At 39.0% G+C, this 144,179-nt stretch overlaps 5 protein-coding genes across 9 annotated transcripts; 2 read left to right on the plus strand and 3 right to left on the minus strand.

The window, feature by feature from the left end:
- Nucleotides 1-2,462: 2,462 nt before the first annotated feature.
- On the minus strand, nucleotides 2,463-19,570 carry DUS2 (dihydrouridine synthase 2). Its single transcript, XM_088530901.1, has 15 exons — nucleotides 19,442-19,570; nucleotides 18,691-18,736; nucleotides 16,903-16,994; nucleotides 16,020-16,063; nucleotides 15,127-15,187; nucleotides 12,554-12,601; nucleotides 12,045-12,110; nucleotides 9,748-9,818; nucleotides 9,136-9,222; nucleotides 7,824-7,992; nucleotides 6,814-6,935; nucleotides 4,749-4,892; nucleotides 4,291-4,378; nucleotides 3,878-3,951; nucleotides 2,463-2,726 (listed from the first exon to the last, which is right to left on the minus strand). The coding sequence occupies exons 1-15, from the start codon at nucleotides 19,562-19,564 to the stop codon at nucleotides 2,489-2,491; spliced, it is 1,473 nt and encodes a 490-aa protein (XP_088387027.1). The 5' UTR covers nucleotides 19,565-19,570; the 3' UTR covers nucleotides 2,463-2,488.
- Nucleotides 19,571-20,050: 480 nt separating this feature from the next.
- On the plus strand, nucleotides 20,051-21,637 carry DDX28 (DEAD-box helicase 28). The gene has a single exon (XM_010221691.2). The coding sequence runs from the start codon at nucleotides 20,051-20,053 to the stop codon at nucleotides 21,635-21,637; it is 1,587 nt and encodes a 528-aa protein (XP_010219993.2).
- A 3,904-nt stretch (nucleotides 21,638-25,541) lies between these two features.
- Nucleotides 25,542-62,902, minus strand: ESRP2 (epithelial splicing regulatory protein 2). Of its 4 annotated transcripts, none has more exons than XM_088530903.1 (16): nucleotides 62,762-62,902; nucleotides 62,375-62,528; nucleotides 61,442-61,570; nucleotides 45,688-45,801; nucleotides 44,273-44,387; nucleotides 43,514-43,612; nucleotides 43,330-43,384; nucleotides 42,430-42,540; nucleotides 41,970-42,102; nucleotides 41,567-41,609; nucleotides 40,858-41,159; nucleotides 38,899-39,120; nucleotides 38,004-38,202; nucleotides 36,603-36,798; nucleotides 35,790-35,967; nucleotides 25,542-26,261 (listed from the first exon to the last, which is right to left on the minus strand). In XM_088530903.1, the coding sequence occupies exons 2-16, from the start codon at nucleotides 62,507-62,509 to the stop codon at nucleotides 26,103-26,105; spliced, it is 2,190 nt and encodes a 729-aa protein (XP_088387029.1). In that variant the 5' UTR covers nucleotides 62,510-62,528; nucleotides 62,762-62,902; the 3' UTR covers nucleotides 25,542-26,102. The 4 variants fall into 4 exon arrangements, with proteins under 4 accessions (XP_088387029.1, XP_088387028.1, XP_088387032.1 ...); XM_088530906.1 differs by lacking the exon at nucleotides 62,762-62,902 and adding an exon at nucleotides 28,527-28,638 and having other exon boundaries at nucleotides 26,108-26,261; nucleotides 38,016-38,202; nucleotides 62,375-62,751; XM_088530905.1 differs by lacking the exon at nucleotides 62,762-62,902 and adding an exon at nucleotides 28,527-28,638 and having other exon boundaries at nucleotides 26,108-26,261; nucleotides 62,375-62,751.
- A 34,464-nt stretch (nucleotides 62,903-97,366) lies between these two features.
- On the minus strand, nucleotides 97,367-98,402 carry LOC104574427 (leukotriene B4 receptor 1). The gene has a single exon (XM_010221686.2). The coding sequence runs from the start codon at nucleotides 98,375-98,377 to the stop codon at nucleotides 97,367-97,369; it is 1,011 nt and encodes a 336-aa protein (XP_010219988.2). The 5' UTR covers nucleotides 98,378-98,402.
- Nucleotides 98,403-112,897: 14,495 nt separating this feature from the next.
- PLA2G15 (phospholipase A2 group XV) lies at nucleotides 112,898-128,836 on the plus strand. 2 transcript variants are annotated; one of them, XM_010221692.2, is made up of 6 exons: nucleotides 112,898-113,039; nucleotides 120,847-121,003; nucleotides 123,028-123,146; nucleotides 124,743-124,841; nucleotides 125,095-125,319; nucleotides 128,050-128,836. In XM_010221692.2, the coding sequence occupies exons 1-6, from the start codon at nucleotides 112,898-112,900 to the stop codon at nucleotides 128,559-128,561; spliced, it is 1,254 nt and encodes a 417-aa protein (XP_010219994.2). In that variant the 3' UTR covers nucleotides 128,562-128,836. The 2 variants fall into 2 exon arrangements, with proteins under 2 accessions (XP_010219994.2, XP_088387033.1); XM_088530907.1 differs by lacking the exon at nucleotides 112,898-113,039 and adding an exon at nucleotides 115,175-115,220.
- Nucleotides 128,837-144,179: the final 15,343 nt, after the last annotated feature.

Raw genomic sequence — 144,179 nt, forward strand, 5'->3', positions numbered from 1 at the left:
AAAGTATACAATTATTATAATAGGTTAAGAGGAATAAATATAAGCCTTGATGACCAGGTAACAGTTTAAACAATTATTTTAAAACATGTGCTTATTAGAAAACAGAAGAACTCCCCAAAAGCACACATTTCATTTAACATACATACAACATAGGTATACTTTTCAGTCATGCATTAATACAATGCTGTTTCAGCTCATAGAGGAATATAAATCCACTACTATCCAATAGTGTCCATCACCCAGAGGCACGCACATTCTGTTACAGAAGAGGATTGATAAAACATCTATACACTATTCACACAACCTGTATCTAAGCATCAAACTTCAAGTGTAATTCCAAATGACATTTTTGACAGAAGTACCACAGAAGCCTGCCCACATTTTCAATTAAAAACAACAACAAAAACACACACACACAAACCCACAAACCTTACACATTCTGGACTGCCACTACAGGCACACACCTCTACCTATAAAATATAGAAGGCACAAAAATGCATTGAACTGCATTAATGTTAAATGCTATTAATTTTAACAAGGGAAAAGCAAGGGATTTTTTTTTTTCCAAAATTCTAAGCTTCCCTAAGGAGGCAACAGGATGCATACTCATGTCACACCAGTCAAAGTATGAAGAAAAAATAAAAATTAAAAAAAGAATACATACTGTTATGTAAGCCTTGGCTCCTAAACTGAATTATTCTGGACTTTTTCTGAAAGAGGTCCATTTCTGCAGTGACATAACTTCTACTTAGTGTTTTTTCTTCAGATTTTTCTACAAGTCAATGCGTAAATTTCATGCTCTTCACAGTTGGCTTATCTAGAATTTGGCCCCAATATTCCAACAACCTGTAGTAATTACTACCATACAACTGTGCACTGTATTTGGGCACTACCACCTTTAATTACTGGAATTTGTATAAAGATTCAATCTTAATTTTAGATTCACTTCCACAAAAAATTAGGGTCATTTGAAATTCGAAAGTGACCTTCACAAGTATATTTGATAGCCCCAAATGGTCCTGACAAACATACACAGATAGTTCTCTCAACAGGGAAAAGGCTCCTTCTAAAATTAACAATATTGTAATTTTTTTCGCCTAAGAGGAAAAATTCTAGCAGTACAGTTATATCAAATTTAAATACATTTAATTATATTTACTTCAGTTTGCAGAATAAGCAAAAAAGGTTTTTTTATAGACATATATAGATTTTTTATGAATTACTTGGTGATCTAAATAGCTTTCATTTTAAGTATTTAGTTTTACATGTTTGAACATTATCTGGTGAGATGCTGCTCTTCTGTTACAGAAGAAGAGTTTAATGCTGAAACTGTCATTTGAAATAAAAATTTAAGTTTTAAGTAGGAAGGTGGATTATTATATTGACATTATTTTCAGATGGACCTGATAACTTGAAGATCCATCACACCCTTAAGGTAAACTATTCCATCACTTGAATAAATTGGAAATAATTTAAACCTCTGGATTTTCTCTTAATATATGAACAGTCTCTTTTGAGGATTCAAAACTTATTTAAATCAGGCAAGCTGAGCTGGGTTTCCATTCAATCTGACTGGAGTCAAATCCTCTCTTGGTAGATAGGGTGTAGAAGTTGTAATGGCAAATTAAGAAGAAAACACATGTCTTTCATTAAGACTACCAATGTCACAGTGAAATACTGAGGCAAACTTTATCACATTTCAAGAGCAGATTTAAGGCCACACTTGGATGCCTACTCTTGCTAGTAATACAGATGCAGACATTTAGTAGAACTTCCAAATTCAAAAGAACAAAACTTACTCAAAATGCCTTAATTCAAAATACTCAGAGCTGCCAGTCCTGGCTCCAATCTGTTATTCGAAAGAGATATGTGCAATACCTAAGACTAAGGAAGAATGATTAATTCTGTTATTGTCATGTTTTTGGAGGGTAACATGTAGCAAATATTATGAAATATATTTTTTCATGTTTACTATTATATTTTCTAACTCCTCCTCTCATCAAAATCTTTTTTGTTATCTATGATTATATGACTGTTGTATATAAAGCCTTCAAATCACACAGGCAACTCATCAGACAATATGTCTGGTTGCCTGCTAGTACTTTCTTATATGAAATTTTCTGATTAAATTAAATATTTAATTCCCAAATGAATTCAGCAGCTTATGGATGATGTATTTAGATATCTGTTACCAAGATACCATAGTCCTCTTCAAATAAATGATAAAACCAACAATGAAATTGCTTTGAAAATACTAGATATTAAAAACTTTTATTATTTGGGATTATCTTCTCAATGTTCTTTAAAATCAAGTTGCTGATTTAGCCTGTCCGAAAGGCACTGTGGGGACAGAGAAGTGAATAGTAGACATTTCTCATTGGCAGTTTGCACACCTGGGAAAAATAAGTCTCTGATAGGATCCAAATGAAATATGAACAGCAAGGTATACATTTGTAGCTGCACAGTTCTGAAACCTCTAACTTCCATGCTATCGTGGCATCTCGGGCACACTGAGGTCAGAAGCTCCTTCAATAAAATTAGCCTTCTTACAGGAAGGCTCAGCACCATCATCTCCGTGGTCTCTGTTATTCAAGCGCTCCTGGTCTTCCCTCCTGCGTTTGTTAATCAGGTGGTTTTCTCCCTCACACAACTTGCCCTCTGGGACACCCAGTGTTCTCAGGCAGACAATAGCTGCAGCCTGTTCTGCCAGTTTCTTTGACTTGTCCCTGAAGAGCAAGCAGAGCACAGGTATAAGTAGAAACTGGAGTCTTTTAACTGCCAATAAAATACAATCAGTTTCCTGCCTCCGATGCAAAATCATGAAATAAAAAGCATTTGTAGTCAGACGACAACAGGAGAACAAGCAATGAATTCCAGAGATGACTGGAATTTTGCTAGGTGTCAATGCTGCTATGTCACAGCTGACAAGAAGGGTTTCTGGGAATATAAAGTCTTGTGTTTTGAACAGTCATCGTTTCCAAGTCACTCCTCAGATAAATTTATATTTACAAATATCATCACTAAACAAAGCTAACTAAGCTTTAAAGGAGCAGCTTCTGGAAGGACACTCAGGCCTAGCATGCCTGGTAACAGCACGAGTTCACTGAAGCTAACACAAGCCAGACTAGTTGCACAATAATTCAAGCTCCAGAAGTGCTGAAGAGTACACATTACTAATTAGTGGAATTCAATGTTTGAAAATGCTTTCTTCTCTTTTTTTTTTTTCTTTTTTTAAATCAAAAATCTCTCCATTTTTTTTTTAATATACTTCCTAGTGTCTCCAAATAGGAGTGCTGGGAACACCAATGGTTTGTTGCCTTTATCCTCTTTAAAGCATCCAATGCTGTGCTTTGCAATTTAATCAAGTTGAAGTTGGGTGCAAATGCCTGAAGTTGACTCCAGCATTAACAGAGGAGTGTATTTCCATAAAACATTAACGCTGCATTACATGTAGCCGTTGATTAACTCTGATCTTTGAGAAGTCACTGAACTGTCCTCTGCTTCACTTCAGATAGACACCTAATTTCCAACTTGTTATGATAATGTTTGGGTCTGAAGAGATGCCCTCCTCCAACTCTCTGCTTTGTTTCTGGGTAATTATTGGACTCTTCAGAGGTGAAAGAAAGAAGGGCCTCATATCTGTACCCCTTCCACTACAACTAGCAATGTACCGAATGAATTTAAATCTGTAACTATTTACTTGATTATGCTAGCACTTAGCCTTTCTGGTCACATTCAGTTTCTTGGAAATTTTTAACTTTTTCTTCCTTCTGGATTCAACTTTATAAAAGTCGACAGCAGAATCCTGGCACTATGAGTTTTAAGCAACACTTCAAAAAATATAGTATAGCTGCAGAAGACATTAAGGATGACTTACCACAGAGTTGATTTATACTTTTGCTCAGCTACTGTCACTACCGAACAGAATAATTTGTCCAGTGGTCTTTGAACCTGGAGATAAGAATTAAAAAGGAAGCCACCATGTAACTTAACGAGCAAACAGCACAAATTGCTGTAATCCAGACACACTCACTTAGTCATGGACCTGCGATTAGGGCACCTAAATCAAAACCAGATTGGAAGTCTAACTTTCACATTTTTAACTTGCAATAAAATAAGCTGCTATTTTCATGCATGTGTATTTTCACACATACTACCATTTCTGAAGCAGCTCATTCTAAAGCTATGCCAGACTGGGAAGCTGAACTTCCCATTACCCTGAGTCCTAATGCAACAATTTTACAGATGTGGAAAAGAAAGAGATTTAAGAAGGTTTCTTTCTTGACTCACTGTTTCATAGACAGGCTGCGGGTGCTTCTCTTTCCTGCACCACTCCAGGAGATACATCTTTGGAGTAATCTGTGGTGGATATTCTCGCCTAGAAAACAAAAAACAAACGCATGAACAACAACAAAACAAATGATCAGCAAATCTGTTTACAGTCTCACATGCTTTTACGTAGAGATGCTTAAAATGTTTTAAAAAAATCACACAACATATTTCATAAAACAACTGGGAGAAACGAACAATCTCAGGATGCCTGGCACTAAGGAACTTCTTGTAAACATCCAAATAGCAGAGGAAGAATGATGATGCTAACAATTATAGAATGATGTACACAAGCAGCTTCATAAAAATTCATTAAGCACTGTTACTAAGTGAACCGGTATTATCCAAAAAGTGCAAGGCATGGTCAGATTCTCAGCTTTTATTTACAGGATAGTGAGAAACTAAATTTGCATGCTTACTTGTCAAATCTAACAGCCATTTTTATTACATCTGGATCATCCATCTGGTCATCTTCATCTTGTATCTTAGTTTCTAAAGATGTTTTCTTAGCTGTGAAAATTGTTGTTGTTTCTTCATAGAAGTCAGCCATCTCAAAGACCTCACTATTCAAACAGAATTCCTTGGTATTAGAGATCAGCGTATACATTTTTGTATTCTATGACAGAGAAAAGCAAGCACAGAAATCCATTTTATTTAAAAAGAGGATATATCCATAGTGAGCCACATGAAAGCATGGACATATTCTGCACAGTGACATTGTAGTACTCTGGCTTTACTGCTTATCTGACAAACTGGAGTCAGAAATTGTGAAAGAATGCATTCATTTCCAGCAACAAATATTCTATTTGCAATCTGAAAGTTCAGTCAGAAACCATCAGAATTACATGTCCTGTAATGCTAAATCAAGTTATTAACTTAGATAATAACCTGCAAGTGGACAAATCAACAGAGAACTTGTGAGTGACCTTCTGCTGCACCAATTCAACAAAAGCAATATGAGCAAAAACTAGGAAATAATTACTAAAAAGGGGTAGGCCAAAAAGATTGTAAGTAAAAACACAGAAGAGACAAGGAATTGAGGAATTTGTTTTCTTTCAAATTTTAGTATTAAAATATTGTAAGCAGTAACACTATCATAGAGCATCCAAATACTTTAAAAACTGTGACCTTTTGATTTAGACTTGAAGTTCAGCATGAGACACAAACAACTAGGATTTGGGTCAGAGGCAAACGCCTCAAAATATTTTTTAAACTTCGAATTCATGGCAGGTTACATCCACCTTGAAAAGCTGAGAACTGTTTCTTTACTTCACATAATACGTGTTACTATTCATTCAGTAAAGACCACCACCACTCTTGGCTAAGATTTATTTTAAAGTGTAACAACTGTTTTTAATTTCAATCAATGCTACATCTCTTTAACCAAATTAGAATATGAGCCAAAAAGGTAGTAAGTTACTACGCTAAAAATTATTTAGCTACTTATATTCCAAAATGAAATGTAACTTCCAAAATGTAAATATTGTTAATATTCTTGCTTACTGCAATGGAATAATTGTGGGCAGCAATACTTAGAGAAGGATTGTGGGCATTTGTATTCATTTTGAACATAAAGTGAACATTGATTAGGGCTTGCTAAAATATAGTAATTGCATCTGCAAAATACTTCAACACTTCTTTCCATGCTCATACGTGTAAGATAACAAATGGCTTTAGATTGTGTATTTTATAAAAATAGAGACTCTTTCTCTTCCCTTCCATCCCATGAAGAGATTATCATAGCGCTCAACAGGAATATAACACATACAAGCTTAGATCTCTATTTTGTTCAGTTTAGGGTGGGCCCAAGCCTCAATTACCTTTTATTCTTAGTGACTTCCTTGATTATATGTATATTTTATAGTTTCTCTAAACTTTTCTTCCTTTCCTCTCTCCTCATTCCAGAAATCTCATTTTAGATTGTTTTTGAGGTTGAGGTCACTAAAGCAAATACATTTCTCCAAAAAGGTTTTAAAGTTAAGTTAAGATATTTCAGGTATAAAAAACAGCAACACCTCCCCACTTCATACAGTCCACCTTCAGACTTTGAGTTCATCTCTAAGTGCTCACCTAAATAAAAACCCCCGTGACAAAAACACCCACATGCACACAGAAAAACCTGTGTAAAAAACCTCCAAATGAAAACAGCTGTGCTCTTAGCCTCCCGAGTGCCACCACAGAATGCTGAAACTTTTGTTACAGTAACTCAGATAATGCAAACACAGGATCCACGCCTGTCATTCAGTGAGGTAAGCACCACTCAAATTACTATGCTGAATATACAGACATTAAGGTTAAAAGGGTAGTGGATTAAAACTTGAAATCCTGAGCTTGGCAGAAACTTGGAAAAGTATATATATGGAATAATATTGCACATTTAAGGGGACGTTTTTGCAACTTCTTCTGAAGGTCTGAAATGCCAGACAGAGTACTGGTTTCAGGTTTGATACAAGGTGTGTTCTCGTTTCTGAAGCAGATGCTCACCAGATTTCCTGTGTAGACTGTGCAGCATGCAGCTTCTTACCCTGAGTTGTTTCCAACTGTTCTCTTAACATCTGACACAAACAGTATTTTGTATTGGTATAGTGATTATCGTATCTCACTGCCTGAAGGAGAGAGACAAAATACATAAAAAACATACACCAAAGAGATGTGTAAGTAACAATCACGTTTCTTGATTAATTTCAGAATTACTTTGGAAGTGCAAAGTAAAATCTATGGATTTCTCAAAAATATATTCAAGACTACTAAAGAATGCGAGCACAAATCTGTTTGGGCACATTTTCATGAGAAGCTGTTCAACTTATTTCCACACTTGTTACAAGAGTTGACCAATTCACAAAATTGACTAGCAGTGAAGAACTATTTCAGAAAGTAGCTAGTTTATGTCTCTCCAAAATTTAAAAACCAAATCTAAATGGATGTCACAAGCAAGCCATAGAAGACAAATTCACCTCCTATTACTTCAGTTTAACATATTTTGAATAGTTCAGCAAAAATAGATGGAAGCTATAAAATCACAATAAAACACTGCATGATTGACAAATCATTCCCTTTGTTTCTCTGCTGTTCTTGACAATATTTGTGATAAGGAAGTAGTTCCTAAAAAAATCTAGCAAGGTACTTATTATGTAATATCCCTTCACCTTCTGTTACTTACACTGACACATCATCAATAGGATTGCCTGTGTTTCATTAGCTTTGAAAATTCCTGAACCTTTTCAAGATAATGTTGCAAGTGTTCCCCAAAAGCTTTAAAAGGTATGGGACACACGTAAAAAAGATCAATAAAACCTGCTTTTATTTTTTTTCTAGAAACTGCTGACCAAAGTGACACAAGGAAAGTGAAGGCAATTTCCAAGACCTGCATCTTATGCTGTATGTTAATATTATCAGAGCATCTGAAACTAGCAGGAATTAAAATACTGTAGTAGGATTTGGATTAACATTGCTAAACAATGCTGATTTTGAGTAAAATTGCTCAATAAACATACGTATTTGATGTAATCTTGCATAACTTTCTTCAAAGGGAAAAGACCCTCTTTTCTGAAGATAGAGGGGTTCCACATGGCAGCACGAGCTATCATTACGGACGAGGCAGCCGTTGCTTTCTGGAAGGTCTCAATGTCCATATATTCCTTGATGAAGTCATGAGATCCTCCACTGAAAATAAACATCACTTGATCAAGAAAGTCTTATCTGAGACCACTTGTGCTTTAACAGAGCCTTGTGTTTTCCAGCGTGATGGAACACTGTTAATGATGGTCAACCACCATTACAGCTTGTGCAAAATGAGCCTTTACACCATTTTTAGTGCCTGAGGTCCAGAATGAATCACTTCCATGTTGTTTGAAAATGACATTATTTCCAGTGCTGCAACCTCCAATTGCATGCTAATGCTATTGGCACTGGCGATACTGAAAATGAATTTAATCTGGATAGCATCATTCCATTTTTGCTCTGGCACATATGCAGAAGAACTATAAATCAGTCACACAACACTTCAAAGTTAAAATAAGTTTGTACTGCCTCTGCTTTCAAGTCAACAAATCAGGTGCTTTTGTGAAGAAAAAAGAACATTTGAAACACATTATCTTTCTCCCAAAGTTTCCCTGTATAATTCTTTTTTAAAAGTAAATAAAACTAGCAATGCAAGCTTTGAGTGTATCCCTTTAAAAGAAAAATCACTGTCAAATTCGAAACCAAAGAAAGCTACATAATTTAAAGCAGTAAGTTAGTTTAGACACTTAGAATGTGAAGACAATACAAGAAATCTTCCTGTAGTTTTGAGAGATGATTCCAGGAGCACAATCCCATTTTAGAAATCACTGTATGAAAGTATCAATCATATCCTTTCTTTAGAGAAGAACTGGGATTTAGGATTGAAGAAATAGCACTGAAGAGGTTATTTCAGCACACTCTGACCCTTGCAAAGAAGTAAAATGAGATACTGATTAATTTATCAGAAATAAATTTCTTGCATTTTTATATAGTAATTGCTTACTTTTCCTACTCATGGAAAATATAGTTAGCTTCATTTTATATTTTAATCCCTTCTCCTACTACTGTTATTGGTAGCTTCATCTTTTAACTAGGGAAAAAAAACAAAGGTTTCATTGCAAGGTATAAATCTTGCTTGCTTTTTGAATTTCGTGTTTAAAAATTCATTTTGAAAACTGAAAAGTGGGTAAGCTACTTAAGAGTGATGCTTAGATAACATTGCACTTGCCCTACATGAAGAACCTTGCTCATTTTTGCTCTGGTTGGATTTCATCTTCAATAACCAGCTTAACCAGCTCAACTTACTTGGCTATTACTGGAATGGAGACTGCTTCAGATATGGCTTTGATCACATCACAGTGGACGGGGTGCTGAGGCCTCTCCTCCTTATTCCTTTTCAATACAGATAAAGAAAACATCACAGATTTCTATGGAATCTTTATGTATCTAGATCTCATCATTCAGGGACTATTTTGACGTAAGTATTTACCCTCAATTACGTTATATGCTTGATTAATAATATTTTTAATAGAATTATTTCATATCAAATGCATTTTAAAAAGAAAAATAATACTGTAATTCCATATCAAAATAAAGCCTCTTTTTTTTTTTTTTTTTTTTTTTTTTTAAGAAATTCAGACTGGACTTTGTCACTATGCTAATGACATTTTGGGACTTACCAATGCAAGGTAGATTTAGTTTTATTTCATTCTTACTGAGGCTAAAATTTCAGAAAAATATCACCAAATAAATTAATTCCGTAATTACTGGTCTAACCATCTAAAACATTGATTCAGCCAGCAGTGGAAATCAGAACCACATGTTAACAGTAGAATATATCTGATAGGGTCTTATCTTAATGTGCTCCGTTTGCCAGAAAACTGCAATAAAAGTGCAACAGTCGTAAAACACATTTACCTTCCATGGACTGCAATGGCAGCAACACCAGTTTTCTCTATTCTCTTTACCAAATTTACAGTATCCTCAACCTAAGGGATAAAAGAGAATGACATGATCTTTGTAAAAAGAGAAAAAAATCCCAAAAACAAACACAAAACACATACAATCACCACACAAACAACTTAAGGAAGTCTTTTCCTTCATCAGAGGTATACGACTCCTGTATTTCAACACTAGTTTCCAATATCCATACCTCTTCAACATAGGCATCAAAAAAAAATGGCATATGATGGCTAAACAACACATAAAACTCCTCACAATACCCCTTCCAATACTTTCCCCCTAAGGAAAGGAAGATTAAGAATCTTCTTGAGCCAGGGAACATAATACTTTCTAGTAGGGGAATATCCATCAACAGTTTTTTAGACTGTCTTTTGAAAGTGATAGAAAATGCTTGATTAGCAGGTCCTCTTTAATGCCTATTCTTTGAACCAATTAAAATGCATCTTGGATAGGTAATTAAGAGGATGCCTCCTGAAGTCAACCTCACATGCAATCATGCATCCTTAATATTCTTCTCACACATGTGTATCAACAGTTTACAAGTGTCTAAACAATTTGAGTGGTATTAACACATGACCGATTGACCAAAAGATGCAGAGGGAATGGGAAAGCTTCAGGAAGTAAAATACTGTTAACAAAAGGCAGAGAGAAATTTTGTACTGTGCAGGATTAGCCTGCTATAGGCAGCTCTGCAGCTTTTGGCAAAGGAAGGAAAAACGGAGGGGAGGGAGAGGGAAAGGAAAAAAAAAAGAAAAAAAAAAAAGACAGTTTTCAAAGCAGATCAAGTCTGTGAAAAGTGTAACAGCTACCAGCTTGCATGGACAAAGAAACAGAAGTTCACCTGCTGTTCTCATGGAAGACATGTTATGCAAAAGCAGCTTGAAACAAAAAGAGGGTCTAGGATAGTTGTAGAAAATAAAAAGGAGAGGTGCCAGTTCTTTGATTGAGTATTAGGCAACACCTTGAAAAAGTGATCTTTTCACACAGGTTCAAATGACTATTTAATAATTTTAAGTGGATGAATAAATGCTTCTTGAACAATAGGTAGCTACAGTTAATCCAACTACAGAAGTGGTTCATTCTCAACCACAGTAATTATGCAGGTAATTAAATACACACTTGCAGAATAATCAGTCATAGAAAAAAAGATGACAGAACTTCAGGAGTTTTAAAATGTATGTAAAGAATTCAACTAAAAAAAAATCTGGTAAGAAACTACAGCAGCTATAACAAATGAATTTACACATTTTTATTACCTTCATAATGGTTGCATTTTAGAAAAGTATTGACTATAGGAAAAATAACCACTTGGGCAAAAAAAACAGTCCTACTACAATGTCCTTTAAAACTGCCATACTACTCCCAAGTTTTCTCCCTTTCACAGAAATATTTTCTCTGCATATAAGCAATGTTAAAAGAGTCACTGCAAATGCTGCACATTTCAGAGAAGTAGAGAAGAATCTATCCAGAAAAATCATTTTAACTGTGATGAAGATGCTGCTTTTGAGAATGATGACTATGAATCTCACTGCATAAGCTAGCAACTGTAGTGCTGAAATCCATCAAAAACTTTCCCAAAAGGCTGCAAAAGTTGATTCCTTATTTACTATATGTCAAAGACTGCAGTTATATTACATGTTTAAAACACCTTTAAAGCAAAAACCTTGCAGATCTGTGGATTACATATAGCTTATACAGCACAAGCAATTTCATTAATAAACTATTTCATCTGTGAAATCTTTATTGTTACTATGAACCTCAGAAACTGGAGAAGTAGTTTTAGGGCTTGGTCTTCTCCTCTTGGTTAAACTTCAAGAGAACTGTCCAAAAATTGAAAATTCATCACACTGATTTTCTACACATGAATTTACTCACAATCAATGCCACATGTAGCAATCTTATTCTAGAGTCAGAGTGCCTTTTTTTTCCCCTTTTTATTTTAATCTAATGCTTGTCCACAGTAAATTCTTGGAAACCAATTCAGTGGGTTAGGATAAACAGAACTAAGATACTTTCACTACAGAACCACACATTTGGAATTCATCAAACACGAAGGCATCTACTATTATTTTTTAAGCTTTTAAATTACAGAGGAGAATCTAAGTTTGCGATGCCAAACAGAAATTATAATTCCAAAATAACAGATCTAAAATGTCACTATATTAGAATGCCATACATACTAACCAATTTTAAAACACAAAATTGAACTTAAAAGTAAAATACTTCAGCATAATGATTATTTATGTTCTTACTGAGGGCAAAATGCGGATTTTGCAGGTTACTGGTTTACAAATTCCCTTAACAAGAGTAGTCAGTATCTGAAAAAAAAAAACAAAGGAAAGGAAATTGTCATCAGAAGAGTGACATGAATAAAGCTTGCCTTCCTTTTCTTGAGTATACAAGGAAATTAGAATGTAACACTAATTGCTGTACCTCTGTAAGGGATCTTACATGCCAGAGGAACACACACAGTCCTTAACTGAGGAGATAATTCACTTTGCCCAAGAGAAGTGGACAACCTTAGGACAACCGGCAAGTAAAACAGTGTTGCCTCGCACTGCCAGACTACTCAAATCATTTCTCAGTGATATTCTTTTTAATAGAATAGTAACATCTAAGAACAATTTAAGCTTAATATTAATATTCAAAACTCCTTATTCCATTTTACAAATCTATCTTCTGTGCATTAATTCCTGCTTCCCATAGAGTTCTGTTTATGATATATTCCACTGCACTTGAGGACCCCCAAGGTGATACTTACAGACTCTATTTTGTCAGGATCAGATAGCAGTGCTGCTCCCATACCTCCCTGGCAAAATACAGAGGAACTGTTATACATTAGAGACATGAAAAATGCAAACACATTTGGCAACTCAATTACTTTGACTAACAGCAAACCACAGAAAAAGTACAGTCTTAAAAAAAATAATTTAGGAAAAAGGCAAAATCTGAAATGCAGGAATGTAAGTCAACACTTTGGTGAAGCAATACTTTTCCTAGAGTTGTATTAGAATAATTAAGCTGTAACTCAGGGCATTAACTTGCTTGCAGTATTTTAAGGAGGAAACAATTTCACAAACTACTTTTAAAAACTGCAATCAACTGTTTTCTACTCATTAAGTGACAGTAGAACAGATAAATTACACAGTGTTTGAGAGGTCTTGATGCCAGTAGTTTCTGTCACTACAAACCCAGAAAAAACACCTCATGCAAATTAAGTACCTGTATAAAATAACAACTCTGAATACTGTATTTTTTAATAATCTGGCTGCTCTTTCTATGCTCTCATCTGCATGTATAGATCTCGAGGTCAAAAGGCAACCATAAGAAATAAGTTCAGGCAAGTGTGAACTTGTTCAACACAATATTAGTCAGAAATTAACTATACACCAGCATTTGAATTTTGATATTTCATGATATGATATCATGAAATACGATATTATGATATATTCACTTTGATAGGTCATTTAGCTTGTCATTTTCACAAATGATCATTGAAACAAACGAACAAAGGTTTAATATAGAAAAAAGCCTAGAAATGTACATGGTACCTCTACTCCCAAGTCACATTTGATAAAATACATTAGAAGAAATTTAAGGCATTGTTTTTCAGAGTGCAAGCCAACCCACAATGGTAGGTATATGTCCCCCTATAATTTCTCCAGGCTATGCCTTCCTTGCACCAGCTCCTGAGATTCCATTATTGCCATATCTGATCTGGGCTGAAAGCCTAGGCCATTAGAGAGAAAATATCACAAGGGCATTCAACAGTTTTTATTCACATCACATGGTCCCGATGGAAAAGCAATTTTTGTGATAGGAAAACACCAGCCATGTCTTATATAATCTATATACAGTTATTACGACCCTTTGGTTCTTCTTTTTCCAAATGCCAAGACATAGCTCTGTTCCTCTATCTTATTACAGCATTCTGGACTAAAATAAAACTCTTTTCCTTTTTAAGTAATTTTCTCATGAGAAATGTTCCATTACTGGAAAATGTAATCCCCTTAGACACAACCATTCTTTTCCATTGTCTGAGAATGAAAAAGGAGGGCAGGATACTCTGAAGTAGGGTCTATACAATGTCAGGGTATCATGTAAGCTATGGGCATGTTCAGCAGTGTCAGCTCTGGCCTTTAATATCCCCTGTTTCAGCAACATTGCTTTCAAACACCAAATACCCCATTTCAATTGGCTATGTCCTATACATCTGCTATTGCAGCAAACTGCCAGAAAACAAAAGCTCTTCTTTTTCTACTGCCTAAGGGGAAGGAAAAAAAATGTTCACTTATTTCACAGGCATCTGGATTGATGGTTGGAAGTAGGACAGACCTTATGTTACTGTTTACATTTGCCCCACGCTTTAGTAAGAAGACAGTAAAACGTTTCCAAATGTAACCGAAGACCTAAGACAGAACAGTGAAGTTGAAAGTATTGTCTACACAAATATATTAGTTTCACTGTTGAAAGGGTGAAGTTTTACCAGTTATATATGACAGAGAACTTGGGCCAAAGCTAGAAATGTAAATATATTAAAAAAAAAAGAAAGAAAAGAAGACAACGACAGAAAGCTTGAAGGCTACAATCAGGCTTCTCCCCAGGAATGAAGCTTTGAATCTTCCAAGCTGAAGGATGAGACACAGTAGGCACAAACTAAACAAGGAAGTCTACTGAACATGAGAAAACACTTCTTCACTGTAAAAGTAGCTGAACACTGGAACAGGTCGCCCAGGGACTGTGATGTCTTCACCTTTGGAGAACTTCAAAAGTTGCTGAACAAGTTCTTGAGCTCTAGGCACTAGCTGACCCTGCCTCAGGAAGGTGGTTGGAGCAGGTGTCTCTAGATACACCTTGCAGACTCAGCTATTTCCTTATTCTCTGAAGTTCTTTTCCTTTGAAAACGACCACAAATTTTCTCTCTTCTCTATTTCTGCATGTACATCTGATATAAAGATGAAGTAACACAGCCCAATTTATTTGAACTTTATTTGTACTAATTGGCCTAATGGTGCTAAAAATTCGTTAGACTTGTATGTTTTAGCCATAAATGATGCAGGAATAGTTCAGCTTGTATACGCTTTCCTAAAGATAGCCACTATCCTAGCTAAAACTAATCCATGTTTGAGCTGAGCAGCGTACAGTTGTGAAACCTTCCTTGCCTAGCTTTAGTTTAAACTTTGTACAACAAAACCTTCAAGCCACTGCTGTTCACCAAGACGAGCAGAAGTTTCCCTATTTCAGTTTTTTTTCTCAGAAAAAAAGAACATGTATTTTACACTCCATGCCTCTAAGGAAGAAATGATTATTTAAGAGGAATCTAAATCTACTTACCTTTGTAGAATATTCTTTTGGGCAGCCCATGTTGATATCGATACCAGCTACATCACTCTCCCTGAAAGAAACAAAATGAAAAATGTATTTCATTATGTTAGAACAAGCAGTGGGAAATACACATCTTACCAGGAAGCCTGTTTTATTGTCATGGTGCTTGCAGAAGAATATAAGATTAAAAATAAATCTGAACTTCTGATTTTTTAGCTTCTCATTTAAGTTACATACCTTTTTAAGGGTGGTCTGAACACCTGCCTGGGCACAGGTTTCAACTGCCTGTGCTGTGGGGAAGTGTGGGAAGGCTGCAAGTAGTGACCACTGTCACTATAGTTAATCATCTTACTTTACATCTATTTAAAATGGAAGCTTCTTAAGGTATGAGAGTAGCTTTTGCACAATATTTTGAGGGCTTCAAACTACAAAGAATAACAGACATTTTTAGGCATATTGGTCTACTTCCAGGTATTGCAATACCCAAAAAAGCTACATATTGGAAAGATCAACCACACAATAACTGCTCTAGTGAACAGCCAGCAATCCCAGCAAGGAAGTTACACAGCAGTAGCTTTGAGAAAAAAAAAAAAAAATATATATATATATATATATATATATACATATATATAAAAGTCTATAAAAATTGTTAAACAGAAGTTGCAGTACAGACAATTTACATCATTATATCCCTGGCTTTTTTTAGACACAGATCACTGCTACATTTTGCCGTGCAGCTTGCTCCTGCAACACTTTGGCATACTGAACTTACTTTTGTTAAAAGTCCTATCAAGACCTATCTTGACCCCCTCCTAATCATTTTATTTTGTCTTCTGGGATAATTCCTTGGTACAGCAGACTCAAACACAGGGTAGAAAGAGCAAGGGGAGGAGATGACTTACACAAGCTTAGCTACTGCTAACGCTCTTTCAGCATCTGCTGAACCCTGTTAGTGAAAGAGAAGAATATAGTTACAAAATAGCATCAGGTGAAAAAAAATCTGCATTCACTTGCAGGTGTGTGTAACTGTATTTGCTCTAAACAATTAGTGCACAAAACTACAAAGTGACAAAGATGCATTCACAGCAAAACCCCTGCTTTATTTAAATGTTTAAGTTAACCACGGAATGACAATAAGCAAGGCAGAGAAGGAGAGAAGGACCTTGAGAGGTCAGGCCCCTCTCTTAGCCTAGAGCAGTGTCAAATGTTCTTGGCCCTCGTTGGAAAGGGTCTTTCCCAATGTCTAATGCAGTCTACACAGCTTTCCCCCTCATTATCTTATCCTACAGCCAGTGGACTCAAAGAGCATATTATCACTCTTTCTCTTCAGCAGCCTTTAATTATTTACACAACTTTAATATGCATATAGATCCTTTCTTATCCAGACTAAAGAATGACAGTGTTTTTAGTCTTTCAAGTGAGATGTTCACGCAGCAAGATTTAGAAATATGACTTACACAGTGTCATTTAGCTTTGGTACCTGTATGTCTGGAATTTTAGCAAAAATACCTGTTAAGAAAATAAGGAGCTTTCATAGAGCACATAATTTTAATCACCTCTTTTGAAAACAGCTGTAGAGGGAACTTTTAATTTAGCATTCAGGCTACATACATTCAAATACATTATAATTTCACACCAAGTGTGTTGCAGAAATTCTATCTCCACCTGAAACATTTTAGAACAGCTAATCTGCAATACAGACAACTATTTAGACTCCTTTAAAGCCTGTAGTGTTGGCAACATTAATCTGTGTTTGCAGAAGTGTACTGCACGCTGATTTCTTACCATCTGAAAGATAACGCAGTGTCTCTCCCTTTCACAAGTCCTGAAAACAATTCTTTCATTAGGTGCAACAAAGTCCACTGTGTCGAGGACATCTATGAAATGAGAAACAGATAAAACAGAATATTCTATGAGCCAGAAATATAAAGTCTTTCATTTTACGAGGCCTATATCTGCTCATCCAGTGATCTGACCTCTGTCAAATATGGAACACACCTAATACTTATAATTCAACAGCATATTTTTTCTGTCCTGTGCAAGTATTCTAATTGGATACTATACATCAAATACATTAACAAATCCTAGTGTCTGTTTTTTTTTTTATATTCCTTTGAGCTAGTTTATACCCCTCTGATTTGTTTATTTCTAATTCAGAGAGAACATCCTAATTTGGCTACCCTTTCTCTTCGAGCAGATCCACTTTGCTGTCGGGAGGCCCAGCATGACCCGGTTAAAGGAACAGAGAGCACTCACAGCAAGTTCACTGATGATACAAAACTGGGAGGAGTACCTGAGACACCAGATTGTTGTGCTGCCATTTACAGCAACCTCAATTGGCTGGAGAAATGAGCAGAAAGAAATCTTACAAAGTTCAGCAAATTAAAATGACAAATTCTCCACCTGGGGAGAAATAATGCAATGCATGAGTGCAGGCCAAGGGCTGGCCAGCTGGAAAGAAGCTCTGCAGAGAAGGACCTGGGAGTCACAGGTCCAACACTGTGAGTCAGCAACGTGCTCTTGTGGCCAAGGGAAATTGCATCCTGGGTTGCAATAGGAAGAGCATTGGCAGAAGGTCGAGGGAAGCGATTCTGCCCCTCTGCTCAGTCCTGGTGAGGCCGCACCTGGAGTTCTGCATTCACTTCAGGGTTCCCCAACAGTAGGAAATGGAAAACACCCATTAAATTTTTAAATTTTATGTGCAAATAAAACATATCTCAGTTTGAAACTCCTGTTTGACACAGCTGCTTAATGCCTATCCTTAGCAGAACATATTCAAAAAAAAAAATAAATGAATCAAAAGGCCAATGATGTCTATAGAACACAATGGATGATCTTAATACAACAGATTTTCAAAAGAATCTATCTCTTTAATGAAAGCTTTATATGAATTCTCTTTTCTGAAAGAGTTCTGAAGTTTCTGAAGGAAATATATGCCCATCTGGGAAGGGAAGAGTTCCTAAGAAAGAAGCCTATATGAAGATGGGTTTATAAACAACTAGTCCTACAGAAAGAAAATACAACAAATAAAAATACAGTGGGCACATATGATTCTTAGTAGGCAAAGACACTTTGTTTTAGACCTCTGATTTTTTACTACAGAAAGCTAGAAACAGCTCAGAAACCTGTTGCTTTAGAAGACAAACTAGAGTGACGGAAAAGACAGAGCAGCAAATATGTGAAAATTCTAGAGATGGTGAAGAAGAGAGTAAGAGTGTGTGTTAGGATCCAAGTAAGAATATCAAGATATCAGCTACCAACATATCAGCCCTGCCCTCCAAAAATATTTGTGGTTTTCCTGACGAACACTAACTAAATCACTGAAATCCTTTAAGAAAGAAACTGAAGGTGAAAAACTGCAGAACAGCATGCAGGTATAAGGTCAGTCTTAAGAAAAAAAAAAACACACTAATTAAAAAAAACCCCACTAATTTTAGCATCTAACTGCTGCTGTTTAGAGAGATTATCTGTACCTCATTGCAATTGCTATAAAATTATTTCAGAAAAGAAGTTATTTTTCCTCAACTAGAATAAAAGAATGCTTAAAAGGAGCAACAAAAAAGCTATACTTGCCATTTACAACCCTCTTACACTGCAGCATCTTAATGTCAATCAACTCCTGAGAACAAAGAATAAAAATATGTAAGCTATCCAGTTCTTGATAATTGTCCTATTTTACAGATACAACTATCTAGAAATACCAAGTATCATCTATAGAAAAAGAGTGCAAATGAAAAGTTTAATTACACAACAATGCTGAACTAAAGCTTTAAAACATGAACAGGAAAAGATGAAACATTTTATGTAATTCTTAAAGAAAAATTTTGTTCAAACACATATTTAATGAGCTGGGAACAAAAAGCACGACCATTTACCAAAAGCGCAAAGAGAAAATAACTCAATGTTACAATAACAGGATATCCTTAAGAACTGATCTGCATTTGTACTGCCCAAATACATAAATGACTAAAACAATAAGATAAAGTTTAAAGAGGTAATTATCTTTATGCTAAGAACTTAAGGGTTCTCTGCATTTGGTAAAAGTCAAAGATTGATTTCAAAGCCAGAACTCCAAAAAGAAACAGCAGAATATAAGGAAACTTCTATAGTGCATCTTTTAGCTAGCTGAATACAAATCATCAAGTAGTCTTAAAATACAGGTCGGCCATAATTTGAGTAAAGCTCAACGGGTGATATATCAAGCCACAGAGGTTCTTCTTTCCCTGTTTTCCTAATGAAAAGGATATATATAGATTGATATAAAAAGCATTACAATAAACATTTGTTTTTATTAAAGGTGTTCTCAGGTAAGACTCCCTCCTACCTCACAGTACACTATATCAGCACCGTAATCCAGAGCGAGAAGCCGCATTGGTAACGTTCCGACTCGCACCATCGGAGCCAGGATGCTCTTCCCTCTGAAACACAGGGGCGTGTTCACCGTCATTCCTGTTGCAGAGCTGCCTGCAAGCAGAAAACCAGAGAAGGGAAAAGTGAGAAGCCAGCAGACAGCGCTTCCTCCTGCCGAACGCACAGCCCTCGCCTTCCGAGAGGGCCGCCCAGCCTGGCCGGGGCGAGCGAGCTCACACGCCGGCACTGACCGAGCTCCGGCGGCCCCTGCTGCCGGCTCCGCGGGTCCCGAGGGCGGCTGCGCCGCCTCCCGCAGCTCGGGGGGAGCCCCCGCAACGGCCGGTAAGGGGCAGACGGACCCCGAGAGAGCTCCCGCCGGGCAATTTTAGCTGTCCCCGGATCCGGGGGGACTCGGCCGCCTGCTGAGAGGTTCCCGGCAGTTTCCGGCGTTTTCCCGAGAAAACGGCCACGCGCGCGGCGCTCACCCTCCTCGCCTACCTCCCCCGCGACTCCGTTTGAGGAGAGGGAGGCGGCGCCGTCGCCGCTCAGGGCGTCATCGGGCGGCGCCACGCGAGGGGCCGCCATGGCGCTGCGCGTGGCGCGGCTGCGGCCGGGCCGGCGGCCGTTCAGCGCGCAGGCCCCTGCCGCCGTGGTGCGCATCCCGTGGGCCGTGCGGCTGCGCGTGCAGCGGGACCGCCAGCGCGGGCGGGAGGCGGCGGCGCCCGCCGCGCCGCGAGCCGGGCAGCCGCTGCTGCTGCGGAGCCGGCGGCCGGAGCTGAGCCAGCCGCGCTCGGTGACGGTGGGGCGCTGGGAGCGGCCGCGCCTCGTCTCGGACGGCTGGAAGCACCGCAAGGCCTTGGGCGACTACTTCCAGCTGGAGGCCTCGCAGGAGGGCGCGCCGGCCGCGCCGCCGCCCGCGGGGCCGCGCGCCTCCTTCGCGGAGCTGGGGCTGCAGCCGGCGCTGCTCGCGGCGCTGCCGGCGCTCGCCGTGGAGCGCCCCACGGCCGTGCAGCGCCTCGCCATCCCCGCGCTGCTGCGCGGCCGCAGCGCGCTCTGCGCCGCCGAGACGGGCAGCGGCAAGACGCTCGCCTACCTGCTGCCGCTGCTGCACGGGCTGCTCTCGCGGCCGGAGCCCGAGCCGGAGGAGGGCGAGCGCGGCCCGGCGCGGCCGCGCGGGCTCGTGGTGCTGCCGTCGCGGGAGCTGGCCGCGCAGGTGCGCGCCGTGGCGGCGGCGCTGGGCCGCCCGGCGGGGCTGCACGTGCGCGGCCTGGAGGGCGGCGGCGCCACGGGAGGGCTGCGGCGGCAGCTGCGGGCGCCGCCGCCGGGGCTGGCCGTGCTGCTCGGCACCCCGGGCGCGCTGCAGGCCGCGCTGCGGCGGCGCCTGCTCGAGCTGGGCCGGCTGCGCTGGCTCGTGCTGGACGAGGTGGACGCGCTGCTGGACGCCTCCTTTGCAGGGCTGCTGGAGGAGATCCTGGCACAAGCGCCGCTGGCCGTGGGAGCCGCCGGTCCTGCCGGCCCCAGCGAGGCCCGGACCCAGGTGGTAGTGGTGGGTGCCACTTTCCCTGCGGGGCTGAGCGAGTTGCTGGGGAAGTTCACTGACGTGCAACACTTTGTCACCCTGGCCACGCGGAGCCTGCACTGCCTCCCGCCCCACGTCCCGCAGAAGTTCATCCGCATCAAGTGCCAGGACAAGCTGACTGAGCTGCTGCAGCTCATCAAAGACCGCCGGCCGTCTGCCGGGGCTGTCCTTGTCTTCTGCAACAACGCCAGCACAGTCAACTGGCTGGGCTACATCCTGGATGACCACAAAATCCGGCACCTGAGGCTGCAGGGACAGATGTCGGCAGCCGACAGAGTCGGCATCTTTGCCGCCTTCCAGAAGGGCCAGGTGGACATCCTTGTGTGCACTGACCTGGCTGCGCGGGGCCTGGACACGAGCAGTGTGGAGCTGGTGGTCAACTACGACTTCCCCGCCAGCCTGCCGGACTACCTGCACCGCGCGGGGCGCGTCGGGCGCGTGAGCAGCAAGGCGCCCGGCACCGTGGTCAGTTTTGTCACCTATCGGTGGGAGGTTGACCTGGTGCGGCAAATAGAGACTGCGGCCCGGAAAAGGATGGTGCTCCCAGGCATGGAGCCCTCTCTTAAGGAGCCTCGGCCTAAAGCAGCTTGAGGCAAGGCGTTCAACAGGAATAAAGGGCCCCTCTGGGATAAACCTGGAGCCTCAGAGGCACTCACTCCGAGTGAAATATCCATTACGCTGCATCCGTTACAGAAAACCAAAGTGCCATTTTGCATTCTTTTCTGTTCTTAAATTTTTTTTTTTAATGTACAACAATGCAGCCACATGTGGGTGATACTTAGAGCATTTTTTTTGTTTAACCATTCCCAATGGATATTTATTAAAACACTTGAATGATTCATTTTTATAGCATTTTTTAAAGCCTCCTTCCTGCAACCAAACAGCACCAGATAGAGTATTTTCCTAGGGTAATTTTCACAGCTTGAAATCAAGTTGTGCATTTCAAAGCAGCCCTGTCGCGTATCACTGAATGCTCCACCATAGGCAGAAAGCAAATATATGTTGCATGTAAAATAGAAAAACAAGGACAAAATTAAAATAAGTTAATAGTTGTGTGGGAAGTTTTGTGTGCCTCTGATGTCAAAGACTATAGATTCAAAACACAAGTGCACTTAAGCCCTTTTTATAATTTGTAGGCACAAATTAACCTTATTTTGAGAACAATAATCATCAAACCACATTTTCCCATATATTCTATCTTTCTTTGTGGCAAACAATTACCTCTATTTTCTATATTCACTTTTTACATAACTCTTACTCAAATTACACATAAAATTACACATAAATTACAAATTACACATAAAAGACAGCTATCCCCTTGGAAAGGCTTCTGCAAAATAGCAAGTCTAGAAATTCATTTGCAAAGATTAAATAACATACCTCAAATAAAAGAAAAATAATATTTAGGCCTTACCTCAAGCTCACAGTCTTCTCCAGCAATGTAATCTGTGGTTCAAGGATGCATCATGAGAGCGTCCATGTTCCTTTTGCAAAGCAGGACTGTTGACCATCACCTGCAAAACCCCACAAGTTCTTCCAGCATACACTGGTCAGTTTGGCTAAAGGCTAAATGCAAACACACCTGCACTTCCAGCAGTTACTGCTTTATTAAGTTCTCCCCATTCAGGGTACACCTGTCTCAACTCAAGCTCTCCTCCCTCCCTCAGGGCAGACTCCTTCTCTTACAGCTAAGCCACCTAACCCCCTGGCCAGCCTGCCTGGGGTCACCTCCGGAGGCCAGGAAAATTGTGCTCAGTTTCGTGGAATTTATCCCTCCTCAGAGCTTTGCAAGAAATCTCTAAATACCAAATGCAAATGTACTCCGGGAAGGCTAACAACGGGAAAAAACTCATTTGCAAGCATGTGTCAGGTCCTGGGTTGGAGGGAGGCAGATGTGATCTAGAAGGACCAAGGTGACGGATGGAGGCTGCTCCAGGGTCACAGCCATGCCCAATCCCTACCTCCAGCCGTGGCCCAGATCCGCACAGGAAAACGCTCTGGCACGGCGCCTCTTCCATTTGTTGTGGAAAAGGGCCGCCATACCCGGCAGCAGACCAAGGCTCCTTCCTCTTAACCTCATTACAGCACCAGAACCGCACCCCGGCCCTGGCGCCGCTTCTCCGTGCCACCCGCCGCGGCCGCCAGAGGGGGCTGCGCACCGGCCGCGGCTGAGGGCGGCACCGGCCGCGCGGGGGAACGGCCGCGGCTGAGGTGGGGAACGGCCGCCGCTGAGGGCGGCACCGGCCGCGCGAGCCGCCCGAAGGCCTCCCCGGGCGCGCGGCGGGCGAAGCTCGAGTGCCAGAGCGCCGCGAGCAGAGCGGCACGGCGGAGGGAGGCGGAGGGAGGCAGGGAAATAACGTTCTCTTAAGCGTGGCTGCCCTGTCTCCTGCCCCAGCCGTGCCCAGGTTCCCCCTGCAGCCTCTGCAATACGTAAACCAAGCCCCCTTACTCTCTATTTGAGTTCAATTACGTAATTAAGGAAATATATACTCAAAGGAGCAATGTACTTTTTTTTTCCCCCCCCCCCCTCTCTTTTCTTCTACTGTCATTTCATTTTAGGCAAGACAGGGCAGTTCCCTCTACACCCAGCAAAGCTGGCCTGCACAGCAGCATGGGAGGGGGGTGGCTGCAGCTGTACCAAAAGGGCAATAGGGCTAAGGCAGTTGTGCGAAGGTATCTTCTAAAGCATTACACTGCTTGCACACAAAGCAGCTCGGAACATCTGAGTTCAATCTCTACAACCCCTTTCCACTGTCTCAGCTTCTAAAGAAGGCTAAAACAATTGCTAAGACAAAAAAAGCCAGGGCTCTTTTTTTCCCTTTTTCCTCTCCCTCCATGAGGCGGTAGTTAGATCCAGCCTCTATACAGGGTGGAGTGTGTCACCAATTACACTTAAGATCAGCATAGAACTACACCTGCAGCTTTAAACTCTAGTCCCTGCTGCACAATTTGAAAGTCATGGAGGAGTTAAAGGAGAACATGTGCATCAAACAAGCCTGGGAGTTGCTCCAGGCTTTGGATTTCAGCCCGTCTCCATTGTTCGGTAGGAGCAAGGAGCTGAGCACATATGAACAACAGTGGAGGAGCTGGCTGAAGGCTGGATGCTTTTAAGTAAAGCTGCATAACTGATGCAAAGCAACAACTCCCACACGCTGCTAAAAGAGAAGATCCTTCCCCTGTTAAAGCCATAACCCAGACCTGACCACCTGGAGCATGCAGCAGCCTAACAAGTGGTCCAAGAACCTACGTCCACAGGCTCTGTATTTCTCCCTTTCAAAAATTTCATCAAAGTCACAAGGAGGAGTTGTGCAGACCTACCTGCTATCCAAAGACTTCAAGACAAGTCTTGGGATATATAAAGGCAGTGTCACTTTAATATTATGGAGCAAGCTTCAGCCCCAGGCACACCTGATGGTGCTTTAACCTCAGTTGAGGCTTTACTGATGAAATGGCATCTGACACATGACAGGTGGATTAGAACAAAACAAAGCTGATAATCTTGACCTTTTTTGCTCATTTTTCACACACCCCATTTTACTACACAAAGGCTTCCTGGTTCAGTCACAACAGAAAATCTAACATTTTGGTTTGTGCACTACCGATTAAATCCAAACATGAAAACAAGTTCAATAGTTAGATTCCTCTGGCACCAGAGGACACCAACATCATCTAAAAGCATTCCACTACAAGGGAAGTATTTATTGTCTATATATTTTGCTTAAGAGCAAAGAGAGAAGCACCTCAACTCATGCTTACCTAATCCAGGACTGAGGGAAGAAGAAATCTGTAAAAAGTTATTTATCAGAGCATGACCATCCATGACCACGTTTAAACACAGTATAACTTACTTGAAAAAGCCAACATGCATTGTAAGCATCTCTTTTATTTGTTGTAATATAAAGAAGCATACATCATTCCGTTAAGTACAACTCAAATTGTACACTAACAAAAAAGATCAATCCAGACATCCATGAATCTGTCACAAAAGGATTCATTAGATTTTGCTCTGCTGGTATTGCACTTGGAAGAGATTTGAAGTAAGGCACAGTAAAAACAAAGTCACTTAGTGCTTCTACAGCAGATGTCTCTTTTTTTTTCCTTTTTCTCTCCTTTTTAAACACATGCTACATGACGTAAAAGTACTTCTTCTAGCTTATGTATATACACACACAGGGAAAAAGAAAAGAGCATGCACTAGAGAATTTAGATTTCAACATATCTTGTTGCTTCATAATATACAAATAAAGTAGTTTAAAGATGTAAACAAATTGCATGCACATAAACTAGAGCAAAATCTTTAATACAGTATCTGAAAGCTATTATGCTTAAATAAAAAAATATAACTTATTAGTACTCAGGTTTATGTGCCATTTTTGTCCTATAGAGATTAAAAGTCTAGGGGAGGATTTTTTTGTGGTTTTGCCTTTCTTTTGTTTTGCTTTACACATTGGCAGCAGTACACTGGTAGGAAAGACAAATATGGCTTTTGCAGAACAACAGAATGACAACATGAGAAAGCACTATCGCATTCGAGTCCAGCATCCTGGTATTTTTCAGTCAAGAACATTATCATCATCAATAGCATTCATGCTTCAATTTGGGAAAGCTGCATATTCCAGAAGCCCTTTCTAAAGGGCATTTAAACTCTACAAAAAACAGACACATTGCCAAGTATAAACTCCTAAAAATTAAACACAGAATCCAAATGACTTGAGCTTTGCTTTCCACTTCAGATGCTATTGAACAGGCAATAGGTTTCTCCCATGGCTGTGATAGCTGAAGTGCTATTAGACTGTCTTCAGAAGTAACCAGACGGCAGCAAGGTTTTTTAACAAGTACAGTAGAAATTAAAGTTAATTGTACGATTTGTTTTTTCTCTATCTTTGGCATAGGATACATATTTTGCAAAATACAAACAGGACACTGCTCTATATTCCAACGTATCACGCTGGGAAGGCACACGTGCTGCTGCCTGGGTGGCAGGGGAAGACTCGGGATTTTGGAAGAGGCCGGTGGTCAGCGCAGCTTTCCTTCCCCATCCCCAAAGAGTGTTTCATTAGACCAGGTACAGTTCTACATAGCGGCTTCCCAAGAGCTGTCCGTTTTTCTCAGCCACTGCTTTCTTAGCTAGCTCCAGGCTTGGAAAAGTCACCAATGCCTCTCCACTGGGCTGGCCACTAAAGTTGTAAAGCACGAGAATGGAATCTGTGTGGAGCTGCAAGGGCACAAGAACACAAAAGGAAAAACACTGGTAAGGCCAGAGACCACACCTGGAAACAAGCTTTCAGTGCTGGCTGTTCTTGTGGGCTCATTCCACTCCTGTGTTTCCAACAAAAAGATTTTGGATGCAAGAATGGCCAAGAGAAGGGGGAGTGGATGGAAAAAGAATCAGCTTGTAACTTAGCTTGGAGAAAAGCAGCAGCTTTTATTCTGCTGGTGTGTTGGACAGAATGATACAGAAATAATTCCATGCAGAGTTTGCTACAGAAGTAATTCAAATTAAAGGCTGACAAGGAAAGAAAGAATTAATGTCAGTAAAGGGTAAACTGAGCAAGAAAGTTCAGGCATTTAGTGAATAAATTCCTGTATTATGTGAAATACTGACCAGGTGACAGAGATGGATAGAGCAATAAGAGAGTGATGTTGGGAGGATTAGCTCAACTCTCACCTATACACAGACCAAGAAAGATTGTTCTGTGAAACAAAGTAACACTTACATAAACTATATTATTAAATAAAACTTCATTGTAATTTAAATGACGGTACAAAAAAGACAGAATAACATGCGAGGCTATTCTGTCCCTGCAGTTAATCCACTTCAGAAAGAGTTTGCCCTATTGAATCCTTCAAAGACAGTTTTCAAGTGCTGAGTTGTCTGCCCAGTGGTACCCCAGGCATTTTTGCTGGCACACTGGCAGTCCCTCCAGGCTAAGCTTGGAAGTCCCATTTGAATGCTGGATAGAAATAGATCCCAGTGGAGTTTAGAAATGAAATGCCGAAGGACCAAAAACTCAGCACACCAGGTTAGTTTATTGGAGAGATTGGTGCCACCAAAAAAAAAAAAAAAAAAAAAATCACACATGATCCATGCTGGAAGACCAGTTTAAATATGGATTTGATGCAAGTTAACTTTGTATGGCATATGTCTTCATGAGTTTACAAAAAGGGTAAAAGACAGAGTAGCTTGTTTTGGATCTTGTGCATGCCCGCTATACTGTGAGAAGTTCTCAGTTACACTTCTTAGTTATTCCCAGTACCAGTTTCTGAACAACTTTATACTTGGACATATAATAATAAAGCAACTATATGCCAGAACTTCACTCACCCAGAAGCCTAGCAGGCAGCAAAGGTTTACTTAAGCCATAAGCAACTTGATTTATTAGTTACTAAAAGTGCATATAAGGACAGTCAACACAGCCAACATCCATTAAGTAGCACAGAATGTCTTACAGAATAAAAATTAGACAGGAAACAGCATTCAAAACAAAACAACACACACACAAAACAGAACATCATGTTAGAAAGCCCAGTTCAGGTTTGGAATAATCTTTGTTTATGTAAGGGAGAGTTGTAGAAAGTTAGTAGAGAAGTCTACTCATTCTGCAAGCAATAGAATTAAATGGGACAAGTGTGTTGACATGCTTAGAATAATAAAGATATTATTTGGTACACCAGCCCTGTCTCAACCTGCTCCTTAGCAGGTCTACTAGTTTCAGGTGGAAAAGAAATCTAAAGGCAGATAAATTTTCATAGAAAAGCTATTCAAATGTAATCACCATCAGCTCAGTCATTTTCAAGTTAACACATTATATCAGTAGCATTTTTGAAGGGAGTACAATAGTATTTGGAAGTCATCAGCTCCATCTGGCTTACAATGAAATTTCTTTACGAATCATGCATCAGTGCTAAAAGATGATTGAGAAAGCAAGCAAGTTGATCATGAATGAGTTTAGTCCACTGCATTAAAAAAAGCCACCATGCCAAAGAAACCTCTCCTAAAAAGCAAGCTGGTAGTTCACACTGAGATTAGGAAAAGGGAGAAATTAATGTCTAGGCAGCTATATAGCACAGGAAAAGAAAAGCCAAGGGTTTGGGTTTTTTTCACATGCATTTATGCGTGTCCTGTAGCCATATCAAGACAAATCCACCTTCTACATCACACTAAGCATTACCAGATAGGGAACTTCCCACAAAAAATATTAATAAATCCTTATGGAGTTGTATATACTCTTTGCACAAAGCCAAGCATTCCCACTACTTCCACCATCACACCATCTACAGATCACAAGTAGCCTGTTTTCTTATGTTAGTTTTTTTTTTTTTTTTTTTTTTTTTTTAATAGGACAAAGGCAGAAATATTAAAGCAAGGATCCCAGCACAAGCTAGGAAAGCGAAGGGGAAATAAAATCTTGCATCACCAAGCCCTTCTTTCCCTTCCCATTCACCACTGGAAAGCCAGTTTCTGCCAGATGCATCTTACCTTCTTCGGAAGTTACAAAGAGTTACAAACAGACCCACTCTTTCGGTGCTTGTAACATACTCCTTGCTTGATCGCTCAGCTGAATAAGGCCATTGTAGTCATCGGGAGCGTACTACAGTACAAGTGTGATACAGGGTAATCAGCAAAAGGAACAGTTCTGGTACAGCAAGCCACACAGACCATCATTTGCAACCATAATTAAAAGCATCAGCCATAATAACTGGCAGGAGACAGTGAATTTGACAGACACTACTTTTATGCAAGATATAAAATACATCAACTAAACGACCAGTTGTAAAAATGATTTTAAAGCAAGTGCCTGGGGAGTATCCTGAACTGTACTTTGGAACTTCTCCTTAACAGGGAAACAATTTAGAGCCCCAGACACTCCCTTTTTCCTCATAGCTGTGAGATGGCAGCCAGCAACAGGCAGCAGGACTCTGCAGTCTGCACAACCAGGCTTGCAGTGAGGACTCTCACGGGGACAAGGGAGCATCTTCCGGAGCGCACGTGCTGAGCCGGGGGTGGGAAGGAGCACACGGATCTCCTCCACGCTCTGCACGCGCTTGGGGAAACAAACTGCAGCTTCACGGAGGCGAAGGCCCGTAATACTTGCATTACGCACACCAGTGCAAATAAAACCGTGTCCCACAGTGAAAACACTTATACTGATATAGCTTGTTTCCATATAAGAGAGAGGAGGAAAAAAAAAAAAAAAAAGAAAAAAGAAAAAGAACGAACTATACAGTATAACTGCATTAAGCTAGATAGTAGCAGAATATTTCACATATAGTGACTATACTATATAGTCGCACCAATTAAAGATAAAAATCACACATTAATAGGGCCTACCATTGTAAGGCCTGGTACGAACATGAAATCTACAGTCACAAAGATCTTGGGGAGTATGAAACATGGTTCTGTATCTCATGATCTCTCCAAGACTGAAGGACTGAGCATTCTTGCACATACTATGAAGGTGAAGCGGTTTCTGTACGCCACAAGGCAACACGCTTAGTGTAACTCAGGTTAGGCTGTAACTTTCAGGGGCAAGGGAAAGAGCTTTCTGTCTTCCCCACAACGGCTTTCTTGCACTTAGAGGATGGCCAAATGCACAAGATAAACGTGTCACCTTCCTCTGATATTCCTGCAATAAGAAGAGTCTCCTGCCAGTTTAGAGAAAAAAAAGATATTATATTGGGGAATACAGGATATTGCATCTTTCTGAAGCAAAATTAAAAACAAAACAAAACCATCACATTATACACCTTCCACAAAGAACGAAGAGCCCAGAAAACATTAAAGAAAAGAGCCCCTAGAATTTTTACTACTGAATTCTAGCCACCTTCATATCTAGGCCCATACCATTAAGTAGAGGACAAATATAAGAAGTGTTTTCCAGATAGCCTCTGCCAGGGCAACCAGATCGTGCAAATATTAGAATTATCAGTTCCCAGACCTGCCCTTGAAACAAATCTACAAAATGTAAGTTGACTCTTTGGAAGGAATGTCTCAAGATAGTACATACTTTAGATTATCAGTAGATGTACAGTAAGTAAAGCCATATAGCCTCTAGTGAGGGACAATGTCTGAAAAGATAATGCTTGAAATTCATAAGCCATGAAGAAAACATGAAAACATATAACATGAAAGTGGGAAAATTATCCAATTATCCAGCATTATCAAAGTGTTTGGCCTGGGGAGGGGGGGAGGGGGGAATCTACACACACTCAGAGTGCTGATAGAAGCAACTTACAATCACCAGAAAGATGAATGAAAGGCTTCATAAAATTAAGATATGAGTTGTAGAATAATGAAGTCTTGAAGTCTTAAAATTTACAAATTTCAAAATGCAATACTGCTAACCATGCTAAGAAATAGTAAAATATGGGCGTTCTTACTCCCTGTGAACAAAATGGAAACTATTGCAGCTTGCCTGAGGAAATCAGAAATCAGGAATATTTCAGATTCTGTGCACTTCCCACCCCCAAGAACCAAACAAAAGCAGCGAGGCACCCAGGCTAACCCACCACAGCACAGACCATGCGAGACCACGGCGAGCCCGAGCGCGCTCCCACCGCTCGGAAAGGGGCTCTGCTGCCTTTGCCAACATGCAGCGGGGCTCTGCTTACAACCTAACCGAGAAGGTGGAAGCAAAACAGACCCTTTGCAAGTGGCGACTAAATGAAAACTTGGGGGCAAGTATTAGTTCTACTGTAGGATGAAAAATGGCAAAAAAGTAGATGCATTTACATGGAACAAAAAATTTAAGAAAGCAACTGATGGGAACCGATACTGGAATGATGAAGAGGATCCTGAAGAACAAAATCCATCTGTACTGGCATTTCTGCAAGTACTGGCAGACTTGCCTTTTATTTTGTTTTGTTATTCTCAGCAGATTCACTGGCAACAAAGTCAATCTTTTGTCACTGGTAGTAACATCAGAATAGATCCCTGTTTTCAGGATTTACTGGAAAACTATTAGGACTTCTGTGTTGTAAAATCCCTTTAGGGACATGGTTTATAAAAACAGTCAACTAATAGTTTCATTTAACCAGATGAAGAGAATTTGCAGATTTTAGGAAGAAACTCTCCTTGGCATATTTCCGTGGCCTTCTAAATTTAACCTGTGAAGCTCTAAACTTTTACACTTATATTCAGATACATATGTGCACACACACACACACACACACACACACACACAATCTTAAATCCAGCAATTCTCTTCTAGCCAGAGAAGATGACCGTGTTTTCTGAGGTCTTGCTGCTTCTTCACAGCACACCTGGTTTACCTTACAACTCATCTACCTTTTTAAGGAATTAAAATAACATTTGAAGTGTTATACATCAACTTGTGTACATTAGAGAACAACATCAACAACTCCTTTCTCAAGAGCAACAATAATTTCTGACCAACAGTTGTAGTCAGAAGCTTCTGGTTTCACTGCGGTCACTGCTCTCGCTCCTCACTGCCACTGCATTGGTTTATTGCTTTCAGAAATACCTGCTACCTTAAGAGGAACACGGGTCTGGCCTTGTACCTGCACAGTCTGGGCACACACTCCAGCAGGTCACTAACCAGGCAGACACTGGTGTTTATTTCATTTTTTTTGCAACTCCTACTGTGTACACAAAAATGGTGCAGTCTAAAATGGCTCATGCAAAGGGGATTCAAGGGAAGGAATCCAGTGTTCAGAAACAACATAATTAAATCAGCATATAAAACTTAGACAAGCCCCAATTGAAGTGGGGGGGGGGGGGGGAAGGAAATAAAATGCAAAAAATAGTTCCCATCTTGAAGAAAAAGAAAACTGCAAAGGCAAAACAGCCACTTCAAAACTTCAGTTTCTATTCGGGCCTAACTACCGATAATCTGTCACCAGGCTCCCCACAGGTGCTAAGCTCTTATCACAGAATAGCTCCCAAGGGAAGAAAGCCAGCAATTCAGGATTTAGAAAAAAGTCTGGATAAAAAAGGCCTGAACTATAAAGAACAATAATTTGATAATGAGTAGCTCTGCTGTTGCAGGAAGCAAAACATTTCTGCTCGTCTGCTTGCTTCTGCCTTGAAGCACCGTACGCAATTCCTCACCTTTCTGAGCAGAGGACTCTGGTCACCCAGGCCCACAAACAGCCGCATAAGCTAAAACTCAGGTGATTGCAACCCTTAGCACAAGAGTAGGCAGTAATATCTTTAAAAAGCTTTGCCACTAAAATATATCAATAATACTCTTCAAAGGCTGATGCAAGCAACGGCAATGGCCCAGTGCTTTGCTGAACAGCAAAGCAAGCTCCCATTGCTTAGTCATTCACAAAAAGCACAGCTGGAAGGTGCTGCCACTTAGTGTGTTACTCCAAGCATGGCAGGGATCTGACAGAAACCATAATCTCCGATTTGCTAATCCCATTACACTGGATGCTCTGTCCACACATGCAACACTTCCAGCTGGAATATCCATTTAGGAACCAAGCAAATCAAGTAGCATGCTGTATCCCAGGGGCTGGGATACATGGGGGTGGGCATATAGGGTCTAAATTGCCTACACATTTTGAATACTCCAGTGTATTGGGCCTTCTCCCTCTGCTGCATCTTCTCTTGTTCCCCTTGCCTGGGCAGGAGGTGCTGTGTGTCCTACTGGCAGGCAGACGCTGCGGTGACCTGCGCGGGCTCGGGAGCATCAGATTTCAAAAGGAACCCAAAGGAAGCAGAGAATACTTCTTTGTTCAGGTTGCATTTTAGAGGAGGAAAAAAAACCTAATCCCTAAAAAGTCAGCAACAATGAAGTCTGCTGTCCTGATATAATAGAAAGAGAGAGAGGGGTTGCTAATGCCCTTGGAATTTAGCCAGCCATTTCCCTCCACCTCCTCATTACTGTTTTAAACGCAACAAGCCAAACAACACGCCTTGAATTCTGGGCCTCTGAAGACTCAGAGGATTAATATACTGAAAAAGTTATTTTGGCTGCAGGTAAAATACACCTAAGCCCAGAACAGGTATAAAGGATATCAATTTATTTTACCTTTGCTTTATGTAAAAGCAAAAATACGAAAGAGTTGCTAAGTTTTCACCACAGCCTTTTTTTAAGCAAATTTCAATGCTTAAAACTTCAAGTTTCCCATCTCTACAGATTAACTATTAAAATTCTTCACAGGTTTTTCAAGACTGTTTAATCCAAGATGCATTAAACATATGTAAAATTGAGGGAATTTGCAGTAAAGAAAAAGAAATCAGAACTAGAAAAAGAAATTAAGCTGCTGGAACACTAAACAATAAGCTAGCGCTGATAAAATAAGTTAAAATGCTGCTCTGCAAAATTTTACATTATTTACTGTTAGAAGCATGTACTGATGTTGAGACCAGCTTGTTGAAGCTGATGAGCAAAGTCTGTCTCTTAAGAGGCAGGTCTGGTATGAGAGATGCTTTCACTTAGGCAGCAATATGTGCTTGCATGCAGTATATATGGAGCCCATGAAGACTGAAGGAAGAAAACAGAAGAGAATAAAGCAAGAACTAAAAAACTTAGAACTTGTTCCTTTCAAATGAGGACATAGAAAGCCAAAAATCACCCTTCAATCTCTGCATCTCAGATCCACTTCCCAAACCCATTGAACACCAACATCAATTAGTTATACAGAGATCAAAACCACGCCCAAACCACAAGTGATTAATAAGGGCTCACTTCATAAACCACCAGAAGCATCTTGCAATACGTCCTTCGGTAGCAGCCGAAAGTGAAAAAAACGGTGTAAAAAGAAGAGAATGGAAAAGAAAAAAATATATATATTATTTATTCTTCTAGAGACAGAGTATTGTCCCAGCACAGTAATTCACCACCTCTTTTTTTCCCCTAAAGCAATGAGTGAGTTTAAAACTAGCATTACCACATGTGGGATCCAAGAACAACTCAAAATAATTCCTTGGCTCCTTTATAAGATATTGAACCCGATCTCGTTTGGACAACATGTTCTAAAGAAATCAAAGAGGTGACCAATTTAATTCCAGGAATTGATGATGAATTGATGATGACAAGAACTTGCAGCAGAATACAAATAGTTTCACTTTATGGCAAAATTGCTATTAATTTGAAACATTAAATTACACAATACAATGTAAGCTGCTTTAAAAATATAGCAACAAGAAAAAGGGCAAATTCCAAGACCAAAGTCCAGATCCTGAACTGAAGATTTAGTAGATGACAGAACTCATAGAAGTTAAAAGTTACTGCCCCATTCCGTGCACAGACAGGGACAGGCTGCATTTTCCATGGCATCCTTGCACGTCAACCTGAACTTCAATTTAGAAAATCAGCTTTCCCCACTAAGGCTTTAATGCAACTGCCTTCCATCTACCAACACCAACCTCCACCACTTGAAAAAAAATGGTAAGATATATTGATATCTTGATGGCTAAGCAAGAGATGAGTGACTGCTACTGCATGTCTGGAAGGAAGTCCACCCACAACTGAATTTAGTCTGAATTCCAAAAACATTCTATTGAAGGGGAAAACAAAACAAAAATCATAAAGTCTAGCATGTTTATAATCTGACTAAAATTCAGCACACTTTTTATAAGAAGATTTTCAATTTTTTTTTCCACTTTTCCAGAAAAAAAGTATGTGAAATTATTTTCTAACATAGATTAAGCATTTTAAGAGAAGCCACAATAGGTACAGCACTATATCTGCTGAGTATTCAAAATGCTGAATTATGAAGACAAGAACTTTTTCTCAGTCTACACTCATTTGCATAGCAGACATTTGGCTCTGGAAAATAAACCCTACTGTCTTTTTTAAAAAATAATAAATAACAAAAAAGAAAAATATACTGTGCCTAAAGTTGTGTTGACTGCTACTACCTCTTAAAACAAATCAGTTGCATTGTAGGCTCTAAGAATAAAAACCTGCAATATGACTGCTACCAAGAATTTTGAAGAACAATCTCACGTAAAAGTTATTTTCTTTTCACATTCATCACTTGAATAGTGATTTGAGGTACCCCAAAAAAATTTTAGGTCAGGACTTGAGTACTACCAAAGGACATATCTGATATTCACACAAGTACTGTTACCTGCAGATGTTAAATACTCACCATGTATTTGATAAAAAAAAAAAAAAAAATTAAAAAATTCAGTATCTGATGACCAAATATGGATATATATATATATATATATATATATCATAACCTTTAAGATAAAAGGCAGAATACAAGATCCTCATTTTATATATTCAAATATAGGCTGCTGAAAAAGAAATAGTTTGTCCATGACACATTTTTTATATTCTCCTCAAGATGAATTTGTATGTGTTTGCCCATTGATGGAGGACTGAATTATTAGATACCAGCTGAAGTCACATTTGCTATCAGGGCAACATGAGTTGGAGAACAGTTTTCCTTTAGGTTACCATGCAATGCAGTTTTAATATAAAATGTTCATATGTGAAACCAAAATAATTATGCACTGCAAGGGTGTCTGACATAGGTGTTTTTGTCCATTTCCTTTTGCAATGCAAGTTATCCAGCCAGGTCACAGCAAGAGTCTTTTGTACTAGAAAGCTGCTCTCAGCAGTTTTGGACACTTAAGCCTTGCATCTGAACCCTGATTCACTGCTTTCAAAACATAACATGTTTACTATAAAAGAAATAAAGCAAGTTTTACTTAACTGGCAGCCAGCCAGTGTGTTGTACAAGGACATGCAGCTTGCCTGTAGCGATCACTACTCACAAGATCAAAACATGTTATAAAGGAGAAATGCTGCAGACTAACCTGGTATCCCTGGAAGAAACTGAGAATCTCCTTCATTCCCGTGTTATACGGCAAGCCCTGCATCCGGACTAATGCTCCAGGCTGGGGTAGGATTGGAGTGTGGGTGGCAGTGGCTGCAGCTGCTACAGCTCCTGGGGGAGCTGCAATATACCCCACTGTGGTAGGGGATACTGGAGGGCTGCAAGATGAAGAGGTGCAAAATAGTTATGAAAACCAATAAATGGTTTGATACTTGGAGTATGTAATGATAGAACTAACTATTTAACACTCCCCTCTCTCTCTCTCTCTCTCAAAAAAAAAAAAAAAAAAAGTATTTATTATTTCCACTTGAGGAGGAGAAAGAAAGAACAGATCATTCGCAGCTTCTAAGATACTTAATAAAAGTGAAAAAAATGCAGTTCAAGAGGCAGGCAAGGGCCCAAATCTCATGCTAACCATAAGACACTGAGCGAAGTAGCATTTCTACCAGACACTCAGGCTAGCAAGCGTTGCAAGCCTAGGAATTGCCAAATTTCCCCTGTGGATCCAAGCATCAGACTTTGGCAAGTCATGTTGACACTATCAGTGAAAAGCAGAAAAGTGGAGATCCTCTGCTTTGTTTATATGTGTTAGAGCACTTTGTTTTATCTCCCTGCTATGGGAAAACTAACTTGGTGACATGATTAAAACAGTGACTGTCTCTGCTAACTAATATCAACAAATTCTCTGAATTACAAAGATCAGAAGCACAAATTTAAGAATTATTCACAAGTGACCACACAGTTGCCTGCTCCACAGAGAGGAGAAGTAAAGAGAGCTAAGTCCAGAGGGTACCTGGGATAATAGGCCGTGTAATTCATGTAAAGCTGAGCAGCCTGAGCAGGGTAGTAGGTAACAGCTGGTGGAGCAGCAGCCGTAGCCTGCGGAGTCCTGGTCGCTGGCAAGAGGGCTTGGGGCTGGTACAGGGCTGCTTCTGCTGGGATCACAGCGGCTGCGGTTTGGAAGGCAGCATAAGCTGGTGGAGAAAGACCTATAAAACAAACCAGAAAGCAACAACTAAAATCAGAATGGAGATCTCTGTTATAAGAAAGGAATTGTTCACTCATGTGATTAATACCACATGAGCATGATTATTGAACACTTAGATTACTTTACACTGAGTGCAAAGACTGCTCTCCAGTCTCTCTCCTAGGAACCCCCTCCTGCATCACCACAAGTGACTCCTGGGACATTTGAAATGAGCAATTCCTAGGAGTTCACAAGTCCTAGAGGTGAGCAGCCTTGTCCATAGAAAGCAGGGAACTGCAGAGTTATTGAAGAAAGCATTAAGCCACGTGCATAGAGAAAGCAGGCGTGCGCACCAACACACCCATCCTTCTTCCGAACAGAAGTCGTACTCTGTGGGACAAAAGTACCATCACGACCGCTACACACGGGCACCTGCAAGTGCTGACCATGAGCCTTCATGTACAAGCCTCCTGCAGCTTCAAAAGGTATTCTTGGGATTTTACAAATGAGGTGGTGGTGGGGAAAACACTAGTCTAATGCATTTTCACGCACAAATACCCGTTTCCATGTGGACATGAAGTTTGATGCGCCGTCAAATGGTTTTTAAATACTATATTTGGCAGCTTTTTACTACTTTGCAAATACACACTGGTATCTGCTTTGCAATTTAGTAGTGGCAAGATTAGGATGGTACAATGAAGTTCCATTCTACTTCCACAATGAAGTTTTTTGTGTTCTTAACAAATCCAACGTCACCGTTCCATGGTCCATTAGCATATCACCTCAGTGTGTAAGGTGTTTTTCTTTAAAAATAAGCCCAAAGAGTACCTTCTCAATGCTCAAAGGCAAGATAGCAAGAGCACTCGTTGGCAGCTGGAGTACAGATTTTTTTCCCCTCTTTTAAAAATCCCTCTTATTCCAAGAAGGTTCCACTACAGGCAAGTCTACTGCAGAGCTCAGAAGAACAGTACACCCATCGAAAGCAAAGTGCAACAATTTCACTGGCGAGGCCTTGCTGCCCTCTACTCACCACCGAAAATACAATAAAAAACGCCTCAAATCAGTCCCATTATTGCCCCAAGGCAACAATTCCAATCTCAGTACGGATACAGGCGGATGATTACTGATCATGGCAAAACCCAAGTCAAAAGGTGAAAGGCCACAAAGCTTCAGCACCTACCACATATCAGCCTTTAGCAGCAGAGAGCAGAACAAGTGCAGACTTACATGGTAACTTACATGGCGGTGGGGATAAGCCACTACGATTTAAAGTGCCACCCATTAAAACAAAGTTCATCTCCTCTCCTGAACATTGGAATACTTCCACATAACGGTCCTTCATCATTTTTTTGTGACATTTCTGAGCCACCATAAAGGCTTTGTCAGCAGATTTCATTTGGATAAAAGCATCACCTGATGGTCGTCCCTAGAAAAGAGTCAGTCACAAATCCATCTGTTAAGAGAGCCAAAACATGAGAAACACAAAAGACATCAAGATCAAGTGCCTACTGAAAGTCTGTATTGTTATTTCCCATCAGGTATGAAGGACTAATAATTCAACCAATGAATCATAATTAGTGAAATTATTTCTTTACATATTTATTATTTGAAATGAAAACAAATTTTGAAGGTCTCTAATCCACCCCCTCTTCAAAGCAGGGCTAATTTCAAAATCAGATCGGTCCACTTACAGCTTACCAACCTAAATGTAAAATATTAGAAAGCTTCCTCCTTAAACCAAAGCAAAACAAAAATCTTTAAAGATAATACTTTAACGTTTCTGTGGCGAGTGGACTTTATTTTTAATGAAAGATAGCAAGGAAAACAAATCTCTAATTACAACATTAAAATATATGCAAAGCCTACTTTTTAAATGATCAACTCCATTTGAATCCCAAGACACCTCAGGATTTCCAGCACTGGACTAAAACAGGAGGAAGCATTTGCAGTGGCCTCTTGGACACAGGCATCTTTAAAAGAACTGGCCACAAGCTTTGTCCTCACCTATCTCTTGTATACAGAGACAAAGAGAAAAGCAAATGTGTATGCCAAAGGAGGGGAATGAAAAGACAGTAGAAGAAAACATATGTAAAGTTAGCTCTCGTTTGCAAAGTGCTGTTACCTGTTGATTAAGGACCATGTGAACACCATGGGGCTTGATATCACCTGTGGCATCTCCCATAAATTCTAGGATGTCATCGATGCCAGCAGTGTAAGGAAGACCTCTGAGGCGCACACAGTCACGTACACTCCCTGTAGCGATGGTGTATGGCGGGGGGATGACAGGAATGATTGGAGTCGGGAGGGTGGGAATAAGAGGCGTTGACATGTATCGGTTAAGCACCTGTTGACCAAAGAAAAACATGATAAAGGCTTACAAATCACCTGGGTGAGCACAGGAATTGATCTTCACAATACCTTTTCATATATTTAAATAAATCCATTTCAAATATAAGGGGAAAAAAAAGGAAAAAAAAGCAACTTTCTTAAATAGAATATTTGTGGATAGTTTGTTGGGCATTTTACAGTTGTAGACTCAGAAGTCTGAAAAATTTCATTTTGTAGAAACCAGTAACAGACCTTCTAGTCTCACTACACAGAACACAAGAGCAGATTATAGTTCATTTTAGCACATCCGCAAATGGAGCTGTTAAAAACAGTTTTGCTGATAAGACAGTGTTGTCACTTATGGTTCTCACTTAAACTGGGGCAAATTAAAACCAGCCAATTAAAAAAAGACACTAACAAAAAGACACTAAAATAAGGAAAACAAACAAAAAACCAACTAATTCCTTCCTAAAGCACTGCAATTGTGATGTACTCCACTGAAAGAGGCACCCAAAAGAGAATACCAAGTTTTAATTCTGTCAACAATGATTCAGCCTAGAGCGGCTGTCTCAACAGAAGCCTTTTTTCAATAATTTATTTGAACATTTCAAGACAGAATTGGTTATTGTAGAAAACACTGCAACTCCTTTCTATTAAGAAGTAATGAGGGCTTGCTTTACCTCTCAAAATTACTCAAACTGTTAATTCCCCCCCAAAATGGGTGTTGCTCAAGCAGCAAGAAATTTGCCTTAGAAATCTGTCCCAGAGGAAAAAGTAATGACATAAATGTGTCATATAACAAAACAGGAGTAAAAAGTGGTCACTGTGACACAGCATGCTGCGTCCTTGGAGGACTTCACCTTATCTTCTCTGAGGGGAAATTTAAAACAAAAAACTCACCAGTGCCATTTACCTAAGCTTCATAATATACATATCAGATCCTTGACTGTTCTAATCTCCATACCACAGTACTACAGGTAAATGTGACAGGTCTACAAGTGCAAGTTTTCCCCTGACCCATCACTTCATGGGAAAAGATTTCTCAATTCACATTAGTGGAACCAGTAATTGCACTAGGTTTTACAGCCATTTTGTTTATGTAGAAGCTGGATCAAACTTCATAATGGTTCCCTTTGGCATTATCAGTCTAGAAATAACCCATGTCATGCAGAAAAACTATTATGTTTCCCAAAGCTTGGGCTGCTGGTGCCAAAGTAAAATGGTGTTGTAATAGTATGAAAATGTGATAACAGAAACTGGTGAAGGAGGGGGGAAAATATATATATATATATTTTCTTAAGATAACAAATATTTCACTTCTTCCACTTCAGACACTTTCTGATAATCCTTACTGCCCAACAAAGCAGTTATAAAAAAGCCCTTTCAATGCATTCAGATTTAGATTTCACTAATGGGGAAAAGAATTTTAAGGCAATACTTCAGATTTGCAAGAAGCCTTATTATACCAGCTATCACATTTAGAAATATTTTGGAAATTTTAGTCAATCTTTAAGATCTGGAAGAAAATTACTATTTTACTTCATTATCTGAAGGATGTTAAAAACAAACAAACAAACACACACACAATGGTGCCTAATTTTCCATACTAATCAACAAGCCCACATGGCTCTTTCTAGCACTGAATATCTTTCATATTCAGGACTTTCATGACTGTCTACAAGACATCTATATGCAAATATTGGAAGAAATATGTAACTTCTAAGTTTTGAGTCTCACAGTCAATAGTTACAACCTGTTGGACTTCTGCTGCTGTGCTTCTGAAGAGTTCAATGTAACGTTTTCCAAGTATTTCTTTGTGCTTTTTAAGTGCATTCTGTGCATATTCTTCACAGGAAAACAACACAAATGCATCTCCTGTGGGCCTCCCATCTGGGTACTTGACAAAGAGAAGTCCTTCTTTCCCTCCTGTGACCGGGCACTCTGGCCCCAGGAACCCCAAGACATCCTCCTGCGTAGCAGTGAAAGGAAGGCCTCTCATCCGGATGATAACTTGATTCTCCTTTGACAAGAATTGGGCCACTTCATTGGAAGTGCCTAGCAAAAAGATAACACAGAGGGTCAGTTGGAGCTGGTCAGCCATTTCTGCAGGCCTCAGAAGCAACAATGTATTAAGGAATGACACAAGAGAGAAGTAATAACCAACAAATCTTCAGGAAAGCTGAGACACTACCCACCCCCAGCAATCTTTTCTAAAGCATCATATAAAAATCGACTTCCTCACCCTTAAAGTTTTTCCTATTTTAACGAAATTGGGAGAAGCATAGTCACAACCTGAATGCCCACAGCTCCAATTCAACTACTTGAAACTAGAACATGATCATCTCTGAGGGTAAAAGAGGAAAAGCCACTTCATGATCCATTTGTGTCCGTAGCTAGGAGAAAGCAAAACTAGAACACTGCTACGCACTTGAATTACTCCACTGAAGCCCAGTGTCACTTACCTCCTGCAATTTTTAAAAATTCTTCCCCAGTTGCTTTGTAAACCTTGAAGACAAAAATGCACACATGAAAAACCACAACATTCAACTAGAAATAAAAGTAAAATTTTTCAGATATCTGGGAAACAACTAATACATTAAAGCTACGGAGATTTACCGAGTAACGAAGGTAAGACTTAAGGCTTAAATTAGCATGGAATTTTCAAAAATAAATGATCAAGTAAAGGGAGAGATTCAGTTCTCTCTATTTCCAATGTGCATCAGAGGCCCAGGCTTCATAAAACACATCTGCTTGCAACAGAAATATACTTTATTTTAAGCAATACAATGTGTTCTTATTTAAAAATATACACTAAAATATTCAAGTTGTTTTCCAAAGACTTGTTTGAAATATATACTTTTTTACCTCAATGTATCTGCTACCCATGTGATGCTTATGTCTTTCCAAAGCCAGGTCTCTCTGTTCGGAATTTACAAACCGAACTAAAGCCTCCCCGTTTCTTCTTCCTTGAGCATTCAGACAAAGGGCCACACCGCCTCTGGAAGGTAAGCCAAAAAAATGGGAGTTGGAATATTTAATGCTTCTAATGAACCAGTCCAATAATTTCCTATAAGCACTGAGAAAACAGCCTTTAACAAGGCATTTTCAATTCAAAAAAATATTACTATCCACTGCTTAGTTTTATTTTGATGAAACAATTATACTACAGAATCCACTTGAGCTTATTAACAGAGCAAAATCTTTTACTGTTATGTGTCATAATTAATAATGCACATAGATTCCTTTTTTTTTTTTTTTGTATGGGGGAGGGGACAGAAGAGAGGGTGTATGTTTTTTTCATAGAGAAAAATTCTGATCTTCTTACTTGGCAATGTTGAGTCCTTTGAAAAAACGGGCAATATCTTGGTCTGAAGATTGCCATGGCAAACCTCTGGCACGTATTACTGTCTCACTGTCCACTGTTTCAGATTTACTACTGCACAGAGCGAGGGAAAAAAGAAGCCAAAGTAACCTTTAATCCAGGTTTTCCATTATCTTAACAAATTTCACTTTACCATTAATTTAATATGTAAATTAAGATTCTCTCTCCTGTCGAGACTCTAAAATTCTGCTACTCACTTCAATAGAAAAAGGGAAAATGATTGGGATAATACCCTTATATACACCATGCGCAAAATGCACTAGGTTGTCCACCACATTGTTGTTCTTTAAACAAATAACTTGGTCATATGGCAAAGTAATAATGTATTGGATTCATTTTGCTTGGGAAAAAAATGTAGATTTAACAATCCACACAGAGGGTTACATTGCAATCCTAAGTATAGATCACTTGTGTTTAAGATGAAGAATTCAACCAGTTATTGAAATACATTTGAAAAAAAAAATATATATATATATGTACACACACACACACACGTACACACTTCCCCTCTTCCATATAGGGTGTTCCAGCCACTACCCCATCAACTTAGGGAAAGTTCACAAATATTTCTCCACCACTGGGTAAGAAAAGTCATCTTCACTGCCCTTTAAAACAGAAGTTAGCGAAAGAGCATTTTACTTGCTGTGCCTTTCAAGGAAAGGACTAAAGCCTGGCATTCAAAATACCAGCTGCAGTCTGTCTTTACTGTCTTAACGAGTACAATGTTATTGTTTCCAGGAAACAACCTATTTTCACAGTGATGGTGAACAAATATTAATAAGCTTTCCTTGCTACAGACACAACTCATCTTTGGTCATAAACAGCTGTGACAATGGCACTTACCAAGGACCTGTTTCATACTTGCATTTCACAGTCTCAGGTTCAGTAAATATGTCATCTGCAACAAGAAAAGAGGTTTAAATATAAGCAGGGTCAGAGATTACTTAAGTAGCAATGACAGTACCCCTGCCAGTTTGTATGAGGAGCAGAGGGAGACTGCAGCACTCTACAGAAATAGGTCACTTACTGCAGCTTTCAGACAGCATGCTGAAGATGATAGCCACCATGGTTTTCACCTGCCACACGCCAAAGTCCTCCTCTGTTTCATCCGTCCCTAGGCCTAGATCTGAACAGGTGATTATAGGAAATCACAAACTTGCACAATCATTTGTAAACAAGCCGTAAAGCTTTGTGGCTACTGACCCAGAATGGGTGAAGAAACTGTATTGGTCTCAGCTGGGACACGTGACCATTAGGCATTTGTTACTCTGCTCAAACTGGTTAATACTTACTTTAATGGTCAATAATCTAAAAGCTATTGACAGCTTACCCAAAAAGAGAGAATTAGAATAACACAGGATAAGATCCTGTCACTTCAAACATAACTGAACTTTAACTGCATTCAGTGGGGTCAAAGAAGCCCACCTAGGGTTCGTTTTTATTTTCAACTCATTTCAGTGAGGATCAGATAGAGAACTATTGCTATGTGCAAACAAGAGAAACCCATCTGGTCCAAAAAAGGCCCACTGAGAGCTACAAGTATCAGCACAAGTGACTTTCTTCAATGGAATTACTAAACAGGGTTACTATCTTATTATTGGTCTGAAAAAATAAAAAAAAAAATACTACAAACAGAACACACTTAAGTCAAAATTTCCTTCAATATTATGAGCAAGACTTTAAAACTCACATGTTAGTTTAGGAGCATAAAACCTATAGTGATCACAGAGATAAATCCTAAAAAAGTAGAAATCATTCTGCTGTAAAAAGTGCAGCAAAAGGATACATTCTGCCATAGTCTTGATAGTCTGGTCTTTCACGGCGGCTGAACTAGGATAGCATGTGTGAAATTCTTTGCGAAGATCATAAAAAGAATAAAAGCAGTCTGACAGCAGGAAGTTCTGCAAGGAAGGCAAAAAGGTTGTTTTGTATACACCATTCCTCTCAATTCTGTTTAAGATCTTTGCACTAAACAAGGCAATCTCAAGCATCACATAGTTGCATGTCATCGGTTTGTCTATGATCAAACAGTTCAGTTCCTTTGTAATGCAGTTCAAACCCATAGTCTTGCAACATTAGAAAAGCTAAACTAAGTATCTCCTGAAAGGTAAACCTGTGCAAAACAGGTATGGGCAGCTTAGAAAAAGCTTGTTACTTTCAGCAGCAGTTCTGCTGTTATATAAAATAGGAGTATTTAGGATATTAAATTTTCTCTTTTGTGCCTACACTAAAAGGCAATAGTGTGCCCAAAGATCATAACAAACTTTAAAGTAAATACTGTTTTGGTGTACAATATATCTTCCAGCAACTTAAAAGACGTATTCATTCATTACTTCCATACTGGATAAGAACTTTATTTATACAACATTATTAAACAAACGTTCACAACAGACCTTCACACAGACATTAGCTTATTCTTTTCAAGGAATAAATAATGATGTTACACAAATACCAAAGGAATATCTGTAGGAACTCAGCACCGAGCAATGCCCTTACATAGAGAAAAAAAATACATATTACTAATCAGCCAAGTCTTTTATGTCAGGTCAGCACCTCCCATTCCTGTGGGGTTGCTGTAGACAGGCTAACTCAAAAAACACCAACTTGCACAAACACAAGATTCTTATCCCTGTGCAAGAAGCCAGCTCTGCACCCCAGCAGAAACTGCTGCTTCACCCTGGAGCAGCCAATCAACTGTGGCGTGACCCCTACCCAGCCTCCTGCTGAGCAAGCGCAGATGGGAACCACGGCCCTTCTCCAGGGCAAGTTGCTGCCGAAGTGCACCCTTTATGGGACAGGGACACCCCTCAATTTCTGGTCTCAGCTGGAATCCATGCCTCTGCACAGAGCCAGCAGTTTAACTCAAGCTCAGACACAAGAGTCCAGAAGTTTGGAATTATGCCTTTGCTTCTCTTCCTATGAATTGAAAGAACCTGAACTATTCCTTTCTTTTTCTTTTCTTATTTTCCTCTTCTTTAAGTTCATATCTCTGGGATATTAGAGACTGTAGCCAACTTCCAAGAGCAAAATCTTGCACTACTTCTCTGCTACTCACCATGTGACTGAGCACCATTAGTATTCTTGGAACATTATACCTTCCAAGGCTGGGCTGTGTTACCTCAGACTCATGTCAGCTACTTTCTTTGATGGCCTAAAAAACAACCCTTCTTCTGCCCTTCTACAACAGGTCTGATCTCATACCTTCTTAGATGTTTCTGGGTGGAGGACTTGTCGGATGAGTAACTGGCCATCGCTGCACAGTGTATACGAGCTCCTTCCAAGTACTTTCAAATCACTGGATACCAGCTGACTAAACTGAAAATAAAAGGATAAATTCATTTTACTCACTGACACAGCTAATGCCAGAAAACAACAAATTATTATTTATCAAAAAAAAAAAAAGTTAGAAGGTAAAGTCAAAATTTTGTATCAGCTTTTGAAAAATCCCAATGCAGAACAGATGAGGGCTCCTGATAAATGCAGGCAAAGGAACAAGATGCATTTGTAGAACGGAAAACAATAACAGCAGTGGTTTGGTGAAAAGAACAATTAAGACAACATGGCAAAATTAGGCATTCCAATACAAGCTATAACCTTTATTGTAACAAAGGTTCAAAAATCTGAACTCCTGATAACTGCAAAATGCTGTGGAACACCTGAAAGAATAAAAAGCTTTTCGAGACCAACTACAATACTAATTTTTCAACTGCCTTTTTTTTAAACCTAACCCACCTTTGACTTGGGTTACACTTTATTTTGTTCCATTTTGAACTTCAAAAAGGCCAAAAGCTACCCTCAAGGATTTATTAACGTTTAAAAAGCAGTGCTAAGGAAAGCCAAAGAAAGTGTGGTCCAATATCTCCAAAAGGGATATTATCAGCAAATTTGAGTCAAGCCAATGAAAGTTCTTGGCAGAAGTATGATGCTATGAACACCTGCTAAAACAGAGTTATCCACTACCTGAAGGATGGATAATCCCCAAATGGTTAATTCTCAGGGAGAATAAGAGCAGCAGGCACCATCTGCATCTGGTACAATTTGATTTTCTGCCCTTATACAACAATTTTCAATATTTATACTCACCCACAAAGTATTAACTTTCTTGCTCATAATACTTAACTAAAGCATTAAAGTGCACATATCAGGTTAGCAAATAGAAGCTTGTTAGTTAACTTTCAAGGGGACAAATGCAATTATTCTGGGCTTCCCTCCTGATGCTGCTCCCTCCCAGGAAAGCATCACATCACAAACAAAGCAGTAATTAACACCATGAAGCAGTAGCCTCCTCTTGCTCTCAGGAGGAGCTTACCACTAAAAACCAACCACCCCCAAAAGCAAATTACAAGTTGACTTTGCAGCTCACAAAATAGCTGCATGCTGCCTTTTAACCTATTTATGGAGAAAGAGGGTTAGTTTGTGTTATCAGTGGCACATGTGGCACTACACAGCTTGTCTCCCCTTTGGAAGGATGACAGGCTAATGATCTGATCCCACAGCTGTCCCACATTAACAGCAAGCACCCGTTGCAGCACTGTGTCCCCAAGGGAGTGTTCCACAAGAGAGAAATCACGTACTGAACATGGATGCAGAGACAGATTAACCAGGCTTTAAGTCAAAGCAACAGCTGAAATTCAATTCTGGTCCTTTTCTGGACTTCAGCAGATAATCTGAATTCCACTATTGCTCTGAGAGCAGAGATTTTAGTAGTAACTACTACATTATATCAAGACAGAGAGAATTTGCGCAGAGCTGAGTAAAGGGCTCTGGGGAAGGGGGACATATCAGCCCCTTGTCTAAATTGCTTAAATTGAAGATCATTAGCTATATAAAAATGATGTTAATTAAAAATCAAACAGAAGATACTTGGAAGGTTAAGAAGGGTGAACTACTCTTCCCCTCATGCTTTTAAAATGTGGTTCTCTGCACACTACAAAAAATAAACAAACAAAACCTTTCCTCTTAACTGCTAGCCCAGATGTTGTGTTCACACCATGAGTTGAAGGTCTGCAGAACCCGAGGCTATAAAAACAAGTCATTGTTTAGGAATGATTTAAAAGTCAGAAAATTGAGATCTGAGAGTGCTCAAAATACCTCAACTGATGTGTAAACACCAGAAAAGAGAAGAAAATTGCAGTGAATTCAAAGGAACCGCTTAAGAAATGCAGCTCTGGGGACCGCCACAGCCATAGGCCAGCAACAAAGATTCACATCAGGATATTGGACGTAGGAACCTCTCTCTTGCTAGATGCTGCTACTAATTCATTTCTGTTTTAACTCAGGAAAGAGCAAGTATTTGCAAAAAGGGATTGGTAACACTCATAGGAATCCAGAAGGTGTACAATATTCTTGCCAAAAGGAAATAGAGCCTTCGTGATGAGCAGTAATAAAACACTCCTCAAACCTTCAACTTTGTACCCTGGGTTTCCGCAGATGCACATGGGCTCTTAGAGAAAAGCAGCACAACTATTCCAGGTGAGAAGACATTGCAAACAGTGAAATTATTAAGGTCAGACCATATCCTCAATATCCTAGGTGTACTAATGTTCGAAAAAGGCAAGAGGCAGTAGTTAATTTTTTATTTTTAACCAAGCCTGAATATTTGCCTCAATTTTAATAAAAGAGAGTGATAACATTTAACATTTAAAACTCCTTTCTACTGCTTGACAGGTGGAAAAAAAAAACCTGACTAGTCATAACAATCATGTGCCCTAATTAATAGAGGCTGCCTTAAATAAAAAGTCATCAGATAGGCTGTTTTAAAAGGGAAGGTTCCAAATATGCATTCAGTAAAGCTTGCCATTCCCAAACTTTGGGGTGCACAGCCAGGCTTTACTAAATGCACCTCCTATTTTATAATAGCTTTTCAAAGTTCAGAGTATTCTCCTCCAGAATAGAGGGCAAAAGGATCACAGGGAGAGCAGATGGGAGATACAAGCAATCCTTTCCACCCAAAACTGTCTCCTTGGGTTAACTGAAGAGAGGAATAGGACAGGGGAGAGGTGCATGAGCACGAAGATGCGCCGAGGAGAACAGAGCTACAGAGTTATGGACCAGCTCTCGTTACTATAAACTACACAGCACCCTAAGGCTGCAAGCCTTAGGTAGGTGGATGGCAGATGGCTGAAAGCCTTAGGCAGCCTATTAGGTATATTCAGAGGGAATTAAAGCAACCAGTGCAGATATGGTTATAAACTCACACTGAAATACAAGTTAAGCAACTCGGTGTTCCTGCTGAAAAGCTATCTTCAGCCTTATTTTCCACACTTAAGATTTCAGGCAGCAACTCAAAAACAACCTAGCAAACAGCATACACCCAAACGTAGCATGTTCAGGACAAGTTACAACTAGTGCCAGGTTTATACTGCATTTTTTCTGGCTCATGTTTTCAATGTCCTGTCTGCAGCTGTGTCATTTTGCAAATTCCACCCAGGTCTTCTCAACTGCACTAATCAAAACCATCCCAGCTATTTACCTGCTGTCTTTCATCTCCACACTGCCCTCCACAGCACACTCTTGCTTTAGCATGCAGAGCTGCCCCACCTTGAGACTTCCTTCACAGAGCTCCCACACTCTCAGCCTCCCCTGTTAATCCAGTTACTTCATCTCATTGTAACCGGGTTCTTACAGCATGTTTATCATCACTGTTTGCACCCTGCAACCAGCCTCCCTTTAGCCTGTGAGAACCACAGAGCATGGGCATCACACACCACTGCTTGTTGCACAAGATCAGTCACTCTACTAGATGTCTAGCAAATCATTTCATAAAGGAACATGTTCAATAATTCAATACTGAGATTAAAACCTGGACAGAGAGAAGTTAAAGTTTGGAAGCAAGCAAGTAGCCCTGGACATCTACCTCTACAAAACCCAAACCAGTTCGTGGAGGAAAAAAAGTGGTTATGAGGGAGAGAGGGAGGGAGGGAGCCGGAGCACCAGATTGAAAAACTGGCTAAACAGGATCCAGGTCAAGGAGCTGAGAGTACAAAGAGAGGGAAGAGTGGAGCCCTGTTTGGCCAGCAGCAAAGCTGGATGAAAGCCAGCACAAGATGCTGGGATGCCTGCAAATGAATCCTAAGTGGCTGAAATGATATAGTCCCCCTCATGTTGCCTTAATTCTAACCCAATAAAGCTGTGGATCCAAGAAAAACACTAAGACTCCTCAGGAAGCTCCTTCTATAGTTATCATGCATGAAGACATAAAATAAACCTCTGGCTAGTTGAATGTTCTCATTTCCCTAACTAAAAATAGCTTTCATCCTTGAGAAAGGTCATTGCTTCTGCACTGGGGCTGGCAGAGTCATGAAACAGAGATACAATTTGATTGCAGAACCCATCCACACTGTCAAGTGAACTACCTAAAGCCAAGATTCACATCTGAGGGAAAACAGATAAATACTGGGCTGCTGCTTACTCACCAGACCCACTCCTGGTGCTTCTTCAGAATTGGAGCAATTTCCTTTAGTGACGCACAAGATTTCTCTATTTTGCCTCTGTCAGCAACCTGACCAACCACAGCTAACATCATCAGACTAGACGCAAAATTATTTGCAAATCCTCAGAGGTAGGGGCATGCATGCAATTTAATTCAGGATAAAACTGGGTTTGAAACACCTACGAGCCAAAATGTAACATAAAAATCCAGAAACTTAGCTTATAGTTCACACGTCAGCTGGACATGCAGCTATTCCCAAGTAGAAAGATAGGGTGCAAGAAGATTTATCTGTATTTTTGGTACAAAGATGGCCCTCATTGTGAAAATATGATTTCAGACGTGTGATATCAATAAAATGCCACTCAGTTACCAGGGATAACCAACTGATGCTGATCACACCTGGATATGTGATTCTGCCCAAGCAGCATGTTAAAGAGTTCTCATCTGGACTTTTATGCCATCTTTATGCTAACTATGGAAGGATAAATCACACAGCAAAAAGTCACTACATTAGATTTTTACAGCATCTTTCAGGCCCTTGGTCATCCTTCGCTTGTAGCATGGACAATATAACAAAAATCTATCTTTTTCTCCAGGCGAGAGAAGAAAAGACAAATGATTTCCCCGCAAATCCCCTCTGGTGATGCTCTACTACAAGTGCCTTTCAACAGGCAATGATATTCCAGGTCTTCTCTCAAGCTTGATTTTACAGTCCTCTACAATTTATTATCACAGAATATTCAAAACCAATCCCATAGCTGCAGGTCCTGAAAGGTGATATCCAGTAGCTGAACATTGGAATAGTTACCCAGAGAGCTTGTGGAGTCTTCCTCCTCAGAGATATTCAAAACCTGTCTGGACACAACGTGTGCAACCTGCTCTAGCTGACCCTGCTGTGAGCAGAGGTTTGGACTAGACCATTTCCAGAGAACCAGTCTCACCTGTCCTGCGATTCTGTGACTTCCTCAGGCAGTCCAGGTTTTTGTGTTTTGCCCTCTCTACGGCTGCACCAGAGGTCAACGCAAAGATGCCACCATAGTGCATAATATGGGATCAGGTGTGGTATGCTTGGGGAAGAACATGCCCCCCCCCCTTTTTTTTTTTTTTTTTAAGAGGCCTTTTTTTAAAAAAAAAAAAAAAAGGGGGGGGGGGGGATGGAGATCAACAGGTGACATATGGCTGAGAATTGTTAACAAAACTTTTCTGCCACCAAAACATAAATAGGGCTGAAGCACTACTAGGGGAAAAAAAACAAACCCAACTATCTTGAAGTTTTCCATAAGATTTAAAGGCTCTTACACAGCATAAAAAATGTTAAGAATAACAAATCATGGCTTTGATATACAAGGCCTGAACATACATAACATACCATGATATGTCAACTTTGGAAAATATTTCCACGTGGACTTCGTGCCTCAGACCCTATATCTATGAGGGTTTCACATTTATTTACAGTCTCTCCAACATGCAGCTTTCTGCTCCTTCACTTCTTCAGAGTTCGGTGATAACGTCAGCCTTATCCATGCAATGGAGGAATTTAAAGCATGTCAATACCACTGGGAGGTGCATAGACTGCATTTCAGCAGTATTTACAAGTATGATAACCCTTTATTGTGCCAAGTAACTTTTTAAACAGAGAATCCTATAGTAAGCCCTTGCCTTTGTTCATCTGTTAACTGTTATTCCACATGGCTGATAATGGATACACGGTGACCTTGTACTGACGTTGTTATATATATTAAAAAGTGCAAACCAACAAGTCAAGCTCCAAACCTCCAGCATTTTTTTTCCTTCACTCCCCTCTAACATACAGAAAACTGCTGCATTTGGATACTATTCAGGCACAAAAACAAAAAGAAGTGGCCCCTGGTTTTATTTCCTAGGGAAAACTTTCTTATAGCTTTGGAACATTGAAGACAACAGATATTGTCCGGGTCCCCTCACCAAAAGCGGAACTTTTAGAAAACAATATTATCAGTTTGATTTCTTTTATTAAGATAAAAGCAATTTTTTGCTCTACTGAGTACTAATGTCAGAGATTATTTTAGGTACCGAAGACCAGCCTGGACACAAATAAGTATTTTTTACTTCCAGTATGCAAACAATAATGCAGCTGTGCTCGATATGATTAGTCAGGGCACCTAATCACTTGATGCCTCTATAAGCTGTATTTAATACCTGACTGACTGACTAACCAACTGCAATGGCCACCATAAACGTACCTAAGGTAACCAGCCAGATGTGTTGATTACCATTACTATTACCCAAATCTAGCCAGAGTTTCAATCCAGCTTTGGAATTTGCAAGTATAAGAACAGGTTTGCTCTCATCAGCCTCAAGGAGATGCAAAATGCAGTATCGGGAACTCTTCTCTACTTAAGAACATGATATAACATTTCTGAGTAAGGAATTATTATATGATACAACATTCTTAACACTCCTTATAAGATACAGACTTCTGTTTTCTTTGGTGTTGGGATGCTGAAGTTTCAGGAATTACCCTGTCTTTTCCTCATTGTCACCACACAGGTCACCAGTACTGTACAACAGGCACGTGTAAGCTGCGTAAGAGCTCAAGGCTGGGGCAGGGGGAAGAGAAAAAAGAAAAGTACTTGCCCAGATTTAAATACATCTGTTACAGCAGGAAGAAAATGGACTGCGTGACTCAAGACAGTCAAACTCCTATCTTAACTAGGAAGCTTCTGTATTATTTCTTTGGTTCATTTTATGTGGGTCTGGCCCTTTTTTCTAGGGTAAACAATAGTTAAACTATGCCAGTTTTCCTTCTTCCTAGAGATCAGATGTAAAAATCTGCCTACCATGATGAATATCTGCACAAGCCATGCCACCTGAACGCTTTATGACTATTTTTGATTAATTATTTCTTAGATGCAAGTCTGAAACATCAGATTATTTGCATGCTTCCAGCTATGGTATCTACAGCATCTAATTCAGGTAATGCATTAAGCACAAAAGGTAAGACCATGGTTCAAGCCATCTAAATGTCATAGCAATCAGGTCACAGCTTTTATCTTCAAAAGCACAATCTGTTTAATAAGAGTGTGTTGAAATACACCAAGGACTCCACAAATAAGCTACCTGAAGTTAGTCTTGTATAAGATAAAATGCCCCATTCCAGCAGCATATGAATTTCAGGACTAACTTTACTACCAAGTTATGTGATGGGAAACCATTAAATAAGGAAATATTTACCAAGAAAATATTAGTTTCCGCCTTTAAATTAACCCGCATGAAAGAGGCTATTGGATGTCAAAAATGGAAGATTAAAAAAAAAAGAAAGAAAAAAAGGAAAAAGATGGAGATCTTTGTACAATAGCTTAAAATCTGTTAGTATGTATTAGTATGTTAGTATATCTGTTAGTACTCATGAGTCTAAACTTTTTCAGGAAACTAAGTATTAGTAATGCAAAAATCCATCCTCTTGCCAACCTTTTACCTACATTTCAGGCAGGATTACAGCAGTGCCTCGCACTCATCGGCCTCTCCCTATCAGCTTCACTCAGGGTCTATTCAGAGCACAGGGAAAGACAAGGCTGAACATACTTTCCAAACTAAAATTTTAATTAACAAGTTAGAACTTCAATATTCCCCAAGTCTTGATTTAAGCAAAGCTCTCCCACAGTGCCCTATACCTCCCCCACTCCCCCTTGCCTCTCTCTCAAGGACGAAGTTTCATTAGCAAAGTGATCTTTAGCCTGGCCCTATTGACTGCAGTGCAGCTCCCGCGCTGTTTACTCAACACTACCTCATTGTTTGTAGTGCAAGTGTAACCCTGGTGGAGGAGAAGGGCTAATACCTGCAAAAGCTGAGCTTTTGTTTGGCTGTTTTTCAGTTTTTATAGTAACTTCCAAGGAAAGAAAACAGAAGGGGAGACATAAAAAGGACTACCTATCTTCCATATTTTTGTTCAAGACTCTCTCATAGTCCTGTCTGATCCAGTGTTGAGAGCACAGACCGTCTTGCAGCTGTTGCCTTGGGATCCATGAAGCATCTTGTGTAAAAATTGATTTATTCCTTGCTCAAACCCTTACAGGTATCACCAAGAGTGACACTTTTCTAAACTGGTTCCCATGCAGGGGAGTTCACCCTTTCTTGTTCAATGTGCTTTTACAAAAACAAACAAATAAACAAAAAAAACCCCACACAAAGAACCAGAATTAGACCCCTAAGTGGCCTTGCCTTTAGTCTCTGAAGTTCTCAAATCACAAATTAGGGTGGCAGCTCCACACATCAGGGATTAAGTTGGAGAAAAGGACAGATGAGGATAAGCATAGTGTTCTCCTGTTAGACTTTAGCAGTCCATTAACTGAGTGAGACCAGAATTTATATTTGGCCTTCGGAAGGATCCAGACTTGCTCCATACAAAACATTAATGGTGACCTAACTTAGATGTTGCTTGCTCCTACAGAGCACCTCTTCCTCAGGCAATTTGTTTCCAAAGTGGCCACTGAGCTTACTATGACTGAAACGTGACTGGAAACGCCACGGATGAGCTCTGGTCCCAGCTCAGGAAGAACGATAACACAGACAGCTCAGAGACCACCTGGAGCTCCAGCAAGAGAGTCACCCTCTAAGATAGAAGGTGTGGAGAATAATCACAGGAGTCACATTCATACTCAGGAGAAAAGACCACTTCTTAATCTTATTTTAAGTCTCTTCAGTGCTAACACAACATCCCTTCTCACTTTTTAAGACTGGAATTTAAGGAAAAGATAGGGGCAATTTTTCCTTTTCATAAGTTATCAAATGCTCAAATACAGAGTATTCAAATTTAAATTCCAAATACTTTGTATATTTATTTTATAATCCTCATCTACCCTTACCACACACACTTTCAGTGGATAAGGGACAGATTAGTAAAGCAGTTGTTTATAAATAAAGAGCGAGCAGAGGCTATCCTCTAAAAGCACATTGGAGTGAGCTGCACAGTCACTGGAAGAGGGTTTCTAAAGGAAGCATCGTTTCTGAACCACTGTCTTCTGAGGACAGAGACATGACCTTGCCTTTAGGGTAGCAATGTTTTCTCGAAATCAGTGATGAACAAAGCTAGCAACCAGATGGCTCTGCAGTTATTACGCAAAGCAACAACCATGAGGAAGGGAAAACTTTTCCAGAGTATACAAGAGGAAAAGGAATATTATTACAGTGGGGCAGGGGGACTACAACAATGCTTTGCCAACAACATACAGACCTATAAATCCCCCTCAAACCCAACTGCTCAGCAAAATGCTGCAATGTGTTGACAAAGACCTTGCCCTTATGTGACTACACAAGGCCTTCTCCATATAACCTGCAAGAGGGTTCAGATCAAGTACCAGAGTGGAAAAAAGAAAACAGGGAAGGTTTACAGACAATACAGATAATCCACAGCAAGTTTTCCAAGCTATTTCCCCATTCACGTGCAAAAACTGTGAGAACACTCTGCATACTTTTACTACTACAATAGTAGAATCCAAATCCTTTATTCCTGGGTAATTTTCCCTCAGCCACTTGCGAAAACCCTACCAAAAGGGCACTCGCTCATTTCCAAAGCGTTTTCCAGTAGCTTCCTACAACAAGTTAAAGGAAAGATGGAAAAAGTCTTTTGGAGTCACATATTGACCATCACCACTCTGTGTATTAAAAGATATCCAAACTGTGTTTTACAACATTTTCCAGTAAGAGCACAGTTTTAAGAGAAACTCAAGTATTCAAATATAATATTGCTGTAACAGCTAAGAGGGACAGAAGTCCAACTAGCCATGGCAACTGCATTCTTATGTTTGCCAAGAAAGCAGCTGGCACCCTTAAACACATCCCTCTATCTAATTCTCCACTCATTCAAAAGTGAAATGCACCTAAACACAGGAGCAAAGCAAGTTTTAAGAATATATTGAAAAATGTCAGATGAAAGTGTTGCAGCCTTTAGAGAGCCAAAAGTTACTGCTTTTTCACAAATCCTACTAGAACATAAATGCTGTCAGTAACAGATATATTCACTGGATTTTTATTCTTTTAAAGGAACTGTTTCAGGTACTACCTCTATCTAGAGGATGGCAAATGCTTACATATATATTTTTGAATCATAACCCAGGGGAAGCTGGGTGGCAGAGGATTTGTAATGAAAAACAACACCAGTTACCTACAAGATCAATAACAAATTTAGCCTCAGAGCCCTGGAACAGAGAAGTTTGCCATCCATTTTCATTACCAAACACATAAAACTCCGTAGCATAACAACCTGCAGCTACAGCAAGCATTACCGTGTCCTTCCAAAATTAAGTATCAGGATTAATTTAACCAGTGCTCATCTAAGCGGGAATAGGAAGCCACTAGAGGATAACAGCCAGTCAGTAATTACAACCATCTTGAAAGAACAGTTCAGCTGTCCAGAAAACACCCCTCAGCTGCAGTGCTACCCTGAAGGCCACCTTGTGGCTGTTGGGGATCTTCATTACTTAACATTAAGTCTCCAGTTTCAGTGTGCAAAGTGGCTGCCCACCAGCCTTCAAACATTTCCATCCTTTCGCCTGCACTGCTCGTTCACCCTCGGCAGAGTGACCTCTCTGCCACACTGCACATCAGACAGAAGGGCTCCAAAACAGAGCTATTTTTAACACAAACTGGAGCCCCGCTCCAGGTCAATCCGCAGCCCCAGAAATCTCTGCATTTGCAAAATGCAGCTGAGGGTGGTGTGTGTCACAGCATCACCGACGCTTTTGTGCAACTGCAGCTTGCAAGCATGATGTGGGGGCAGAAATACCTTAAGCTGGTATTGTCATCAGGCATGTTGGATCATGAAAGCACAACCAAAGGGTGCAGTTTCATGGGACGTGGGTTTGGACAGCAAAGCTGCTTGCAAGTTCCCACCCTATCTGCTCACTTCTGCAGGCCTGTTCCCGGCACAGCTTCCCAAACAGTTTTCCTGACACAACAAAAAGAGTGGCAAAGCACAGGGCAGGGGCAAAGAAGGAGCAGGCTTCACTGCTGAAGCCAAATTTTGTGAAACTGCATCCTAATTATTTACTGTGGAGAACGAGCTGCTCTGGAACACTTGCCAACCAACTGCTCAAAAAGCGCAGAGTGCAGAGCCAGCAAAGGCCCCGAAACACAGGCCCTGTCCACGCCTGTGCTGGAGCGATGCTGCCACCGAGTCATCTGAGCTTGGGAAAACCAGCCATAAATTTCACTTTAAATAGAAAAATAAAAACAGGTTTTCCAGGCTGTCATGAGTCTCAAGGAATTACTTGAAGCACAGAAACCACTCAATATATCTACATGCCTCTTATGTTGAGTTAGGTAAACTTAAGCCAAAGGTGGCCACATAGTAAAATAACAGGTATTTTGCCTCTAGTTACAGCCTTAAAATCAGTAGGATTTTTTAAAAAAAAAATCAGTAGGATTAAAAAAAAAAAAAAAGTTAGAAAACAGTCCAGAAAACAGCCCTAAGTATCTCGTTTTGTTATCACACATTTTGGGATCTATAGTTATTTGCTTTCTGATTAATAGCTCTCCCAAGACAAAAAATAGTCCGCAGTTTCAAACTTCTTTTTTTGCAGTCTAAAGGTATAGAGGTGCACTGAAGAAAGCCCAAATCCAGAAATGAAGGTGTGACAGTTGGCAAGTAGGCCAAGAAAAACTTGTGCTAGTACTTTGAAGAGGAGGCTGCAGAACAAGTTTCTCTTAAAAAAAAAAAAAAAAAAAAAAAAAAAAAAAAAAAAAAATGTAACCGGTTTATCAGGTTAGAGGAATTCACTGGTTCTTCATTCTCTCTCCCTCCCCCCCATCCTTTTTTCTCCCCAAATGCTCAACCAACCAGCTTGTTTCCTGCTGAATTTGTTGATGTGCGAGAAAATACATTGCTCCTGTGACTCAATAGGATGATCAATAAACATGCAGAAATGTTTTAGAAAAAGGCGAATTTGCTATCACGATCATCTGATGAAAGTCATCTCTCATTACTTCCATTTGCACATAACTTGGCTGCATAGGGGAAAAATAAAAATATCACTGCACCATTTTTATATGTTAAAAACATGAATTAAATTCAATCCCTGATGTACTGCATTCAAGCTACAATGTGATGAAAGAGCAGTAGGAATAGGACAGTCTACCAAGCAAATTTAAGGTTTAAATAAATGACACTGCACAGCCGAAACCTGGATGTCTTCAACAGGTCAAAAAGATGCCCCGCTCCCATGAGAACCTCTCTCTTTATATTTATTTTTCAAAGAGAGATGCTAATTACAGCTAAATACTACAGACAGCTCTCCAAAGTTATTAGCTCTTCTTAGACTGTGCTCTTTGTCAGGGAGACATGCAAATATTTCCTTGCATAAGGGAAGTCATATGTCTCAGGGCAAGCCATGCTGATTCAGGCAGGTTTTAGGTTTGGAAGGGAAGGATTAATAAATCCACAACACTTTCAACTCAGTATTCTATTTTTACTTGGAAGTGCTTTAGCTAAAATCAGAAAAGCACATGAAGATGTTAGCTTTGGATGACAGAGCCATGGGGATGACCGAAAGGCATGGGAACTTGCTTTAAAAGCCAAAATGTACTATTTCTGACAGATTATAGAGAGCAATTTGGAAACCCTTTTTACCTACCCCCTCCAAATCTTGGAAACTGGGAAACTATGAAGTGTAAAAAACTACTTAAAGAGAAATAAATAAATAATAAAAACGAGGGTCTGACCAATGCAACCTAGCCAGAATTTCCTAGTATAACAGGCAAACCCACAGGAGACTACTACCTTGTTAAGGATCACAGGTAACACATGTCTAGGAGCTGACATTACAGGCCTGAGACAGCACTAAGCACACACTTGAAGCAAAGAGCTCCTGCTTACTTTGTTACAAATATATACACAATAAAAATGTTAAGCCTCAGATTTTTCTCCTCATTTTTTTTTTTAGCAACTACAACAGATTTCAGTTATAAGTTCATCATTAATGTTCAAACAACCCAGACATGTCCTGCTACCTCTGTCACTCTCCACTAAGTACATTAGGCAGACTGCTTCCAAAGGACACAAGATTTACCACTTCAGGTAACTATTTCTCCAATATCTGTGTATTGACAGGTCTTGCCCCCCTCCCCTCAAAACACAGCTATCAAGCACATTACACCATCTCAGAAAATACCGCTAGACTCCATAAATGCACTCGTAACTGTAGAATCAAATGCTTGCCCCTCTGGGTAAGGACAGCAATTAAAAATTCACAGCAAATGCACAGAACATAAGTTGCAACCAACAGTTTGGTTATTTGCACACACAGAACCTTACTCTGCAACATTATTCTGGAAAAAAAAAAAATCTGGGAAAAAAATTAGAACATTTCCAAAGACAAACTCCACTAGCAAGTGTGTTTAAGATGTAACACTGTGAAATCCTGACATACCATTGAAATAATGTATCATCTAATGGAGTGCTTTGTTGGAAGCAGAGTAGAAGACTTAAATCTCTGATTACACGCTTTGGGTGAATGCTATCACTGTTGGAAAGTGGAACTCAAAAATAGAAGGAGATCTTTGACTGGAAAAAACTCCAGGCCTGCACTAGCTGAACTATTATTTTCCAGTTATGAAGCAAAGCTCTAAGTTTCACAATACAAGAATGGATTTGTGCTTGTACAATCTCACTTCCTTCTACATGTAGAGACTGGGAACCCAAGGCAAAAGCCAGAAGAGGCACCGAAACTTTCACTTACATGATTAAGACGTGTGCTCAAGTGAGCACTTTTCAGCTGCATCATCAGATTTTCTACCACAGTCCAAGCAGGGTGTGGAAAGCTAGTTTCACATGCGCTACAGTATTATCTGAAATCAAGGTATAGGTCTACTTCCTTTTCCTCCTCCTTTTCAAATAACCATTTTACCCACCTGTGCTGTTGGTAACCAAAACATGTGAAGCAATCTAAATGGAGGGGAAAAAAAAATCTGCATGTGTCGACTAATTCCTGACTCATTCTTAAAATACATGATGCAATTAAAATATTCAGCAGACTTATCTTGAAAAATTCAGAAAAGGATGTACTGTTAGACCTTATGGAATTCTATTTTTTGCCATTACTGCAAATGGGAGGATGAAGGAATTCTCCCCAAACTCCCAAGGAGGAAGGAAGACCAGCTTGGGTAAACAGTGTTCCAGAAGACCTATAACAGAACTGTCCTTATCATAGATAGCATCCAACAACTAACAGTAAAATCATTCTTTAGTTGCATGGATATGACAAATGAAAAGGAAAAAAAAATGGGGGGGGAGAGGGAAGAAAGTTGTTTTTCAGGGGTCTTTACCACACCTCCACACAAAGGTAGTATTTCCCTTTATTTGGTGAAGCACACCCACCTACAGTGCAATTTACGGCAATAAGATACAATCTCTCATAAAGTATTGAGTATAATTAAAGTGTGTCTGTTATAAAGGTAAACAGAGTGTACTAGGCTAAGCTGTTCCAGATGTCTTTAGTGCAAGATCTGGGACAAGATCAAACCTGCAGCTGCACATTTTCTCAGGGCTTATTTTGAAGCTATACAAATCACCTCTTACTCTCAGACTCTAGCACAACTTGTGTGCGTAGAACAAACGACAGGCAGCTAACGTTGACAAAATTTGAGACACGTTTAAGTTGCACACTTGTAGTTTTAAATACACGCACTCCAGACTGAAACGTTAACCATTCAGTATCAAAGAGGGTTAGTACCTTGTCTGCCAAGTTATCTCCCTGTGTCACCAGAAGTTACAGCAACATGAACCTGTTCTACTGCCTAAGCAAGTTTTTTGCAGAAACACACCTATGAGTGATTCAGACAAGGTGTGGAAAGCCAGTTTTATATGTTCCACAAAAATGCACTATTGTATTTTTCCATTCAAGCACATTTAGTATATATAAAAGACAATGAGAGAAAGCAAGAGCTCATGCATGTGCTGTACCCACATTAAAAAATTCTTAGGCAACTTTTAGTCTCTTGAACTGCAAGAACTATACGAGTTTACAGATGGCTTCTTTAATTTCTTATTTTATTCTTTTTTCCATTTAATAACAAGCTAATACAAGATAGAAAAACAACCAACCCTTTTACTACTCACTAAAATAAACTAATTAAGCTCCTCTGGAACACAGTTTTTTTGTTAAGCACATGTTACAGTAGTGAACCTGTTGATTAAAATTCTGCTTTAAATTTTAAAGTTTCATCAGCACTGCTAAATTCAGTTGTGTTATTAGAGCAATATATTTTCTATAGCTCGAGTAAGAGAAATTTGGAGTAAAATAATTGGACGTCAGAGCTTTCAAGAACTTAAGAGCAACAGCTCAAATTTTTTTTACGGTGCAAGCAGTTGCTTCAGAGCCCCAGGCTTCCGGTTTCAGATAGTTCAGGTCTCTTCTGGAATAATTTTAGCATAAATACATCTGAAACCAAGGATTTGCTAGTGATTTAAAGGCAAATTCTAGTTCTTAACCAACTCCTGCTCCCAGCCTTCACCCCAGATAGCCCCTGCTCTGCAGGGCAGCACCTCACCTGTTGAAGAACCCGGTCCAGAGGCTCAGCTTTGCCCAGTCCCTCTGGTGTTAAACCACTCACTTCTCGACATTGGTCACTTAACTCCAAATTGTCTGCTTTCACCAGGGATTTGTGCAGCGTCCCTACCTGAAAACAGTCCAAAAGCGATGGACAAAAGTGAGGTGTGATAGAACTGGCTCTTAAGCAGCAAGTTCAGCTGGCAGGAGACCCCAAAAAGCGCAGGATCACCCCCACGACAAGGCTCATGAGGAGAAAGCGCAGTTGTGGATTTCACTGAGGGAAACGTGGCCCCCGCTTTCCATCCCTCCCACCCAGGAGGGCCAAGGGCTCAGCTCGGGGAACGTGGCCGCCTCTCACATACTGCACTTAGCGTTGCTTTGTTTTGCTGGAGTTGGTAGTTGCGGGGGAAAACAGCACAATGTTAAGAACATTTTGCAAAGCTGAGCCCCAAATTTGACAGTGGTGGTTGTTTCAAAATCCTCTGGCCCTTGGGCAGCTCTTGGTTGCGATAGGCCTTATTAATAAATTGTTTTAAAGCACGTTCTCAGATTAGCCAAAAATGATAAAATATTTTAAGTTTTTTCTTTCCCCCCCCCACAAGAAATATAAATATTGGTTAAAAAAAAAAAAAAAACACAACTCCAGCAGCAGGCCGCAAAGGGTCCGACATTTCCCCCAAAATCATGCAGTTTGGAGCCTGTAGGTTTTTGTTTTTAAAGCTTCACAGGTCCACAGAAGACATCTTAGAGCTTGAATCCACACATGTTTCAAGCACAGGGGCAGAAGAGAGGAGGGGAAGGAAGCGGCCTGACTTTACTTGAAAGGTGACTTCTTCCTTGAGAAGGGAACAAAAAGAGCGCCCTGGGAGGAGGACCGCGCCGCGCTGCCCTCGGTGCGGGTGAGGCGCCCGGCGCGCTCCCGAAGCCATACCTTCTTGCTGGGTAGATCCACAACTTGCCACACCAAGAGAATTAGTTCCCTCTCATCCGAACCCAGTTTAGCCCCATATGCACCAGCTGTTGCCCCAAACAACACCACCAAAGAGTCACTGTGCGAAGCCGTCATGACCACAGGGGGGAAACAACTACAATCAAAAGCAGAGGTCAAAAAAGAGAGAGAAAAAAAAATAAAAGAGAAAAAGAAAGACACACAAACGAACAACAACAACAAAAAGAACAAAAAACTCCCACGAAGCTTCGCCCCCTACCTCCAAGTGATCAAAGGGGAAAGGAGAGAACAAGATCACGCTATGGAGAGGAGAGAGAGCTCCTTGGGAGGCAGGGGGGAAAAAGCCCAAGGAGAAGCTTGCATCTCTACCTGGTCCCGGTGATCTCCTTCTTGCCGGGGCTGATTGGGAGGCGAAATTAGCAAGCTGGGGCTTTCTTTCCCTCTGACATCATGGCAGAAGCCCAGCCTGAGGGTTTTTTTTTTTCCCCACTCTCTCCTCTTTTTTTTTTTTTTTTTTTCTCTCCCCTCTCTCCCCTCTTCCCCTTCCCCTCTGCGGAGTTACCTGCCCTCGGTGCGGCTCATGTGACTCTAGTCAATCTCCCAGAGGGACGAGGCCATTGGGCCCTCAGAAAAGGTGTAGGAGGGACGTGGGGAGAAGCAGCGCCTGGCTGATCCGGCCTGATTGGTTTTGAGGAGGGCTCGCAGGAAAACTCCCTTTCTCTGCCTTTAATCCCGCCGTGCAGGAAGTGCCTCTACCTGCTTTCAGTTTTGCGGGAGTGCGGCCAGGACCTGCGGCTCCCTCCACCCTGACAGGGTCTCGTCTTTTGCAAATCTGGAGGGTATATATATACAGCTACTAATACACATACACTATATACCTCCTATGTATACATTAACATGATACATGACTTAGCTTTGAAATCCACTGAAGCCCTTACCTGCTTCTAGGTAACTGCCTCCTGCATACGTTGCTATTTACACTGAGGGGCAGGCCCTGCTGATCTATGTGTCTAATAAAAGGTGCCCTATTATGCACAGAGCCTTTTTGAAAGGGATTGGTGTTACAGACAGAAGCTACTTTGCAGTTTAGGCCCTGTTCTGCACTGGGTTTGGCAAAGATAGATCCCAGTGAAACGGTTTTGCTTGGGAGGAGTGCACCTAGCAAAACAGGGGCCTGAAATCCTTAATTTTCTACCCTATAACTGTTCAGAAAGGGCCTATTTCCTGGGCATAACCCACAGTCCAAGATCGGCATTTTATTTTTTTTCCATTTCTGTAGGTGTTTTTACACCTCTTTTTGCTTCACAATGGATCTGTCTGTGAGACTGTGTAAGGGGAAAACACCACTGGCCTTTACTGGACTAAAGGTCCTCATAAGCATTTCTGCTGGACACCAGCAGTTGCAAAATTCCCAACATTAGGGGCTCAGACAAATTTTGCAAACATTTTTCACTCCAAAAGTACTTCAAAGCAGAAATGACGACAACAACAGAAAACAAGCTTTGGACCATGTTATTAGTTTTCCTTTTGCCACCACCGATGATTCGTAATTGGCAAACATTGCAATTTAGTCTGGTCATGGTGATAATTCTTTTTGCTTAATTAGACCTTCAATTTGTACTTCAGTATTAGTGCTGGATTGAAAGATAGTTTTCACGGAGTGAAAAATAGTGCAGCTATTTAGCTACTGATCTCTATCAGAGGAAAACACAGGGCTGGACATTTAACTATGAATATCTAATGGGTTTAAATATTAACAACCCATTTTTCTCTTCTCCTATTAACATGCTAACTTTATAATTGGTTAATTTTTATGCTCTTTTGAAAGTCTTATGAAACAGCTGTTTTATGGACCTAATTCTACAAACACTTACTCATATATTTAACACCACTAACCAAGATTATTTCTGTTTATTTCAAAGAAAGCAAACTACATTTCAAAGACAGTATTTCATGTGAATTAACTTAGAATTCATATACTACAAGTATTTACCTGCCAGGAACCATACAGAGGAACGTCACCACACACACACACAGGTGTATCTTAGTGAACACTACCAGGTAACTGTTAAATGCCTCTCAGGTGCTACCCACATGTGCTGCTGTTTGACTATCAGACCTACAGAGGCACTCCCTGCACAGCAGGATTTAAGGGAGAGAAAGGGACTTTTCTTCTGATCCCTCTCAAAGACATATAGATATAACGCTGTTGTAGAAATAGAAATTTCCTAACTATGCAGCAATGAAAACTTTAATTTGCAATATAATATATATTCATACATTTAAAAAGTTGCTAATAGCATTTTTTTAGCATTTCTGAACTTACACAATAGCTATAATTTTCTCTGCCAACATATGCCTAGAATTCAAATGGGTTCAAAAAAAAAAAAAAAAAAACATGTTCCTGACAGGTAGCGCATTAGTGAACAGTAGCCTGTTAACTGTATACAAAGACAGTAAATAAAAATATACCGATTCTAGATGTGAAGACACGTGTTCCTTCAAATATACCGATTCTAGATGTGAAGACACGTGTTCCTTCTACCCCCAACTACTCCTCCCCTTTCAAATGTATCATTCACATGTATCACAGGGGAATCAGGGGTGTCTGAACAGGAACATACACAGCAATTTGCCCTAATATTGCTTTCCCAGAAAAAAAGTACCAGGCTGTTACAAGTTACCTATATGATCTTGCCATTTCACACTGCTAATACTTAACTGCTTCCTACAAGGTGGGATAATTAGCAAATTTGCATAGCAGATCATACACAAAATACACTTTTGGCCAGTTTTACAGATGCACTCGCTGACAGGCCCCAGTGGATTGACACAGAAAAAGCCAATGAATATGCAACCGTCTTTTAGGATCTAATGTGAAAGGAAGAAGTGAAAAGGTTCAGTTATGGCAACATGCCAAGTTAAAGAAGTCCTTGAAAAATTATTTGAAACTTATACATGGTGTAAATGGCTAATACATCTAACATCTTGTTTGCTTTTCTCAAATATGTTAACTCATCTAATGAAATATAGTATCTCTTCCTACCAAACTCATCTGGTTTATATCTTAGATTACCTTGCCTGGTATATTTCTATGATTAATAGCTTATCTAAATTATTCCAGCTATCCTCAAGGATATTTTAAAATGTTTTTAAAAAATATTAAAAAGAACACAGATCTTCCTGGGATTTCAGACATTTTAAAGTATTGTATTATACAACTGTCTTCCCATTCCCCTTTTACCCAGAATCTCTACCTTGCTGCATGAGACTTTTAATTATACCATTTTCTGTAATATTATTGACATAAAAAAATGCACAGGAATGATATAAGATGTCTACAGAGAACAGCAACAGGATCCATTTCCTGAAACATGTGGGATAAGCCTGTGTGCACTAAGCATTAGCAAAGTTAATTTGTAACCAAGATCTTGCTGAAATAAAGAGTTATGGCTCACCTTTACCTTTAATCCTGGCAGTCATATTTATACAGGCTCTTTTTTGTAAGTTCTATGCAAGGATAATGTCTTCTATATTTAATTGTCTGGAGAAAAAGAAGTATAAACATGGACAATCAATATTATTCAAGTTTAGGATTGTGATTAATGGGTTTGCTTTTTATCAAAATTCAGCAAAACAGAGAAATGAAGCGGTTTTACAGTTAAGGCACATAGGAATGCTTAGGAAGCTCATTAAATGCATTGGACAATGCATTGCCATAGACCAGTCTGTACTGACTATCATTCTTCCCTACAGTCCCATGACTCTACAGTCGCATGAATCAAGGCAAACAAAGAAACAAACAAAAAAAAAAACAGAAGTCAGAACAAAAACTCCTTTTTACTTAAAACTTCAGTACTCTTAAAAAACACTGTGAACTGAAAGTCCAGATCACTGAAGTCTTTTCATCACGGTCCAGAAAAAGTGATGTGAAACTGGTAGACCTGGGAACTGGGGTGAAATCCCTGCCACATTCACATCTTCTGCAAAACTTCGTCTCTCAGTGAACTTGAAGGTTTCTATCCCAAATGTGCACAACACTGAGAAGTTACTAGTCTTCCTTAAGACGACTTTACCCAGCCATTAGAAGAAGACAGTGGTGATGATGATTAATCTTGTAAAATGCTTTTAAAGTCTCTGAGCAACATGAAGTTGGATCTAACTTGAAAATTGGCCATACTCTGGAGGGGGCAATTGGACCAAATGACCTCCAGAGGCGTCTTCTAGCCTAAATTATCCTATGTGATCTATAAGCAAATGTGAAAAGACATTTAAGTTTCGTGACCATTCAGTGCTTGGTTCCTGAACTGGGATTAAAAGCAACTGTGGCAATGTTTTCTGAAGGAGGAGCTTACTGTAACTCCTAAAAGATAACCCATATGTAAAGAATTCTCTGGCACTCTTTCTTGAACAGCAAATGAGTGGGAAAGGGCATGGGAATACCTGCTTAACAGTGTTCTTTGATTGCTGTCCAGATGTTTTAAGAGATCAGGTTTTGGTCTGCCAGGTAGGTCTGTTGTGATTATAATGCAACATAGAGACCTCAAAATGATTTCCATCGTGATATTCACCAAAGCCTAGCAAAATGCACAAGTGTTTCACAAAGGTGGTTTCTGATGGATTATTGTGTTGCAGATACTAGTCCCATCAAGCAGTACTGAAAGTATTCACTTATTATCACATATCAGATGTAATTCATTGTCTATTGATTCAAAAGATAAATTAAAATACACAGTTGGTGACTAGCAAAAATGAAATAACTCCCCCTAATATTTTGCACAGCTCTTCTCCTTTATGGGACCACAATCAATCCATTGCCTTAATCCTGTTGGAGTTTCACATGTGCTCAATTCCCACTGCAGTGCGGATGTAATTTGTCCAGGTTATATCTATCAAGCTTTTGAAGATCAAAGTCCTTCTTACCAAATTTATGGACAGATCAAACATGCATCACACTAATGCGCTTCATTAGTATTCTTACAGATTTGAATTAAAGTTAACAGCTTATGGCAAATATCCAATGACTTTACATTATTCTCTTGTGTGAAGCCACAATTTACTTCAAATAATTCATTATGACTATTCTGCTGTAACTTTATTCTTGTAGAATCATTTGAAATGTTAGTTGGAAGGGATCTCTGAAAGTCATCGTGTCGAACATTGTGCCCATAGCTGGACTACTGCTAATACTAGACTGAATCAGCCACGGCTTTGTCTAGTTGGGTATTGAAAACCTCTATGGATGCAGATCCTGAACACCGGTGGGGGACCCCTTCCAGTGCTGCACTCCACTGCTGATGAAAACGTTTTTCCTCATGGCCAATTTGAACCTTCTCCTAGGTTTTCAAACAATTCACTGAAACTAGTTGAGACAGGATCTTTAAGCTGTGGTAAGTCAGACAAGGCATGTGATATGATTTCTGTTACCCGATGAGATGAATATGCAAGTACTTCCTGAATGTCTGCCTTGCCTGTGATTGAAAATGCACTTTCTGTGAAGCTTTTTCAAGCCTAAAATCTACATAACTAAATTTTCAATGCAATTGGTAACTATTTTGATAGTATCAGGAATAATATGAAAATGGAAAACTCAGTGGAAAATACTATTCATGTAGCAGTTTTTAAGCATATTGAAATTCAGTCTTAAAGTAAAACACTTATATTGCCAGTCTGTCCTCTCCTTGTCCATAGAAAGGATAAACCAACTTACACATCAGTCAGGGTGACAGCATACTCAATAGCAACGAATTTGCGGTCTACTCATTAGATTTAATATAATGAGCTGTTTTACACGTCATTTCTAATGGTAAGAACTCCCTGCTGTCACCTTCCCTGCTTCCATTACCACTGTACGTTAATTAAAAAAGAAATTATGTAAATTGGTAGCAAAATTCTACCTCTTCAAACATTTTGGATAAATGTAAACTCATTTCAATAACTTAAAGTCAAAATATTCTATTTTGTCCATCAACATTCAAATGCAACAAAATAGAATCATCCCATTATCTTTAAACAATAAAATTTAAAATGACTTCACGTGTTCAGGCTTCATCAGGATAAACTTTCTATATCCTGTTATAAAATGATCAAGTGGCTAGCTCCTCTCAACAGAAAATGAGAACAACCTGATATCTACATGAAGGATTTAGCTCAGGCCATTTCACATGGTATATTTGAAGGGCCAACTCAGAGACATAAGAACAGCAGAGAGGATATGTGAATTTTGTCCAGCAGCCCTTTAATTTATTGCAAGAGATTTTTCATATTCGCTCCTTTGAAGAATTGATGATGTTGTGCCTATCATATCTACTGAAAAGTTACGTTTAGATTTGCAAGGGATTTGTAAAGGTCTCAGGAGATCATTGAAACATAAAATCACTGAAGTTTCCTTATATGCAAACATACCTTACATGCAAACATAAAAAACAGACAACATAAGAAAATTATATGTTACTTCCTGCATCAAAAGAACAGCACATACACTACTCTCACTCTGCTTACCACTTGAGAGCTGATAATGAGTTCTGCAAGATGATAGTTATGAGAGAACTGATCCCTAAGTGAGCACGGATGATGCTATACTGGAAGTTTGGTTTGCTCAAGGAAAAATGTCTGTCTGAATTATGCAAGTTACATTTTCTCAGGCTTTCCTGACAACTGACTGATACTGGCATCATGAGAGTATCTTGGCAGAGATTAGCAAGGTGGAGAGTTTTGGTTTTTTATTCAGATTGTACCACAAACCTTCAGATGACTGAAAACCTGATAAATAATAAGGGGCGTGTTCCTATAATCTTTCATTCCCATTTGATTTAGCTGCTCTGATCTTTTCCCTCTTTCTTCCTTATGATCTAATTAAACTTACTCTACATACAGATAGGCTAATGTATGTCTTTTTCTCACCATAGTATAAATAGAAGTAAAATATAAATGCATAACTTAACCAGCTGTCAAAATGCTTAGGCCTTAGAAACATTTAATCAAAGTATTTTGTATAACAAACTGATGAATGTAATTATGTGCATCCCAAACAGACATTATAGAAGACCTACCATTCAGTGTTTTTTGGCCTTTCATCTTCATTCTGTTTATCTTGCACCATTCCACCACAAATTATAACATATTCGAGATCTGATACTTGGATTTCAAACATGCTCATGTCCTACTCTACACAATTACAAATAAAGAACATTTTTTTTTCCCAAGAGATTGGTCTTCTGACACTTGAGGTTTTTTTCTACTATTTTTCTGTTGAAAGTTTCTGGTCTTTAAAAAAGTCTTGTCTGACTTGTCTGGCAGAAATAATATGCCATTTTCTAAGAAGAATAGAGAAGAGTGTTTTCCACTCTACCATTTATGCCTTGATAAGGCAGTTTTTGCAAACATATCTAGTCTTCTTCTACAGCTTCTCTGTGCACAATCTGCTTGCATGAAGACTCTAGTTCACACTGAACTGGCTCTACAGTTTGCTATGTATTGCACAGTACCATTTGGCCATGTCAGTTCACTGCTGATTCTCACTCAGAGACATCATTTCTCCTACTCCTGTTCTTTAGGCCTGGTAATGGCTGTTATACTCTGTGGAATTCACAGTGGAGGTAAGAAAAGAAGTAACGTCTGTAAATGTATCCACATAAAAAACAACAACAACTACAACAAAAGACAGTTCTCCCTCTGGTATACTGCAGAAATTTTTAAATTAAAGGTTCTATATGATGCAATTCAGTGCATACTATCACTTAATAACCACAGAATTGCTTTATAAACATAGATAATAGCTGACACATGGCAGGCAGGTGGAATGAATACTGCCCTTTCCCTTCCCAATAGGCTGGAGCTGTGATAAGGTGCCATGACCGAGCTGTTTTCTAAGGGCCAGCATGCCCACCCCTCCTGTGAACTGGGCACACCCTTGTTTGACAGGAACTACCACCTTGCCTTCAGTCACTCCTCGGTTTCCCCAAGCAGATATTTCAAACTCAGGGTGAATAGCTAACGTACATTAAAATATTTTCTCTTTTTTTTTTACACAGAAATATCTAGTGACAAGAAAAAAGGGAAAGAGCCTTGGGGCATCCACAAGAGGAAATGGTCCGGTACATCCCGGGAGTGGTTACACAGTTAGCAGAGTGAATGCACTGATAAAGATGGGGTGTGACATGACTGTAGGGTGCTGTGACTGCTGCTTTCCTCTCTCTAGTGCTCTGCTCTGTTTGGACAGGGTGCTAAAGGAGCCAGGTGGTAAAATCCACCCCTTCTTTATTTTTCAGATAGCTTAAATGGTAGTACACACTCTAAACAAATAAACCTGCCAGTAAAGAAGTGACGATAGGTAGGAGTTAGTCAGGTTTGCCATAAGAAATATATGAGAAACTTTGTCCTTAAACTGCAGGCTTTGCAATAAGCAGTGTTTGGCATAAGTACCCATTCGGGTACTCCTTACTCATCCCACCTCAGCTAACTTGTTCCCACCTCTCCCTTGGCTCCCCGTCCCCTCTGATTCTTCAGGTCCCTTTGCGGGGCTACACTGTGAACCAGCTTAGAAATACCGATCCAGTCTTAGAAAGCTGGATCTGCTTCAGGTAAAAACAAACAGAACAGCCCACACACTGTTTTGGCAGGATATTCCTTAAGGTGGATCCATTCCCTGGACGCTTTGTCTTTCAACCGGGAATTTGCTGTCTTTATACAGTAATTATGGCAAAACCAAGAGAGTGGCTGGTGGGAGTGGGAGAACAGGCAGGGAACCGGTGCTGGACAGTGTCCCCAGTGCAGGGCCTGAGGCACCCAGACCTCCGAGTGGCCTCTCACTGCTCCACACCTGCAGCTGGCACTGAAGGCAGCGGGGCTGGCAGCACCATTGCAGATGAGTCACGTTGGGCAGCATTTTACACCTACTTCACATAGACATAAATGGTAACTCAAGTTGCAAGACTGTGAATATCAGGTCTGGTTCTTCAGCTCTCTGGGTTACTTTCTATGCAAGAATTCGTGTTCGAGGTGTATACATAGGAGGAAAAAAGCATGCTCTTGCCATGGCAATTGCTAGAGAGGGAATGCTGTCTGTATATTCAATTCTTGCAAGCAGATGAAAGTTCCAGAAGTGTGCCTTGCCTTATGAAATGTTTAGCATTGTGCTGGTCAACTCCTGCTAAGAGGACATCCTTCCTGCAGAGGAAGACAAGGCCAGGGGACCCCATTAAAAAAAGGGGGGAGATTTTGCTTAATATTAAAAGTTCCGCTCTGTACCTCTCAGTGTAACAGGAGTCATGGTGTATAGGGAGATGAGATTTTTAAAAAATGTTACACTGCTTTTCCTCTTGTTTAACATTGTTTTTAAGATAATGTAAGTTTAACTTCACTTGTGAAAAATCACTTAGAAAAAAAAAGAAAAAAAAAAAAGAAACATTCTCCTGCATTTCTGTTGAAAGCAAAAGACTTAGTGTATCCAACCCTTTGAGTGTAGGGGAAAAAGGTGGAGCCTTTCACCTTCAATCACAGATTGGCTGCTTTAATCAAAGAGATGGGAACAGCTTGCATTCCCTGCTTTTGATTTCCACAAAGCCTGTTTGTTTTACTTAGGGCTAGTTTACTACGCCCCTGTTACCATGGGATTGCTAAGGAGCTAAGCCACACCTTTATGAACACACTTAGCATTTCCTGCATGGGCCAGCCGTAAAAGCAGAGTCTCCTCAGAAGGGATTACTGGCCACAAAGGAACATAAGCAGCTAAATTTTAAGATCTTGACTGTCTGGCAAAGGCCATACATGTCACCTGCCTTGTCACTTGTCATGCTCTTGTTACATAGCTCACACAGAGTGTTTGCTCTGTGTTTGTTGTGACTTTTCAAAAGTAATTGATGCTTGGGAGAATGATAATATGTTTCCTACCCTTTCATCGGTTTGAATCCAGCTCTTCCACTGGTGGCTGCTTTGTGACTACAAGAAAGTAAATTGGTGGGCTCCTCTGAAATCCCTCTGGGCTGATACCTGCTCTGTAGTAGAGTAATGATAGGCTGACTGCCGGGTTCTGCAGACAGGATGAGAGTTCATTACACGTAAACAACCCTCCTCCTCTCAGTGCTGTATTTCTAAGGTATAATTGCTAAATCACTTGCAACCTCTTCTTTCTGGTTCATCTCTAATTCAAATTATTGATTCAAATAATTTGCCAGTCCTGCCTGACAATTGTTTTTTACACAAATTTCAGGAATTTGAGGGATTTTGCACAGTATGCTTAAAAAAGAAACATAACTTTTAAACATACACGTTCAGTACTATAAAAGTCAAAGCACAAGACTCATAACTGAGACTTGATAAAAGTGCCCAAAGTACACTCAGTTTTCATGTTAGCTATTCTTACTGGTAAATCATTTCAGTAGTTTCACAAATTCCCACTTTTCCTTTTGAATCAGGACATAAAACCGTGTTTTGCTTGATTGCCATCACATACTGCAAATGGGCTAGGAGTAGAGTTAGTGTGAAAGCAAAGAAAAAATATTGTCATAGAAATTACTTGGATTTCTGGTTACCTCTAAGCATTTCTTAGGAGGGTTGTGACATGTTACAAATTACAGTAGCTTCTAAGACTTGGGTGGATAGCAAAGATGATTAATAAGACAGTTACTTGCACAGCAGCAAGGTGGAGTAGGTGTGACTAATTGTATTCTGTGGGAACGCAATCAGCTTGCTCCAGCTCATGGGCACAAAAGTATTTTTTAACTGCAAGTTAAAAAAAAAGGAATAAATAAACAAAAAAGAACAGAAAATCATCAGCATTTTTAAGTAAGATTTCTTCAGGATTTTTTTTTTTAATCAGCAAAATGTTTACAAGCTGACACCTGAGAATCGGTTTGCTAATTTAAGTAGTTATTGTTACTCTTTCAGTGATGGGAATGAGTCCCATGGGATGCATTATGATGATGCAGGTTCAAGTGTAATGTAGGAAGATTCATACTTTTCAGAGCTACAACCTGGTTGCACAGGCATAAGAACTGCAGAGGCAGATTATTCAGATGCATCTTCAATGCTTCACAGCAGCAAAAGCAATCTCCATAACAGAGAGTCACAATATGCTATTGAGGAGGAGTGTTGTGAGCATACTGGAACAAAACTATCGGGTGTAAAATAGCAGCCAGTATCATTCATTTACACAGTCTATCTGCGGTAGCAGCCAAAGCCCCACTATGCAAACAGCCTGGGCAGCTGGCATGGAGGAATGTATTCCATAGCTCCACAAGTTTTCAAATGAAGCAGTAGTCTTTTACTGAGATTAGCTGTCTTTCCCAAGATCAGGCTCAAAGGGACTTACAAAACCATTATATCCACACTCTCAGAGTCACCAAGCAAATTCTTCACTTCTGTGTGGACATATGCTGCACTATACTACAGGCAGGCATTTTCACTCTGGTAGAAGAGAAAAAAAATCCCACTCTTAGAAGAATCCCATGGCTATAATAATCATATCTGGAGAAACAGGCAGGACTATCCAGTCCCAGCTGAAAGAAATTCATACAATCAGTAATCAAAAAGATACAACCTCTTTTAGGAAAAGGCATGATAAGCCAACAGTTCTGCAAGCCAGCCCCACAGTTCCTAATTCACGAGCAATAAATATTCATTGTCAAGGACTGCTATTTAATATAACATTTATCCTTCAGTTTTCCTCTGTCTTTCCACAATGCATATAAGGCAAGAGGAAAAAAAAATTGTCACCTTTCATCAGTGAATTTTGTTTGAATCACAGGGATCTAAATTTGTTATTTTCTTTCTCTCTGTAGAAGATAAAGACATACATACAAAACTAAGTTAAATTGTGTTTGAACCACTTCGGTATTTCAACAACAAATTCAAAGACTCAAAATATTTTAGAAAACTGAAGAGTTGTTTTTATTTAGATCAAGACATATCTTATTTCAACCAAAATATTGTTAACATACTTGGATAGCAAGCTCACCAGCAGTATATTGTAAAATACAAGTATGCCTATCTACACAAACATATGCACTGAGTCTTTATAATATATCCATTTTCATTCCTCACCTTTGTGCTTCCTCAGTGTTTTTTAGTTTGGGCCCTAGCAGACACTTAACCTGTCTTGTTGTTAGCATTTCTGGCTTCCTGCAAGATTCATTTAGTTTGTATTTTTCTTCACTTCCTCTCAAGTATCTGGAAATATAGGATATAAGTAAGTGTACAGATTAAATGTTTGTAAAGACCACACATTGTTGTATCTGTTGTGTTGTTGTAAGAGCAAAGCAAATCAGACTACTATTGAGTACTTATTATTTAATGCTGTTCAGGACAGATAGTCATTACTGTCTGCCTGGACCCCCCAAAGGAAGGGAAATGATGCTTCAACACAAGCTTTATTAAATAGTGTGAAATTCACACCATCTGCAATGCTGTTATTCATTTAATATATTTGCATTTGAGTTGCATTTGATTCTTCTACCAGCAATAGCTGAGACCCTTTCCAGAACAACTACCTGGGAGAGAAACACTCCTTCCATATGAGGTGCTTCTTTATGATGCCTACCCTCCTCCTCTCCCATATTTAAGCAGCTTCACTCTTAAGTTCCTATGCCATGCAACAGCTGATCCTTGTCCAACCCTTAATAATTGCTTTCCTTCAAGATTAGGGTATTATCATATACTGTGTAACTTAGTATCTAATAAAATGAAGCTGGTGTCAGTGCAACAAGGAACTGCTCAAGTCTCTAAGTGATTTTTTTACGTGATTGTTATGGCCTAAAAAGTACTAAATCGAATGGATGCATCATCTCTCAACATCTCCCTTTGCTTGTTCCTGCTCCATCTCTGTGTGTACATGCCCACCCTGATGCTGCTGTCACAGTCAATGTCTGAGTTTGATATCCTTGAAAAAGGGGCAGGCTGGCCAAATTATCTCTTTGAGGATTCAAAACTCAGGGCTTTGCTTCTACTTTTAAATAGCCTAAAATTATACTTTATGCACGATTCAAGAGGCATCTTTTTGACAGGTCCTTTAAAAGGGGAGGAGGATATGCTTCCCTTAAATAGAAAATTATAAAATCACTCTCTCTTTATCAAGTCAAATGCAATGGCAGGACCTAGTCCAAGGTTGGATCATGACTGACTCTCACAGGCCATGCAAAGATCCCAGATTTGTGATATAAGCCACATTCCTGCAAAAGATCTCATATTTTTTATCATTTGCCCAATTTCTCAAGGAGAAGTTTGCGAGTGTTTGGATGCATTTTATCCTGCCATGGTTAGATATGCAATTAAGGCATATTTTGGGGTATTCTCATTACTTACCTTCCTTTTCATCTTGAAACTTCCAAATCTTTGTGTCCAGGGCCCATTACTATAGGCAAAATTATATTAAGCGAAACATAGTTGAAATTTTATCACTGCAACACTACAAACTGGCTAAAGCTGGCAGTGAAGTATGCTATAAAAAGCTGAAATTAATGTGGGAGGTCTTTAAGTAGGCATCTTCCATTGCTTCACCGTGAAGCTGTGATCTTGTTATGAGAATGCAGTGTAAGATGGTAGCTATGGAACTACCAAATGGAAGATGGAAGATTGTTAGTGTCTTCACATCAAATAGTAGGTGCTAGCAGTTGAACACCTCATCAAGGATTTTCTTCTACGGTTTCACATTCAGACAGTGATCCATACTAATTTGTGTATGCTCAGTGAATAAGAACCTTCCATGAAATAGTAGGGAGATGTAACATGAAGCTGCACCTGGACTGCTTCCATGGCTGGTCCATTGTGCTGATCATAGAACATAAGGCATTTCAGAAGAAAACTCTACTGAACAGTTGCATGGTGTCTCATGCTTTCTGTTTCTGTTTGTTTCCTTCAGCTTAACTCTAATAATTTTCCTTAATGCCTTGGGAAGATGATGGTCTAAACTCATGCAATGATAAAGCTTTTTCCTTCAGGTCTGTATTTTCTCTGAAATGATTTGAGTTTTTTACCCTGAAGAAGGGTATCAAAACAAATGCACGTATCTAAAAAATACAGGAGGCATGTTCAAACAGTAGTAAGTCTTACACTTCATACGCACTACAAAGAAAACCACAGGATAATAGACATGTGCAATTTAAAGTATATAAAATATGTATGTTTATATACATATAACAATGACATGTGGGAATCAGATACAAGACTTTCAGAATCCATAGGTGATAGACAGGAATCCTGAAGAGTCCACAGAAGTATTCAAGGCATTTTTTCCCTTCTTGTTCCCTTTTCCAATAGATATTTTTGTTTACAGCCTATCCAAAATTAGGTCACTTTTGAAAGAGTTTTTAGGGAGTAAATGCTCAATATACCTCAGGCAAGAGGACAGATGTACTGCTGTTGGAGTGCACTATTGTACACTTTATCTCAATGAGGCATGAGGTGGGGAAATAAAAGGGATATTTCAACTTGTTAGAGAAAACCTAAACATTTTATGTTTTGAGCTATGGCTCTGAGAAGCTAAGAGAAAAATTCAGAATCCCTAGAAACATTCAGCAGCTGGAATATTTGCTATCAGAATCAATACATCTCACATGAAGCTTCATGTGCTCAGTTTAAATGTCATAATTAATATATGAACAACGTTCCCAGCTGACTAATACAGCATCTTCTGCATGCACATGTTTTACTGATGTAGAACGGGGTAGTCAAGATATAATCCAGAAGCTGGATCCAGCCCACAACTTCACTCAATTCTGTGGCACACAGCCACATCGTTTTTCATATTTTCTGTGACTTGTTAACAGTTAACACAGCAGCATGCACTAGCAGATGGCTGCCAAAAGCTTTTAAAGGATCTGTGCAGCCTCGGAGAGAGGAACAGGTTTCCAAACCTGCTAGGGATAAAGTTTACACTGCAAACACTTTTTGCTAGCTGAAAATCATTACTACATCCTATTTGCTTTTCAGAGCTTTTATGGCAGAAAGCACAGTCTTCTCGAGTCTGCGGTTAGCATAAGACAGGTACATGTTATACATGCTGCTAATTTCCTTCAAAGTCATGTGGTTTAGTTTAAACAGTCAATGATAGTTGGGCTGATTTTGCCTGTAGAGGCCTAAGGAGCATTTACAGGATCCTTTCTGTTGGCAGAACTGCTCCGTAGTAATCTCCAGGTAATGGGAAGTAAACAAACAGGTTATGGCAGATGGCATATTTAATAGCTTCAGCAGCACTGCAAAAACTAGACTCCAGGATTAGAGCTTAATAAAAACTACCTTGATCACAGGAAACTGATATCTGAAACTTCAATTGCTTGAATAGGTATCAGAGAAGAACACCTGTGAATTTGAATTATTGAATTCTGATGGAAGAAAAACGTGAAAATCTGCTCAGAAAAAACATTAATGTGAGATACACCTTTTCAAGAAAAACATTTCTAAACAGAATTTTTGAAACTAAATACTGTGGTTAAGCCAGTCTAGCAGCTTGCCACTGCCAAAAGTGGGAGGTCCTCCTCCTTTCCCCACTTTCCTCTTTCCCAGCTGCATGTATAGCATCGCTCTTGTACCTGCTGTGATTCTGGTCAGACTCTAGTTGAGCCAATGAAATTTGTTAATTCACCCAATTTTTTGTTTTTCTTTTTTTCTTCCTGCGTTGCCAGGCTGGCTCTGTCCTATGCAGAGTCAATACTGCCAGGGGCTGCTATGAGAACAGGAATATCCCTCCCTTTCGGCAAACCCTACGACTGGCTCAGGCCATGAGGCATCAACTCTCTTACTACTTCCCCAGTACAAAAAGCTGATTTTGTGTTTGTAACATGGAGTATAAAATAGTTTGGGTAAATACTATTTCTGGGAATTTTCAAAGTCCCAGGGCCCCCAGTCTATCCTTCCGCTAGCTGCAATTGAAAAACCGCTAGTTGTGGTTTTGAAATTTTCACAACCTTTTTCTTTGGAGGGATTGGAACTGCTGCTTTACAAATGAGCTATGTTAGGCAGTACTGCTGCCAAAAATGAGTGATTATGAAGTTATTACCCGCAGGGTCCTTCAATGAATATAATATCAGCATAAGAGTTGACAAAAGAAGGAGACTTCCTTAAGACCTCATAAGTAAAATATGACACATTCTAATCAGTCCTGCACAGGCCATGCCCTCATACTGCTCTAGAGTTATTTATTTGCTGCATGGATGCAGGCACAGGAGACAAAACAGTAAGATTAAGCAGGAGGCAGCCAACTCTTCATAAGCTAATGGGCTACGCACTGCTTAGCATCACTTTATTTTTTAATATTTACAACAACTATTTCACCATCAATGTGGTACTTCTGTTACTTTTGGAATTTAGACCTTAAACAATTTTTGAAGTGGAATTGGTCTCAGCTAAGAATGTGTCTGTTTCCCAGAATATCACAAAAACCTTGTGGCATGAAGGAACAGATCTATCAACATATCAGACACATAACCTTACGTATTTGAGTGTCCTTTTTAGGTACTTCTGAATGGATGCATTTATATCAGTGTGCATTAACAAGCCTTTTCAAACGAATGCTTTATGTTTAATTCTAGTATACTACAAAGTGACTTGGGCTTTCAAGAAGGGATTCCCAGCAGTGTGATGGCTGGAAGGGTCATTTTAGAAACATCCTGTCCCTATTTGTTGACTAGTTTTGCTCATGAATAAATACGGGGCAGACATTTTTTTCCTCCCCATCCCACCTTTTAGAAACAAAAGCAGCCTCAGGCCATCAACCCTTCCCATCACCTGTTAATCTCCAGGAAACAGCTTCTTTGCCAATTGTTTTTGCTTAACTAATGCAACATTTAACACTCCACATGAATCAGCACTGTGCTACTACGGAGTTTCTTTCAGTTCCACAGCACTACAAGATTTATAGATGTAAATTTGAGAATTTAGACACCCTCTGTTTTGGAAGGTCTAAGTTCTTGCCTCTTCTTTTAAATTTGTCTCTAGATTCTGGTAAATACAATTCATTTTGATGATGTAGTTCATTCTAGTTATCAGATCTGGTGACTTGTGCATAATTTTGTCTGTTTGGCTGCAAGATATTTTAGATAATATTTCTGAAATTCAGGGATTCAGGCTTTGGTACAGCACCTTCCATGCTTCCCTGTATGACTTCTATTACACATCAAAATGCCACAGTGATAAAAGTGTTCTGATGGCAGACCACTGAAGGGACAGCAGTTCCAGCAGTGAGTAAAGAACAGCTGCTCTTTCTCCTATAAGCTTAACAAGGAATTCCAGTGGATGCTGGAAACAGGAAGATGACAAAAGGATCAAGGGATTTGCTAGGAACCCCTTCCTCAATAGTGTTGTGGGGTTTTTTTTCTAAGTAGTTATTCAAAAGACCTGAGTGAGGATGAGATCTCTCCTTTGATTTTCTGCAGTTTGTCTCGTTTCAGTGATTACTTTTTGTTTGTTTGCCCCCCTCTACGTTTTTATTCAAGAGAATGGCCTATAAGTAACAGAAATAGCATTACACAGTAAAATCTTATCTTCATCTGTTAATGCTTATAACCAGCAATATCAATGACCCAGAAATCAGAAAATGAAATCTCCCCCTCTTTTTTGCATATCTAGTAACTCTGCACTGAAAATCCAGGCTGTGTCAACCAGGAAGCAGGTACTGGCTTTCAAGCAGTGCCCCAGCAATGTTTTCTGCAGCTGTACACAGGATTTCACCCACCCTCCTGGGGCTGGTGAGGCTGAGGGCCGTGTTTATTGAGCAGCCTCTAGTGGATCCCAACAGGAGTAACCCTCTGGATCTGCCCGAGCTGCAGTTGCTGCACACTGGTGTTGGGGACACTCGGAAACACGTATAAACAAGGATGGAGAGAGACAGTAGAGAGTAAACAAGCCAGTAACATTAAGCTCAGTGTCACAAGGGCTGATCTTTCCTACTGAAATGTTTAAATCCTGGTGGTGGCTATGGGAAATGCAGAATATCAGAGGAAACAAAAACATGCACAGCAAAAGCATCAGTAATCACAGACAGTCTGATTCATCCCAAGTGCACATTGTGAGAGGAAGAATTGATAACTTCTGCCAATAATATTTATTTTGGGCCTGATGTATTCTTCAAAGATGAATTTTGCAAAGTATATTTCATGTATTTCATGATTTTATTTTTTTCCTGCCCAAAGACTGTGAATCACAATAACTTTGTAAAACAACTACTGCCATTTCCAACAAGCAGACAGCAAGTCTGTTGAGTAAAGGGAAAAAGCCCCACCTCTTTGGATTTGATTTATTTATTATCTCCTCCTCTGCAGGCACACAGTTCGCAAGCTAGAACTTGTTTGTACTCAGTTTTAGTTTTGGATGGTCACTTCAGGTATCCGTTAGGTGCTTGTTAGGTTTTTTAATTTGAGCATTGCCTTCCAACGTGAGTTCTTCTGCTACTTCATCATTTTTGGAAGACTGAACTCAAAATGTGAAATGATGTGTCAGCCCCTGCTCACCTGCTCTCTGTTCACAACAGTGCACTGTCGCCTTGCCGTTGCTTTTCACTCACACAGGCCAGATGCAGAGGAAGTTTTACAGAGCAATTACAGGGCAGACACTATTCACAGGATCTGCTTTTACCTCTCGGAAATGCAGCCACCCCTGCGGTGCAAGTCAGGTGCCTGGAGGGAAGGAGCCAGTAGCACAGGCCTCTTAGGACAGAAAGCAGAGAACACCTTGTCTAATTGAAATTAGAAGGGAGAACTTAGGTAGGAAATGTAATCATCATACTGGAATTTGTCCACAACACCTGGATTGCCATTCTCTCAAAGAGAATCAGGGATTTGGAGGACTGCAGGCAGGAAGAATCTTTGTTTTGCCTTTTTTTTCCCCCAAAAAAACTGGCACTTTCATCAGCAGACTAAGTTGGTATTGTCAGAAGGTATTTTTTTCCTTACAAAATAAAATTTATGTGCAAATGAAAAATTAAAACTTTTTTTTTGTATTAAATTGCAAATTGGAAAAATAAGTCTATGTAATTTTATCAAAAGCTGTTGGTCAAAAATTCAAAAGGCTTCTACTGCTTAGTTTATTTTGCTTTTACATAAACCCAAAAGTGTAGTTTTAAAGTCTTTATCTAAAGTGTAGTTTAGAAAAGTTCTCCAATGTTTGCATAAAAAAAAGAGCAGCGAGATGGACAGTGGGGGTGAGAGCTGCTGCAGGCATCCTAAGCAGAGTGTCCTTGCTCATGAACCAGAGCCCTCAGCTGTCCTCCCAGCAGAGGCAGGAGCAGATACACGGGGCTGGTGATCTCATCAGGCAGCCCAAACTAAGCTGCATCACATCATCAAGCCAACTAGTTCACCTGTAAAGACTAAGGTTCATGACAGTGAAAAAGAAAAGCTGCGTTTACTCAATAATTTCTGGGGCAGCCTGAAACTTTAAACTTACAAAAGCCCTAACCACTTTGTTTATTCTTTTTAGAATACTGCCTTTTTCTTTTTTTTTCTTTCTTTTTTTTTTCCCAGTAGATTCTCTCTTTTTTTTTTTCCCATCCTAAATAGACATAAAAGGAAGAGCAAGCTTCACAGGTAGCCTGACTACTGCCGTTGAAGCAAGCTCTTCCCAGCAGCAATTACTCACTGTGGCAGACGTGTTTTTACTTTAACTGAAGATCCTCCAACCCTGCCCCAAGGGGAGAACAGCTACACCGCCTGTCAGCATGCAAGTATGCTTGGTATGTCCAGGTACGTTCACGGGAAGGAGATCCCACTAACGAAAAGATGAAGGTTTCTCATCACATTGAGGCACTAACATGGTCAAGAGATCAAAACAGTAGGCCAAACAGATACTCTGAAACTGGAAAACTAATTTTGTGAGATATTATCTTGTATAAAAGACACAAGAACCTTCTTTTGTGATCTTCTGAATCCCAACTGCAGTCTAACTCTCACTCATCCAAAAGAAAAAGGCATTCTATTCCCACAGATCTTACTTTGCATCATTTCATAATGTTCTGAGATAATTTCCCATTAAACCAGAATCATTAAGTCATTTGAAATGCGTTATTGTGTTAAGAATACTTCTATTGTCATTATTGCTGTGTGCTTCATAGTTCTTGATATCCCAGAGTTCTTGATATCTTGACATATGTATTCGTATATATATATATATATATGGTCTCTAAATAAGAACTAAATGAAAGTTATACTGAAAGATGTAAAACTGAAATCATAAAGGCTGAATCTGTCTCTTGAGACATATATAATAATCTGAGTTACATTTAACTTCCACATGATTTAAACTCCATCTCTCTGCTGATGCTGAAGTCAAGGGGCCAGTTCAGACATAAGATTTTTTTTTTTTCAGTGAGAATATCTAACAGCAGGAGTATCTACCAAAATTCTTTGGAGATATGAACCTGATTGTAGTCTACTTCCTATTTTAAATCTGCCTGCCAAATTTCTAATTACAGAAACTTTCTCACTGGTGATAATTTGGTTTTATGCCTCTTACCTTTCGAATTGGTGAACTGCTATTTGTGATGACAATTAAACACTTGCCTAAACTTGTGAGCAGAGCAGAAGTGATTTTGAAGGTCACTGAAAGGAAATAACCTGTGGAACTATCCCTCGAAATGTGAACTATGTGCAATTATACAAAACGAAACAAAACAAAACAAAACAAAAGAATAGACAGAATATATCTGGAAAAATATCAGGCAAGTAGTACCATAATTATTTTACTAGAATTACCTGACTGATCATTTTGATGTCAGTTCTTTGGTCACATTTACAACTGACCACTCTTGGAAGTATTTGCTGCTCTCTAGTGGCTTCCATATATTCATAGAAATAACAAGGCACATTCCTTTTTTTTTTTGCTCCTACCTTATCACTGCATTTAAAGGCCTTAGTCAGGTTGGTCCTCCACAATAGTTTTCACCTATCACTCCAATATTACCAGTCAGATGCCAGCTTTCACTGCTTGTTTATTCATGCCTTTCACACTATGCCTTAAATGTAGAAAATCCTGCCCAACTTAATTATCATTCAAATTAAAATCTTCCTTCAAGATACATACTTTGATGCTTACAATATGCTTTCAGTTTCAGCTAATAGTGGATATGAAGATTGCAGGCAGGGTATTTTTATACTATAAACACTTTATTTCCAGCTTCACGAGGTCTGCCATCTAGGCAAATAACTGGACTGGTTGCTCTCTGTTCCTTCATATTTCCTCCATTAAATTACTTTGCTGCAGCTATTGCAATACACTAAATAAGATCTCTGTATAATATATTAGTAGTACAAGACAGAAAGCTGCCTATTACTGTTCTGCTTTTGTTTTGCAGTTGTATTAAGCAATGTCCTTATGTCAGGATCAAAGTTGCCTGATTTACATTTCTACTCATGGTAGTTCTGTGCACAGTTCACCATTTTTTTTAATCTGCACTGATTTTTAATTAAATTTGGAAGCAAATTTGTTCTCTTTTTAAAGCTTCTAGTAAGATATAATAAATTTTGCTTTTATATCGCTCTCTTACTTTGGAAATGGAGCTGCAGGACCCAAGCCAGCTCTCTTGCATCACTCCTCACTGCATACGCCAAGGGAAAACTTCAGTCATCTGTTAAACAGAAAGGGAAATGTAATAGGGCAAACTCTATCAGATCAACTAAGCTTTACCACAGTAAACTAGTCTAATTCCATATTACCCTGCTCAGGAAAGAAATAAGATAAAGTAATCACTAGTCCATGACTTTTACAAGTAGGAATTCAACTTCTAATATATTTTCTTGTGTATACATACAGAAACACCCACTGCTACGTTCTCTGCCTATGAAATCATAAAGATTTTACCATCACGCGGTAGACGAGTTGGGAATATGAAAATCTTCAGTTTCTACCCGTTATATTCCATCCACTGGAAATGGGATTCACAGAACGGCTCCCATGCACACGTTCTGCACAGCCAGGCCTGCGTACATTCACTGGGCAAGGCTGCAGCTTCCCTTTTTTCCCCTCATCTCACAGGAAGGCAGATGCCTCCATTACAGTCCTGGCCAGAAACCTTTCCTACAACATTGGAGTCAAGGACATGCCACATGTTCATTGAGAATTGTCATTCTCCCACTGACAGAAAATTGCTGAGGTCTGAGCTGGATGATCAAATGCCTGAGAGCTGAAAAATCCTGGGAAGCATCTTCTCAATCAACTATTTGACTAGACTGGCAGAACCAGGAAAAACTCGAATTGCTGATTCATCCTTTTTAACTGGGGCTAAACAAAAGAATAAGCACTTTTGGCTTGTTAAAAAGTGTTGTCTCTTACTTTTCCTGAGGGGTTTTTTTTTTTTCTGATTTGTTCGTGATGTCTTGCTCTGTTACCACTTCCTCCATTTTTTTTTTTCTGGAAAAACAAGGCTGAAAGAAATTAAAAAAAAAAAAGGAAATGAAAATGCAAATTAAACATTTTATACAGAAAGTAAGCAAATGTATTAAATGATGTTGTCAAACAGTCTTCCCAGAGGAAAACATAAACAGATGGAGCCAAAGCAACTGTAGAAGAATGCAAACACTGAGCAATTATTTAGCTAGCAGAGGAGGAATAATGAGAACAAAAGAGAGATTGTTAACACAAATGATGGAGTAAGAAGAATTATAAACAAAGTCGCACACTGGAAAAGCATCAAAACAAGAACAGAGGGAATGAGTCTAATACAAAACAAAAAAACCCACACCAAAACCTGGAAACATAAACAGAGGGAGTACTGAAAGGAGAAAATGTCACCTCAAAGATGAGAGAGGTGTCACACAAAATAGACTAACAATGGAACAAAAAAAGATGAACGATGTCCAGAGGCTGAGAGGTGGCTAAAAATAATGGCTCATGGAGGGCGGGCATCCAGTCCTGCTCCACCTTTGCAGCTTCTTTTACTTCTTTCTCCCACACTTTTCCTGTGTTGCCTCTGTTGCTTATCTGATCGCAAGGTCAGGCAATTAAACTTGCTTACCTGGCAAAAACATTCACCTCGGGGAGGGGGGCAGGGATAATTGCCTGCTGTTTTTTGATGTTGCCTCTAGTCAGATGAGTTGCATAGGTAGCACAAGGTGAACGGTGGGATAACATGGCCCAAGTGGAGAGAGACTCAGGTTAAGGGTATGGAGGAGAAGAGGGAAAACCCTTTTGGCAGCATCAAGCTGTTAATTTAGCTTATTACAACTCCTGAAGCCATAGAGAGACAGGCTTCTAACCTAACCATTTAAGATAAATACCTGAAGTTAGCTGGTAATATGTGCCGCTGCCATAATTTATACACATAGAGGAGGGTCTAATTGATTTATTCTGCACTTTGCAAAATTTGCATGCCTGTGGTGTTCATATTATCCAAACCATCCTCCTGAAAGGAGGACTTTGACTGAAGTGACATTGGTAATGTCCTCCACTCTCAAGTCTCCTTTTCTCCTCTGTCCCACTGCACTCCTTCTATATTACAGCATCCTAAGTACTACGGTTTTTTAAGAAGAAGCCAGCATTAGATTTGCACATGTATGATTTTTATTGAAAATCTCATTAGGCTTTTGGGTTTTATTTTTAGCCCTAGACCCTTAAATCATGCAAACAGATTAGAACCCCAATGTTAAATTTTAATTTCTCAATGGTGTTCAGCATTTTCTTGTTCATAGAGACTTTGTTTATACATAAAAGACTTCACTGCTTCCCTACTTTATTTCTAGATTCATCTTCATTGGGAAATCCTTTTAATGGTATTCACCGTAAACAAGCTGATTTAACTCCTAAAAATTTTTATTTCTACTATCCTGATTGCTTGTGCCTATTAAATGAGGTCTGAGCAAAAGGTGAGTTGAGGATTCTGCTGCCTGTAGGTAGAGATGTACAAACAAGCTGCTGCAGGGTGAGCCAGGGTTTGAGCACCCAGCCCATCACATGCTCTGCCCAAACCAACTCTAACTTGCCCTCCCTCTAAAGTTTACTGCACGCCAGGGTTACGCCAAGCTGACTTTATGACACTGTTAGCCAACAGTAGCATGTGTAAAACATTTAGAAATTCGGATTGATTTCAGAATTCAGATGTCTCTTGCACACTCAGACTCTCTTTGAGGATTTACAACTTTTAAACATTCTTAGATACACCTTAAAAAAGTGGGAAATCTATGAAAGTTTCTGGATTTTAATCGTTCATTAAAAAACAAACAAACAAACAAACAAAAAAACCACAGTCCTCTTTTAGTCTCAAAACCCTTTTTTTCCCCTAGGGAAAGGAGTTATCTTCTATATTCCTCTTGAGTGCCAGTATCTTTGTAGTGATATGGTAGTCAAAACTGGTCCTTGACACAGCATCTCATCTTTCCAATACATACGTACATGGCAATAGATTACATATGTGAAAAAAAACTTATGAATAGCAAATATAACATCTAGCTGACTAATTTTGGATCATTCTTCCAAAATGAAACAAGAAAAGAAACCTTGGAACTGGATTCTGCTTAAGAAGAGCCATTTGAGATCCATTCCTTCAGACTGTTACATTCTGGTTCCTCAGAAAATCTACACATTCAGCACATACCTCATCTCCAGTTTGGGAGTGGTCATATTAAAGCCAGTGAGAGTAAATAAGGTACACAGCAGTTATGCAGGAACAAAGTCCTTGCACAGTCAGGGATTTTCCTTGTTTTGTAACATACATATTTGATAGACAAATGACTACAAAAAATCATTTATTCTGTGAAAGTAGAACATGATACTATGTATGCACTCTGTGTGACAGTGTATGTGTAAACATGTATGTATGTGTATACACACATGCACACGAACTCTTAACAAACAGTGATTGGTTCCTTGTACTTACTGAGCAAAAGGTAAAATAGTGAGCTTATTGCTCTGTTTTTGAGCAAAAGGTGAAAGGACAAATCATTATCTCATTAAATCTTTGCTAAATATATATGACCTTCATAATATTCTATTGAATAAATGAATAATGTCCTTTATATGAGACAGAAACGCCAGAGGCAATGAGATAGGTGTGTTACATAAATCTGAAAGCGAAGGGAGAAAGCTGGGATTCATCTGCAGTACCTGCCCTGCTCAACACACAGAGCAACAGGCTGAAAGATGGAGAGCTGTGAAGGCACGAACTCATTTCACAGGGATTTAGTTTTTTCTTCTAAATGTAATGATTCATATTAGGAAGTTACTTTCAGAAAGTAACAAGCTATCAAGGATGATAAAATGGAGGTATTCAAGATATCAATAAAGTAAAAAAAAATAAAGCTTGCATTACAGATGAAAAAAATGTTAGACTTCAAAGTGCATTTCTATTTTGTTACAAGTCTGAGTCTATAATATGAGGAGAACCTAGAACAAAACCCAGTCCTTTTGTTCTGTGCAATTCTAAGGCATCGTAAGCCCCTGGGCTCATTTCTGAAAGGGAGGATATAAGTGATGAACACAACCAAACACTTATAATCTTCTCTGTAAATGTCATAAGTAATGGCATGGAATTCAAATCTTAGCTTCAAGAGAAGTTAAAATCAAGTGCCTAAAGAGAAGAAAAAGTAGTTGTTCTGAAGACTGTTATTTTTTAATTTCCAAGATGATTTCTCCACCTAAATAAAAATAAAACATATTCTTACAGTATGTATGCAACTTATCACTCAGTAGCATGTTTTCAATAAAAAACTAATGATGGTTCATTTATGTTTATTGGAGATTGCTTTGTAATAATATATTCTTCACTATTTTTAGACATTTTTCAAACATTTTTTTTTCCATTAGGAGTTCTAGTGTTAGACCTCTGAAACTTTGCCTGTAAAATCAACTACTTATATACTTAATTCTTTGTTCATTTTAACTATACCTTAAAAATAATTTGTAAATTTTAATTTACTATTTTAATGCATCTTGTGCCTAGCTGTGCTGAATATTGGTACTTTGTGTTAGCATTACGCTTAACATATATTTCTATCTTCTTAACTGAACTGGGACCTAGACCTGCTAATGCATTATTATTCTTTTTAAACTCTTACCCTGACCCTTTCTGTGTGGCCTTGGGTACCTTCTTCACCTTATATTTTCCTACCTGTAAACTGAGAATAACGCCACAGACTAATACCACGGACAGCACAGCCTTTGTGGGTTTTTTTTTGCCTGCTTTTAGAATATTAAGGCAGCATCCATAATCGATTCTTAACTTTGGTTTGCCTTTTGGGAAACGATGGAATTACAACAGAAATATTTTATGATAAATACAAAACCGAACTCTTTGTCCAGAATCATCAGCCATCTAAAGTTTCTAAGGAACATGACCTCTGCTCAGCAAAAAAACACAAACAAAAATTTCCTTTCGGGATACATGTGATGTTGGGAGTGGTAAAAGAAATGCCCTCCTGACCCACAGCTCAGACCCTGGGGCAGTAGATTGGGTTACCTCGTACCACTGCCTTAGCTTGTATAACTGGTCATAAAATTATAGCCTCTTAAAATTCCTGCCACGCTTCTTGTTCCCATGAACACCTGCAGTCCTGTTTTACACAGGCCAATAATAAATTGAGTTGAGAAATATTTCTTAAATTTCACTCGAATTTTTTCCCTGTTCCTTTTTCTTGTCGATAGACTTTTTTTTATACAGGTCAACATCCTTCTTTAAAGAAAGAGGATAAATATTTATGTTGTGTTGGTTTATCTGCCAGCATGTAAACATTAATTATATAACCTGAGTGTTTAAACAACAGATTTTAGACAGCAGAACATTAGCAATTCAAAGCAGTGCTCCATGCTGTAGAAAAACAGATAAATCCTTAGGTTTGCTGCCACTGGATTTTTTTTTTTTGTAATTACTATGCACTTAATAGTGTTCTTTGAAGAACGAATAAACTGAAATGTTAATCAAAATATGGAAAGTTGCTATTTTAGGAGGCTAATATTTATCCTCTCATTCAAAGACAAACAAAATTGGGTTTTCCTTACAAAAATATAATGACATTAGGTGAGTTTCCTTATTGCAGTCGCAATCCACAACAAGGCATCAGAGATACCATCACACTTACCCCTAAACAGGGATGACTATTTCAACAGCAGTGAGCTATTCTGAATGTGGAAAACAGGGGAAGGAGCGAGGAGAAGTGGTTTTGGCAAAGGTGCAAAGGAAGGCTATGTTTATACTCTTCACACTATGTCATAAATATTTAGGAACTAAGTGACAATAATAGCAGCTGAAGCACAGACAAGGACACCCTTTGTGCTATCCCCTAATATAAGGAGGAATGTGTGTGAGAAGAAACTGTGAAACAGACCACAACATAGGGTCACCTCAGGCAGCAACCTCCCACCTGTTGCTAAAAGGTGGGAAAATGCTCTGTGAGATCCTAAACCGTTCAATTCCCTTTGATATAGCTTAATACATATGGATAATGCCAATTGCTTAGAGCAATAATACACCATTATCTCCCTAGAACCTGGTGGTATGCCTAAAATTATTTGTAAGTGCAAGGCTTAAACAGGGAGAAGAAAACTCATGGTTTTTAATCAATGCAATGTGAATTTCATTCTTGGGAAATGCACATAGGATTTTGTTTTCCTTGTGCTTAGGACACTAAATATTCAACCTAATTCAATTAATGGCATTCCACTAAATGAAATGAAAGATCCTATCACTTGTCCAAGCTCTCATGGCTACAGTGGGTTAGTTCATCTTCTGGTTATTTCCAATGCAAGCTCAGTAAGCCAAAGCACATGAAAGTCACAATGAAGCTGCGGGTAACAGCGATCTGATCAGAGCATGGATCCTTTTCCTGGCTTCTCTTTCAGAATTTCCGCTTATTTCCAGTACTGAAAAGGTGAAACTTAATTTTCTGCATGTTTATGTCAGAGGAAGGAAGGTGTCTTCCTGTGTTTCAAGCCCAGAAAAAACATGACAAATAAGAAAGCCTTAAGGAAAGAAGGGTAGATATAGGAGAAAGCTTCCAAAGTTCCTATGAATAGGATAATTTGGATAATTCTGTGTTTATTCTAAATAGAACAAACGATGATGTAGAAATGTCTGGCAGCTGAGCGTAGAGTTTTCTTAGCAATTTTGATTTTACTTCTGTGAATAGCAAGCAAGTTTGGTTCATACTGTATATACACGTAAAAACTATAAGAATTTACTGCTACGTACACTAAATTGACATCATTAGGCACAACTTGCACTGAAAATCAAGTGTGACAAAACTCCATTCCTGACATAAAAAGCAGTTTCAAACAATGACTGTGTGGTTTGCTGTCATTTTGACAATGGTGGAACATCAGATGTTTTTATACAACTGCTTTCAGCAAATACACAAAGGCAGTTTGGATATAGACAGAGAAATCTTTTTTTTTTTTTTTTTTTGGCAAACATAGAGTTTACCTACAAGAGCCTTTATTATTATTATCAAAAAATGAATATACGAGCACTGCTGAATGACTAAGTGCCATCATTCTGTGTTTGTTTGTGCTTTGTTGTTTCCACTGATGCTGTGAAGGCCCTGGGGCCACTGACAAGCTTTAATGGACCTAACCAGCCTCATCTGGGGCCTCCATTCACACTCCCTCCCCACCCATAGGCTCAGGAGATCTATTTAAGCTCAGGCCTGGTCCTCTAAGCCTTGCTTGAATTGTGTTATGGAAGTACTGGTTTTCTTAGCAGTATCTTCAAGGTTTGTTCTTATTGCAATGAAATGGAGACCTTTTGATAATTCAAGAGCACATCAGGGTAAGCAAGAGCCTAGAAATCCATGCTATTCTCTGTGATGATGTGTGAGATACAGACACTGATTCTTGACCTTGGGTATCTCCTCCTTCTGTCAAAGCAGGTAGCTTTCAGCAGTTTTTTATAGCTTTTTTTTTTTTTTTTTTTTTTTTAGGAAAATATACTATGCTTAAATATTCTCAGCCAGTTTACCTTGTGTAATGTTTGAAATAATGCAAGCTTGAGCTGCCTTGGAACAGACCACCCAGAGAGATTGTAGAGTCTCCTTCTTTGGAGATCTTCAAAACTCTCCTGGATGCCACCCTGTGCTACATGCTCTAGGTGTCCCTGCTGGGGCAGGGCGGTTGGACTAGATGATCTCTAGGGGTCCCTTCCAACCCTAAGCATTCTGTGATTCTGTAGTTAAGAATTAAAACTAGGCCCAGGTTTCGAAGTGAAAGAGCCACATGGGGGCAGAAGAGGACAGGCATATAAAAGGATTGTTGTGCTAAATGGCTTCTTTTCAGTTTTAACCACGTATTTCTTTTCTACAGCATGGCTTAAAGCTCATGGCTAGATTTTAATATGCAAGAAAATGTAATTGCTTAATTAATATTGTAAATATGGCTAAGGCTTCTAAGTTTCTAATGTAACTCAATTAAATCCAATAGGGAATTCACTAACGAATGTTAATAGTACAAGAATGGTTTAAGTTTATGCAGTGCAGGATGTGGCATTTACAGTATGTCTATAGATTGTCTGTAGTGCTGCACAGCAGGTGTAATCACTGTGTGCTCTTCAAAAAGCTATTTTCCCATTTTGTCACTTCTATGGTGACTCTGCCAGGTTGTTAGAAAATCATAAATATGTTACAAGAAATATTTAACCTTTCATTTTTCTTTAAGACACCCAGGTCTACTTAAAGTTTTTTTTTTTTTTTTTTTTTTTTTTTAAAGATCTGCAAAGAATAGTCCAAAGTACTAATCCTCTGAGCCAAGACCATTTGTGCACATCCTTCAGATGAATTTCTAGGTGTTGCAATACAGTTAGAACAGTTCTCCACTCAGTCTCTAATGGAAACACTGCTGCTGATGTACTTTGGTTGTGTGTGGTGTTAACAGTTACATGATCACTTCAAGTGATCATGTAATTCAAGTGTAGTCACTTTTTCTATTTACAGGCATCTTGGTAGCTGTTTTTAGTACAGTGAACACAAATTTGATAGCTTAGAGATCACTCCATTACAGTCCTGACTGTGTCCAACTCCTCCTTAAAGGAGCAGCATAAGCTGCTCAGGCTATCAGGAGAGATCTTGCTGGCTCCCAATGTATTTCATCGGGATTCTTTTCTTTAATATCCTAATGAATAGTAGAGCTTAAAGTGAGGAAAATCAAGAGCAGTTATTCACTGAAAAGTGACTAACTGATCCAACATAATATATTTTTAAAACTGTTTGTTTTGCAACAAAACATAAAATCTACTTCCCTGTCTGCTCTTTGAACTTAGCTTCCAAGTTGAACTTCCTACTTTCATTCTGAGACTGTGTTTTTCTTTATAATCAGAACTGACTTATTCCTGCTTTCTCTAAACAAATATATAAGTCCTCTGACTTTTCTCTCCTTGTACATGAAGGAGAGGGAATAATATTACAGTTGTAGCATATAAATTCTAAGGAAAATGAGTTGTTGGTAATATTCTGATTAGGTACCTTTTCAAGTAAGCATTTTGGATCAGAATGGATTGTGCTCTTGCTAGAAGGTGAAACGGGGCAGATCCAAACATCGGAAGCATCGCTTGCGTCCTCCCCAGTAGTGCAGTTAGTCTTGCCTAGTTACTTGAGGGAATGATGGGGGCAGAGTACATCCAAGATGCTGCCTACAGAAGAAAGCAGTTGTTGCAGCCTCTTGAAGAGTGCTGAGTGTTTATCACAGAAATACAGACCTTTTGAGCCCTCTGAAGCATGGAAGCAAAAGCACTGACTCAGTGCAATGCTCAGGACAGAGCTACCGTACTGACTGAAGCTGCCTTTGCTCAGAAATACACCAAGCATTTAGCTGTCTGCAGTTTTGCGAGCTATCACCTGATGTTCATGCTAATTACCACGCAATCTGACTGAGAATTTGCACATTGAAACACTCACCATGCCACCAGATCCAGTAGTCTCCAGATCTTTTACTCCTTTTGATCAAATTGTACCTACAATTCTTCCTCTTAGTTCTGCCAAGTAATTACTAATCCTAATGGATTTTTAAACTGCTTTTTCAGCAGTCTTTCAAACTGCTCTTAATACCTGTCATGCTTCTTTCTGGACAAAATTCTGCCAATGACATTACAGAACACATATTTTCTTTACTATAATCCAATTGCCCTTATTCTGCCTTCCAATTAGCAGCACTCCTATTACCGCTTAATACAAAATCATAAAGATCCTTTCTGTAATTCCCTAAATTGAGTTATCTCTAAGTATCCCCAATTTTATACTAATCCATACTTCTAATAACTTTTTGCATGGTGTTAGCAAAAAAGCTTTCAAGCCAAAAGGCAGCAAAAATCATAAGACTTGTAGACACTAGTAATCTTTGCTATTTCTTTTTATGCTTGAATATTGCTATGAGAAACAAAATAGTTTAGACTCTCCTTAAATTCCGTGAATACAGCACTTATACAGCATAAATTCCCTTATGCAGCAAGATGCTGCAACAATATATATGTGATAAGTTCTTAACGTATATTCATAAATATTTACAGCAAGTCTTGGGCTGGATAGGACTTCAATATTAGATTATTACTTGAATAAGAGATTCAAAATATCTGGCATCTTGGTAAGCTCTCAGGACATGGTGTTCTAGGTGGTGTTGCACTGATGCCACATAATGTTCCCTGCACTTCAGTGTGATCTGAGGTGACTTAGGTGACTACTACGGCCCTCAGGTCACCCTGCTTCCCTGCTGTGTCATGAGAATAGCTGGACACTGAACCACAGATTTCATACAGTGGTAAACAAGGACCAAAGAATAAGGAGAAAAAATAAATAACTCCAATTTCTCTCTTCTTCCCTCCCCTTCCCCGCGCCCCCCCCCCCCCCCCCCCGAGATGGAATCAGACGGGTCTATCTCAATAATTTATTAATAAGATTCTTCTTGCCTCAAACTTGCTGCTTTGAAACTAGCTTAAATAATCTCTGCTTTTTATCATCTTTCTTATGCAGCCTATAGGAAGGATATGTGTTGTAATCACCAGGAACTATCATCACAAGATGCAGTGTTTTGGATAAAAATTGTGCTGGCTGTTAGGTTATAAGATTAAGTTGGGGATTAGGTATTTTAGGATATATCATGCATATTCACCATCCACTTCTGAATGGACCTACTGAATCCCTGTAGTTCTCCTACAGAGCACATTAGCAGAGATGAAGCTGTTAATCTTGCTGTACTGACCAGCCTGATGCACTTCTGTTGAAGAAAGAAGCAGTCAGCAGTGCCGTAAGCTTGTACTTCTGCATTGACTCTTCTGCACCCAGTTACATCACAGCCACCTGTGCTTCCAAAATATTAAGAGGGTGACTCTCGATCTGCCCATGTGAATGTTTGCAAGGATTACGCCATTTCCTCTGGAGAAAGGCAACATCAGTTGTCTGCTGGTTTAAGATATTTTACTATTCCTAAAAAGAGTCAACAAAGTTCTTAAAGCTAACAAACTTTTGAAGCTGCCTTGTATTCATATTAATAAATATGAATGCAAAAATTAGGACAGTTTTCTTGTGGTCCCCAGGGGGACCATATGTGCAATATTCCATATTGCAGTTGTGAGTAAAAAGCAATGGAAGAAAATATGAGGCCTAAATATTGAGGCCTTCAGTCAAAGCACAGATGAAAAATATAAGCTGTTTTTGTGCTGCTTTTCTGGCTGTTGACCATGTTAAAAAAATCTCATTGTTCAGTTTATGCTTCTACTAAATGCTATATCTTCAGTGTAATAGTAGCTCCTGTTAATAAATGATTCTGAATCCTGTGAATAGTAGGTTTCAATCCAGAACAGCCCTAATCATTATTTCCTAGACTGTATTTAAAGATTTAGAACTTCCCTGGTTCCTTTTTAATATTCCCAGATGTTGTGTAAGAAGCAGCCTCACCAGCAAAGTTGATTCATCTGTAAATGAATGACAACCCCATACTTATCAATATAAAACAGCAGCAAGATCACTGTGGCAGGCAGTATTTTACTGGCTTTATATGTGGTCACCCATCTCTTCATAGTTTCTTCTGGGTCCCACAAAAGGCCCTTCACATGCACTCAGGGCTCTCAAAGGGCTTGTTGAATAGCAAACGGCACAAGAGGTGCTTGCCTCATTTGAGATGCACGCGCACAGATGGTTAATGGTTTATCCCAATTTCTAGTAAGAAGATCGAGCACAGCTGGGTATAGGGTACAGCCTCATGGAAGGGAAACCTCTGGTTTAGCTTGTACTACATGTTTGAGTCTTTTCCAAAAGCACTACCTGTGAAGTACTTGGTTCTTCGCGGCCTACAACTCTACTTCAGTTGCATTGCTCAAGTGCTTATTAAAACTGTATCTACTCTGCTCACTGTTTTGAGGAGTGGTGAAACATCCTAAAACAGCAGCCTTAACAACTGGTGTTGCCTTTCTCCTGAGCAAATGGCATAATTCTTGCAAACATTGAAATAGGCAGATAAAGAGTCACTGTTACCAAGCAGTGATTCCTATCTCAAGACTTTATAGAGAAGTACAGCTTCTCTGTTTGAAGCAGCAGTTAAAAGTTGCTGCCTTTCGGATGAGAAATTAGTACACACTAAGAAATGATTATAAAAATATCCAGTATGTTAATAACTAAGGACTCAGCAAGGTGAAGAGTGGTAGGTGGGGTAAAGCCTAAGGGATTTAATCTTTTTCTTTGTTGCAAATAGAAGTTCTTGCTAAAGTCCTGGCTCTAGTTTTCCTTTTATTTTGGTGAGAGACCTATGGAGTGAAATTTCTTTAAAATGCAGCCTTTTTTTGTTTGTTTTTGAGAAGAAAAAATGCATTTTTTTCCCAAACCAAACAGGAATAGCAACTTCATATGCTAAATTCAGAAAAATGCTCGCACACTAACATGTAAGGCGTTATCTTCCCTGTGTTTATTTTGGTTTGCAGTATCAAATTAATAGCACTCAAATATCTCTGGCTGCTACACAAACAACTCCTGACAAGGAAGATCTAGTTAGTCTTTTGCAGTTTCTTTGTAAGGATAAGCTACGTAGCTAGTATGCAGTTGTCCAGAACACAAGATACAGGACATTGTGATACATTTCTTAGTAATCAGTAGTTATCTTAATCTTATCATTACAAGTCATTGGCATAAAGTAAACAAAGGGAAATTTAAAGTCTTAGGCACAACTTAAGCTTCCAAAGAAAACATTTATGCAGGCTACAGAGTTTCTTTTCTCGGCTTGTACATGTTCACAGAAATAAAAACAAATTCCTTGTAGGTCCAAAATTTACTGCTTTCTTAAAGATGAAGTCCGTTCTCCTCTATATAAAAAGAAAAAAATCTTGTCCAAAAAACTTCTTTTCTTACAAATTGTGTTTCTCAAGATGATAAGCACTCTGTACTGCTGGCATAGTCTTCTTGTGAGTAAAAAATAATGAGGTTCTTTCTTCCCTCCCCGCTTAGGGCCTGGTCCAATTATTCTGCAATTTAACAGGTATTCTGCGAAGTTAACTCATATCAAACTGTTTGAGAATGATCGTAGTATGTGTATTTCATACAAACAGTCCTTGTTACTTTTAAACCGGCCTAAATAAAGTCTCGAATAAGAACAGCTTTTTTATCAATCTATAAAGTTTCATGCATAATTAATATACTTAAACATTCCTATCCGTATCAGGAGCTTGCATACTTAAAACTTCAGGTTATACAGAAGAATTAAAAGTTTTCTTTTAGCAAAACTTTGTGTTTTATTCTTTTTACCAACAAAGTTTGTTTGCCACAAAACTTTTTTCTAGAAATTGCAATCTTGATGGAAAGTAAAATTGTAGTCCTCCTGTTTTTGGCTTCTGTTACCTTGCTGAAGTTCTTGAGAGAATTCAAACAGTGATAATATTGTGAGAAGGAACTGAATTTGATTGTTCCTGTACATTCTTTTTAATACAGAAAATACATCCTAATGGCTTTTGCTTTTACCTGTTTAGCTTCATCTGGAGTAGATAGACTATTCCTTGATTTTCTGTGCACATTTTTAGGAAGGAAAACTGGGAACATGAGATGAAAGGGTTGCTGGAGGAATGCCCCACAATCCTGTTATTTACTTGGTATACAATCCATGTTAAAGAGTCTCTGTGCTTCTTGCAGTACTTTCTTGTTGGATTACAACAGAGTTCTTTTTCTTGTCATCTTCAGTTACGGTCTGACTTAACTGCTCAAACAGCTTTGATATCTTGGCAAATCTCAGATGGTTCTGGAATTTTCGTGCAGCAAAGGCATAAAGCAGAGGGTTAATACAGCTACTGATGAATACGAGTGCTCCAGAGATGTACACGCCTAGGTTTAAAACTTCATCCAGTGCCAAAGACATTTCTTTGTTAGAGTTTTCTATCTGTACTGAAATAATCTCTAGGATGTTGAAGAGATGATGTGGGAGCCAACACAAAATGAACGCTACAACCACACTGGCAATTAACCATTCTGATCGACGCTTTGATTGGTAAGTCATTTTGCTTATTCTCTTTACAACACACACATAACAAGTGCAAATTATAAAAAAAGGAATTACAAAACCTGCAAGAGTCTCTAGCAAAAGATAGGATACTTTCTGTCTATTAGAAGAATAGTTGCGACATGTGCATTGTAGTCCACCACCCAATTCTTCTGTCTCTTGAAATGGAATGACAGAAACTCCAAAAGTAATAGATAGGAACCAAATAAGGAACATGATGACAAAAACCTTTTCTTTTGTCTTATATCTCTGAATTGTGAATGGGTAAAACACAGCCATCAATCTCTCCAAACTCAGCGCAGTAATCAGAAATATGCTAGCATACATGCTGCAGTAAATTACAAAAACCAGTATTTTGCAGAAGGTGGTTCCAAAAACCCAGGAGTCAGCAAAGGAGTAAATCCAGATTGGCAGAGTAATCAGTACTAGAATGTCTGCAATGGCCAGGTTCAAGATCAGCAGGACTGAAGGAGATATTTGCTTCATTTTTGTGCAAACAGTCCAGATGACAATGCAGTTTCCAGGGGTCCCAATAACAAATGACAAGCTCAGTATTACGCAGACTACTGACCTCTCAATGTTCCATGTTAAGTGGCTACTGTTTTCCACAGTATGAGTCATCCTGGAAATTCTTCGGTTCTTTTGGGATGTTAATATCCGCTGTGTGTGGCACTGGCTTCTTTTTCCAAACGGGTGAGTTAGCTCAGAGAATGTCCCTTGGACTGGTAGGTGCAAAGTCAGATCACAACTGATGTTCTGGAGCCTGTCATATGAGCTCACATCCTATAGTTCCCTCTTACAATGATCTAACCACGTATGGTACTTCCTGCTGTTCAGGAAGATAGTATGTGTTCTTGCAGGCAAAGCAAAAGTAAAAATAGTGTGTAGCGCCTCGCTTGCTCTTAGTCACATCTATCCTTCAACAGATTTTAAAGCACATAAGTGGTGTTTCAAAAGAATCCTTATTTTAATGTTTGCCGCTTAGAGTTACTGGCCTAATCAAAAACCACAGTGAGAAAGAAATCCTATTTATGCTGTTCTATCACTGTTCATATGAATAGCTCAGTGTTTCAATTTACAAAAGGGAAAATAATCAAAAGGTTGGCAAATGTCCATTGTATATTTAATATAAGAAATTGTAACCTAAAGCATGAAGAATTATTGCACATTGTGCCTTATGTCATCTTTTAAATTCATCAGAAAACAGTTGATCTTGAATTTGCCTTAGAAATACCCCGGTTTAGAGGAAATTGGTGTTTGTGCAATTCTCAGATTGTCCTGATTTAGCAGAACTGGGTGGGGGATGTGTTTCCATGTTCTGGGAAAGCACAGTCCTTCAGACGAGTAACTGCCACACAGATAGTCTGGCTAGAGGGTTGGGAGGAGATGCTCTGCTTTGGGGAGACAGCCTCTGATGAGGATGTCCTGCTGGTGAGCCAGCCCCTGACTGTGACTTGAACAGTTAGGAAAATTGGGCTTTAGTACATTAAACTATTCAAATGCTGTGTGAATTGTGTGTTTCTCAGTGTCTGGCCAAAGAATCTGGAAGTATTTTGTGGCCCCTGATGTCAAAACATGCTTAGACTTTTTATTTCTAAAAAGTTAAAGGAGGAAGTAAAACAGCAGAACCAACTAAAGTGGTCAAGCGTCAGGGAAGTGAAACTGGAACGGTATTTTACTTAAAAAGGACCCACATAAAAAGTTATGCATAATTCTTTGTCATTTCTTTAAACTTTCAGGTAGTATTTTAAAAAACCTGGCAAATGTCATTCATTAGATTAACTACTTTTCACTTGAAAAAAGGACTATGAACATGCCCTGTCCCCTGCCATGAGCTTAGCTTGTTTTTAATCTCATTGTAAGACTAATGAGATCAGTGGAATTATTCTAGATTTGCTTTTGAAGTCAAGAATTATATTTTCAAAGTACTATTTGTGTAATTGAGATTTTGATTTCATTTGATACATGATTCTAGTTCCTTTTATTTTTAACTATGTTTAGTGCAGACTGTGTAATGGGAAAAAAAACCTGAAACCAGTTGTTTGTATTCTAGAGGGAATTTCTGAAAACTGCTTGTAAAATTCCACTAGTGAAAAGGAAGTTCTGGCCAATGCGTCTTCCTCTAATCAAATCACCTTTATACACATTTTTTCCACGTGTAATTTTGGAAGGTTTTTTTATTATTACCAGGGTGTATCTAGATTGAACTACCTTGCATATATATATATATATTTTAAAAAGTTATAATCCAAAGACAGGTACCTAATAATACAGTAGCACCTTCTGCATTTAAAAATTCACGTTCCGTGACAGAGCAGTGATCCATGGTGCTAATGATTGGTATCAATACTAGTACAGTCCTAATCTAGGGACATGTGGATCTGGGTACACTTCTAAAACATCTGTCTCTGGGTTTCTGGGTGTTGTGTGTGTGTGTTTTTTGTTTTTTGTTTTTTTTTTTTTAGAAACAGTGCGTTTTCCCTCCTTTAGTAGAAGTTTTCTTGCCAGGCAGTCTCTGCCTCTGGCTGTATCCTTTATTTAAATAAGAAAATAAATGAATCTCTGCATTTCAGAAAATGCAAGGAATTTTTGTTTCAAAAAAAGGTCCCAGGCAGATGTCCGGGAGGCTGAGATCTCCTAAGTAAAACTTGGAAAGCAGACACGTTTCTAGGACAGTAAATTTAAACACCATGTTTCTGGGGGGCTCGGTATCATTGTTAGCATCACTATGGAAATCTTAGACCCTAAAATACCTTTAATATTCTGACTGTTATACCCTGAATTCACTCAAGCAGGGCACATGCTTCACAGAAGATCTAGCAAAAATTTGTGCCAGGAAGGGGAGAGTGTCACATGTCCAGTAACTTGCTAAATGCTATAGTGGCTAAACAGCTCAGTACCTTATCCTAGTGACTAAATGCGATGGAGGCTCTTAAGGTATGGTATGCAGTTGGACTTCTAATCTCATTTACTCTGGTCTAGTTGTATTAGTGGTGAAATTAATCTGCATTTCTCTGTAAAAAATGAGGTATAAATGTGATTTGTGTGCATGTATATTATATATACATGGTATATGTAGTGCATATTATATACAGTGTATATTTAATCATTACCAAGGGAAACTTTCTTTTAAATCCGTTACCTTTTGCAAATAACTTCTGAAAACTTTCCAGGCTTAGTATGTCTGTGCTATTTGTAAAAAAAAAAAAAAAAAAAAAAAAAAAAGCAAAAGAAAAATTTCTGAATAGAACTTGCTAGATTTAAGTGTTAGCAAGGTGTTTCATTCATCCTTCAAATTATTTTTCTTTGTATGCAAGAGGTTCTCTCTGGTGGACGGATTGTAATTTACAACAACACTGAGCATTTTCAGGCAAATATGTTTGTATTTTGTATTGTATTTGTGTTTGTATTTTGTATTATGTTTGCTTAAAATAATGATATTTCCAGCTTCTGCATATTCTGAGGATCAGAAATTCACTCTAAGAAACACTTCAAGACAAGAGTCTTTGGGTCTGGCTCTAAAGAAGCATAAAGATAAAATGTACTTACCTTTACCAGGCAGCTAAAGGTAAAAGCAGTAACAATATATTCATGTAGTAATATATTCTGTGAAATGTTCTACAGAAAGATAACTTAAGAGAGGCCATGACCTTGAGATACACTGTATTTAAGCACTCCAAGATAAGCACCTATACACAAGTTGTCCTTTTTTCATCCTCTTCCTGCTCCCATCCCTAGAAAAAAGTCTGGATCACACCTGCACAACCCCTGCTCACAGCATACCCCCTCCTCCAAGCAATAAGAGCATGTCTGGGAGAACTGGTGATAGTGAACTGATGTATGGGAAATCTATACCATATATAGCTTGTATGGATAACTGCCTAAATGAGAGGTTTCTTTACCATTTTCTTCAGAAATATCCACTGTTTTTCATATGCTTAATGATTATATATGAATGAAAAGTGTGTGTTGTGTATGTGCTGAAATAACGGACACTGATGATAAGCTTGTTTCCCTGCTGATGATGAAGGGGAAAAATTACTAGTCCAACCTCTTTAGAGCTTCAAATATGGAAACAAAATGACATTTGGAGAATTCAAATGAAATGGTGCTATAAAAGATGGTCAGAAAGTGATATTTTGCCTTCATGATAAGAAAATTATAAGCCATTTTATAAGCCAGGCTACTTGCTATTGTTTTCAGTTTAAAAACAAACAACTGACCTAAATGTTTTTTTTGTGATTACTGGAGAGGTCTCACATATAAAATGGAATTTCATAGTGGTGTACAAGAGCTAATAACACTTTTGTTCTGTAAGTACTGCAAAGATAACAGAAAAGATGTGCTAGGCATTGAGCTCTTGTGAACACTGTTTACTATAGTGGGTCATGAGGCAGCATGAACACAGAGTCCTTAATCAGCTGGGAAAATAACTTAATGAAGAGCTGCTCTGGTATCAGCCCATGAATATATGAGGACAATGTGTACGTTGCACTATAAATATCAAGTGTCTAGCATTCAGTGCCACGTGTATTGTTAGCCGTTAGTCAATAACCATATTAAACAAAAATAACCAATTAAACAATCATATCTTCTACCCTGCTCAGTAGGAAATAGGAAGAGTTTTATACAATTTGCCAATAGCAAATACTTTGTGTTCATCCCATTCAGGAAACCTGCATTAGCCCCCTTGACAGGAGCAGCTCTTATAAAGCCAGTATTGTATATGTATCGATGCATGCTTACATATTGGCACCTTTTCTACTTAGCAGAATGATCATGGACAGTCAGAACAACTTGCCTGCAGTTGTGAAACTATTAAAGTATGTGGCAAAATATTTTCCATGTAAAACTGGACATTCTAGGCTTATGGGAGTAGAAGTTGTAATTAAAATGGGGAAATAAATGTATAGTTCTGAATACAAGCAGGGATATAAATAACAATTATGTACAGATTTGGGGGAAAATTTTAAATATATTTTCTCAACAGCATTATGCACTGTTTTTAACTTGCTGTTATTTCTAGGAAAAGCTTCAAACAGTATGTATATAGATTTGTTACCATTAAGAGGGAGACTTTTGCCCGTTGTTTTATATGTCACTAGCTGACTTTGTATGTGCACAGACTGCTGCTATCCAAAATCCTTATCTACATAAGCACATCTGGCAAAATAACTGCTACTGGGTAGATCAAACACAGTGTTTACACACCCCTTCTTTATGAATAATACATTATTCATGACAAATACTGCTGGGGTTTAATGAAAGAAAGTGTTTGGTGCCAGCTGCTGACAAAAGCCTGTACTGTGCTGTCTATGCACTGCACCATTAGAGGGCAGCTGCTGTTCTGCACGTACATCGGGCATATACGGTTTCTTGGAGCAAACTTTTACATAAAGGGACCTTTCCATGTAGTAACGTGTTTTTAACACAGGGAGGCATTAAGAACTTACTGTTCTTTCCTCACCGAACACTGCAGGCTTGTGCCTTATCAAAGCTATTCCAGGAAAGTGTTAAAAACCTTTCCCTGCACATGGTGCACTGTTGTTCAAGGCTGAGGTCCACAGAACTGATCCTCTTGCATGGAAAAGTTAGCAGGCTGTAACTTAAAGGTCAATGCTGTTTTTATCTCATAGATAGTGCTATTTTCTGGATAACTGCATATTTTTAGCCCTTTTTAGCAGTTTTGATAATATGTCCATTTTGAATCTGTTATATTCTGCCTTCACTAATATGGTAAGGGTAGTCTTCAGGAATAAAAACAACTAGGTGTCTGATTTCATACTCTTGTGTCTCCAAAGCAACAAGACCTGGGGAGTTTAACAATAATATGAATAATAATAGTTCCTCCAGGGCAGTTCCCATTAGTATGTGTTTTTGTATTCGCTTTGAGAAGCAGACCAAATTGTACCCTCTCATGCTGTGATACAACCCTGCTTTGCAGATCTTAAGATCTGAGAAGCTTAAGAGCTTTATTTAATTGCTTTAGTGTATAAGCACTTTCTGAACACTAGCTTGAGCCCCACTGTGATATGAAGTCTTGGTTTTGCCACCTTACATTAGGAGCCTGGTGAAATGTGCTGCCACCAAAAATACTGGAGTTGTTTTATGATTAACATGAGAATTTTCTCTGGCTCTGTAGCAGTGAACATAGGCTGCTAACTGAAGTCATTTGTAGAGCAATACTTATCCCCTCAGTGCCTTAGCAATTAGTGTACCTGTTATTTCGTTCTGCGTGGCCAGAGAGATGCCGGTGCCTTGTACTCCATGACTCTTTGGAATGATTTTGTCCAGACATTCTTATCCTGAAAGAAACAGTAATCAGGATTGATTCTAAGGGGCAATACAAGCACAGTAACAGATGTTCACTAAATATATATGTATAAAACACTGTATGGAAAATGTGCAAAACTTTGCAATGACGTTTTAGGCACTGGTTGTTTGCAATTTCTGTAAGGTCATCTGTTGCTTCTGTTTGACTTTTATATAATACTAGAAATGGCTGTAACGGTGGGTTCACTATTAAATGAAACAAGTTTATTTGCCAGGAAAAAGTCCTAGCACGTATAAGTGCACAAATCACTCAGTGCTAGGCAGAAGGGACTTCTCTAGAATTGACGCATTTTATTTGATTAAAATCTAAGTATAGATTTTAATAGAATGTGAGGCTATAAAGTCATACGATCTCCTGTAATATTTCTCCATTTGATCGTTGAGCCTAATAACATGATCTGGGCTTAAGCATTTTTATTTTTCATGTTTCTAGTGTTTGAGTGACACTATAAAGTTATTCTAGCCCAATATTTTGTCTTTGATGCTGCCCAAAAGCAGGTGCATAGCAAGGAGCAAAACAAGCATGAATATAATGCCCTCAGATACACTCATGCCTTTAATCATTTATTTGCAGAGGAGCCTCTTGAGCCAGATATGGAGTTGTCCTTGGACAACTCTGCAGATTTGGTAAGTTTGTCCTTCAACTCGTGTAAACTTTTAGCACCAATATACTGTGACAAGAAGTTCAGCTGGTCTATTACTGTTCTATTTCTCTGTGTGAGAAAACACCTTTTGTTCATTAGTCTCTTTCTAGCTTCACTTGCTGCCTCCTAGTTCATGTGTTTGAAGAAAGAGAATAGTAGAACCCTCATCATTCTCTCCATACCAGTTATTTGATGAACCCCTATGGTACTGCCCCATCAGTCATTTCCTATTTTCAGACTGAAGAGTATCTGCATACAGTCATTCTTATGTAGAAAACGTGCTGTACTTTGCAGCATTCCTGCCTCTCTCCCCTCTTTTTTCCCTCCTCGCCCCTCCGATGATAGATTTAAGTTTGAAAACACAGATGCAGCCACAAACTTTATCTAAATTCCAGCTGTTTCAGGATTTGCACAATGTTAGGCCAAAGTAAAGCTCAGGAGATTGACTAGCTTATTTATAATGATATAATATTAAATTCTATACAATGTTACATGAATACTAAGAATGCTCCCTGAAGCATTTAAAAACAGAATTTAAAATGAGATGGGCAATTTTTTTTAAAAAAATTGGTAAGTTGTTGCATTATCTGAAAATATTAATCCCTGAGCACAACAGAAATAATCAGTACTATCTAGCAGCTTCCTAAAATAAGGCAATATCCAAGAAAAGATAGTGTGAAGATTTGAGAATTGTTTTCTCCAGGTAATGAAGACATCTTTGCAGTCTACACACACAGCAGGTTTTTCACAAGCTAGGTTAGGATGAGGTCCAAGTAGAAGAGCTGAAATTCTCTCACAGCGGTATATAATACCCTGTAACAGGAAATCATGAGACCAGTTGATCTGCCATGTGAAAGCTCACACTTTTCTTGTTTTCAGCAGAAAATATTGCTTCTTAGGCTTGTAATCTGAGCAGCTTCACTTCCAGCTGAAAAACATTGTTAGCAAAATGATTTGCATCATGCCATAAAGAAGCTCCTGAATTATTCTACTAACATTTGCAATGTAGCGTGGTAGCAATATTTAAAGCATCCCAAGGCTTTTTTCTGTCTGTTTTAAAAGCTTTTGTTATGTTAAATCTATTTTCTCAAAGTATTTGGTCAAAGAAGTCTTTAACAAGCTTCCCTTTCCTTTCTAACTTGTCATGGCTCGGAAATAGTTTTCCAGACTATGAAAGTGTCATGTATAATGTAACAGGTTAACTGTCCCCTGTTCAAACTGCCACTCATTTAGTGTTAATCCTAGAAATACAGAAACTAAGAGTGGAATCTTATGAGAATTGTCTCTGCTGATGTCTTTTGTAGTTTCACATGCTGTAAAACTCATGCTCATGTTCTGAACTGTGTATTTATGACTATAATCTTTCCTGTTTTGAGAGGGAATGGGAGGGAAGAGGGTGGATCAGCACTATGATGTGAAGTATCATCTCTTCGTGTTCTAAAGTCTGTGCAGATAGCAATGAGAGCTACAAGTTTACTTTATATCTCTGCTGGTGATTGATGCCAGCCCCTGTGATCAAAAACTGAGATGCTAAATTTTTGAGATGTGCATAGCAGAGTATAAAATCGGGTCATTTTATATGTCTGTTGTACTGTTTACTCAATAGAACTATCATGACAACTACCCTGTAACTCCTGTGATAACCGTGATTTAAGCAGAAATTCTGGAATATATTATGTTCAAAGGTCCCTTCCACAAGCTTAGATTTGCTATGATTACATTGTTGCATTTCCACGTATGTCCCAGCCTGTGATGCAATGCTGCCCATAATGTTGGTGCTTCTACCATTTTCCCACAATTAACCTTTCCCAACTGCCTATATCTTCCTCAGCCTTGGAAGGAAACAATGTTCTTACATGATTCATCGAACAATAGTGTTCTAACACATCGTGCTCACGGGATGGGATGGGAAGTGCTTGCGCCCAACAATTCAGATGTAATTGTAAGTTGTATCTCTTCCTTGGAAAGGTCACTTCAGCCAAACCCAGCAGACTGGCTGTTTTTTTTAAGAGTACACTGATAATCTAAACTCAGATCTGAACAATCAGACTTGATAATGTAAGTCTCTTTTTAAAAAAAGTTAATTAAGTTCCATTAACAAAGTTTGGACTCTTTTATTTGTCTCTTAACTGCAGTCAGTCTTCCTTCTCATATCTACAGTTTACTGTGATTATCTAGATTTGAAGTATAAGAAATACGTATGTGGGTAAATCTATGTACAATCCATCTCCACATCTAAGACGACTGCCTGCCTTATAGTTACGCCTTTTACTGCATTCATGCTTTAGAACCAAAGAGCAGAATTCAAAGAGCAAATGAATTAAAAAGTGCTTTATAACTTGGTTAAAACAAATAAACCTTTCAGAACACTTTCGTGAACTCATGAAAGAGGGACTCTGAAACCGTCTTCTATTCACTAAAGTGAAGGCTCTCAAAAGCGTGATCAGTCAGACGTTTTTCCATTCTTCAGTGTCTGAACCACTTAGCAGGAAAAATGAGTAAATGGAACTTAATGAGATCCAATACCAACATTCCCCTGGATAAACTACTAAATGACTTGCATGAATTTCAGTTCTGGATACACGTTTCCAAAAATCTGTTCACTTTTGTCAGTAATCTAGTAGCAGCAGCATATCTTTTCAGAAGTAGCTAAAAGTTAGCATATTTCTTAAACCCTGTCACTTCTCGGCAACCTCCTCAGCTCCCAGCTCAACTGAGGTGTAACACTGCACAAAATTACTTATTAAATAGAAGAATAATGGCCTCCTTGCCTCTTCATTATATGCATGTTAGAATCCTGAAGTGCTGCTGTTTGACTCATGTCACACTACAAACAGGATTTCTTTGGATTACCTAGCATGACACCATGCCCTAACCGTTCTTACAGCCCATAAGAGATATTAGCCTTACAAAAGCAGTAGGCTGAACTTTTGCTTTAGTTCTCCTCCAAATCAGTTTTTTTCAGCAACCCGATCTGAGAAAATGTTGCTTGCAGAGAGGAGCGGGGGGGAAAAGGCCTCCTTGATATAGTTTGGCTTTAATGCAGTTTCTCTGCCTAACAAAAAATACCAGGGTCTGTTATTAACACAGCATGTGCTGGGAAGTTACTGTAACGTCTGGGAACTTGTGCAAGACAAGCTGTCCCTGAGGGTTCAACGTACCCAGTTTTCATCACAACATGGATCATATTTTCAACTTGTTTTCTGAAATATCCTTCCTATGCGAAATGTTATCTCCTCTTTCTATCCTCCTGCTGCTCTATTTTTATTATTACTTTTATACTTATTCCTTATTTTGTCTGCTATTTCAAAATTCTTCAGTGATGCAACTCCAAGGATGAGTTTTGAGTAAACACAAAGTAAAAAATAGAACCAACCAAACAACAACAAAAAAAACACCCCAGCATTTTGCTTAGAATTTATCCCTGATTCTGACAAAATTCTCTTTGACTTAACAGATATTTAGCAATTAAGGATCTTAGGATTTTGTCTCAATAGGAACAAAGGATTTTGCAACTCAACAACAGAACTGAACAAATTGTGAATGTCAGTCAGAGGCAATGGAAGTTCTCAAGGTAACTGGCTCTCACTGACACATACAGGCTTGCAAAAATCTAGAAGATTAAATTTTGGCAGTGGAATTTTGCTGATAGGAACACCAAAAATGTCATTGTTTCTTTCATTTTATGTGATGCATATGCTGTAAGAGGAAGGGAGATTTTCAGGAACATAGAGCAGCAATATTTTTCTCCCTAAACAAAAATATACTGTTTGATTCCCGGTAACCATTGGGAATGTGTATTTCAAGGCAAAAAATGTTTCAATTTTCTTTACAATTTACTCTGAAGCTCTATTACATGGATGCATTATGAGCATTAATTGATCAACTTAATCAAAAAGGTGAGTTAGGAAACTAATGTTATCTCCATTATCTGGATTAAAGGTTTGAGTCTAGGAGAGATGACAGTGACAGGATCTATTTACTGTGGATAGTCAACCTTAGATGTATTTCTGCTCCCTTCCCCCCATGTCCATTTGGCCCTTCTCACCTTCTTTCTGGCCCTGTTTTGTAGTTTCATTTACACTGTGGAAGCAAATTCCACCTGAAACAGACTGAGGAACGATCTCCAGTCTCATTTACTGCACTAATGATCGTGCGTAGAAGTGTGAGGAAGTGAGTGTGAACTGCTGAGGAAGCAGGGTGAAGGGAAAGGAAGGGAAAATATCTTTGCAGACTTGATTCAAATGCATGTCACGCTGTGTCCTGGGACTGTACAACCACATTTACAAGTGAGTACAGTCTGAACTTTGACAACTGTTGTGTTTACTTGGGGAAGGCTTTTTTAAAGGTACGGTAATCTAACAACATTAAAAAAAAAAAAGGCAAAAACAAAACAAACAAACAAACAAACAAAAACCCTTGCAAAAATACAAAACCAATAACCTCTTCAGGCTGATAGCAAGTGAAACCTTCCTCTGGCCGATTCAACAAAAATGGGTAGACTTGAGATGAGTTTCTGGGATATTTATGGAATGTCTGTATGTGAAGGCTTACTCTGAAGAAACGCTATAAAATAGAAAACCCTCTTCCCAATGCACTCTCAGAGATTTTGAGAAAAATGCTTGTTTATGGCTGTCATCCTTTCAGCTCTGCAACAGCACTTAACTATTACCACAGGTAGTCACACATGTACTAAAAGCAATTACTTTGTATAGGTACAAGCTGCACTCCTTCCTGAAGTGTTGTACTCTTCTATTTCAGTGCTTCTTCAAAATCAAGTTATGATTAAACAATGACTAAGGTTTCTACTAAAGCAAGAAAACTTAGGAGAGTAAATCTGTTGTGCATTAGTGGTAAAAATAAAAGAATTATTAAGGGAAAAGAATCTTGCAAGCTTCTTTAGAAGAAACTGTCTTCTCCAATGAAGCTTAAAAATGAGCAAGTGAACTTTGACTGAATCTTGAGTCCTTGTAGTGAACTAATACAAAATTTATTACTTAAGTTTTCCAAAATTTCTTATATCTATATGTATCTCTATTTCTATCTCTATATGTATCTCTATGCATTGGCATAGGCTTGTGGTAGTTCCTGAGTAGGCCTGATTTTCTCACCTGTGACTTAGACTTTTCTGGACACAGGCAGGAGTTCAAAATTGTGAGTGTGATTAAGTCTTTAAAGCTGATTAAATGGGCTGGTTTGTGATGTTTAGGAAATGCAGGGGAAAATCTCATAGATCAATATTACAAATTTTCTGAAGACCAAGAGAATTGCTGGGAAATCAGGAGGAGATGTCATACTGACGTTTGCTATAAAAATGAAATTGGTAGTAGATGTTGTCTATACCCCAAGTAACAAGAAAGCAAATCACTGCAAAGTGACCATGCTGCTGTTATTTTGTCTATGATAATAAATATCTTGTTTACTAAAGCTTTTACCTTCTTCTGATCTCAGGGGTTTCTCTAATGTTCTAAAATTCAAATGCATTACTAGGTTAGCTGATTAAGAGAAGGTGAAGTTAAAATAGCGTGTTTCTGAAAGCATGATGGATGATGATTGCGTTAACATCTTCTGAAATAATGTTTCTGAATCCCACACAGTAACACTGGGGAAAGTTGCGACATGGGCATCTGCCTACACAGTAGTCCTGTGCCAGTGCTTTGGTTTTCTTCCTTGAAATTTCCATCCATTGTGAAATATACACCACTATTTCTACAAACCTATGTCATTGCTTAATCAGTAGACAGTATATGATAGCAGGTGCTTATTATGTTAAAAATTTGTTTCACTCCTGATGTGAATTATCCTTTATTTACTAATAATATACACCTTTAGGGCAAAGCTTCTTTTCTTCTACTGCGTCAAACTCAGCACAGTCGTGTTTGAGGGTATTGAGCCAATACAAACACTACTAAAAGGCAAGGATCAAGGCAAACAGAGAATTCTGTTCAATTAAATAAAAGATGTTTAAGTAAATACTAGATTTGTGGATAGGAGTGTTTCCTTTAAATAATCAGTGTGTGAACTCATATCCAGCTCATGGAATTTTTTTGGTCAAGTTGCTAGTGAAGCCCCTCAAGGAGTCTTAGACAATTCTACCCATGGTCTCGTTTCTGGTATTCAATACAATATAGCTTATTTGAGAAACCAGTTTGGAATGAAGTAAAGACTATCTTGGAGGCCTGATTATACACATTGAAAAAAAAAAAAAACAAAAGAAAAAAAACGGTGGTAATGAAGTGGCCTCTGGATAATGAGGTTTTCTCATGTCATGTGAGGACATACACAAGTAAAAAATGGGCAGCTGTGAGCTTCGACTATACCAACTTCCCTTCTCATTTCAAACAGGTTTTAATATGAAACATGTGAAAAAAGCTTCATGTAGTATGTAGCTTTTATAACACTATACTTATTGGCATCTTAAGCAGCGATTTGGTAACAGAAATATTAGGATAGGTCTGAATTAAGTGAAGAAATGCCTGTGTGTAGTATCACGAGAAGCAGCAATAGAGCAAGTATTATGAAAATGGCATGCATCTGATAACCAAAGACAATCAATCCAGCAATCAAACTGGTAACCACCAAGGAATGTGGTGTTTATACTATGACCAAAGGCCCATGCTCTGATGTGCCTATTGCAGAAATGACTGCTCAGCATATGCACTGCCCTCTGATAACAGGAAAAAGGGAAAGGGTTACTGTAAATTGCATGTGCTGCTGCTCTTTTTGTTGGCTCTGCAGGAAGAAAGGCTGTATTTGCAAAAATACTTTCAAAGGAAGGTACAAAGTAGTCAGTGAGCTTGCCTAAAATTTACAGAGGGTGAATTAAATAAGATTGAGGAAAAAAAAATCACTGAACTACTGTACTCCTAAGTGGTATAAAAGTCAATCCCAAATCCATTTTGTCAGGTGACAAAATGCCACTTGACAGCTGGCATCTCCTTACCTCATGTTGCAATGCAAGTGATTCTGGCCTGCTTGGACATATGCATTTGGCGCTTTTGAGTACAGGAGTATGAGAGAATGAGTGTGAATGACTGAAATTGTTTTTCTTTAATTACTGTCTTCCCCTTTCATAATGTCTTTCCCTCTATTTTAGATCATTTAATTTCTACACCAGGACCAATGTTGCCAGTTTAGCAGTCAGTCATACTTGCACACCCTGTAGTTTTAATAGAAGGTAATTTAAAGTTAGCACTCATGTAGTGACTAAGCACTTGTCTTTAGGGTTGTGACATGTTGTCACCTTTCCACTTACTGTAAATATAAGAGGCGGGGCAACTGTCTCAACAAAGGCAATTCTGGGTGTAGGCTTAGACTTCTTGAGAGACTTGTTACGTTGCTGTCCTATTTCAGGAGGAGGAAGGACATGTCTTCTTCCTTCCACGCCAGGTCCGTTACACTTTCTGAAGTCTTGTCAAGAAGCTCTGTGTCTATTTTTCCAGTCCCTGCCTTCCTGCACAGAACATGTTGATACGTGTTTCTGCATGAAAGACAGATGTTGCTCACACCTGAATTTGCTGAGGTGCAAGAACATGCTCAGTTTTATACCCTAAAGCGTAGGTAGCTGGCTGGGTGAGAAGTGTTCTTCTGCTTCTAGTCGTCCCCCACTCTGCAGCGGTGCCAAGCGCTGCTCTGCTCACTTCGCTGCTTCTGCAGGTGTGTGTACCCTTCGGAGCCACACACCTACCAAAGGACGTGCGCTCCATGCTGAGCAGCAACCTCTGCCAACTGCTATTGCCAAATCAGGATTGCTGCTGTCCCTCTGCTTTTAAGAGCCTGTAATTACAAGCCTGTTCCTGCTCTGTATATGAAGGTCTAATGGTTTCTTTTCTAACGATTGCCAAACGCCACCCTCGATGATACCATGTAGTAATTAGTGCCCAGATTAGCGAGGCACTGCTTGGAAAGCCCTTTAATTGGGGTGCCCGGAACTTGGCGTTGCGTTTTCAGCCGGAGGCCTCGCAGGGCGCGAGGCGAGACGGCCGTTAACGGCCGCCCCTCAGCGCGCGCGGCCGCTCGGCCTGCGACTGAGCGCGCCTGGGCGGGCCGGGCCGCGGCGGGGCGGGCCGCGCCGAGGCGGCGCTTTTGTGGCCGGGCCGGCGCGGGTGGCGGCGCCCAGAGCGGCGGCTCCTGCGCGGGCGCCTCGGCGGCTCCTGCGCGGGCCATGGTGCCGCCAGCCGGCGCGAGGCGAGCCCCGCGCCCGGCGCCGAGCGCCCTGCTCGGCCGCCTGCTGCTCGCGCTGCTGCTGCTGGCGCCCTGCGGCTGCCTGCCCCGCGGCCGGCCCGCGGCGCCGCCCGTCGTGCTGGGTAAGAGCCCCCGGCGGGGGACACCGAGCAGCGGCCGCTGGGAGCCGCGTCCCCGCGTGTCCCGGGCCGGGTGGGAGCGGGTGCGAAAGGCGAAGGATGCGGTTTTGCGTTAGCTAAACTGCCGCAAAGCGCAGGTGTGCAGCGAGCCGCGTTCACTTGTCAATGTACAATAACTTACGGCAAACGTGTGCAATGCACACCAGTTAAAAATTTACATGCTTTTTGTGTTTGTTGGTAAGAAAGAAGAAAGTGAATACGCGTTGTTTGCATAACTTGCTTACAGAAATAGTAATTCTGAACCATTTCTACTGTGTTTATCAAATGCATTTAGTGGTAGTGCTGATGATCCTGTGACTCTTTCCAGTATGTTATGTGCTCTTGCTGTGCAAATAATGTTGATGCCAAGGGGAGAAAGGGTGAGGATTTTCTTTTTAAAAGAAGGGAGGGATGCTAGCGAAGGAATAACCAGCAGGCTGTTCAGATTAAGCTCCATTCAGATATAATAGTTTGGACTCTGCTGCTGGCCTTATTAATTACTTCTATTAGAAGCTCCTGACAGAATAGGGCAAACTTTAAACAAGAGACTTTAAAGAGACTGTGTATCCGCCAGGCCACAGTGTACAAGTTCACTGTTCTTAACAGATATACGATCTAAACATCTGAGAGGATGTGAATTTGGCAAAAGAAACTGCCAAAGAAGGTCATAAAGGGCTGGACGTGCAGCGCAACTAAGATGTATGGTTGTCAGTTCAGCCTCTGTGGGTTAGCAGACTGTTTTTATTCCATCTCCCCGTAACAGCAGGTTTCACCAAGAAGTGGTTGGTGCTGAGTCCAGCACAAGCTTCTTTGCTGCAAAGGTGCTGCTGCTTTAACTGCTGGTCCAATGTTCAACTCCAGCTATGAAGGAACTGAAGCAGCATAAAGGGAGCATGTATGTTCCCTATGGATGATTTAAAAAGCATGGTTAATTTATGCCTTATTTTTCTATGAGACATTTCAGTGTATGCTGTGAGGCTGAGCACAGTCGGTGGTTATAGCCACAGATCTTTCACTATTAAAATGAATTTTCAGCAACCCATAACTTGCGTATGTTGCTGTCCTGTTAGCTCCTGCAATTTTCATTTGTTGTCTTCTGCTGCACAGTCCTGACTTGTCCAGAAAGTGAAGGTTGCATCTTTACCTCCACCTTCATAAATGATTGTTCTATGTTCTGTGTGTTTGAGAAGGTTGGCCAGCTCTTAGACACTCTGCTGTAACTTACTGTTGTAAAATACCACGTTCTTCAGATCCAGAAGTGATTGTGTCTTTGTAAAAACACCTGCACCAGGAGCTTAGCTTCAATTAGACATGACAGAGCAAGTGAAGGTCAAACAAATAAAGGAAGGGAGAGTAAGGGGTGACTGTCGGTCACTCACTGGGGCTGTATGAAATGTTCTCATCTTAATTCTACTTAACTTCTCAAGGCCTTTTCACCTTTTTTTGTATATGTGACATGTTAAAGAAGTTTTTAAGGAATCCCTGCATGAAAAATTTCAGTGCATTTAGAAGAATCATTTAGGGAGGTATCATTTAGGGTATAAGTTTTGGCTTAACATAGAGGGTGCTTGGGAGAGGGAAGAAAAACAGGTGCTGTGCTGGAATCACAAATGCAGACAGAGGTTGGGAGGGTTATATGGGTTATAACAAGCCCAAGATCCAGGCAAAATGAGGATATAGAGCTGATGCTCTTGTTTTATCAGCCTGGTACCTCAGCCCTCATTTTCATTGTATATCCAATTTTAAATAAGTTCTTTTCTGTAGTAACTGTGCTTTCATGGCTAGTGTAGATGTTGTAACTTCTTTCTATTTTGGAGTTTCGTATTTTACCTTATGCAAGTTGGTAGTCTGAGCGAATGAAGAAGGAAGGAATGTTGTCCACATAATGATCACTTAAGAAATGTCTTATACCATGATAGTCACAAGGCCTGGAGTAACTTGTTTGCAAACCTTTCTTGTAATGACCTCACTTGCAGTTGCAACCTGTGCTTACCTATGTAATGGGAGGAAATGGAGCACTGGTTTGCAAATATAGGGCCTTGCTTAGAGACGGATAATTTTGTCCTGTTCCCCAGGTACTAACAAAAATATTCCTTTAGGAACCTCTCAAATCAGAGAACAGATGAGCTGCCTGAATGCAACCCTGTAAGTATTGGCCATAAATAGAGAGACTTTCTTCCTTTTCTTGTGGTGGCAACAGATCTCAAGTTTGTAGAGCCCCTCACAAGCTCCAAGTGAAATGTGGTTCCGTGATACAGCTAAGTCAATGTAAGCGTTCACTGCTTTGCTTGTGCCAGCTTTTTTTTTGGTCCACTAAAGCTGGAGGAAATTAACCCAATGAGGAATGAATAATTTTGTACTTGAATTAGTTTAATAGAGGATTTGGCCCAAGAAATGGGGACAGTGACACCATTCCATGTGAATTAGAAACTTGCTGAAATTGGTCTGTATCATCAAATAGAGCCTTAGTAGCAGGAGCTATTTTGTCTGCAGATCACGTTTGTACGTACCAAGGGAGTAACACATAAACATATAGAATACTTTGCTTTCACAAAAAAAAAAAAGTACTACAATTAGAATTTTCCCTAAGATTGAAATAGAAAAGCAGCAAAAGGTATTTACAGGGCAGTAGTGGAACTACAGTAAAACAAATATGAGGTAAAAGTCATAATTCTACTTCCAAAGTCCTGCTTGAAGTCTTGAAGGAGCAACTCCAAAACAATATTTTTACATTTTACTGGGTACTGTCTCTTGGATATCAAGTGCTTTAGAGGAAGAGGTATTAGTTAAGCTCCAGCATTGCTTTTCCTCTCACAAAATCTTTTAAGAGCTTCCTTTTAAGCCAGAATAATATATTCATAGAGGAAAATAACCTTTAAGAACCAGCATAATCTCCTGAATACCTTTCCTCCGCTGACAGTAGCTATAAAAAAAACTCATGCTGTGTGATTGCTTCCAGACAGCAGTTTTATGCTCATACTCGATTAAAATATTCTTGCACTGCTCTTATCAGTTTGATTATAAGTTCAAAACACTTGTGTCTTACAGTGCCTCAGTGGCAGTTCCTTGTGGCTGTTCTTTCTACTTCGTTTTCTCTAGTCACTACATATTTCCTGATGTCTTATCAATTTGGGGTACTGATAACCTGTCCTTATAAGATCACCAGTGGATTCACTGAACTCTTTACCTTTTAGAGCTGACTCAACACAATTACTATATCAATGTTCTGATACCTTCTGCAAACAATTTGTTAGGTACTTGGCTAAAGTTTTCTAGAAAGACACCTAAGTGACGTTTGTTAATAATTGATTTATATGCAAAAGAGGTTTTTCTGTGAATTCCTGCTGACTACTAATTGAGGGGTCTGTGTTTGTATGGTCAGTTAACTAGATGTCAGCAGTGATTTAACTGTTCATGCCTCATGTGATCTGAGGTATCTAGAAGTATCATGTGAGATCTTGTTTGCTTTCTTGTTCCTAATTTTAAACACGGGCCTTTTCTGTGGCAGGCGGTTGCTGAGTATATAAGCTGCTTTGAGACATCCTCCTTAGAGAATTCCGTAGCCAGAATTTCAAGTGAATTCCTGGAAAACTTTATTCATTGTCAAGGAAGACTGTTTTATAGAACAAAAAAGGAGATTGATAGTTGATGTATACCATCTGCTTTTCAGATAAATGTAGTTTTAAAAAAAAAAAACCCTTATTTTTTCAGTTATTACATTGAAACTATTTTCTTATTCTTCTTTTTTCCAAATGTTGTAATCTTAAAGGATCATTCCCCCCATTCATTGCTTTTGTTGATCTTCATTTCCTGAGAGGTATTAGCAGAAGTCACTTTTAAGGCTGCAAATTGCTTATTGTTTTCTTCTGGGGACTGTCAGTTGGTCATAAAGGCTGTAGTAGTAGAATGATGGGCAGGAGCGTCAAACTATTTTAAAGGTAGTTGTTATAATTTTCACATGTGGAAAAATCTGAAGTGTCTTTAAACATTCTAAAGAAATGTAAAATTGTGCTTTGCTTAAAGTTAAATCTTACAAAAGCAGCACTCAAGAGGAGATCTACTGGTTTTGTCAGGCCAGTTGATGAAAAAGCACTGAAAGATATTGAAATACTAGAACCAAATGGATCTGATTAATGTATCAAAATGGCTTGGAATGACAGTCTCTGTGGAAAGTAAGAATATTGTAAAGCCAATTAAATGATCAAATCTGACAGGAACACCTTTTTTTCCTACCCCACACAAAACTCCATTCTCTTTCCAAAAGTCTCAGTTTAGAAGTTGGTTCGTGCATTACACAACGGCAAATTAGTGGCTGGGGTCTGCTGGAGATCTTTGCTTGGAATGCTGATGTATTTTGTAAAAGTTGACTTGCCCTTTTTTTTTGTGAATTTATAAGGTAAGTTTGCAGGCTTTAAAAACCAGAACCTCTGTTCTGATGTTTCCAACAAAAAGGCTTAGAAACTCTGGATACTGGTAGCTAACAGAATGAAGAGCTAACTTGCATGTTATTTCACCTAGTAGGGTTTTCCATGTATAGTCTGAGAGCAAATAGAAATATTTTTTTCTGTCACTTTAAAGTTCCATCATAGAAAATTCAGGAAGCTATTGTTCTTTTCCAGCGGAATTAATATTCAATGCAATTTGCTGAGTATTTTTTTTCCAACCTGTTACTGATCAAAAACCCGCTAGATAGTTTCCCAGCCAAAATGTAAATCATTAACAGTTAGATTGTGTTGGGTTAGGATTGAAGATTCCTGCATGTTGTTTTTCATAATCTTAAACTCTTAATCTGAGAAATTTAATTTTACACATTTTGCTCATAGTTCATCATGACCCTTATTCAGTTTGCAGAATATACTTTTGCAAATATAATATGCGCTCTGGAGTTTCTGTGATATAAAAATGTTTTAGATGGCTCAGTAAACCTGCAGATCATCTTAATTCTTGCTTTATAAACAAACAGGGATTACACCTGCACATAAGAGTCTATTTTTAAACAGCTGTGTTGTATCTTGGAGAGGTGGAAGTTGTCCCTTAGCTTTTGCTTAGAATTTTATGAAATTACCACTTACTCATCTTTATTTTAATTAACCAATTTGTTCTTTATCACTCCTTGAAAAATCAGTATGCCTTTGCTCTGAATTTGACACAGGAACACAGCCTTTTTCCCTCAAAAAATGAGTTTGAAATATTTTCACTAAATTAAACTTGTAGTTTGTAAGATTATTCTGGTAATTCCAACTGAAAGTTTGTATGATTTACTGGTTTCAGTACTTTTGTCAATAAATGTAATTTTTTTTTCCTTTGAGTCACTTGGCTACTTTGGTTTGCATTGGGGTGGAAGACAAAATCAGCTTGTTTTGTCCTTAGCAGGTCTGCTACCGAAACTGGCCAGCCATGAGTGATATAAATAGAATTACATTCCGTTCTTTTTATAATGGAGAGCTCTGATAGAGCAGCCAGAAGAGGTATGAGGTTGTTAAACAAGCTGTTGCTTTACACTTCTATAAGCAGTAACTGAACAGCACTTTGCGAGGTTCCAAGACTGAACTCCAGTAAACTTTTTCCAGTGCATGATGCAATACCATAATCTCCCTTACTATGCTTTCCAGGACGTCAGAGACCTTGAAATATGACCTAAAATAAACTGTTTGGAGCTACTGGGTCTTTAAATGTTTTACTTAGGCTTTTAGTGTTTTTATTTCTGTAATATAATGAGAAAGTAGGGGTAGTCAATAAAGAAATCCTGGGATATCACCCTCTGTGGTGGGGCAATTATGATGAAGGGAGGGTGTAAAAGACTAACTGTCCCAGGCTCTATTTGCTCTAAAGTTGTGTCTTTCTTCAGTTCTGCCATAAATGCTTCTGTGAAAACATATGTGGCTTTCCAGTTAAGTTAGCTGTTCCAGTAAGAGACTGCAATGGCTTTAAGAAAGGAATACTGAGTATTGTGAAGCAGACTTACCTACTGTTCTCTCTTTTCTTCTCCATTCTTCATTTCTCATCCCGCCCTTCAATTTGCAAAACAAGCTTATGAAGTTCTTTTCTCAGCAATCCTTCAGGTGTTTTTTTCTCAGGGGTTATATCCTAAGATTTTTGTGGTGAAGAAACACATCTGGAGAAAGAACAGTACATGTTTACATGTCAGAAATGGCTTAAGTCTCTGTAAAGTGGAAGCTGATTGAGATTAAATGAAAAATGTTACTGAAAATGAAATGAAAAATTACATACTGAAGTATAAATCACTCTCTAAGCACTGCATAAGAAAATAGAATGAGAATTGCATGAGTGGGATATAGTTTTGCTGAGGGCAGTATCTTAGCCGTCACTAGAGGTTATCTTATATCAAAGTTGAAGAATGCTCAAAGCAAAAACAAAACAAAAACTGCAAACAGGAAATTGTAGGGCAAAAAATGGTTCATGCTGGTAGGACTGGTGTTTTGTAACTAACCTGCATCTGTAACTAACTTCGTTCTGTTTGTGAGCCTTGGGTGCTGCCGTGCACCTGAAGCCTTTGGCTCAGGCAGCGCTGGAGAGACTTCTTTGCTTTTCTGCTTCTTAATTAATTGGAGCACAGAGCTTGCTTTACTGACTGTATGTGGTGACATCCTTGAACGCAGCAGAAAGATTTTATTATTATTATTTTTTAATATTGCCCAGATTTGGGAGCAAGCTGGCTTGTATATACAAGCGGGCTCACTACTTGTGTTGGAGCTAGTGTTTAAAAGCAAAAGGAAAAAAATATTCAGCTGGAGATATGATCTGAAGTAAACTTGGCAATGAATGAAGTTAACTTGTACTATATTTTCAGTGAGAAGTATTCTCGAGTGTTCACCAAACTGAGATCAGGCCTATAGCTAAAAACTTGAAGATTAAAGTTTTGACATACAGACGGTGCAGTTGTACACATGCAAAAAAGCTGAGGTGAAAAAAGCTGAAAGCTGTCCAACTTAATTTTTTTTTCTAATGATAATGAGCTTTTTTTTTTTTTTCCTAATATGGAGAGATTTTTCAGTTACAGAGTTAGATTTGTCTCCCTTGTTTGTGGGAGGAAAAAAAACTGTTAAATGTTGCAAAACTTAGGGAGCTCTTTTACAAACTTATTGCTGAAAATAAGAGTATTTCTTCACTTTAGTTCTACTGTGGAAGGCTGCCTGTTCTCCAGTCTGTCTTTAAAATAAATAAATGACAATGAAGTTCCATGGAAGGAATAGTAGCAACAAGCATATACCCTTAGTAATAGTGCAAATACAAGACCCTTGACTCCATGTATTACTTAGGCAACGCAGGGGCAGGGAGAGTGCCAAGACCAAAACTGTTATTACCCCCAACCTGAATGCACAAGATACCAACCTACACTTGGATAACTGCAATCCAGCTAGATTTTGTGTAAAACTCCATAGTTTGTAGATAAGTCCTTCTGTTCTTTTTAAACATATCTATTCATTTGCAATCGTCTGAAGAAAAAAATCATTATTCGGAAAGATTCAGTTTATGCTTTAGAAGAGAGATAACTCTGATAAGGTGTGAGCCAATCTGTTGTTGATGCTTGTGACCCAATGTGACCTGCTCCTCTGCAGTCTGCTCTTTAAAGGCACTGAAATGTTGCTCTCGCATTATTTATATGGTGCTTCCCCAGCTAATTGCATCTGAAAATCCATCAGGATATGAGGCTACAGGATTACACAATATTTAAACTTATAGAGTAACCTATAATTAAAAATTCGTAATGAATTTCAAGTTAATACATATCTACTTCAATCTCTTTCAGTTCCAGGGGACTTGGGCAATCAGTTAGAAGCCAAACTAGATAAGCCATCAGTAGTGCACTATCTGTGCTCGAAGAAGACAGACAGTTATTTTACGCTGTGGCTGAATTTAGAATTGCTTCTGCCTGTCATCATTGACTGCTGGATTGATAATATCAGGTAAGACCAGAAATACTGCCCTGGCACTTAGACTGTGATGCTTAGATCAGAATGGCTACCTTAAACTTAACTTTCTTTTTGCAATTCAAGAACAATGAGAGAAATCACACAGAGCTCTTAGAGGCAGAGGCAATGTTAACAAAACAAAACACAGTTTAAGAGCTATTTTTTTTTATTTTAATTCTCCCTCAATAATAAAAACTACAATAACTTTTCTATAGTGTGTAAAGTTTAGTGGTGCCTCCTCACAACTCCGTTTTTGCCTCTAAGGTTAGACAGAATCCTGTGGCTTTTTTTTATGACTCTCCGAATGATGACTTTGAACATCCAAGGAAAGCAAAATTAAAATATTAATGGCTTCTATGAGTTTGGTCATCTATACTAAGCAACTGATATTTTGAATACCTGGACCATCTTTGTGTTGCTAGTGCATGAACATGTTCGAACACCGTGCAAATGTGTATGTATCAGCACATAAATTGTAATGGGTATCTTGGTAGACAAGGACTGCGTGTAATCACCTGAATGTTACTTTTATTGTTGTAGCTAGAACTGATAAGCAGCAGGGCTCACTATAGGTCTTGGGTAGCCTGCTTAGCAGTACTAAATGTAACTTAGAGCATATATTTATTTAATAAAGATCTCAGTAGTACAGATTGACCTAAATGTTGCAGTTCCCTCCAAACCCAAGCTTTTCCAACAAATGGCCGTTCTTCCACAGTGGGGAATAGGACGTAAGTGAACTTCACCACCGTTGCTCATTTCCATTTTGAACTTCATGTTGCTTCCAAGTAATTTTTGATCCTAGTTTTCTCTTAAGTAATGCTACATTTTCTGAAAATCTCTGCCTGTAATGATAAGCATGTAGGCCCAAGTGTATTTTGTAATGTAAATAGAACACCACAGGGAGGTGTCATTATGGCTATTGTTGTTTTTAATTTTTTTTCCATGAAAGCTTTTAGATTTACTGATTTTTCCACACTAGGCAATCTCTCTCAAAGATAATACTTTATAGCTGTTTTTCCTAATAGCATTATATGTATACAGTAAATATACTCTGTATAGTTCATTAGTAGCATCTTAGTGCTTTTTGCTGAGCAATTAAAGAAAAGTCTTCAATGGAGTAAATCAACTAAGAAAAAAACATGAGCAGTAGTTGAAGCTCTGAAATTTTTGAGTCACTGGAAAACAGAGAGTCTTAAATTAGATGCTAGAAGGTCTGCAGGTTTTTGCGGTGGCAGTGTTTTCTATTTTGTATCTTTGGCAGGGCCTCTGCTTTAGTTCTGTCTTGTTCTTTGCCTCACAGGTTAAGGGAGATTTCTGGTGCACGAAGTGTGAATATCGGTAAAGATTGTGACACTTCAGCTGGGGTGGAGGCTGGCACTCCAGAAAGTGCAGTTGTACTGATATGGTGTTTATAAAGACACAAAAAAATCCCCCCAGGTTCTTTGTATCATAAATAGTTTTTAAAAATATGTACAAAACACTTCATGCCTGTGTGGGGTTTCTTTAGGTACCTAATGTTAATAGTTAAAAAATATGAAGTGCTCCGTTAGATGTGATTTTCTAGCTAGATAAAAATACTTCATTAGTGTTCAGAGGAATTTTACTGATATCTAACTTTACAGTTATTTTATCTGCTCCTGCCACTCCTTCATTCTTGAGTTCTTGGCAAGTTTTCTCAATTTTATGCTTGACTTGAAATGAAATGATGTAGAACTGTATGAAGCTGCACAAAGCAGTTTTATCTTTTTAAAGCTGAAGTCCAGCCACTCTTCTGTATACTCATTTTTACAGAGAAAACAAGTCTTAGATTTTGTGTGGACAGAATAAAACTAGAATACTTGTTTGCACCTTATAACCACTTAGCTCCTAGAGTACTCTTGTCGTGTCTGCCTCTTTTCTCCCCTGCCAGGTAATAGCTCTCAAGAGTCTTGTTAGTGCACTTGGAGAATGTGAGACCTGTTTTAGTTGAGAGCTGTCATGTGCTGATATGTCATGATTTGTATCTCTATCCCCCTCAGGCTCGTGTATAATCGAACAAGCAAGATTACAGAGCCACCAGATGGAGTGGATATCAGAGTTCCAGGCTTTGGACAGACATTTTCCTTGGAATTCCTTGACCCAAGCAAAAGGAGTGTTGGTACGTACAGGCTGTGCTCTAGATGGTTGGTTGTTTTAGGCTTTTCTTGTGTGTCTTTCTAAAACAAGCTACTGAAATTAGATTTCAAATTACAGATCTGTTAGAAGAACAGCTACAGTATTTCTTTCAAAGTAGGATAGCGCATGATTCCACTTGGCTTATAAGTGCTTGTGTTATAGACTGTAATTTGGTTTGTCATTTGGCCTGACAGATTGACCCAGGAAGACTTTCTACTACTGAGTCTTATGCCAAATTGAAGTTTTCTGGATAAAACTTTAGTAGGCCTCTTGATAATACTTTTGAAAAATGAAATAGAATGGAAAAATGACTAAAGATGCATTATATTTGGAAAATCAGAAACAAAATTAAAAGTGTTGTTTTGGCTTTGTCTCCAGTAAGGACTTTCCAGGCTGAGGTAATGGGCTTGGGCGATACAGTGCCACGATCTGTAACTGCCTCTCTTATCTGTGTCAGAATAATTACATGCTTACATTTGCACTTTAAAAGACTTCTACGTTAATTGAGTTTGATTGCAGGGTGTTTTTTGCTGGGATGGAGGGTGTGTTTTGTCTTTTTGGTAGAACTCTTCTTTCGGGAAACGATGACTCTGGCAGACTGTTGTGAGGAGCTGTAAACTGTGGATGAGGACTTAAGCCATTTAACAGCAGCGCACCAAGCTTCACTGTAGCTAGGGCCATCTTCCACTGCAAGGATTTTTGGCTTTCTTTTTCTAGGGAGTAATCCCTAAAGATGCAGTAATGATGCCCTTCATGATCTTAGAACTAGATAACTTCTACAACTATAAAGTTAAATAAAATAAAAATAATCATGTGCTGTTAAAGATACCTTATTATGTTTAACAACATAATTAAAAATGCAAATACATCTGAGATATTCAGTAGGCTTGTTCGATCTTTTGTCTTCCCGAAATGCTACCAACTGCATTTAACAGTGGTGATACTCGAATCCCACATTTCAAACCTTGTAATGCATTGCTAGCATCTCAACACAAATGCTTGCAATCAGCCTGCAAATACTTCCCTTTGCCATTAAAACATTATGGTCATTCACTTAAGTTTCGATCCACTAAATGATGGATACAGAAATAGTTTCGCAGTGGTTTCCAGAGCTTTGCCCTAGGATACACTGCAAGCATTTTTTTTCCAAGCTGGTGAACTCCAGCTTACCGTTTATTGTGTCCTGCTACAAGTTAACTGGCAGGGAACAAAAGCCAGAATTCCTATGGAGGAATTCCTTGGCTTAGTTTGGTTCAAGAGTCAGACAAAGTTTTGCTAAGGAAAATGTATCCCTTCTGTGTATACTGCATTTGCTGTCATTTGATAAATTGTCCAAGCTGAAACAAGTTTTAATAACAGTAACCATTTGCTTTGGGAGAAAAGCAAACATATTTGTTTTGCCTAATGTGCAGCTTCCCATATTGTCAGAGATTCTTAGATTACACTTAATGCCTGTATATGTGGAATTGAGGTAATGCAACCTGAACTTAATCGTTTTGCCATCATTAGCCTGTCTGATGGACGCCTCTCATGCTAATCTTTTTACTTCCTCTGTTTCTCTCCCATCTGATGTCTCCAGGCAGTTACTTCTACATGCTGGTGCAGAGTTTAGTAGACTGGGGCTACAAGCGGGATGAAGATGTAAGAGGAGCACCTTATGACTGGCGAAAAGCACCAAGTAATTTGCTTTTTTTTTTTTTTTTTTTTCCTTCCTTTGGGGATGGGGGGGCAGAGTCTTAAAATTCATATTTAAGATGTGAAGAATTGGAGTAATGTTTGTACCTATGCTTATGTAAGTTTAAGAGGAATAGGAAAAAGTTTGGAATGTGTTGCCTGATATAAGCCTGTTTGCATTGAATAGTTTTTTTTGAAAAAGAGAAAGCAAATAATGCCTTTGATAAGGTTTTGAAAACTCTATGTGTTTATTTTAGATGAGAATGGACACTATTTTGTGGCCCTTCGCAAGATGATAGAATCAATGTATGAACAGTATGGAAGTCCTATTGTCTTAATTGCCCACAGCATGGGGAATATGTACACCCTCTACTTCCTCAACCATCAATCGCAGGAGTGGAAAGACAAGTACATCAAGGACTACGTGTCATTGGGTGCTCCCTGGGGAGGAGTTGCTAAAACCCTCCGTGTCCTGGCTTCAGGTAGGTAACCTACGGATTTGCATTCGAGCCTCTTAGGAGTAGAGGAGAATAACTGGACTGTTAACTGTGACTGGAAGACGAGAATTTGAGATATTAAAAAATACATATATTTATATCTTCCTAAGTTAGAGCAACTTGGCATTTCAAGCCCTGTGACCAGACTGTCATTCTTTCTGCACATGGGAGTGGACTGTTTTTACATCCCTTAACCAGGAGCCGTCTCCCCTCTTCTGACTCACAACCTCACTGCAGCAGCTTGTGGTGTCACCTGCTGTTTGGCCTAGTGGCTTCCTTTTCTGTCACTTCTGCTGTCAGAGTGCTCTCAGTTCTGTGTTGCACAGCTGACGGACTCCAGCACACTCACCAGTTCCCTTTCATTAAAGAACACAGGGCAGTTTGAGGTGAACATTAAAGGAAACTTGTAGCCAAGGTGGTTAAGTGCTGGTGGCGTCAGAACTCGGCAGCCGAGGAAAGTGAATCTCTGAGATTTTGGCTTAGTGTATCAGATATACCTGACTCTAACAGTTAAAATAAAGAAGCGTAATGTATTTCATTTAGTAATTGTTAACAACTGATAGAAAAAGTTCACTTACAACATTAGGAGGTACTGGGATTATTTCATGGCAGAGTGGCAGAGCAGCAAGTTATTTTGTGCTTTGCTATTTAATACATAATGCCTCTGCTTTTTTTTTTTTTTTTTTTTTTTTTTTTCATTTGCTTCTAATTTGCTAGCTTTGGATATCATTATTTTCTTCCCAAGCAAAGCTGACATGAAAAGAATTGGATTTCATCGAAATGCAGAACGCATAACCAAGAGCCAGCCAAGTAGGACAGATCGAAAGAATCCTTTGCTTAACAAAGGCATTTGCATCTGAATAGGAAGGCACGATTTGGAGTTACTAATTAGAAAACTTAAATTGGTTATTTGTATTGAATTTTATTTTTTTATTCATCTGTAAAGGCTCTATAAAAATCCATTTCCCTTTTCCCACAGGCTTCATCTGACCAGTTTACATGCTACAGAAATGGCAGGAAATGAGCAATTTTAAAATTGCCTCTGTGAAGTGCCACATGACTGCACAGCATTCCATAGTCCCTGGCATTTCTGTTGGGTTAAATTTTCATTCTTCACAGCTTGTTTATCATTAATAATGGACCTCATCCAAAGTGGCTAGCTATACAAATGCATAATAAAGATAGCTAAATTTCTACTAGAATGGAGATATCTCTTAATCTGATTGACTGCTGTATTAAACACCATATTTTACAGCAGCATTAAGTATATCACAGGAGACTTAAACAGAACATAATATCTGAAGGCATGTATTTGTAGTAATATTGTGCTGTAAATATCTGTAATAAGTCAAAACCACCAGGCACTAACACTTGAATGGCAATTAGTCTGTCAAAACAAATATAAAAATAAAACTATCAGGTATTAGGATGCAGAAGTTTTGCTTCTGAGAAAAATGCTGCATTGCTCTGGGAAAGGCCATCTGTGAATAAATTCTGTGCTCCCATTACTATGTAAAATACATGAATTGCTAGGAACTCTGTGAAATCCACAGCTGCCTTACCAAAGTGGCAAACGAGACAGAATTCTTGTTCCTCCACCCCCCGTTTAAGAAGTTTTCTTTCTTTCTTAAATCAAGTCCCAAAGTCATATTGGGAACACTTCTATGTAGTCCTCTTAATGGCAATGAGGACAGCACTTGAGGATTTTGCTGAACCAACATTGCCACCTTATGGATTTTTGTTGTATATACAAGCTCAATGCTATCTCAAGAACACAGATTTCAGTTTCATTACTGCACTTTTTATGGTGTGATTGACCTAGAGGCATACATCCTATACTCAACTGGACTTAATACAGGCAAACTTGTTTCTAGGTTCAGCTGACAACATTAACATCACTCCTCAGTTCTTTTAGCATCATGATGATGAAAAGCAGGTCTTATCACATAGTCACTGGAAAAGTCAAATCAGATCTGTCTTGGACTTCTCATCTGCTTATCGGAAAAAGTAATTTCCTCTTAATTAATACATAACAGAGATACTGATTTGGCAGCTTCTAGTTTTGTAGAGAAAGGCAAAAGAATGAAGGCTCCAATCTGAAGAAAGCTGCCTACAGCTAGTAATTGAGTCGTGTGAGCTGCCAATAAATGTGGTGGGTTGTCTTGTTTCTTGATGGGTGCAAAAATCGGAGCCTTTTGAAAAGTGTCTTGGTCAAACACTAGCTCTGTGCTGAGTCTAAATGGGGAAATATAACAGGTTTGTGAGTGACTGTGGATCAGATAAGACAGTTGAAGGATTGGACATATCTAGGATTAGAAATATTATAAAATATACATTTTTTTCCATTTTTCCATTCTTAAGCATTTAGACTAAGTTTACAAATTGTATAAATAATGCCTAATAAAAGCAATCTTCTCAGCCACTCTAGAGAATATTTTGTGCTTTACAAAGGCTCATTTTGGAAAGGCAACAGTGTTCTTGATTTGTCATTCATTCATCTACATTTTATAATTTGTGTATTAACAGCAGTTTGTTCACAAAAGTTAAATACCAAGACAGAATCAATCAAGAAAAGAGTCTTCCCAAAATGTGCCTACAAGCAAAGAGAATGAGTGTTTTTTCTCTTGTATTCATTTTATTACTGTGAATGGCACTCATTGCTGTGGAGTGTATGACAAAGTGAAATATAGTGAAATTCCACCTTTTTTTCTGAAGGTGACAACAACAGAATCCCTGTCATCAGCTCGCTCAAGATTCGAGACCAGCAGAGATCAGCGGTTTCCACAAACTGGTTGCTCCCCTACAACTACACGTGGCCTCCAGATAAGGTCTTTGTAAGCACGCCTACAGCCAACTACACGCTCCGGGATTATCAGAAATTCTACAGGGACATCAGCTTTGAGGATGGCTGGCTCATGAGACAGGACACGGAGCCCCTGGTCTACCAGATGACACCTCCTGGCGTGCGCCTTCACTGCCTTTATGGTACTGGTGTAGAAACACCCGATTCCTTCCATTACGAGAGCTTTCCTGATAAAGAGCCCAAGATCCTGTACAGTGATGGGGATGGTACAGTCAACTTACAGAGTGCCTTGCAATGTCAAAAATGGGTGGACATGCAGAAGCAGGAGGTGGTGGTATTTGAGCTCTCAGGAAATGAGCATATTCAAATGCTTTCCAATGATACTACTATCACCTATGTGAAAAAGCTGCTTTTTAATTTGTGACACCCTGTGTTGACAGTCATTTTCGTTCACCTTTGATGCCTTTCCTTAAATTAGGGAAAATGCCTTTTGATCCCTTGATATTTAGGTAGCTGAATTATTTATTTGGTCTTTTTTTTTTTTTTTTTTTTTTCCTCTTCTGTGTTCAAGAAGTTGTTTGGTGACCTAAGTGATAATTTGTCTCAGACTTGTGTTCTTTATGAATTGTGGTATTTTCACATTATGAAAATTTGGTCAAATATATGTTTTGGTACCTCTGGTGTTGTATCCAGTATTCATACACAGCCTTTCATTTGGAAACTCTGCAACCCCTTGTACATATTATATGATTTTCTGCTGTATGGGCTTTGAAGGTTTAGCAGGGGGAGGGCTGGGAAGGATTGCAATTTCAGGTGCCCATGAAACAAGGGAGAAAAAAACCTAAGAATTTGGAAAGCAGAGTAAACGTAGCTTAGTTTGTAAGCGTGCAGATATACTAAGTGTCACAGGCAAAAGATTTGGCACCGTGTTACCTTTTTCACATCCAGTCTTCCAGTTGCTAGAGCTTTTGGGAAAGAGGAAAGATGTGTAAATTATTTGAGATATATATTATTAGGAATCTTTTTTTAAGAAAAAATAGTTTGCTCTTCAAATTCTAGAGTTTGATGATTTATAATCTATAGTGTAAAGACTGCTGACCTTGTGCTTAACTCCTCCATAGGGGAAGGAGTCTAAGCAGTAGAAGGCACTTGTAACAATCAGCAGCACTTCAGTCAAAACTAATAGAATCAAATACTGGCAAACCTTGCATACAGTGCATTATTTCTAGGTGAAATGATCATTAGTGAATTACAGACTTTATTATTATTGTCTCAAGAAGTTGGGATATGCAGTTCCTAAATGTTTAGATACAGCTCTGGTGAATTGCTGCAGTATTGTTTTACTCAGCTTAAAAAGCATTTTAAAACTGAACTCCAGAGAAAGGGCAGCTTAAGTGAGCATGGTATTTACAATCTCAATTACATAAATCATCTTACAGAAATCATTTCACTAAAAGATTGCCTTTTGCTTACTTCAGAATCAGTCACTCAGACTGTTAGTTTCCTAAAAAGCCAGTAAAGCCAGTGTTTTACAAATGCTGGGTCCTCCAACAAAAATTTATTTTAACATGAAAAAGAAATATCAGAAATATTGATGTTGAATTACGTAAGAAATTGAAGCTGTCTAAAGGATAAATTTTAAAGATTTTTGTAGCACACACAAAATGCTGCCTTTAAGTGTATACATGTTGCGATGACAATACGCTCGAGTTCTTGTTACTACAGAATGCAAACACTTTGGCACAAGATAAGTCTAAGGCTTCAAGTTTTAAATCAGAAATGATTTGTAAATTCAGAGCACCTTAAACCAGAGTTGTAGATAAGCTAAATGTACTCTGAGGTTTTAACTTTTTTTAATGTAGTTTCATTATCCTTGCTTATTACTTTTGGTAAGAGGAAGACTCATTTTTTTTCTGCTTTTCTAAAAGAGAATGTTTATCTCGATGTCCAGGAAACTGCAGCTCCACAGCCATAATTGCCCAGACTTCTTTGGAGTTGGTACTGGGTTGTCCCAAGCTACTTGTAAATGGTAACTGCTGAAATGAAGTAACACACCTAAGTTTTCAGCTGACTGTTCTGTTTGGTTCAGGGCTGCTGGTTGGATGAGCTTCAGACTTGTTGTTCCAAGGCTGCTCAAGGGTAAAGCTCTTCCTGGAGTCTGACTCAGTTTTTGAAGAAATTGCTACATTACTGCTTTAGAGCAGGAAAAAATACAGAAAATAGAATTTTTCAAAGTCTGTATTTTTTGCTGAAGTAGAAAGTTAATATTGAGTTTATGATGAGTGGAGATAGCAGCTGTATTGCAGGCCACCAGTGTTGGCATCGAGGGCTGAAATAAGAATACAGGCTAACAGCTCTTAACCTGAGCTGGAAAATGTTTCAGAGCCTCGTTTAGATCCTTACATGTTTAGCCACTGTGTTCTTCAGTCTCATACCAACCTCCCTGTAGCAACAAGAAACTCATTCTAGTCACTAAAACTGAACCATTTCCCTCCCCTTTGAAAGGCCCTATTCACTGAAGGTTGTTTCTCTGTATTTGAAAGCAAGAATATTTGGCATTACAGGTATAGCCCTGCTACAGCCACATGCACTTGAGCATTCTGAGCTCTTGTGCAGACAGTGAAGGACAAGCCTGAAGAAACAGGTCCTTCTATAAAGAGAATGTGACACTCCCTGAGCAGAAGTAACTCCGGTGCTTGGCCATGCTTCACAGATGAAATGTTCAAATTCACTGACATGTCTTCATCGTACCTGAGACATACAGAGCATGTCACACTCTTTCCTGAACTCTTACATGGTTTTGTTTCTCCAGGATGTTTTCAGAAACCAAAATAGTCTTGAGGACCAAAAGTGTTTATTTTTGACAAAATGTAAAAAGAATGCTGAAGGGGCTTTAGCTGGCAGTGTAATACTTCTGAAGAGGGTCAGAGTCACTATGTGATTCTGTTAGAAACAGAAGGCTTCAATAACTAGCAATAATTGCAAAGGACTTGCAGACCAAAGGAAGGAATGTTTAGTGTTAAGGTAGTTCTCAGAGCACAGTGTTCAAGGCCCTCTTAAATTCAGGGAATGTTTGGCTATGACTTTGCTGCTCTAAACTTTAACAGTATTTTGTACAGAACATAATCTGAGACCGAGCATTTTATATGCCACTTTTGTGTATGAATGAGTTCAAGAGATTTTTTGGATATTTTATTGTCTTTGATAACATAATAAAGTTGATCTAATATTGTGTGTCTCTTGTGGAAAAACTTGTGCTGTCTCGCTTGACAGATGACATGTGAACCTGTTGCACAGCCTTCTTGAGGTGACTCATTTTATCACAGCAATTGTTCTTTAGTTCATATTCCAAATACACCAGCATTCTTCAGATATATATATAAAAAAAAATGGCAGCCACAGCTGGAGCTTAATGCTAATTGCTTGTGGCTTTATGGAGATGTGGGACTATAAATTTCCTTCTGTTTGCTTTCTTGTGGTGGTGGTGGGTGTTTCAGGATGCTCTGGGTTTCTGTTGGGGAATTGCTTTGAAATTAGTCCCTCGGAGGGATATATCGTAGGTGCCTGCCATTGCCATGAGACCGTTGGCTTCCACCAACCCATGCAAGCTGACCGTGTGGCTTTGTGGGCATATGAGACCATGGAAGCAGAGGCTTGAAGGCTCAGGAGAGGGGGAACAGGCTGATAGTGGGGTCACCAAGCCAGCTGACAAACTGGTGACCTGTGGTGTGTTTATAATATTGATGTCTAGCAGCAGTGGAGGCAGTTGGCACTCGGCATCTTTTAGACCACGAACTTACTGCTATGTGCTGCCTAATGCTGCTATCAGAAGTGCTTTAATTATGGGATTATAGTCTTGAGTAGATACAGTGTTGGCTTTTTCTTTTGCTTGATAAATTGCATGTTCTGCTTCAATAGCTGTTTTATTTAAGACTGATTACTTTATAGTCATTCATATCCACAAATGAGAGTTAAATGATTAGTTGCAGGATCAGTATTCTTTGGTTAAAACCAAAATGCAGTATGAGTCCAAGACGTTGAAGAAATTTCACGTGTAGTAGCTGACTATAAATACTGGTGTTAAGCTTGTTTGCCTTAATGGTTTGGCTGTATGCATGCAGCACGTGGAAGGTGCTTACTAACTTTGTTTCTAAATTCTGCAGTGGCTGAGCTTCTGGGTAGACTCTGCCAACAGTGGATTTCAAATGGTATATTCTTGGTGATCAGCTGCTTTTAAGTCTTTTTGGTTTTCTCATTTTAATTCTGTTTTAACTATAAGGGCTTACAAATGCAACACCCTTTAATAGGGGAAAAAGTAATGAATGATCTCAAAGCTTTAACTATACTGTTAAATTTTACTGAAATACTTGAAAAGAGTACATCTACTTTCTGTGGTAAGATCTGGGAAATTTGGAATTCAAACAGCAGCACTTTTGTAATCACAGACTCCATCCTGAGATGCACATTTTGGGGTAAGAATTCTGTGTGCTTACACAGGGCCTCCTGTTATCATAATTAGTATTTATTTCACTTCTGGCATATAGCGATAAGATTTTAAGCACACTTTTTGAAAAGTGGGTCTCTTTTTGTCCCTGGATTTTGTACCCCTGAATGCACAGTACAATTAATAAAACAGCCACCAGAGGGAAGACTGTCTTAACAAGTGTTCCTGTGTGGTGTCCTGGAGATGAACAGAAAGCTTGGTGAGCGCAATGACAACGAAGGGCTTCCCTAGCCTGATGCAACTGTGGAGGTTCCTCTTCATCTTAATCCAGCATATTTGAATGAAATATATGTAGTACTTTGTCTTTCTACTTCAATCTGCCCAATTTCCACTGTGATATTGGAGGATTTAAGTAATTCTTAAGTGCTTTATGTCCTACAGAAATTCCCTTCCTTCACTTAAGGAAAGCATCAGTTCCTGGGGAAGTGAATTAAAAGGATTAATGCCTAGTTTGTTCTGCTGCCATTATCCCAAGATTTGCGCTGGCTTCGTAATGTGATAACTTCTGCCTGAGAGCAGAGGTTGTGTTTGTGCAGCCTTTTATCTCCCATGCTGAAACATTATCTTCAGTGATGAGCTAGAGATTTGTGAACCTGACTGATAAGCAAAGCATATTAATATGGGCTGCGTGTTTCACATCTACAGGGATTCGAGACTTATTTAAGCACTTAACTGGAGTTTGTTTTTAATTCTATAATGAATCTTATACTTCTTTTCTCCTAATGTTGGCAACTGAAAGATAGAAAAACAGCAATGCAAATATTTAGACTCTTGGTTCAAATATATATTAAAAGAACATCTGAATGCTTTTTATTTTATCATCTTGCTACATGGGTGGGTTCATTTAAATATACGTAATCATTAAACCTAGTAAGAACTGGGACCTGTATAGTTTGGGGTGATTTTTATCATGCTTTTGAGGGATTTTTTTCCTAGATCCATGGGGGAAAAAAATGAACTATGTTGAACAGCTTTTTCAGATTTTTGCCTGGGAAAACCCTGCAAATTTCCATGCTAAGCAATGCATACTTCTGTTGTGTACATTAGCAATGCAGTAGATGGCAGTAGTAACTAATAATTACAGACTAAAAAAAAAAAAGGCATCCGGTGCTAATTTCACCTGAGAAGTCTAGGATTACATTGAAATAAAGACTTACCTTAGTATCCACAAAATGTTTCCTGTCCTTGAGCAATTGCCTCTCTGCACATTCTGCTTCTGGCTGTACCTTGAATAGTAAGACAAGGATTGCCCTATCTAGGCATAAACATAAAGCTTCAGCTCGAATCAAGCGGTGAGTAAAAGAACTTCAGGCACAAATTATATCTGCCTGCTCTCTTCTGTAGCCTCGCATTGAAACATGATGACTTTTTAGGGGCCTCCATGCACTCTGGAGGCTGCTGCCACGAGCCCGACCATGCGAGCGTGCGCCGTGGAAGGGGCATGTCCAGTGTGCAGCTCCCAGCCCAGTAACACCTCTTTGGACATGGTCTTTTTCTATAACAGCATCCTTTTTTTCCTAGACAGAATATTATACATCTATAAATACACTTACTGTACAGTCTATAGTACTCTGATGTACAAACCTGGAACATACATTTAAAGATGCTGCTGGTTCTGTCTTTCTACTGCATTGCTGAAAGGTGGACAAATGTACTTACTGCTCCTGTGTTTTCATTTAATTTGTAACCACTGACTCACATCTAGTAACGCTTCTGGGAAGGCAGGGAATTATTGACCAAACTCTAACTGCAGACATAAGTAAAAATGCCACCTTATGCGAGTGAAGTGTTTTGCAGTGAATCAGAGAGTCATCAAGCCATATGGCAAATTCAGATGCATAAAAATACTGTGAATAAAGGCTAAGTGTTTCAACACTATGCTATTATTTTTTAAATTGTACTGTATCTGAGATGACCAAGGAAGGATTCTAGTTGAGGTCTAAGTGGTTTGATGAAGTACAGCTAGGAATCTTGGCTGTGCTAGCAGGTATTTCCTTCATTGAAAAAAGACGTCAAGGTAGAATACAGGGCATATTAAATACGTAGACTTAGCCCAAGTGAACAGACAGTTTTTCTTCCAGTGACTTTATTGTCGTGATCTTTTCATTTGATGACGGCAAGATAAGCCAGGATGGCTAAAAGGATTTACTGTGCATGTCTCTCAACAAGTAGCCTTCTTCCTAGATAAAAGTTTGTCACAAAAATTCCTCTGCATTAAAGTGCATGAAGCAATTAAATTTAGGGTTTCTTTGTTTTGAGTATTTGTCTGAGCATTGGCCTATGTGCTTCTAGTGTTCAGAAGCTTTTTTAACAGGTATCTTTTCAACGGAGATACAAGCAGAGCAGATCAAAGATGACGGCGCAGTCTGAAACCAAGTCTGGGCTATGAGTTCTGCCGGCGACCTTGGCTCTCTGCCTGCTCACCGGGTCTAGGTGGCCGGGCAGCATCATCAGCAACTAAGAGGGAGACTGGGCTGGCACATGCAGTGATCTCTACCTATCAACATGGCAAGAGCAGAGTTTTGAGGACTTCTGCCTGGGGCTGTTAGAAGACAGATAATTTAGGAAGAACACAGGCAGAAGATAAAGTGTAGGAAATTAAGGATATGTGCTCTTAAGTACATTCTCTTTGGTGTTTATGCAGTCACAAGTGTGATGAGAACCTTGACTTCCTTGAGAAACATGACTCTACAGAGACCATTTTATTTTATTTTTCCTTAAATATTAACAGAAACCTTATTTGTCCACAGCTATAAAAATTTCCTGGAACCAATAAAAACCAGCAGCGAAGGTCAGACTATAACGCAAGACAATCTTATCTTTGCTTATTTTGTCAAATTCTAGTAGATCTATGAAGAGGGATGGAAGTATTTTGTTGTGAATGGGATTATATAATCTGGTCTGACAAGCCCACATAAATACAGCTTTGTCAACAAGAAGTTATAACTCTATTGTCCTCAACAAGAAGGATATAATCTTTTCCCCTACTAACGTGGGAAAAATAAGTTCCTCTCTCCATAATGCACAAATTATGTACTTAAAATAAACAGAATATCTGTAATTTCACAACTATTTAAACTGATTATGGGGGATGTTTTGCTTACAGTTAGAACTGCATGAACATTAGCATTCTCATGTGCTGTCTCAGTGGAACATCTGAACATTAGTGTTACTTTATCGGCTTCATCACTGTTACAATTTAGGTCAGTTTCAAAACACTATTTTGATACTAAGGGAAATAATGGGATCTCCCAGTTCAAAATGTTCTGAAAATGTATTTTTATCATAGAACTTTACTTTTTTTTTTCAGATAGAAGTATTTGACAGACCTGTGTGTAGATTGTTCCATCCAACTTTCTAATGCATTTTTTATTTGCAATATTCCCAGTATAGAACTTCTGTATGAAGAACTTGGAGCTGACTTGTCCAAGTTCTACGCTTGTTTCATTTTAGAAGGATGACAGAGCTGTAACCTTCTTCCTTTAAAAAAAAAATCTTACTATCCAACACACACAAGCAAATTAGTAATAATCAAATGCACGGCTTGATTTTGGAGAGAGACCAAGTGTTTCAACAATAACAAGTGAAACTTAAGAAACCTATGTCTGCAGGAATGCCAGCACAAAACAGAATTTAGATACGATCTTAAAGGTGTCAGGAAGTCAGGAGAGAAAGAAATTAAATGTTATTTCAATGTTAGGTAGCAGGAAGAAGTGCGAGACTAGGTTGGTAGATATGTCTGTTGTGTTATAATGAATTTTCATTTGCTTTTAACATCTACTTTATCAAAGCAGAAGGAAAATTCTTACCAGGAAAAAAACTAGTAGCCACCTTGACTGCAGTTATGGGAATCTGACTGGTCTGTATCAAAATCTGCCCAGCAAATGGTGATTTCAGGCTCTCTGGTCTCAAGAGTCTTGGCCAGCGAAGAATGATGTTGGACTGCTGAATGGTTAAATGGTGGTTTGAAAGAATTAACAGCATTGGAGCTGATGTTCTGTTGATACAAGAGCTTCTCTTAAACTGCAAGAATAAAGCTCAAGTATAATTTTATAAACTGCTCTCCTATTGCTTTTCCTTTTAAAATTCACTAATGGATAAACATCTTGGACACTCTTGTTTCCTACTAAGGCTTTTACAAATCATTAGCTGGATACTAATGCCATGCAACTGCTAAATACTATCCCAAGTGCCCCTTGCTATTTGATGAGATGCATGTTACTACTTCAGCTTCTTCCAGAATAGCATTGTTGTCAATTCTTGTAAGTGTCTTGGCATTTAATCATTGCTACTTAAGTAATGCATTGAGAGAAGTTTCTCTTAACAGCTATGGCATAAGAGCAAGTAATCTTCAAGATATTGTGGTGCCTTTTTTTTTCCCACTTAGTTTTTACTACTCATCCAGACTCTTAACTAGCTCCATGAAGAGCTTATGATCAGTTTTGCCATTTTCTTGTCTTTCTAGCTTTTTATCAAATCGATCAGTCTTCTTTTCTTTCTGAAAGTGTCAATCAGTGAAGGAAGAAACAATTTATTGTCTTTTGTTCTTTTTCCCCCCTTTTTTTTCTCTCTCTACAGTGAGAAGCCCAGGTAAAAACAAGAGAGGCTGTGTTCTAGTTGTTGAAATCGTTCAAGTTGTGATACATAAGCAGATGTAGGGTTTAAACTTGACCCGATGTTCCTTATCATTATCTGCTTTACGCTAACCAGTTTGAACTCCAACTGTGAAGCAGGAAACTATCAAAAATAGTCCCAAAAGCTGCATGTGACTTCAGCAAAGGGCAGGAGAGTAAGTTACCTTCCTGTAATACAGAAAAGTGACTGAAGCAGTCCAAGACATAAATGTTATTGAAAGTTAGTAAGACTTCTCACTTTAAGTTGTGCTGACAAGCTGTTAAATTACTTCCTTGATGTTGTCTTATGAAATCTTTACTGTATTACTGTTATGAGGTAGTTGCATAAAAAACCCGTTTTCCCCCTAAGCCTGTTCATCTAATCAATGCATTCAGTTAATCCAACACAGGGCACAACTAATCTCAGTGGACATTTGAGTCCACAATTAGTCCCAATGGACTCATTTGCTACAAGGTCCTTGTTGCAGCACCTTCCTCCATGGAACTGTCTGCTCAGAGTTGCTGCAGAAATTTGTGTCAGTAACAAAGTCAAAAGGACATTAAATTATGAAGTGCCAAATAATTCCAAGTGGATGTAACGGGTAATTTTCAACCCACTGCTTTTGCAGTTTGGGACACAGCTATTAAACTCATTAACTTTTCGAACTAAATAAGGGATGCTATTTCAAAAGGCGTGTGGGAAGTTTTGCACAAATGCAGTCAGTAGGAATTTGTGTGCTAACCTCCTACATTGCATTAAAATGTCCTGCACCACAGGAGGAGCTATGTGGGAGTGGGTGGGCAAACTTCAGAATAGGGAAAGGTACTGAATCACTTGAAAATTTCTCCCTGTCCTTTATATGTGTGTTCTATTATTTGTTCCATTCTTCTTAAACCTCCAAATCACAATTAATTTACAGGGTTATTTTGAGGTACATTTTGGATATAAACTTGTCCTACTCTCCTCTTCTTCTTCCTTTAAATTTAAACTTTAACATATATACGATATTCCTAAAAATAAACAAAGCTGTACTGTAGCAGGCTTCATTTGCAAAGAGAAAAGATATATTCATCAATTTGGCAAGACAGATGTATTTGTAGCTTGATGACTGTGTAAGTCTTTACCTGGAAGATGTTAAATGCTAAATATTCTTTGTTTAATATTTTTCTTCTCCAGTATCTTTTTACACAGCCTTTTCTGCTCTCCATTAATTTCAACAGTCATTTTATTTAAATCTACAGTACAGCTCTAACCCACAATAGGTTCATAAAGACCAGAGTAGCTCCATGGAAACTAAGGTATTATTGTTCAAACTGCCAGCAAGAAGATGATGTAGTATAGTTAATGCTTTGATTTTTGCTACTTTTTTTTCACAAATTATTTTCCATATTTAAGTGCTAATATTATCCTCTGCAGTCTGAAATTAAAATAGCAAAGCTGCCAGTTATAGTGTTGTTTTTGCAGCGATCATGCTCATCAAGCATCCAAGCTCACTGCTTTGGCTACAGAACAGAAAGAGTTATAAAATACTTAATAATGCTCTCATTTACTCTTGAAGTTTACATGGGACTCCTAAGGTTGAGTGATCGATATTTTCCCTCATTTTGAGATTTAAATAAATTATATTATTGAAAAACAAAATGAAACCAAAAAACAATCAAGCCCCATGCCCTATAAATACAAAGTAAGGGAAGAATTTTTTTTTTTAATTAATAGATATATTTGTGCAAAAAAACAGCAAAATTTTGCATCTGAGAAAGCAGTCCTTCATGCTGTAAAATTAACTGTTTGGACTATGTAAATGTGCTTGAATACCTGCTTAGCACACTGCAAACTTCTGAGACAAAACACATTTATGAGAAGTTTAACTAGGAACCAAGGAAACTTGCTACTTCTATAAAGCCACAGAAGCTTCCAAATCAGTTGTAGTAGGCTGTAGATTGCAAGCAGAAAATGTTATTTTTAAAAAAATATGAAATTCTTCAATTAAATTACATTTTTTCATATGAAAGTCAATTTCCAACTATCAGTGATAGGCATCACAACAGTATTATTCTTAGTGCACTGTGGTAAATCCCTTTGAGGGACAGGAATATATTTTTGGAGTAAAAATACTGAAATTGTGATCTAAAAGAAATACTGAACATCAGTAGTTTGGGCACTATCTGTGCAGTAGAGTTAATCCAGGGGAAGGAACAGATATAGCAGATGTAAGCCCAGGTCAAAGGTTCTTTCCTGTGTTAGATAATGGAAGCACTTTATTTTGTACCAAGAGGAACCTGCAGAAACTGCCAGTGAATTCTACATTTAAGCACAGTCTTTTTTTGATTAAAAGAGTGTATTACTGAACAAGCCCCTTTGTATTTCTTTAGTTGTTCTGGAATATCTCCCACAGATGTGATAACCATGTTCATGAGAACTAATATCATTTTGGCTCTTACACTTTAGAAATTACAAAGCAACCCCTGAAATTACATGTGGAAATTTCATCTTTAATCCATTTGTCGAGATTTAAGAAACGCGGTAAAATGGAACTTAAATAATGACTTACAAACAGAACTAGGGTGAGGACTGAAGAACTGCCTAGATCCTGCTGGGCCCTTGGAGGCCCATCCTCTCAAGGGGATATGCACAGTAGTTGTAGAAGCCAACGAAAGCCAACTTTGTTGTCCTTTAATATGAGTCATACAAAATATTCTATTCTATTCTAAAATTGTGAAAATAGTACTGAAATTTCTGGTGTTTAATAGGAACATCACTAAACTCAGCATCTTGTGAAATACAGTGATTTTGATTAATTAGTTTTGCTTATAAACACTGTAGGCATGGTTGAAGCTTGCCAAACTCCCAACCCATGAAATCATTAGAAGAAAGCCAGGGTTGTTTCTTTGCTGTCATTTGTTTTTAAGCGGAAAGTACAGCAGTTGCATGCTCTAAAGAACAGAAAAGGAGCCCATTGCAGACGTCAGCCTCCAGCCTTGTCACCCAGCCGAGGCAGCCGGTAATATTCAACCGTCCCCATTGCCACGGCAACAGCTGCGTGTCAAGTAGAGCTCATCTGATACCGGCATCCCCATGGGGAAACAATCTGCTAACCCTTTAATCTGCATCTCCAGAATTCAAGAGGATTTTCATCTAATTTCTTTTAGAAAGGTAATCTTGTTACACAGTACATCTGAAGATAACCTGTCTGACCCGAGTCTGTGCAACTTGGCTCTTTACTAAGCTGCAGTTCTGGGCTATTCAATACAACTAGATATGGAAGAGAATGACGTAAGCTACAAGTTCTTTATCTGGGAAGTTGTAAATTAATCAGATTTTAAAGTCTATTTAGCATTTATATAATAATATACAAATACTAGATCCTGAACATCCTGTTTTGTTTGGAGTCAACAGAGAAACACTTCCCCTCCACCTTTATTTCAGCAGTAGCAAAGTGTGTTCAGTGTGGTCATAAGGCACTCAAGTAGCATCATCATCATACACAGACTGAGTGGTGCAGAATTAAGTGCTTTGTTGATGGTTATATAAAAGTTAGCATAAAAAAATACAATTTTGCAGTTTTGGACCAGTTATTGAATTATGCTATCATCTGTATTTCCATTATTATTTGATTAAAAAAACACTCTCAGCTGATGCTACACATTCCCTGTTTCCAGGAACTCACCACTCAGCCATTCCTATTCCCCACTGCAGTTAAACCGCGGTCTAGAACCTGGGTACATTTTTAATTAGTTGTTGCTACGTTCAGGAACATAGGCAGATTGAAATGTTAATGGCTGCAGAAACTGAGGCTTGAAAAACACATGCGTAACTAAGTTATATTCGATACTGCATTAGTTGTGCTTTTTAATTTTAAATTTTCCATGAAAGTTGGCTGGGCTCCCTTTCTGCATGGCAAAACCAGTGATTTCCATGGGAACATTGCCTCAGACTGCCTCTTGAAGAACTGCTATAATCTACTCAAGTACACTTGTGTATTCTGAATTTCTAGAATAATGGCTGATGGAAGAGCAGATTTTTCAAAGGACCAGGTCACTTATTTCCAATAATTGAAGTAATGAAAGAATATAACTTCATGTGTCTTTAAATTTGTCCTATGATGTGGCTACTTTAGGTGAACACTGAGAAAGATTCAAACATTCAGTAGTGTCATAATCCATATTTATCTCCCTCAGAATATTCACTGAGATTTGTTTTGAATTAAAGTGTTCTAAACCAAAGATCCTTCTTCCAGATATGGTTAAGTATTCTTATTAATATGTTCAAACTTACCCAGTAGGTTCAAATAAAATCTCCTCTAGCCTATTTTCTTTTTTGTTTGAAGATTTTTATATGAATCAGATAAAAATATGATCCCTAAGCTGCTAATGTGCATGTGTTAGGAGATGCTTAGACACAGATATTGCACAGACAACTGAAACATCAACAGACAACAGTTAACCGAGGGAATCAGTTTGATTATTATGAGGAACGCAATTGACTTCTAATCATTATCACTGGCTTACGACATACTTTAGAATGAGTTAAAATATTCTCTAATGTTTATTAATGGTAGGTGACTTGCAGAACCTCCCTAAGTATTAGTTGCTCAGGGCAATGTTTAATTAAAAAGATTTTAGGGAGATGAGAATAATTCCTCACATTTGCTCTCTCCTGGACCACCCTTCAGTGCAGCCTACCGGCCATAATTTCCTTCTTTCAAATACGATACTAGATGTGAGCTGAACTCACATAAGATACTAGATGTGAACTAACCATATCTTTAATCTAAACTGGCTCCCTTTAAAAAGGAAAAAAAAGAAAAAAAAAAAAACCCACCTAAGCCAATATTTAGAGCAGTAGTTTCTGAACTATAAGGCTTATAACCATGAATAAATGAAAATCAGTATGATTTGTAAACAAAATTAAGCAAATTCCTTCACTTGGAAATTACTTGCTTATGGGAGTCTCAAATTGCAATTGACACTTTCATAATTTGTAGAAATAAGTTGATAAGTTACCTGGAGAAGGCTTCACAACATGACAGTCAGTTCTTCCTTTCTTTCCTTTCACATTTGTGCTACATCCTTCTCTCTTCCTTGGTCCATGGCTAAAAAGTGAATGTGTACACACAGTTAAGAAAAATCTGACACATTCTGTTCCTGGATCATGCAATCATTCTGCTAGAACCTTAAATAGTTATTATGTCCTTGCCTTCAAAGAAAATTACCTGACTACAGAGTAATATTGCACTGGCAGTGTTAAGTACTACAACAAGTGTTGCTGGCATTAAAATATGGTCTTTTGACGAGGGTAAAACTTCATTTCTGTAACCATGTCAGAGTAATTAAAAAAAAAAAAAAAGGAGTAGGCGGAGGAGGAAAATGACAGGAAAGTCTTGTGCCTTCATAAATTCACATATTTTGTGTTTCTATAATTTCACCCTCTCCTCCTACTAATGAGTATACAAGTGTGTGTGTGTGTGTATATATACATATGTATGTATAAGAAATAAGCATACAGTATACAGTCGAAGAATTTCACAAAGTACATTTAAAGCATCCCAAACTTTTACGTAAGAGCACCTAAGGGGCAAAGAAAAAGCAGAGCTACATGAAAGACTTAGTAACTGCTCTGCTACAACCACCTGTGAGAAACCAAAGCCCTTTTTTTTTCTGCAGCTGTTGGAAAACAGCTGTCTTTCACACAGTAGACTGTTTATTAAGACCGGGAAGTATTAGCAACAGGCTGTTTCTGGGCAGCTGCTACACTTGCATTCAAACATTTGGTAGCTTTTGGAAAGAGGGAGAAAAAGATGTGCAACTACAGCTGCAGTTCCCTGACGCTGCCACTATGCAGGCCTGCCTTTCTTCTCTTGCATACTACTATTATATCTCCCACTCAAACAGCAAGGAGGGAGCTGGTGTTTATTTTTACCCTCTTGTACATCTGAGCATCTTGTGTATTTATCACTTTTTTATATGTTGGTTTTGCACTTTAGTATTTGGATCACAAACTGCTAAATACACCAGACCCTCTCATTAGAGTTCTAGCTCCATAATCTGGCTCCTGTAACTACCTTTTAAATTACCCAATTTAACTTTCAAAGCTAGATAAAATGACAATGGTTTCCATCCCTACCATAGAGGGAGCCCTGATTAGATTATTTAGAAATAAACACGATTCTGTTTACAATGGGAGATTTTCAGATATAACTTCTGTCTATTCAAGATAGGTGTAAATCTTCAAAGCAGTCAGAATTTAAGGTTGCAAACCATACTTCACTTTCATATAACATTTATTCTCTTTAAAATATGTTTGAAACTTTTCAATACATACAGCTAATTATAAAATTAATCTACATCTTTAAGTCTTCCACCCTTGGGGATCAATTGAACACGTTCCTTGGTGAAGTTAAAATATCTACTTATTTATGGATAAGATCCTAAACAAATGTCCTGTGGTTTGGGAAGATGCACACAATATGCCATTCAAATACCCACGTAATGCATGAGAGGTTTTGTTCAGACAAATAAAATACGTGCCCGCACTCCAGTGTAATTTTCTTTTGCTCTACTACATATCTAGCTTTCCATGCAACAGCAATGTTGCTATGGACACAGGCTCTCAATAAAAGCAGGAGATACCTAAGCAATGAGACATGTCAGGCAGAACATTTTTTGACAGCTTTTGTATGTGTTATGTCAAGGTGGATGGAAAACATTTCAACACTTAAGGCTGAGTCTTACACGCCTGAAGCTCTAACTAGGTTCCATGGAGCATTCTGCACTACACTTGCCTTTTTTTAAGGCTTCAGCAAGGCACTACTTATTTCAAATGCAGCTTTTCCCAGGTGAGCAAGAACTCCTCTCCCTCACCTTTATACTCCTTATTTTTGATTTGTAATTCACTAGCTCATGAATAGGTTCCTTCTTTTTGTTA

The sequence above is a fragment of the Tinamus guttatus genome, unplaced genomic scaffold (assembly GCF_059628265.1).
Source record: "Tinamus guttatus ecotype Peru unplaced genomic scaffold, ASM5962826v1 Tinamus_guttatus_pri_ptg000389l, whole genome shotgun sequence".
In the NCBI taxonomy this organism is placed as follows: domain Eukaryota; kingdom Metazoa; phylum Chordata; class Aves; order Tinamiformes; family Tinamidae; genus Tinamus; species Tinamus guttatus.

Coding starts and splice junctions, on each gene's coding strand:
- DUS2 (XM_088530901.1), bottom strand. CDS start 19,564: ATGACGGTGAACACGCCCCTGTGTTTCAGAGGGAAGAGCATCCTGGCT. Junction 18,737..19,441: donor CTGATATAGTGTACTGTGAG/GTAGGAGGGAGT, acceptor CTTTGTTCTCAG/GAGTTGATTGACATTAAGAT. Junction 4,379..4,748: donor ATGGCTGTTAGATTTGACAA/GTAAGCATGCAA, acceptor TTTGTTTTCTAG/GCGAGAATATCCACCACAGA.
- DDX28 (XM_010221691.2), top strand. CDS start 20,051: ATGGCGCTGCGCGTGGCGCGGCTGCGGCCGGGCCGGCGGCCGTTCAGC.
- ESRP2 (XM_088530903.1), bottom strand. CDS start 62,509: ATGACGGCTTCGCACAGTGACTCTTTGGTGGTGTTGTTTGGGGCAACA. Junction 42,541..43,329: donor AAGTATGAAACAGGTCCTTG/GTAAGTGCCATT, acceptor CGCTCTGTGCAG/TAGTAAATCTGAAACAGTGG. Junction 41,160..41,566: donor ATTTTTAAAAATTGCAGGAG/GTAAGTGACACT, acceptor TCTTTTTGCTAG/GCACTTCCAATGAAGTGGCC.
- LOC104574427 (XM_010221686.2), bottom strand. CDS start 98,377: ATGACTCATACTGTGGAAAACAGTAGCCACTTAACATGGAACATTGAG.
- PLA2G15 (XM_010221692.2), top strand. CDS start 112,898: ATGGTGCCGCCAGCCGGCGCGAGGCGAGCCCCGCGCCCGGCGCCGAGC. Junction 113,040..120,846: donor GGCGCCGCCCGTCGTGCTGG/GTAAGAGCCCCC, acceptor AATCTCTTTCAG/TTCCAGGGGACTTGGGCAAT. Junction 123,147..124,742: donor CCCAAGCAAAAGGAGTGTTG/GTACGTACAGGC, acceptor TGATGTCTCCAG/GCAGTTACTTCTACATGCTG.